This window comes from Acartia tonsa, chromosome 4 (genome assembly GCF_053477335.1).
Source record: "Acartia tonsa isolate MP-2025a chromosome 4, ASM5347733v1, whole genome shotgun sequence".
NCBI classification, from domain to species: domain Eukaryota; kingdom Metazoa; phylum Arthropoda; class Copepoda; order Calanoida; family Acartiidae; genus Acartia; species Acartia tonsa.
Window position 1 is genome coordinate 4,037,502 of NC_137263.1, and position 144,179 is coordinate 4,181,680.

General features: G+C 31.6%; 2 protein-coding genes and 1 long non-coding RNA gene across 3 annotated transcripts; all 3 read left to right on the forward strand.

Annotated features, from left to right (window-relative positions):
• Window positions 1-52,191: 52,191 nt before the first annotated feature.
• On the forward strand, window positions 52,192-64,832 carry LOC145318154 (uncharacterized). The gene is made up of 2 exons (XR_013879242.1): window positions 52,192-52,447; window positions 64,719-64,832. It is a non-coding gene; the product is annotated as an uncharacterized LOC145318154 (long non-coding RNA).
• Window positions 64,833-64,867: 35 nt separating this feature from the next.
• On the forward strand, window positions 64,868-112,942 carry LOC145315727 (putative G-protein coupled receptor AH9.1). The gene is made up of 8 exons (XM_080155762.1): window positions 64,868-64,958; window positions 66,895-67,023; window positions 69,101-69,177; window positions 71,659-71,779; window positions 73,237-73,329; window positions 105,821-105,940; window positions 110,176-110,323; window positions 112,738-112,942. Exons 2-8 carry the CDS (start codon window positions 66,901-66,903, stop codon window positions 112,905-112,907), a joined length of 852 nt encoding a protein of 283 aa, XP_080011888.1. The 5' UTR covers window positions 64,868-64,958; window positions 66,895-66,900; the 3' UTR covers window positions 112,908-112,942.
• Window positions 112,943-125,810: 12,868 nt separating this feature from the next.
• LOC145315728 (putative G-protein coupled receptor AH9.1) lies at window positions 125,811-126,633 on the forward strand. Its single transcript, XM_080155763.1, has 2 exons — window positions 125,811-125,984; window positions 126,456-126,633. The coding sequence occupies exons 1-2, from the start codon at window positions 125,884-125,886 to the stop codon at window positions 126,553-126,555; spliced, it is 201 nt and encodes a 66-aa protein (XP_080011889.1). The 5' UTR covers window positions 125,811-125,883; the 3' UTR covers window positions 126,556-126,633.
• Window positions 126,634-144,179: the final 17,546 nt, after the last annotated feature.

Sequence of the window (144,179 nt, forward strand, 5' to 3'; positions counted from 1 at the left end):
GCGGTTACGAGATCCTTAAGTACAGATAAAAAAGCTTACTACTTTTTCTACTTGTTTAAGAAGTTTATTGCCTAAAGGAAACAAAAGAAAGGATTTATCGTAAAAATGCATTACAAACATGCAAAACCAAAATGTAAAAAGTATAAAATATAAAATATATTCGCAACAAAAAAACCTTGGCGTTTAAAAAAAGTTGATTTGAATACTGTATATGATAACTGGGCAATGGTAGAATGAAGTAGTCAGAATAAATAAATAGGTTTCTTTGAATCGTGCTCTTCAGTGGCACTACAACTAAAAAAAGGTTTGGGGTTAGTATGCAATTTTAACTAGGGGCGGCTTTTAGTATTGTAACATATTTTTGTTTTGTTTTCTGGAAGGTCTCGGTTTCGATTCTTCTTCAACTTAAAGATGCTAAAAAGTCATAATTGTTATGCCAGACACATGACATTGAAATGATGTTTTTTTCTCATACAGATGCAACTGTGAAACTTTCAGACAAATATTTAAAATAAAAGGGTTGGTTGTCTGATGTGTGTTTATTGGCTTGCTACAGAGAGAAAGAAAACGAGCATGAGAGAGAGAGAGAGAGAGAGAGAGAGAGAGAGAGAGAGAGAGAGAGAGCGAGAGAGAGAGAGAGAGAGAGAGAGAGAGAGAGGTCTAGTTATTATGTACAGACTTACCCTAGATAAAAAGAAGCTACACTTCTCATAAAACAAGAAATTAGCCTCGGATAGCCTAGGGATACTCCACGGGATCTTATTTTAGTGCATGGTCAAACGTTCAAACGGTCAAAGGCAATCATTCCTTTGATGGCACGACCTTTGTCTGAAATTCCTAAGTGTGACTGTGCACTGTGCATTGTTAGGACAAAGGCATTTCTTTAATTATTATATCGTGCACCTGACATAGCAGCAGTAGGAACCATCTTAAACGTCTTTAGATATGACACAATGTCAGGCCGAGATTTGAACCTTCCACAGTCGCGGTATTTAAAACAACAAGTAATCAATGCAATTACGATAATCTTATGACATGATTAATTACTAAACTATTTCAAACACAAGTCAAGTATGGGTTAAAAATAAATTAATCACTTGTAAATAATTATATGTCTTAATAAAGAAAATAGACATAATACATCTAGTTGGTCCATCTGGCCCCAATTTTCATCAAATTTAAAAAGGGATATTCAGCAGAAAAAATCTCTCTCTTTTTATATACGAGATACGAGTTACAAAATTTTGACGAAATTTTTAGTCTATATAATTTTTAGAAAGCTAACTTTTTAGTCCATATAAAACTTAACTTTATCCTACAAAACTCAACTATTCAAAACTTTATTTGCTTCACATTATATGAGGAAAGGCCTTTTTACACAAACTAATGTTCCCGTGCAATGCGTTATCCTTGCGAAAATTTATAACTTAATCATTTAAATGCGAACAAAATGAAAAAAATATGCCCATACGTACCAAAATCTGTAAAATATTCATCCTATGAGATGTCTTCATTATTATCCTATTGGCTGATTTAGACAGTATGTCTCTGGATTATCTCTATTATCAAGCTGTAGACTATAAACTGATCAAGACAAGGGTTTAACTATGATTACAACAAAAAGCTTAATGAGCTTAGTAGTCCAAAAACGGGTGTACCTTCATTACAACAAAATTTACTATTTTTAAAAGCAAAGCTTTTCTACTATTAGGGTCGGTCCGTCTGTACGTAACGATTATTTCTTTTAATTAATTTAGACATGTTAGAATCATCATCTTAAATTTAAAGCAGTTTTTAAACAAACTTATACTTGCAATTTTGTTTATATTTTTAACATTTACATTCGACTTATTCAGTTCTGACACTCTACAAGTGTTTATATTCGTTCGTTCTCCCGTTTCAGAGCTTCGCTTTTATGGGTGTTTTCATCATTGTTTCTAAAAGAAACAATTAATTGTGAATTAATTATACTGACAAATGTAATTATTTTAGCCCTCACCTCCCTCCCCCCCCCCCCCTTAAACAAAATATATATATAAAATACCACTTGATCAGAAATATTGGTTTTCAGACATTTAAAAAGGAAATATATAAATTAAGCTTTCCTTAACTAGCATTTATTTTAAGCGCTGCATCTAGAGATCATTTAGTCATAGTAACTTATCTAATAAAAAAATATCGAAGCTCTTTATAGTGCCTAAAAAATGATGTCATGATAAACCGATACACAGACTAAATTACAAATGACAGCCCAGTAATCAGTATACATTTTAATTGATCAATGGAAGGCCAGTATGACGTCATTCTTTATAGGCATTATACAAGGCTTCTGAATCATTTCAAAATTATTTGATTCTAAGGTTTTCTTTGTTCTTACAATATAACACGTTAAACTCCCCTATATGATTATGAACATAAATATAACTTTTTATAATTTTCTCTTGTAATATTTAAAAAACTTGTGTAAATATAATCGCATACCCCTAAAACGCACACACACACACCCAAACGTACTTCCATACAGGGAGGGAGGGAACATTGGGCTGTTTATTTCAAAAGTCCCCAAAATTTTATATTTACGTTTTCTTGGCTTTTGGGGACTTTTATTGAATTTTGATTAGTTGTTTCATTAAGTTGAGTGTTTAATCGTTTTAACCACTAACAGTAATCTACAGAAGGAGTAATTTTGTATATGATTAGATTAGATTAGATTTATTATTCTTGGGTGTACATACATAGAAAAAAAAAACAACAAAATAATAAATGAATTAAATGAATATTATATACATTTATATATACAGTCAAATTTTATTGATATGGTTAATTTATAAAAAAAATTTTCTTCCCAAATGGCAGTTTCCTAAAAACTAGGAAGTATGCAGTAATGTGTATTCACACATTGTTTTCATACAGGCCATATAGATAAGACAAAAAAATAGAAAAAAGATAATAAGCAATAAATAAAATCATATTGGAGAGGAAAGAATGATAATAGGAAGGATTGATTAGGGCATACAAGTCTCACACCATTATTGCAATAATAGAAATTTTAAAAAAACATTTCAACAAATAGATTTTGATTGATTTATCAGATTTCAAACAATATTGAAAAGAAATATAATTTTATCTACATTCTTGACATAATGGGTTGTTACACACTAAAGTTAAGCTTGATAACAAAGATTCTTTTAGATTTTTTATAAATTTTTTTTATTTGGGATGTCCAACAATTTAACGGTCATTGTCTTATCCCTTTTGATCCCTGACTTCCATACGATGCTAACTAATGAGAAGACTCGTTAATCATCCTTCTTCAAGAAGAAGAAAAAAACTGTTTGTAGAAGGTGGTCAATGTCATGAAAAAGGTATCCTAGGTCATAATATTTAATGTGATATGCCTATAAATGACATCATATAGACATTTTTAATAGCAAAGCTTTCTATAGTTAGGGTCTACAAGTCTGTACGTCATAGTTAGCTCTTTTCTTTTAAAGCATGATAGGATTGTCCTATCGATTTCAAACTTTGGATGATGCTTTCTTTTGTATGATATGATTATCCTATTTATGTGATTTTTGGAACAATGATTCCTACGACAAAAAGGTACAATATTCTAAGCGAAGCATCTCTATAATGAAGTCATAAAAATGTAATTATGTCCTCAAACAGAATACTGGACTAATGAAGTTTAAGTTTAATTATTATTATTATTTATTTTGTCAATAAATCATTAAATATGACATATTATTTAGAAAACACTTTTACTATAAGCGAACAAAGTAACGGAACTCAGTGATTATTCTACATCTTAAAATTGATTTTAAAGGTATCCAAAAATAGTTGTTTTATATTCATAGTTGCGCTACTTTTGAAATAACCTGTGTTAAAGAATAAAGATAAAGGAGGAAGGGGTAATAGGGTATTTTTTTTTTTACAAAAGTACCCATAGTTTTAAAACAATATTTTTTATTTGTTGGCTTCACAACTTTGGGTACTTTAAATAAATTTTGATTACTTGGTTTATTAAATTGAGTTGAACCACTAAGTGTAATCGTGTAATCTACTGAAGGGTTAATTTTGCGTATCACCATTTTGGATGTACACCAATCTATCGGCCATTGTCTTATCTCTTTCGACCCTTGATAAAGATTGAATTTAAGATTTTAATTGAGAAAGTTCACGACTAGTTGTGTAATATGCAATATTTGGCAAACATCCAGACAAACCATTCTTTTAATGGAAAACACTAGGACGTCAGGGAAGGAGGGGATATTGACGTGTGAATAATTCTTGGACCCAATGTTTTATGACTACGCTCTTTATAACTTATAACTTTGGGGACTTTTATTAAATCTTGCTTGGGATGTCCAAATTTTTCCACCTATAATTTGTATTCACAGAAGGATTGTTTTTGTTTATTTTAATTGGGGGTGAACATTGTCTTATCCCCTATGATCTTGCCAGGACGAACATTACATACATGTCATAAATGTACACTTTGTTAAATAAAGGGATGCCTGTTTTTTTTGTTTTCCTCACAAGATCTCTTAAATGGCCAATCTTAATAATTTGAATATGAGTTACTTAATGATTCTGTTTTGCTAATGGTTTTGTGTTCTAAGAACATTTTATGTGTGTCCATTTACATTATATACTCGTATAATGCTTGACCAAATTGTACATTATTTAAATGTTATTAATTTCTTATTCAAAAGAAAGTTATATACTCTTACATGATGTTTCGCGCTCAAAATTTTGATAAACTAATATTTTTAGCATAAAAAGTAAAAGTTCTAGGTGGTCTGAGTGCAAAATTTATCTAAAATTCTTCATAATTTTGACAGCCTTTAAAAAATCAACCAAAAAAACTATGAAAGGGAAAAATGTGAAATTTATTAAACAATATTTGAATCACTAACCTCTTACATATTTCTATATTCACTAGCGAGAAAGGGGACAATGGGCTGTTTATTACTCTAGTTCCCAGAGATTTATAATAATGTTTTCTAATTCGTTGGCTTAACAACTTTCAGTGAATTTTAATTGATTGTTTCATTAAGTTAAGTGTTCTCACGTTTCAACGACTAATTTCAAATTACGGAAAGGGTAATTTTGTGTATCATCATTTGGGATGTACAATGTGCATCGATCTATCGGCCATAGTCTTATCCCTTTAGATCCCTGTGCTGGCGTAGTAATGTCATATTTTATAGATGTGATGGCTTCAATATTGCTTCAACGAATAAGATTAAAGCTTTGGCTAGCAATTAGTTTATTACGTTCAGGGAAAAGGGAAAGTGATTCTGACAAACAATTCTAAAGGAAAATTTCCCCACAACACAATTCCCCTTTTTCTTACCCACCTCTCTTAAAAAAAACAAGTTATACTCCAACTCTACTCCAACAAAATACTAAATTTTGCGACAATTACAATTGGAATTAATTGGCTGAATAGCAGCCCCTGGTTACGTTAAAAATTATGGCAAATTTTCCTATCTCAAAATCAATGCAAAGTTTGGACTGTTATGTAAAGAGATAAGAACTAGATTGTCCAGGGAGGGAGGGGACATTAGGCTGTTTATTACACTAGTCCCCAAAGTTTTATAATAACGTTTTCTTATTCGTTGGCTTACCAGCTTTGGGACACTTTTATTAAATTTTGATTGATTGACTCATTATGAAGAGTATCCTCACGTTTCAACCAATAATTGTAAAGTACAGAAGTGGCATTTTTGTCTATCATCATTGAGGATGTACATTGATTTATCGGTCATTGTCCTATCCCTTTAGATTTCTGACTAGATTGTCCATGTTTGGACGAGAGGGATAATTCTCCTAAACTGTTGGAGATTATTAGATCATATGATAACCATATTCAAGTAGTTTTCATATGCACGTCTCATATTTGGGAAATGCTAAACTTTTTCTTAAAAAAAGGGATCTAAAGGGTAATGGCCATTAAATTGAAGAAAATTTCATATGATAATGCACAAAATTTTTCCTTCTGTAGTGGTTGAAACGTTTAAACACCCAACTTAATGAGCCAACCTATCAGAATTCACTAAGGTCTACAATGTTTTTAAGCCAACAAATAAGAAAACGCTATCATAAAACTTTGAGGACTAGTGTAATAAACAGCCCATTGTCCCGTCTATCTCTGCAATGTATAAATTTTTTTAGGTAAAGAGCACAAAGTGCAGTTACAACCTAGTTTAATATATAGGTACAATACATAATAATAGATACAAGTGTTTAGATTATAAACTCTTATTGGTCAAAACTTCTTCAGAGTGGGGGATATGAAATCTGAAGAAAACTTTTATTACATGATTGGACTTTCTTTGGGCCTTAATGAAAAACTGAAAAATGCTTTATTTGTTAAAATCTTTATTAGGTTCTTAAAAAAACTTTTTTAATAACCTAAATGCAAATATTTAAAATACATATGATCAATAAAAATAAAATAAAGAAAATATATTATAAAGAAACTCGCGATTACTCCGCCTAGAAGCCTCTAGTGGCACTTAAGGTGAAAAGAGGAAAATTCGACCCTCATTTTCAATATAAGTGTTAGAAAGAAAAGGTAACATTTTTTTTGGTTAGGATTATTTTTCTATTGGGAGGGTGAGAAACGCGACCTCATTATAGGTTATTACCTTTCTGGACCTATAAGAAACTTCACTGTAAAGAAGAACCATATCGGTTCAGCGGTTAGCGAAATATTTCGCTACAACCAAAAAAAGCTTATTACTTTATATAATAGGATGCCAATCAAAAATCCTAATCAAAATCAAATAATAATCTTTTAATATTCATATAAGTTGTGTGTTGATCACCCCTAGTTGCAGTTTTACCAAATAAATCAAATTACTTAGACGCGTGTTTACAACGCAGCCGTTATAGCTGCGAATAAGCCGCCATACTGGCAGCTTGCCATACTTGGTAGAAACTTAAGAATACACCTTTTCTATTATGTATTATTGTTATTATTATTATGTAGGCTACTAACATCTTACATTCTATTTATATTATATTAGCCCTGTTCAATATTTTTATAACTAAGCTTTTCTATAATTAGGGTCTGTCCGTCCATTCGTAAGTTCGTCAGGCCGCGACAGTTTTCGTTAATTAAAACATGTTAGAATAATCCTATCGATTTCAAACTTTGCTTGAGGATTCATATAACAATTAGGTAAGATTTAGGAAGCGTAGCAACTAAATAATCGTTACCAGAAAGTCCGCACGTCCATTCAAAACATGTTATTTTTACATATTTGAAGAAAAAAAAATTATGTTATTATTATTCTCTTCAACCTGTTCATCTGATTTTAGGAATATTGACTCCTATTACCACTTGGTAAATATCATAAGCGAAGCATCTCTATAATCAAGTCCTTGATTAATTCAAGTTTTCTATGTTCCTCAAGAAAAAAAATTAAGACGATCTGTAATTAGATTCAATTAAATAATAAAGAATATTCTTTTGAAACTCCTCTATTTTATCGTTATTTTATTGTACATTTAATAATTCATAAGAAAACATTTTTTCTAATAAAACTTATAATTCAATGATTTAATAAATGTAGGAGGAAAAAGTGGCAACATTTGTAATATATACCTTAATTAAGTTATCATTTTTTAAAAATTTGTATAAAAAATTTTGGACGGTGCTAATATCCGCATATACTCCCTTCCTTACATCAAGTTGCAGATTGTGTTAAGATAATCTGATTGCTACAAATTGAAAGTCAAGCATTCAAATAACTATTCATACAACACTCTCCCTCCCCCACCTCCACACACACTCACATACACCCATCAGGGAGGGAGAGGATATTATGCTGTGTATTTTCACTTGTCCCCAAAGTTTTATAATAACGCTTCCTTATTCGGGACTTGTATTGAATTTTTATTGGTTGGTTCATTCAATTGATTAAAATTCAATCACTAATATTAATCTATAGAAAGGGTAATTTTGTGTAATCATTGGGGATGTACATCAATTTCTCACCCATTGTCTTATCCCTTTAGATCCCTGCACCCACACACACAAACTAGCATCATTCAACAATAGAAAAACCTATTAGCAAATTCATTCTTTTTGTCAATGAAAAGAAAGACTAAAAGAACAAGGCCAATTTTTTTTTTATTGACATTTATATGTTTAAAACTCGACTAAAAATTTCTTTTTATGTTTTAAAATTAAACAACATTTCTATATCATTTAATATTCTATGAAACTACTTAAATATCTACTAAACTCACTTATATGCATGTACATTATTAAAATACAGGGTGCTTAATATGACTTTGTATTTATTTTTCAAATCATTACATAATGGTTATTTTTCAATTATTTTATGAATTAAAAAAAGAGTTACTTGATTGTAAAGTTTTTAAACAAAATAATACTTTAGCCTAGTTACAATTTGTACACCAGAAAATTAATAATGGAAATGTTTGGTCGTTGTAAGATTGTACAACCCAATCAAAATTTGATAAAAATAACAAACTTTAAAACAACAAGTAGCAGACCCTGGTTACAAATTGTTAGGGGCAGAATAATTAAGTGTCCAATGTCCTCTCTCTCCCTGAGTATAAATAATTGTCGTTGAAAATGTCTTATATGAGAGTGAAAAACATTTATTATTCTAATTAGTTTGAGTCAATAAGAAACGTGCGCCTAGTACGTATGTGAGTGTCATATTGAACCAAACTTTTTTTTATAGTTCACCCTGTGCGTATGTGGGTTCCATATTCAAGCAAACGTTTCTATAGAGCACCCTGTACGTATGTGAGTGTCATATTGAACCAAACTTTTTTTTATAGTTCACCCTGTGCGTATGTGGGTTCCATATTAAAGCAAACTTTTCTATAGAGCACCCTGTACATATGTGATTGTCATATTGAACCAAACTTTTCTATAGAGCACCCTGTGCGAATGTGAGTGCCATACTGAAACAAATTTTTCTATAGAGCACCCTGTACGAATGTGAGTGCCATATTGAACCAAACTTTTCATTTGCAAGATATGATCAACATCTCTAGTCAGGGAGGGAGGGGACATTTGGGCTGTTTATTACACTAGTCCCCAAAGTTTTAAAACAACATTTTTTTATTTGTTGGTTTTACAACTTTAGGGACTTTTATTGACTTTTCATTGTTTGGTTCATTATTTTTAGTGTCCAAACATTTCAACCATTAATTGTAATCTACATAAGGTGTAATGTTGTTTGTCATCATTAGGGACATGCATCTATTTATAGGCTATTGTCTTATCCCTTTAGATCCCTGAGATCAACATTTCTAGTTATTCAAAGATAAATAAACATTTAGGAATCTTTATCAGGCAAAATATCAGAAAAGCAATTTGTTGAATATTAAATAGTTTTATCTATTTGTATATTTAATACTTTGAGCTTCTAAAAATATTTATATAGAAATATGATGTTTTTAAAAACGAGGCTTTTCTATAATTAGGGTCGGTGTGTACGTACGTAACGGTTAGCTCTTTTCGTTAATTTAAATAGGTTAGAATTGTCCTATCGATTTCAAACTTTGCATGATGATTTCTAAAACTATTAGGTACGATTTAGAAAACCCAGCAAATCTATAATCGTTACCAGAAGGTCCGTGCGTCCATTTAAAACATGCTGATTTTTTACTTTGTTGACAACAAATTTTGTATGTTAGAATTATCCGATTCATTTTTTAAAATTAATACTGATTCCTATTACAACAAGATACACTGTTATAAGTGAAGCATCTCTGTAATTAAGTCCTAGAAATGTAAGAATGGCCTTAAACATTATTATATATTTAAGCAGTTTTGCAATAAAATTTACTTAAGATTTTGCTTGGACTTATGCGAAGCTACTCTACAAATTTGTGTCTTTCGGTCCTTAAGTGTCATTTCTTCCCCAGTATTTATCGAAACCAGTTAATATCCGCTAGATTAGAACCGGATCTAAGTCATACTGGATAACCATGTATCGGTATCGTATTATAGACAAATAATTACAAATAATAAAAATTAGAATTAATCTTATAATTACCAATTTTTCTATCTGCGGAAGCTATCCATAATACAATACAATTAATAATAACCATTACTAATCCTCTGCAGAGAGGGAGGGGACATTGGGCTGTTTATTACACTAGTCTTATTAAAACATTTTCTTATTTGTAGGCTATACAACTTTGGGGACTTTTAATAATTCTTTATGGTTGATCATTCAGTTAAGTGTCCAAACGCTTCAACCAATAATTGTCGTTGATTACAATTATTTGTGTGAGATTCTTCGTTACTCCTGTTTATGGTCAAACGTCTTTTATCTTTTCTTACGCCAAAAAGGACATTGATAAAGTGGGACAGGTAGTTATCTGTATATACATCTATACTATATATCTGTTTACGAATAACAGTCTTAAACGTGCACCTATAGAGTAACTTTGTTGCTTAAAATTAGATTGTTAGGATTATAGTTTTTATTGCAAACTAGCTGTGCCGCTTCCCTAATACTGTGCAGGCGCGCAGAGGTATGTCAACAGGGATCTAAAGGGATAAGACAATGGCCTACAAAGTGATGTACATCCCCAAAGATAATACCCAAAGTTACTCTTCTGTAGGTAACACAATTTATTTAAAACCTAATTAGTTGGACACTCAACCAACCAATAAAATTTCAATAAAAGTCCCCCCAGTTGTAAAGCGAACGAATAAGAAAACCTTATCATAAAACTTTGGGGACTAGCGTAAAAAACAGCTCAATGTCTCCTCCCTCCCTGTATGTCAACAGGATGGACAACAAAGAATTAGGAAATATTATGAATAAAACATTTTTCAATTTAAAATCTTTTAAAAAAGAGTTTAAGAATAAGGCATAGAGAAGACATCTGTCTGACATTCTTTACTTAAAGCGAAGCTTGACTACATTTAGTGCTTGTTCTTTTGTGATTTGTAAGGTGAAAAGAATCATATATTTCATGCTAAAAAATCCGTAATGAGTTCAAACATTGAAAAAGTAAATTCTAGGAAGAATATTTTCGTTTACCATTAATTTAGGTAATATAAGGTTAGAAGAGCCCCACAGTAAGTTAGATCCAACTCCAGTTGGTATAAATAATTTTTTAAAACTTAAAAATAAGGAGGGAGGGGGACTCCAATAAGAGGTAAAGCAATTACTATTCAAATTTTTTATCAGGGATCTTAGGGGATATGACAATGGCCGACAAATTAATGTACATCCCCAATGATGATACACAAAATAACCACTTTTGTAGATTACAATTAGTAGTTAAAACGTTTGGACGTTTTTTTTATATACTTTTGGTAGTAACATTTTTGCTATTCTTTTCTTTTATAAAGACATAAAAAATGTTTATTTTGTACTTTTTGGATGGCCACCCTGTTGTAATATAGAGCATATGTGATATATGTTCATTTGTACAGAGAGAGAGAGAGAGAGAGAGAGAGAGAGAGAGAGAGAGAGAGAGAGAGAGAGAGAGAGAGAGAGAGAGAGAGAGAGAGAGAGAGAGAGAGAGAGAGAGAGAGAGAGAGAGAGAGAGAGAGAGAGAGAGAGAGAGAGGTCAGTGGAATTATCATCTTAACTGCAGATAAATGGCAAATAAAGGAGATAATTACCCTCATTACTCTGCAGTAATACCAGCCCCTGGCTAGCAGCCATAATCAACTTAACCATGTATGTTAGTTATTACATGCAGTGAGGGAGAGGACAATGGGCTGTTTATTACACATGTTCGTTTTCTTATTCGTTGCCTTAAAAACTTTGCGGACGTTTAATCAATTTTGATTGATTGGTTCAATAAGTTGAGAGTTCAAACGTTTCAACCAATAATTGAACCTACAGAATGAGTAATTTTGTGTATTATGATTTGGAGGGTACGTCAATTTATCGGCCATTGTCTTATCCCTTTAGGTCCCTGGATATTACATATGTATAAAACTAGCGAGCATGGTTAATGTTTTCAATGGAATTATAATTATTTATCGAAATATAGGCAGCTTTTCGCGAAAATTAAATAAAAAGTTATAACCAGTTTTGTTAGCAATGTAGGGCCGCATTTTATGATGATTTATAAAAAAAAATCGTGGAAAATTGCACAAAATTCTTAAGCAGAACCATTTCAGTCTGCTAAACTGAAATGGTTCTGCTTTAGAGTGAAGCCATCTACAGTTTCAGTGAAGGTTTATAATCATTTTATTTTAGGATGGGTACATAAACCCAAGCAAGAAAATCGCCCTTGAAAACTAAACTGCCCTCCCCCCCCCCACCCCTCAAAAAATTACATTTCATTTTAAAAATGTTAAAAGTGTATTTCCCCTCCCTCTCGCGCGCGCTAGCCGCCAGTGAATATAGAAATATTTAAGAGGTGAGTGACAAAGTGATGTACAGTCATTATGAGACATATCTCATCTATAGGTCTACCTGCCAGGGAAAGGACAATGGGCGATAAAATAGTCTTTGCATAACTTTTCTATATATATTTAGGATACGCCAATGACAGACAATAACACATAATTATTATTTAAGACAATTGTTTAATGTGGTCAATGGATACAAAGGCAATCTTTCTTAATTTTTTTTACCTTTTTGTTAGTAAAGATAAATATAAAGGCTCTGCCACCGCTTTTAAAGAGCTCAACTTTTGTTGTTGAAAACGGGCAACTTGGCTGTGGCATAAAATTGTTGACTTACTAGCCACGGAAATTAACATTTAGGTTATTTGAATTATAAGAGGCTACTAGTATGTATATGATTATGTTTATCTAAGTCGAATATGTAAAACAATTAAAGTTAGTAAATAAACAACAAAATAATTCTTTTACTTACTTTATTCTAAGTTTTGCTATATCATGATAATACCCCGCGGTTGTCTTAACTATTGATAGATGAGTAAGTAAATGTTTATAAAAATTTTAAACAAGAAATAGTTTTGAGGCCAGTAGTATAATCACATTTTATATCAAGTGTAAACTATTCCGTATTTCATGAAAGTAAACAATAGAGGGGCAAGGGCCTTTACATATCAGCCAATAGCGTCGGTAATACAACATAGCCAAGTCGCTACAAAAGAGCTGAAAGCAATTTGCTAGCAGACGAAAAAAGTCCCCAGGACGATTAGGGATTACATTCATAAGAATCAACAATTAAAGAAAGTTAAAAAAGTAAAATTATATAGATATGTAATTCAACATAAGCATACAAAAAATAATATTATCAAACATATTTACATAATTTTGTGCATGGTTTGGTACTTTCATAACCTAGGTTGGCCGTTGCAAAAGCTGAAAATACCAAAATCAATTATAAAAAAAACAGTAAAAGTCATAATCATTACAGATAGACAGAAATAATGTTTGATTAAAAAGTGGATTCTAACTCAAATTAACATATAGATTATTTATAATTTCTTTTCCAGCAGGGCATCGAAACCGATTAATATCCGGTGGATTAGAACCGGTTATCAGTAAAACTGAAGAAGCATGTATATCATTTAATTACAGATAATTTACCACGAATATCAAAATAAAAATCACAAAATCAATACCAGTTTTGTGAGACCGGGACCTCGGCCCCTTCGGGTCTAACAACTAGTTTTAATAAATTTTCATTTTAATATCCACAGAAAGCTGACTATAACACGATGCGATAACTATAAAATTTTTGGGAATTGAAAAGGACAAGCCAGATAAAATCATCATTCAAAGGAGGATATTGATCAGTATAATAATAAAGATATCAAGTATACAGGAATCTAAAGGGATAGGACACCTAAATTGATGTAAATCCTCAATAATAATACACAAAATTGCCACTCCTGTAGATTATAATTAGTAGTTAAGATCTTTGGACACCAAACTAAATGAACCAACCAATCAAAATTTGATACAAGTCCCCAAACAAATAAGAAAACGTTATTATAAAACTTTGGGAACTAGTCCAATGTCCCCTCCCTGCCTGCCAAGCATATGTACATGCTGGACATTGCTGACTGGTCTGCCTGCAACCTTTAATTACACAAATTATTGTGAGTAACAAAAACTTTGATACATACCAGGGAGGGAGGGGACATTGGGATGTTTATTACACTAGTCCCCAAAGTTTTATAATAATGATTTATTATCGTTGACTTAACAACTTTGGGGACTTTGATTAAATTTTGATACAGTAATTATTTAATTTGAGTGTCCAAACTTTCAACCACTAATTGTATTCTACAGAAGGGGTATTTTTTGTGTATCATCATTTAAGATGTTCATAAATTTATCGGCCATTGTCTTATCCCTTTAGATCCATGGATACACACTATGTTCTTATATCTCAATTTCATTAATCTATCAAATCAAAAGTAGCAGTCAAGAATGGCCCAACTAAAATGATTTTGTACATTAACCATTGGAGTAAAACAATAGAGAGGGAAGGGGTTAAATTACTGTATGTCCCCACCCCGAGGACCCTGTGCCGACTTTAAATTGAGTCTTTGAAATTAAACCAATAGCACCGGGAATATAAATACAGGCAAATAGCTACAAAAGCGCAGAAGGCAGTTTGCTAGCAGACGTAAATGGTCATAAACCATCTATATGCATCCATAACACAAATATTCGAGTGCTAATTCATAATATTAAAATAATTTACATATGTGTATAATTATTTACTATCCGTTGAAAAACTGGGCTAAAACCTAGTTTATTGAATAAATTCCAGAAAAGTTTTAAATAAATTAGACAAAGAAACCATGCCTTTGTTTTTAAGCTTTAAAGCAACATTTAAAAATATTTAAACACATACACACTCCTTTATCAAGGATATAAAGGGATAAGACAATGGTCTATAAATTAATGTACATCCCCAATGATGATACACAAAATTATCCCCTCTGTAAATTACAATTAGTGGTTGGAAAGTTTTGAACCTCAAATTAATGCAGCAAACAATTAAAATGGAATAAAGTCCCCATAGTTGTTAAACCAACGAATAAAGAAAAATTATCATAAAACTTTGGAGAATGGTGAGAAAAACAGCCCAATGTCCCCTCCCTCCCTGCCTTTTAATTGTTGTTGTGTAAAAGTTAGGACAGACAATAAAACAATCAGTCATATATTTGTCCACTACACTTAAGCCGTCTAGTTAACGCTAGGGACGATGGAAATAGTTTATCTCTCTTAAATTAGCAAGCTAATATTGCTTGATTCACTTCTATATTGTAACAAATTCTATTAAACTTGTAAATAAAGCCTTGCTGTATATATGTTTACAAAGCTGCTACGCATTAGAGGCTACAAGTGGCAATTGAGGTGGGTGGGGGGGGGGGACGGGTGGGTTGATCTTCCCTGGACCTATAAGAAGCTCATTTTAAAGGAGAACCAAACGGTTAAGACTTACAATTTGAGTGGCTTAGGTTTATTAGTAGAGTAATTACTCAGGAGACATAATGTCTGATTCCACCTATAGCAGGAGGGTGGCAGAACATTAAAAACACTTGTCATTGATTGTATTAAACTGAAACTTTCTACTTTCAACATTAGAGTTATTGCAGATCTGTTCTTTCAACTTTAACTCGGATCAAGTCCATCACAAGAAGTACTGCCTTCATATTGTTTTTTTTTCACATTTATTTTTTATCTGTGCATTAATAATAAATATGTAATATCTATTGCAATCATTACAAAATAATAAAAATCCCTTTATGAATTTAAGTTAACAAAATCATATTTTATAAATTATTTATTTTATTCTATTGCATTTTGTATTTACTTAATGTTTTAATTCTACATATGATAAAATGTGCACCTATCCTTCATGATTAAAGATTACTAATAGCAATCCTTTTAAAAAGCATGTTTGTTACGTTTTCAACAGGATCTAGTGTTGTACTGTGTGTACACATATGCATAAGAAAGGGCATAATTTTTTCATTTCATTTACATAAAGAGTCAGATGTAAATAATCGCATTTCTTAAGGTAAAGCTTTTCAAGGGTAAATTATATCGTATAAAAATTTATTTCCTAGTATAGTGTAAGGAAACGACATATCCTTTAATGACTTAGCTAGAAATAGTTAAATTCCTTAGAATAAAGTTAGCTTTTTCGAAACTATATCCTTAAAAAATTTTAAGGTGTTTTGTCTGCTGAAGGAGTTCCTTTTTCAGAATGACGATTTTTGAGGTCAGATTATGCTAATTGTCTAATAATTCTATTGGTTTATTAGACTCACAATTGATTAAAAATCTACCTTTTAAAAGATAATTAGTCTGATATTTACGTTGCCGTTTTTGAACTATCAGTGCAAAGGATATTCTAAAATTTGATCTTTGAAGAAAAAAGATTTTTTTGATCCTCCCGATCGGTTTACACAGTAATAAACCTTTTCTCTTTACAACAAGTGCTCGCTGGGGAGGTAATATGTATTTATGTAAGAAATGATTGTAAAATAGTTATTTCTCGCATCGTATTATAGACAGCTTTCCGCGGATATAGAATGTACAATTATAAGATTAAAACCAGTTTCTTTAGCCCCGAGGTGCCGAAGGCACGCTCTAAAAAATCTGGTTTTAATCTTGTGATTGTACATTTTTATATTCGTAGAAAGCTGGATATAATACGATGCTAGACATAGCTTTTTTCGTATGGATGAGAACCGGTTCCTATTCACTGGATTTGAATGAATACGAGAAAATACTTTCTTTCATTTTTATTTATGGTCTTACATGAAACATAAAATTATGTCACAAACCCTTTTCTAATTTGTTTACATATTTTGAGTGGAACATGGAAACACAGAAGCTTTTTATGGTGCCTATAAAAAAATGACGTCAGACTGGCTTATCATTGGTCAATTAAAATGTATACTGCCATTGGTAATCTAGTATGTGTATTGGCCTACCATTGTTCATTTGTATGTATGACATCATTTTTATAGGAACTTGGAAAACACACACACTTATTTCACACATTATTATTGGTAGCCGTGTGTCAACTGCCTGGAAAGCATGTACGCTGTAAGTAAATCTTTAAGTTCATTTTTTAATAATTTTATAAATAATGTTAATTGAGTTTTTTTTGTGTTTCTGATGATATAAATTAAAAGCACAATATTAAATAAATAAATTTTCATTAAATGTCTATCTAATTTAAAGTCAAATAAAAAAACCTATTTTTTATTTTAGAGTTTGCAAACAAAATTTACTTAGAACCAGTATTTTTATTTTATTATCTAACTTTAAAATACATGTGCATTTGTATTCTTTTATCTAAAACAACCGGAATTTTTAGGGATTGGACAATGACGTTGAATTAATTGAACTCCCAATTATAAGAAACATAATCATCCCTTTTTTGTAGATTAAGATTATTGGTGGAAACGTTTAGGCACTGTTGCTTTGTTACAATCAAATCTGAATCAAGTTTTTAAGCTGACAAATGGAAGAGTGAATGATACATTTATTAGCAATTGTCCCCTCCCTCTCCATCAAAATTCATATTTTTTTTCAGCTGTTGCAAACCCCTCTAAGCATATCAAATATGTAGATTGTCTTAGAAACTTTAAATGAGGAAATGCAGCTTTTTCCAAAGTATCTATCCCTTCCTCCCAGCTCATGTTGGTCTTTTGTGACGATACAAACAGGGATATAAAGGGATAAGACAATGGCCGATAAATTAATGTACATCCTCATGATTTTTCACAAACTTACCCCTTGTGTAGCGTTAAATTAGTGGTTAAAACGTTTAAACATCTAATTTAATGAATGAATAAATAAAAATTCACTACAGTCCCCAAAGTGTTAATACAACGAATAATAAAACTTTGGGACTAGTGTAATACACAGCCCATTGTCCCCTCCCTCCCTGGGTCTTTTGTGACGATACAAAGGTGTTAGAGGTTAAACAGGGTCTTGCCAATAAATGTTTTAATGGCCCTCTATAAACAAAGCTTTCACGAGACATTTGAATGAACCCACAGAGTTTTTTTTTCAGGGATTGAGAGGACAATTAAGAGGCCAGTGGAAAGTGTCATGTGTGACGTCATAAAAATGCACCTATAAAGAATGGATGAAAGGAGAAGTAGGAAAGGAAACCCATAAAAAGAGATGGAAAATGACGTCACACATGACACTTTTCGCCGTTCTATAATTAAGGTAAATTAATCATAATTCTTGTTTAAATATTTGTTTAGGAGATAACTTTTTATTTATCATTGTGCCTTTCATCCCTGCTTTTTTCGCGCACATTCAGCATTCCACAAATTCTTTTTAATGATAATCTTTTCAATATTTCAAGGTTTTTTGGTATCACAACTACTCTACAACTATTATATATGTTTGTTTATCCGTATCCGTAAAACAATAACATTTTTTATTCTTTCTAGCCTTTTTGAGAAACGAACTATTCTATAATTCACATCATCTGTACCTACTGTATGTCCGCCTGTTCCTCTGTAAGTTTGTTTATCAGCCTGTCCGTCGGTTAGTCTGTCAGTTAGTTTCTTGGATGGTATTTATTTTTGGGAAGACCATTCAAACTATTTATGTACATGGTACGTCGGTACATATGGATGTGCATGTTTCTATCCTGGTATCCTTTGCTATTCTTTTTAAAAGCGAAGCTTTCTATAATAACGTTCGGTCCGTACGTCCGTCACACACGGATAGCTTTTTTTTTTGTTAATTTAGCATGTTAGATTTGTCCTATCGATTTCAAACTTTGCATAGTGATTCCTTTAGTTGTTAGGTATTATTTGTAAAACGTAGCAACTCTATAATCATTACAAGAATGTTTGTACGTTCATTTTTTTACTTTTTTAACAACAAATTTTATGTGATGTAATCATCCGATTGATCTGATTTTTGATATGTTGATTCCTGGGACAACAAAGTATATTGTTATAAGCGAAGCAACTCTATAATAAAGTCCTAAAAATGTAAGTATGTCCATAAACATTATCCTGTATCAAGCAGTTTACTTACAATTTTGCTTCGACTCTTATACATTTATATTCTGATTATTCAGTTCTGACACTATATAAATGTTAATGTCCGTTTGTCCTACCGTTTCAGTGCTTCGTTTTTATGGATGTTGTCATCCTTGTTGTTTCATTAAATTTGTTGTTGGATTTCCATCAGGGATCTTAAGGGATAAGACAATGGACGTCAAATAGATGTATAACCCAAATTATGATAAACATTATTACACGTCCTGTAGATTATAATGAAAGCTGGAACTGTTTTGACACTGATAGTTTTACAACCAAATCAAGATTTCATGTTTTTTAAACCAACGAATAAGAAAAGTGTTCGTAAAACTTTGGAGACCAATGTAATTTCAGTCACCTTAAGTGTATGTCCAACCTTACTAAGTTATTAAAGCCCCTAGAGGCTGCAGCCACCAATGAATAAAATTGCATGACAAAAAAAGAATATTATCAAAATCAATGCAAAAAAAATTAAATTATAATCTTAATCAGATAGCCATTTTAACTGCGAAATAAAATTATTTCATTATGGCTTATCTATCTAAAGATTTTGCCAGGGATCTAAAGGGATAAGACAATGGCCAATAAAATGATTTACATCCCCAATGGTGATACATAAATATACCCCTTATTTAGACTAGAAATATTGTTTATTATGTTTGAACACTCAACGAACCAATCAAAATTCACTGACGTCTCCAAAGTTGTTGAGCTGTCGAATAAGAAAACGTTATTATAAAACTTTGAGGACTAGGGTAATAAACAACCCATTGTCCCACCTCTGTGAGATTTTGCTCCCGTAGGTTCATTAATAGTTTGAGTTTATCATGTATTAATCATGGGGAGTTGAAAGCACCGCCCTTTATGCAAAAGGCACCGCAAAATTGTGCTTGCAAAAAAAGAATAAGATTATGCTAAAATCTGCGAAATCAACAATAGTACTACCATTTAAGCTTATCAAGGACGTCCATGCTTTTTTTTTGGGGGGGGGGGGTATTTATTCTCCTAAAATTTTAATGGGTGTTGAATTTGGAAAAAGATTCCCAATTTTTTACTAACCAAGGGCTTTAAACTAGATTTTAATCATCAATCTAAATTTGTCAAAATTGCTATTTTTAATTTTTATTTGATGGTTACATGGTATTCATATATGCTATTTCTTAACATGTGTATTTGTCTGTTTTATGTTCAAGTCCCTTTGAAATATGATTAATACAAATTTTCATTTTTACACAGAGCACTAGAAACATTAGCATTAACATTATTAGATGTTTTCATTGGAGGATTTTTTTTCTCAATGTTTTTTATTTTAAAGATTTTTTCTTTCAATGTTTTTAGAAAAATTAGTTCTATAAAAATAAGTAAATAATGTTTACAATTAGGAAGACTATTATTCAAACTTTATTATCCTTTTAAATTAGTTGCTGCTCCCCTAGACTTTAGCTTCTTTCTAGGGAGGGGGTAGGGAAGGTTATACGCAATAAAAAAAGTTTATTTTTAATTGATAACCATTCATGAGATTTTAAGTAGCACATTTATTGAACTATTGTATATATAAGTAGTAAGGCTTTTTGTCTGTAGCTTAAGATTTTGATAACTATTTAGCCGATTGATTTTTTCATTTTAGGGGAAATACTACAGCTAGCTAGTGATAAAGTAGCTGGGGTACTTAAAATATGAAATTAAAATCTGGATCCTAAAATTAGATTGGATTGATATATTTGAAATTAAAACTGGACCTTAAATTAGATTGGCTTAGTATATTTGAAATTAAAAACTAGATTCTAAAATTAGATTGGCTTGGTATATTTGAAAAAAAAACTGGCCCCTAAAATTAGATTGGCTTTGTATATTTAAAATTAAAAACTGGCCCCTAAAATTATATTGGCTTGGTGTATTTAAAATTAAAAACTGGCCCCTAAAATTAGATTGGCTTGGTATATTTAAAATTAAAAACTGGCCCCTAAAATTAGATTGGCTTGGTATATTTAAAATTAAAAACTGGACCCTAAAATTAGTTTGGCTTGGTATATTTGAAATTAAAAACTGGACCCTACTATTAGATTGGCTTGGTATATTTGAAATTAAAAACTGGCCCCTAAAATTAGATTGTCTTGGTATATTTAAAATTAAAAACTGGACCCTAATATTAGATTGTCTTGGTATATTTAAAATTAAAAACTGGACCCTAAGATTAGATTGGCCTGGTATATTTGAAATTAAAAACTGGACCATAAAATTATATTGGCCTGGTATATTTGAAATTTAAAACTGGGCCCTAAAATTAGATTGGTTTGGTATATCTAAAATAAAAAACTGGACCCTAAAATTAGATTGGCTTGGTATATTTGAAATTAAAAACTGGACCCTAAAATTAGATTGACCTGGTATATTTGAAATTAAAAACTGGACCCTAAAATTAGATTGACCTGGTATATTTAAAATTAAAAACTGGACCCTAAAATTAGATTGGCCTGGTATATTTGAAATTAAAAACTGGACCCTAAAATTAGATTGGCCTGGTATATTTGAAATTAAAAACTGGACATTAAAATTAGATTGGCCTGGTATATTTGAAATTAAAAACCGGACCTTAAAATAAGATTGGCTTGGTATATTTAGAATTAAAAACTGGCCCCTAAAATTAGATTGGCTTGGTATATCTAAAATTAAAAACTGGCCCCTAAAATTAGTTTGGCTTGGTATATTTGAAATTAAAAACTGGCCCCTAAAATTAGATTGGCTTGGTATATTTAAAATTAAAAACTGGACCCTAATATTAAATTGGCTTGATATATTTGAAATTAAAAACTGGACCCTAAAATTAGATTGGCTTATATTTAAAATTAAAAACTGGCACCTAAAATTAGATTGGCTTGGTATATTTAAAATTAAAAACTGGCCTCTAAAATTAGATTGGCTTGGTATATTTGAAATTAAAAACTGGACCCTAAAATTAGATTGGCCTGATATATTTGAAATTAAAAACTGGACCCTAAAATTAGATTGGCCTGGTATATTTGAAATTAAAAACTGGACCCTAAAATTAGATTGGCCTGGTATATTTGACAAATGAAACACGGAGCCCCTGCTATACTTTCATTTAACCCGTGCAAATTGGTTTACATACCAAACAACCAAATCTAAAGCTCTTTAAAGTGCCTATAAAAAAATGACATAATACAACACAAATGACCAATGATAGTATCTATTGACCTATAGTCGCCCAGTATGACGTCATAAATATATTTTGAAATAAAAAAAAGGAACACAGTAATAGTGTCTGACTGATTATGACGTAACAAAAAAAATTAGCCAATGAGAGGCCACTATAAATTTTACCATTGGTCAATAACGACCTCTCATTGGCTAATTTTTTTTGTTACGTCATAATCAGTCAGACACTATTACTGTGTTCAAAAAAAGTAGTCTTTACAATTTAGAAACACAATCTCTGTGAGTCTATATGTGTTTTTGTACCAAAGGATCTCACTAACAACTGAACCTATATGGTTCTCCTTGGTAGCTTTTCATAGGTTCTGGAAAGGTTTATAACTATTTTAGGGGAGGGTACCACCTACCTCCCAAGATAAATCGACCTTGGAAATAAATAAACCCCTTCTTAAATCTTAAATTTTTCAAAACTGTTTCTTTTTAAAACTACAATTGAAAGTGGGGGAGACAACTCCCCTCCCCTCTTAAAGTGCCCCTAGAGGTCTCTAGCCGCTAGTCAAAAATAAACTAACTGGGAAACTCAATATTGAAAAATATATATTTTTCAGAGAATCTGAATTACATTCTTCCCCAAAGTTTTGAGTATACAATTTTTCACTGTTTTGTATTATAACCATGCAAATTGGCTTGCATACTTACATACACATTATTTTAATACAAAACGGGCGGTGATCTGATTATACAACAATTAGTTCACAGCTCCATAACGCCAAATCGTATAGTAGTGAAGCTACTTAATTCAGTACTGAAATTCTAGGAAACTCTATATTGTGTATTCAATTTAACTGACAAGGTTGTGATTTTTAGAAACAATTAAAAGATTAATTACAGATCTGACAAAACGTCTAAACAAACCATATTGTAAATGAAATGGAATATTGGTCTGTAAAAACATTTGGGGGTTTGTCAAAGGACCGACTATCCTTTCCTCTAAAACAAAAACCAGTTAACGAAAATTTGACAAGATATTACATTCTTTTACAGAGACATTAGGGAAAAACACTAGAGATGGAAGACGTTAGATAACTATATTTCACTATCGCAATGGCTATGTGCCAACTCTCAATTGGGACTTTAAAAATCAACTAATGGTGTCGGGAATATTAACAAAACCAAGTAGCAGAAAACAATTTGCTAGGTCAAAGAAAAAAGGTCACTGGAAAAGATGGGAGGTAGTTATCAGTATAAACATCTATACTATAGATCTGTTACAGTAACGAATGGAGATCTCTTGTCAAGTCCTTATGCTGGTTGGTAAAGAGCTAGTAAAATGTACAATCTAAGGTAAGGAAAAAAAATATTAATTCTGGTAGCTAAAAATATCCGTCCATCCTTTTTTTCTATATAGGAGTGAGACAGCCTGATACACGTTCACCAAGTGAGAGAAATATCATTTCAAAATGATAGGTCAATTTTACAAACAGTTGGTGGCTATACTAGTATATACAACTAGGGATAGGTCAATTTAACATATAGTTGGTGGCTATACTAGTATATACAACTAGGGATAGGTCAATTTTACATATAGTTGGTAGATATACTAGTACAGGATGGGGCACATAAATCCGGACTTTTTTTAAACGGCCATAGCGTCAAAACTACTTGACCAATCAGGACGTTTGACCCCACTATAAAAAGCTTAGGTAATGTTCTTTCAGCACAAAAAAATATTTCGACGATTGGGAACGTGTACTCCGAGCTGGCCGCACTTATGTTCAACAAGGCAGATTCAAAATGCGCTGGTGGTTTAATCTTGATTCACGACTAGGGCCCACTAAATCTGACCTCAGCCCATCTGTAGGTGAGGTAGGGTTATAAAACTTGCTGGAGATACTCCTAGATACATAAGTAAGACACTAAAAAAAGACTAGAGCTCTCTATCTGAAATGGCTTGGCCGTAGTACTCCAGCAAAGTGAAACGTGTCAGATTTTAAGATGTCAAAGACGTCAAAAATCGTGAAAAATTGTTAATATTTCTCGGTTCTCGATTTCAACGACCCATATGGAACTTTAAAACTCATTTTAGACTATGGATTGCGCTGACAACCGTAGCTAAATTGTCATGCCATTTTCAAAAAGGTAAAGAACGTCGTTCTAGCTCAACTGTTGTCCAAATAAGAGCCTCCGTGTCTAAGGGTAGCTTGAAAGTTGTGTTAATTTGGATCCTGCGGTTACTCACGATCCTAAGGAAATGTGGCCTCCCAGCAGCCTGATCTTAATTCAATGGACTTTTGGGCCTAAAGCTACTTTAAAGCATGCACCAATAGACGTGCCCATATCACAAAGACCTCCCTCATTGCCACTATCAAGGAGAACTTCGCCAGCTTGGACAGGTACATTTTGACCTGGGCCTGCCGGCGGTTGAGGAGGCGGGTAGAGGCGGCGAATGAGACTGGCGGCAATTTTTTTGAATAATATAATAGTCATATACCTATTCTGCCTCCCAGTTTTTAAAATTCAATAAAATCTTTAAAATTGACTATTTTATGCTCATTTGTTTAAACATTTGAAAAAGTCCGGATTTATGTGCCCCACCCTGTATATACAACTAGGGATAGGTCAATTTTACATATAGTTGGTGGCTATACTAGTATATACAACTAGGGATAGGTCAATTTTACATATAGTTGGTTGCTATACTAGTATATACAACTAGGGATAGGACAATTTTAAATATAGTTGGTGGCTGTACTAGCATATACAACTAGGAATAAGTCAATTTTACATATAGTTGGTGGCTATACTAGTATATACAACTAGGGATAGGTCAATTTTACATATAGTTGGTGGCTATACTAGTATATACAACTAGGGATAGGTCAATTTTACATATAGTTGGTTGCTATAATAGTATATACAACTAGGGATAGGTCAATTTTACAAACAGTTGGTGGCTATACTAGTATATACAACTAGGGATAGGTCAATTTTAGAAACAGTTGGTGGCTATACTAGTATATACAACTAGGGATAGGTCAATTTTATATATAGTTGGTGGCTATACTAGTATATACAACTAGGGATAGGTCAATTTTACAAACAGTTGGTGGCTATACTAGTATATACAACTAGGGATAGGTCAATTTTACATATAGTTGGTGGGTATACTAGTATATACAACTAGGGATAGGTCAATTTTACATATAGTTGGTGGCTATACTGGTATATACAACTAAGGATAGGTCAATTTTACATATAGTTGGTGGCTATACTAGTATATACAACTAGGGATAGGTCAATTTTACATATAGTTGGTGGCTATGCTAGTATATACAACTAGGGATAGGTCAATTTTAAACGGTTGATTGCAATAATGAGGATAAATTGATAGATCAATAAATAGATTGATAGATAGATAATTATATGTATGGTCAATTTGTAAACCGTTGATGGCAATATTAAAGATATATAGATTGATAGATAAAAAATAAAGATGGATAGATAGATGAATAGAAAGATGTATAGACAGATGGATAGATAGATGGATAAATTTATGGATAAATAAATAATGAATGAATAGATGGACAGACAGGGCACATAGATGGATGGACTGTAAAAACCCAAGATTCCAATCACAATGACACAAATTGTTTGTTTGTGTGGCCGTTAAAGTCCAAAACTGTTGTTTTAGAATCATTGTATTTTACCTTTCTTATTCTGTTCACAAACCAATAAATCAGAAGGTAGATGGTATGGATAACAATCTTCAGTTTTTTTTCTAGGGATTTTCATACAAACAAACCAAATATTTTGTAGAAATATGATGAATTTTCGGTGGTTTCCCTCAAAGTGCGTAGTCGAGCACACAAATGAATTGAAAATAGGGAGCCACCAGCTGCCAACAGCTGTTAGGCAATGGAGAAAAAAAAACTACAAACATAATTTTAAATTAATTTCTGTGCTCTATTGGCACTTTGAAGGTAGCACCGGTTTTTTACATTATTTGTTACAAGTATAAAGCACAAATAATAATAAGAAACAACTTTAATTCCTTGATAATATTTTACCAGTATAACTTCGATACCTATTAATATCCGGTTGATAAGAACCGGTTATCAGCCATACTGAAAAATTATGTATAGCATTGTAATATATCCAGTTTTCGACGAATATAAAAATGCATAATCATAAGATTAAAACCAGTTTTTTTAGCCCGTGCTTTCGGCATCTCGGGGCTAACAAAAACCGTTTTGATCTAAGAATTGTACATTTTTATATACACGGAAAGCTGTTATAATACGATGCGATAAATAACTATTACAGTATTAAAGAAACTACTTTCTTTTAAAGCTTGCTGTTTGTCGCACTCCTATTTAAGCATTGGAATGCCAAATTTAAGTTTTAGAAGAGACATTTTTGAAGCAGGGATCTGAAGGGATAAGACAAAGGTAGATAAATTGATGTACAACTCCAATAATAATACACAAAGTTACCCCTCTTTTAGATTACAATTGGACAATCAACATAATGAATCAACAACCAATTAAAATTTATTAATAGTCCCTAAAGTTGTTAAGCTAATGATTTTGAAAAGAGTAAGTTATATGGCGCTTATTTCATTTTTAATTGTTGGATTAAAATAAGACAATTTAAGATAAATTTTATGACAAAATAATTTTTTATAAAATCAAATCTAGGCATTGTAAATATATTTATGTATATGGTTATAGCAAGATACCCAACAGGTAGGGCTCAGCGCCGCGCCTTAGCAGTGTATAAGCCTCAAATTTTAACCTGAATTTGTAAAGAAATTTTGAAAAGATGGATTGTCTGTTTATAAACACATTTAGACATCCAATTTTCAAGGTATAAATATCTTACTGAGGCTTATGCGCAGCTGCCGAGCCCTGCCAACAGGGCTTCTTAAATCTGAATTTCCCCAGAAAATCAGAGTTGAAATCTTAAGAATATAGACCAAAAGTAATATTTAAAAAAAATAGTACTATAAATAAAGAAATTTAAAAAAAAAACACTTTGAGAGATTTTCTGATCCTATCGTTGCTTCTCCAAAATTTCAGATCTCAAATCTTTTTTTCATTTTTTCCTTGCCTGCTTATGACCAAAGGCTAACGGCGAAACATTGACTGGATTAATACAGAGATCTAAAGGGATAAGAAAATGGCATATAAATGTATTTATATCCCCAATGATAATACCCAAAATTGCCCAATCTGTAGAATTAGATTACAATCAATGGTTGAAGAGTTTTTACACTCAACCTAATTAACCAACCCATCAAATCAAATGAAACTTCCCAAAGTTTTTAAGCCCACGAATAAGAAAACTTTATTAAAAAACTTTAGGGACTATTGTAATAAACAGCCCAATGTACTCTCCCTCTCTGGGAATAATGAACTATAATTCAACTTACAGCAAGGTTTGGTGATTTTTACAAATGTTTAATCGTAAACAAATTCATGAAAAATGATTTTTTTTTAATTAAAAAATACAAATTTATTTCTAGTTATATCAAACTTAACGCTATGCGAATTTAAAAAGTACTCTATTATTTATCTTTTATTGTGCTTTAATGTAAAATGTATGTATATTGTATATAAATTATCCGCCTAAAAGCAATTCCCATATAATAAATGACATTTAAGTTCCTTTTAGAAACGTATCCAATCTAACTCATGTGGTCTGCATTAAACAGTAAGGTATTTCCTTGGATTTCAGTGTACCAGAGATGATGGATTTAAAGGGATAAGACAATGGCCAATAAAGTGATGTCATTGATAATGTACAAAATTATCCCTTCTGTAGATTATAATTAGCGGTTGAAACGTCTGGAAGCTGTTTACAGTGTCTATAAAAAAATAACGTCATACAATACAAATGACCAATGATAGGACAATACATAGACTAAATTACAGATTGCAGGCCAGTATACAATTTAATTTTCCAATGCTAGGCCAGTTTGACAAAAAAGCTTATTGTGCCTAAAAAAAATGACGACATACCATACAAATGACCAATGATAGGCCAGTATACATTGAAAAATGGTAAAATATATACTGGCCTATCATTGGTCATTTGTATTGTATAACGTCATTTTTTAGGCATTATAAGCTGCTTCATATATGACAATATAATAGTTAATTCTTGCATCGTATTATAAACAGCTTTCCGCGGATATAGAATGTACATAGATTGTACATTTTTATATTCGTAGAAAGCTGGATATAATACGATGCTAGACATAGTTTTTTCGTATGGATGAGAACCGGTTCCTATCCACCGGATTCGAATGAATACGAGAAAAAGCTTTATTTTACTGCAATCAATTCCATGTCTTACTGGTGGAAAAGTGAGACATCAAGAGCCGTAATTGGCAGCAGTGACGCGGGAAATTGTTGTCAGGTGACGCAGCAATAATATAACAAATACATACACCAGTACCCAACCAGTACCTGCTAGACTGGAAGCCATTCTGCTGACATATAATTTCATGTGTGTTTGCCGACCATATGTCATTTATCAAAAGAGGCAGGGATCTAAAGGGATAAGACAATGTTCGATAAATTAAAGTACATCCCCAATAATGCTACACAAAATTTCCTCTTCCGTAGATTAGTTGAAACGTTTGGACACTTAGCTTGAGGAATCAAAATTCATTAAAAGTCCCCAAAGTTGTTAAGCCAACAAAGACAAAAACGTTATTTAAACTTTGGGGACTAGTGTAATAAACAGACCATTTTCCCATCCTTCCTACATTTAATAAATGTATCATTTTATAAAAGAGGTAATTTGCCTAGTATTTACTTCGACATTTAAGCATTATTAAAAAAAACTCTGTCTACAATTGATATTGCCTCTGTTGCTTAATTTCTATGTTGATGTAATTCCAGCACTAAAGTCTAGCAGGGCTTGGTTGTTAGCTTAACTTATTAAACCGAGATAAATTAAGTTTTTTTTGTTAGGTGTTAATAAAGTTATGTATGTCATGGAATTAACATTGAAAATTTTATATTAACAAGGATATAATTTCCGTAAGCAGCGAGGCAATATATGCTCACAAAATAATTAGGTAAAAAAGAACAGTAAAGTAAAGTTATTGTAAAGTAAATATTGTAAAGTTTTTTTTTTATTCAAAATTTCATGAATACTAATCTAATAAGTACCCAGGGAAGGTTTTTAAACTATTTTTGGGGAGGGTACTACCTCACTTCCAAGAGAAATCACCGCTGGAATACTCCCCCCCCCACAAAGAAATTCTATTTTTTTTGTTTTCCTCAAGTGCCCCTAAAGGCCTCTTGGGGGGCGTAGCCGCTAGTATTATATACACCTTTTTAAAAAATTTCTTTAAAAAAGGCGCAGCTGTAAAGCAGTTTATTCTGGCAAGTTTTGCAATCCATGCACGAATTATCAATTACTTGCCTCAATACTTTGACTAAGTGTTCTCCTTGCATAAACTTCAGGGCTCGGTAGTCGAGCTTTGTTCTTTGGCAGCTTTGCTGCGGCTACAGGCTTATTTAAAAAGTTGGGTTCTGGTTGTGGCTGTGTTTAATTTTTGTATAGTAAAAAATTACATAACACTGACTTACTATTGGCCAATTAAAATATATAATGGCCTGGCATTGGTACTTTAGTCTGTGTATTGGTCATTTGTTTAGTATGACGTCACTATTATAGGCACTATATAGAGCTTTTCTGTGATTTGTTTTAAAGGAGCTAGAAATTAGAAAATTTTCCTACAAACAACTTAATCTTTGGCTGGAATTTGTTCTTCATTGGGAAAGCAGCTTGTAGTACCTATATAAAAACGACGTCATACAATACAAATTACCAATGATAGATCAGTATACATTGTAAATGACCAATCGTAAAGCGTAAACTGACCTATCATATGTAATGACGTATTTTTTTATAGGCACTAATAACTGCTTCTTATTTGGGTGATTATTTCTGCAGCGGATCGTTAAAATACCCGCAGCTGGTAATGCGGCTGCCTGGCCCTGGTAACCATACATTCTAATCTTAACCTTTTCAACCTTTTCTGTCGTCGCCTATTTTTCTAGTTTTGTTAATTACTTTGGTGGCAGGGAGGGGACATTGGGCTGTTTATTACACTAGTCCCCAAATTCTTGAAATAAAGTTTTCTTCTTCATTGAATTAACATATTTATTGACTTAACAACTCTGGTACTTTTATTGAGTCTTGATGATTGGTTCATTTAGTTGAATGTCCAAACGTTTTAACCACTAATCTACAGAAGAGGTACTTTAGTGAATCATTAATGGGGATGTACATCAATTTATCGGCAATTGTCTTATCCCTTTAGATCCCTGATTTCTTTGCCTCACCATTACACACAGCTTTGTTTTAAACCCATCCTTTTGGACTTTTACAGGTGAGGGAGGGGACCTTGGGCTGTTTATTACTATAGTCCCCAAAGTTTTTCAATATCACTATATTATTCATTGGCCTGACAAGTTTGAGTACTCTATTTGAATTTTTATCGATTGGTTACTTTGTTTGAGTGAAAATTTATCGCCCATTGTCTTATCCCTTTAGATCCCTGGCTTTGTTCTCAACCCATCTTTTTGGACTTTAACAGTAAATATTTTGGTAAAGATACATTAATATATGCATACAAGAATGTTCATATTCTAAAGAACACAGATTGCAAGTAAAATTCATTACAATTTTTAGATTATAGAAAAGTTATTTGTTTCTGTTGTTCGTTTGTTTGGTTAGTTGCATTTTCCTAAAAAATCGGTTTAACTTCTGTTTGTAAGCGAAAAATCAAAGCGGAAAAAATGAAACAGCATCTACAGATGCTCAGCTGTGATTGGTTGTTGAGCGAATTCAGCCTTCTAATTGGCTGGAAATAAGTTGGAATTCTTACACTACAGTACTCTCATTGTTCACAGAAGTGAAACCAAATTTATACATTTTGATTATGAAAATAGGTGCTTTTATTGTAAAACATAAATATTTAATGGCATCCTAACTTACAAAATGTTCATCTACCTAAATGTCAAAGGCTTCAAAGTTTGGGTATTGGGTCTAATTTGAAAGTCTTAAAAGTTAGAGCGAAGTATTTCCTGCATGTTTCCTTTGGAAGGTGAAAATATTAAAATTAATTTCTGTATTGGCCCTTTATTCTTAGAGTTATAGACATATTTGCAGGGTGGGAGAAGACATTTGGCTGTTAGTCCCCAAAGTTTTATAATAACGTTTTATTATTCGTTGATTAATCGATTTGGGGCTTTTCATAAATTTTTGTTGGTTCGTTCATAAAGTTCAGTGTCCAAACTTTTTAACCACTAATTGTAATATACAGATGGTGTAATGTATATTATCATTGGGGATATACATCAATTTATCGGCCACTGTCTTATCCCTTTAGATCCCTGCATATTTGAGAGATGGTTCCATGTTGATATCTTGAGACTATCGATCATGCGAGTGTATGTAATTTTTCTGATATAATCTATTGATAACATATCAAACTGATATCTTAGTTTCAATTAATAACTCTCTGGCGTACTGACCCAGGGATCTAAAAGGATAAGACATGGCTGATAAATTTATGTACATCTCAAATTTTGTAGATTACATTTAGTGGTTGAAACGTTAGGACACCCAACTAAATGAACCAACCAATCAAACTCAATAAAAAGTCGCCAAAGTTGATAAGTAAACAAATAAGAAAACATTATTATAAGACTTTGGGGACTAGTGTACTAAACAGCCCAATGTCCTCTCCCTGCCTGGTACTTCCCACTCCCTTCGAATAGTTGGGGGAGTGAGAATAAAGTCTTTTCTTTTGAATTTTTGCTCGAAGAGCGACTCGTCTGTGAATGTATATATATATTTTGTAGCTGTAGACCCATATTGTGCATACCGCATAATAACTTAGAAGGTTAATTATTTTTATATTTTGAACATTTCAACGCATCAAAATTGTACAGTTGTGTGTTGTTCATAAAATTTGACTCGTTATACGAATTCTTAAATTTTACTTTTTTACTCAAAAGCAGCAATTTAAAAATCAATCGTCCTTTTTTATTTTTTGACAAATTAAAAAAAATACTCAAGTTTTGCACATCATAAGGACTAAACCTTGTCAATGCTTTGTAAAGGCAACAAGGATGACAACATCCAAAAAAACAAAGCTCTAAACGGTAAGACAAACAAGCATTAACACTTTTAGAGTGTCGAAAAAAACAGAATATAAATGTATAAACTTAATAAAAAATTGTAAGTAATTACATTGCAAAACAGCTTACCTAACTATTACAGTAATTATCATGCAAAGTTTGCAAAATATAGGACAATTCTAACATGTGAAAATTAACGAAAAAAGCTAACCGCTACGGACAGACGGACCGACCTTCATTATATATAAAAACTTTGCCATTACAAATAATTAATTTCCAACTTAACTTGTGAAGTTGTGATTTATAGATGATTAAAAATTGGGAGGAGAGATGAGACCGCCTTATCATTTTATTACATCAAATGTTTTTAGTAGCGAAGCTACTCAATAATTTGAAGATACGGAAAGTGTCTTGTGTGACGTCATAAAAATACGTCTAAATCCATCTCTTTTCTAGGTTTTTCCTTTTCCAATTATCCTCTCATCCTTCCTTTTTAGACACATTTCTATGATTACGTAACACATGACACTTTCCTATAATTCACTTTGTCTGCCAGTCTGTCAGTCAGTCCGTGACGCTATGTGGACATGGGTTTTTTCAGCTATTAATTATGATAGACGGCTGATTTTTTAAGTTATCATTACCTCTATTACTGAGCATCCAGTTTGTAATTTACTTTGTCCGTTGGTCTGTCAGTCTGGCTACAAAATATAAATTTAGAAAATATAAAAATATGTGAAAAAGGTTTCGTGATTCTTTATCTTAACAAAAGCTCTTTAAATCTCTTTGTCCATATTCACATCTATAATTATTTGTGCTGCGCTACTTATGGATGTTAATATCCTTGCTTTTTTTTAATAAAGCCTTTAATAACTTCAATAGCCCATCCAACTTTTTATTTGTTGTATTCTTCTTGAATTCAATCTCGTTCTTACACATATTGAGGGGGGGTGGGGTGTGGGGTTATTTAGTAAATCACCTGTTTTAGAGATCCCTTGATACAAACTAGAAGACAGTCAGGCAAACATCCAGTTACTTTTCAGATTTCTAGACAGAATTGAAAAATAATTTTAAAAAATCGGGTATAGTCCCTTTCGTAACATCGCACCTTATGGGGCGATTCTTCGTATTTTTCACAGTAGCTTTTCTCCTATTTCTAGCCCCTGCTGGAGGCTCTGGCCAATTACCTAACCCTGTGGGGCAATCTCCTAACTTAACCTAAAATAACCTATAATAGGCCATTTTAAAAATACTATGAATCGCCTCTTATGGGGCAATGTTACGAAAGGGACTAATCCCAAAAATTCTAATCTTATTAGTTTTTTTTGTGGAAGTTAATATAAGCAGATATCAAAATCAAATGGGGATTTTAGACTTCTAATTTGTAGAGATGCGACGTTTCTAAAAATATCTTAGCTTTCAAGTTTCTACAAATAACAAACAAGGATGATAACATTCATAAAAGCAAAGCTCGAAAATCAGAAGAAAGAACAAACAAACCATAACACTTGTAGGGTGTCAGAACCTGATATCAGAACATTAATTTGTAAGTCCAAACAAAATTGTACTTAAATAGATTGTGAAATCAGACGAATTGGAGAATTATATCATTTAAAGAATTTTTGTCAAAAAGTTGAAAATTTGCGTGATTAAAATAAATGGCAGGACATTGTGTTAACGATTACAGACTTATAATAATCATGCAAAGTTTTAAATCGATAGGACAATTTTAACATGTATAAATAAAAGAACTAACCGTTACGGACGGACGGATAGACATGTCCTAATGTAGAAAAGCCTCACTTTAAAAATTGAAAACCATTTAGCGGTGCTTAACAAACCATCCAAAACTTTATAATTAAGTATTTTTTGGCAAGGAAAGGATTATTGAAGAGTCAAAATAATTGTAGACCTTTCTTTTGTAGGCTTTCCATGGTTAACCAGAGCTGTATTATTATCCATTATCTTCTTTTCAATAACTCACATGCAACATCATTTACAGTATGGTTTCAAAACCGATTATTATCCGCTGGAAAAGAACCGGTTCTCAGTCATACTAAAAAAGTATGTTTAGCATCGTAATACAGACAATTTTCCACGAAAATTAAAACAAAATTCATGAAATACCACTTTTTTTCGCTCAGGTTATAGTCCTTCGGCGCTAACAAAACTGACTTTAATTTTATAATTTTCATTTTAATATCCGTGGAAAGCTGTCTATAATACGCTGCGATGAAAAACTATTACATTTCTTCTTGCAAAATGTTTAAAAACTGTCATTAGTATTCTTTTTGTAGAGCGAAGCTACTCTACAATTCAAAATATCTGTCCTTCTGTTATCCTATTATATAAAGTAGTAAGCGTTTTATGTCTGTCCTTAAGGATCTCGCTAACCGCTGAACCGATATTGTTCTCCTTTATATTGAAGCTTCTTATAGGTCCTGGGAAGGTTTTAAACTATTTTTTGGAAGGGTGTCTTCACCCACCTTCCCCCCCAAAATATTTTCTTTAATCTTTTAAAACTCAAATTTAAAATGGAATGAGGTCGACTTTGTCGCCTCCTACCTTAAGTGCCCCTAGAGGCTTCTAGGGGCGTAGCCGCTAGTTTATGAGATAAAATATTAAAGGTGATTTATGCAGTTGCACAATTGTTTGGTGGGCTTTCATGATTTTCATTTTCATTTAGAGCATAAAATCATTTATGTTCTATCCTAAAAAGGTAACTTTATTTTCCGGTGAGTATATCCTATTATATAAAAGAGGTAACCTTTTTCTTTGTCTGTAGCGAAGGATCTTGCAAACCGCTCGTTTATAGTGATGCTTCTTAGGGGCTGAGATGGTTGTAAGCTTTCTTAATTTTGATAAATAAGTCTGGGTATGGTTTTAGGCTTTTTTCTGCCCTTGATAATATCCCTTCGAATTATAGCCTCTAGATGCTAGGGTCGCAGCAGCTAGTTAAATATAAACATTTGTGAAAAAATATACAATTTCCTCGTTTTCTTTCCTTTAGAGTAACTCATTTTTTTATGATTAAGTCTGTGCATGGTTTAGGCTATTTTCGGCGCTTCCTTATCCCTTCGAATTATAGCCTCTAGATGCTAGTGTCGCAACCACTAGTTGAATATAATGATTTGTGAAAAAATATTATACAATTTTCTCGTTTTCTTTCCTTAAGAGTAACCCCTGTGGATTTGAAATAATTAAGGACCAATACATCAATATTACCAGCGGGGGGGACTAAGATCTGAATTAGTTCAAAAGGACTTATTAAAAGCCAGGGATCTAAGGGGATAAGACAGTCAATAATATATCTAATGATGGTTAACAATATCACCCCATCTATAGATTAGAATTATTAGTTATTAAGTGTGGACACCAAACAATCAAAATCGAATAAAAATACCCAAAGTTTTGAGTCAACGAATTATATACTGAGGTTATAAAACTTTGATTACCTGTCCTCCATATTAAAAAAAAGATTTTACACATATTTGGTAGAATAACCACGATCTAGAATTTTAGAATCCTCCATTCGCAAGTAAATTTGAATAATTTTTACTATTTTGACACAAATATTTATAGAATTGTCAACCTAATTTAAGAATGAGGATTCATAGGGCTATTAGTCACTAATACTTTACATAAGAAACTGTAGGTTTATCTCATGCAAAATGCAACTAATTCTCCATTTTGCTTAATAACTCTGAAGCCATTTACTACCCTTTTAAGCTGTCATGAGATATTTTACTAAACGTGTTTAGGTTTCCTTTAAGCGCTATAAAATGACAAAAAAAAGTTTTCAAAAAAAATCATCAACCTTTGTGTAATTTTTCTATTATGGAATTTATTAAAAATAAACTAATATACACACAATAATCTTTATCATGTAGTTGTACATCATTTCTGCATATTGCAATATTTACAAAGCAATTAATATTTGCAAAAAGTATTACCAGAGCAAATAGAAAGGGAGGGGACATTGTGATGTTTATTACACTAGTCCCTAAAGTTTTATAATTACGTTTTCTTATTCGTTGGCTTAACAAATTTGGGAACTTTTATTAAATTTTAATTGGCTGGTTCTAATTGTAATCTAAAGAATAGGTAATTTTGTGTATAAGTAAGTATTGGGTATGTACATCAATTTATCGGCCATTGTCTTATCCCTTTAGATCCCTGGAAGCAATAGGGGAATTGATATGTGATTTAAAATGTAATATATTAAGCGGAAGTGATTGTACACTACAATATTAGTTTAGTGTAAGCTCTCAGAGCATACAGTCGCATGCACAATGTGAAAGCTGCAGTAAACTCACTTGTGACTTAAGTGAGTAACTTCACACAAAAAATGTAATTTATAAATATCAACTTTAGTTATATAAAAAATATTTTTTCCATGACACAACTTCTATAAACTACAACTCAAAATGGATCTAAGTGATAATATCTACATTCTACAAACCCAATTCAATGTCAACCACATTTCCAAGACAATATCAACACTTCATCTTCAAAATTTCATAATCCTCATAAATTAAAGTCGCTACTATGTCATCTTTGCCTTCATTTATAAAAATAAAATTCTTCAAATTTAAAATATTTTACCTAAAACGGCCACTTATTCCCAAGAAAATAAGTAATATTTCATAGTCAACTTAGCCTTCAAAAAATTAATCTTCCATCAAATCTTCTAATATAACTTAATCTGCCAGACATTAGTTGTAAAATTATACTTACATCACTCACTTCTGTAATATTGATAACAAAATTGGCCTAGCATCAGAATTCTGCTAGCTAAGTGTGTGGGTTAGCATTTTTCTAGGTTTTATGTAGGTCTCAAAAATTAGTCCTTAGATTTACGCTTAATGGAGTGGGGCATGAATCTATTTTGACTACATATAATAATTTAAAATTTCAGAGGCGTTTTTTTTTAAAGTAGATTTAACAGCAAATGTCACCAATATCAACTTCAAACCTAAAATAATGTATCCTAATCGGCCACCACGTTCAATTCTTAATCTGCTAGACATTAGTTATAAAATTATACTTACATCATTCATTCTGTAATAAACATGACAACAATGGCCTAGTATCAGAATTTTGCTAGCTAAGTTGTCGGGTTAGCATTTTCTATTATAAAGGTCTCCCAAAATTAGTCTTTAGATTATGCTTAAGAGGGCAAGGGCATTTATCTATTTATGACTACATATATTAACCTAAACTTTCAGGAATGTCAATATTGTATAGATGATTTAACAAAAATGTCAGCAATGTAAACTTCTCCAAACCAAACTACCGTATCCTAAAAGGCCACCACATTCCATTCTAATATATCACAGCTGCAAACAATTTAAACATCTAAATATAGAGTAGCTTCCTTCTAAATATCACTATAAATTTTTTTTATTTATGATACAATCAGCATAATTTTCTTCTAAACACACAAATCAGCATATTTTTACATTTTAGAATTCCTAAATGACATTCATTATTTCTACAATTTTTTTACTTACAAAATTTCATTATAACTACAATAATAACTACATATATAACTACAATATAACTACATTAATAACTACATTTATAATTACAATATAACTACATAATAACCACCAGTTAAGTCACATTTAATTTTGCAATCATATCTCCAGGGGGGTTTACTCCCTTATCAGAAAACACAAACCGCGGCTTGGGTAAACCCTCAAACTTGACTAATGGTCATAAATGAGGTGTCAAGTCGCAATTATTTACTTATGACTGACTTTATGTTCTTTTTTGCATTATGATTAATTGTAATTGTTTTTTCTTCTATAATCCACTTACATAACGTTGTCATATGTATAATAATTGAATTTGAAATATACATACATACATACATACATATTATCTATCTATTCAGTCACATGATTGATTGGGATTCCATGTTCATTCATTTTTGCAAAAGAACTTGTTTTTCAATTGCAATAGCCGATAAATTTATGCGCATCCCCAATGATGATACACAAAATTACCCCCTCACAGTAGATTACAATTAGTGGTTGAAACGTTTGACACTTTACTTAATGAACAGCCAAAAAATCAGTCCCCAAAGTTGTTGAGCCAACGAATGAGAAAAAGTTATTATAAAACTTAAGGGACTGGTGTAATAAACAGCCAGTGAACACGTAATTGACAAACCTATGATTGAACGAAGTCTACAAGTGTTAAGTAAGCATTTTATTGAGTTGAGTTACACCCTTATATGGGTCAATGCATTCCACCTAATCTTACCCTTGCGTAGTACTCTAAAAATGTGTTATTTGTGCAAACAAACTTACATTTTTGACTAGATTATAGAGATGCTTCGTTTATAAAATTGTATGTTGTTATAATAGGAATCACTATTAAAAACAACAAATGAATAGGATAATTAAATCACATAAAAGTTGCTGTTAAAAAGGTTAAAAAGCAAAATGTTTTAAATGGACGTACGGACTTTCTTGTAACGATTATAGAGTTGCTACGCTTCCTAAATCGTACCTAACACCTTACTATTATATAAATCATCATGCAAAGTTTGAAATCGATAGGACAGTTCTAACATGTTTAAGTTAAACAAAAATCTGTTGTTTTGAAAGAACAACCTGGGATTCACGGTTTTCATTTGATATAGGGGGGCATCAATCTTATCTGATTGTATCCATGAAATCCTTGGACCTAATTTAAATTCCACTGCCTTGTAGTAACTTGTAGTTAGGTACATGGTTACAGGGATTAGTAAATGAAGGGGGAAAATAGTTTTCTACACGTTATGTAGTCATTAAACACAAGATTAACATTTTATTACACTGCATTGGATTTATCATTACTTGCTGGCTAAACTAACGATCCCCCATCCATCTTCTTCACCCTATCCCCTCACCTCTACTGAATGAACGAACTGACCAATAAATGATTTTGAATGTTGCACCATATTTACACTCTACTCTAATAAAATGGACCTTCCAGCTGGCTAATAAAGCGATATCCCCAATCTACCCATTTTCCATATCCTCCTCTCATACTGTTGGAAAATATTGACCAAAAATGAGGACTTAAGTCGCAACCTAAGTTGACGGCTAAATTTTTCCTGTTATAATAACCACGTTTTACATATCCATTTGTTTTGTACTAGTTGTCTTAAAACTACGACATTTCATAGCTACTGATTATAGTAAGCTACCTCTATATTTCCTTTAAATCAAATTGGTGTAAATCAAAATATGTAGAAACAAATCACAAGTTACGTCTGTATCTTTAGATCTCTAGAATGGCTAAACCCTTAGACATTAAAGTCCATTTGTTATGTGTGTTATACATATATCTTTTTAAATTTAAATTTTTTATAAAATTTAAAAAAGATGTAATTCTTACGTACAATGATATATAAAAGAGTAAACATCTTTAAAAAGACCTAAAGTTTCAGATAGAGAGGGGACAATGAGCTGATTTTTACATAGTCCCCAAAGTTAAATAATGACGTTTTATTTTTCGTTGGCAAAACAACTTTTGGAACTTTTTAAATTTTGATTGGTCGATTAATTTATTTTAGTATTCAAACGTTTCAACCAGTAAGTTTAATCTACAGAATGGATAATTTAGTATCATAATTGGGGATGTATATCAATTTATCAGCCATTGTCTTATACCTTTTAGATCCATGTAAAAGTTTATCTTAAAAAATTAAATATTCTAATTTAGCTGGATTGAAAAAGTGTAAGACAAATTATCTAAAGTAACCATATTAAGATAGAGGTATGATCCGCCATGAGAGTAATATATCAAGGATGGAGGGGACATTGAGCTTTTTTTTTTACATTAGCCCCTAAAGTTTATATTACCGTTTTCTAATTCGTTGGTCCAACAACTTTGGTAGCTTTATCGAATTTTTCTTGGTTGGTTCATTAAGTAAAGTGTCCTAACGTTTCAACCACTAATTGTAATGTACGGAAGGCGTAATTTTCTGTATCATTATTGGAGATGTACATCAATTTATTAGCTATTGTCATATCCCTTTAGATCACTGATTTGACTCCTTAATGTCCGTCCATTATTGAATCAAATTGCTATTTTTTGAAGTATTTATATAAGGATTTTTATTTTAATTTGTCCGGGGCAGAATAGGTCCAACGCATATGAATAGGATGATAAGTATCTCATAGGGAGATATAAAGAGAACAAGGATGACAACATCTATAAGTAGCTAAGCATTAAAAATCATGGAAGCACAAAAAGACAAAATAAATTATATAGAAGATGTTATTGTTTAGTTGAAGGGATCACGAAACCTTTCTGAAGTATTACTAAAATATATTTTCAGTTTCTTTTTATGCATGACCGACAGACTGGCGGACAAAGTAAATTATACACTTGATGCTCATTGATACAGGGAATCTTCACTAAAAATTTCAACCGTTTGTTTTTAATAGCAGCCGAGAAAATTGCATTTCTAGCGTAGTATTTCGTACGTACTGAAGGACAGACAAAGTGTAATAGAGTAGATTCGCTACTAACAACATTGGAAGAAAGAGAAGGGGAGAGAATAAGAAGAAAAAATAGAAAAGGGTTGAGGAGATAGAATGGAGGGAGGATAGTAAGACATCAAATTCAATTGCTTTCTCCCAAATATAGATTTTCCATGTTTTTTTAATGAAGTTAGTGGGGTGTATTTTTAATGAAGATAGGGGTATCCGTATATTGACCCTTTCAGGACTCCTTGGGATTTCTGATTTGAAAATATATTATATTTAGTAGTGATGCTACTCTATAATTCACTTTGTCTTTCCATCAATCCATCCGTAACGCTATGAGGGAAATGCAATTTTCTCAGCCGCTGTTGAAGATAAACGTCTAAATTTTTTTGGTGAAGATTCCCTGCAATTTACATTATCTGTCAGTTGGTCATGCACAACAGGCATCATTCATTTATTTGAAAGGTTTCGTGTTTCTATGAATTATTGCATATTTATCAACTGAACATCTTTTTTATAATTAATATTGTCTATTTGTCCTCCAATGAATTTTTAGACCTTCGCTACTTTTGGATATTGTCATCCTTGTTATAACTGCAAATACCTTGCAAAGTTGCAACTCGGATAAGTCTGCACATCTGTATGATAAAGAACGTTACTCTCAATGTAACTGTTACTTAAAAATAAAATTTAGTCGTTTGTGATGTATTGAAAAGAAGCAAATATAAGTAAATTAACCAATTGTAATGGATATCTTTGGAATAAAGATTTTTGGGGTATAGTCCCTTTCGTGGCAACGCTCCTATTTCTAGCCCCTGCGGGGGCTCTAACCCTGTGGGGCCAATTACCTAACCCTGTGGGGCAATCACCTAATCCAATATACCTAACCTAACATAAAATAACCTATCAAAAATCAAAAGCCTTTTTACGACTAATCGCCCCTTAAGGTGCGTTGCCACGAAAGGGACTATTCCTGATTTTTGGTTATCATATTTTGGTATGTTTTGATGTCTTTCGGTCAAGATCACAGAGAATCTCACACAAGGCTAACAGGAGGTTTTGGTAATTTCTTTCTTAATTAGAATCTTGGGATGGTTTTAGGTTATTTTTCAAAATTTAAATTTGTAAATTACTCGTTTGAATATGAGTATATACATATATCCCTATACTAAAGTAACGGGATGTTTGTCTGTTTGTGTGTGTGTCTGTACCGAAGGATCTCGCTAACCGCTGAACCGATCGGGTTCTTCTTAACAGGGTATATTCTAATAGGTCCCGGGAAGGTTTTTAACTATTTTGGGGGAGGGTACCACCACCCTCCCAAGAAAAAACACAGAAAATCGAATTTTTTTACGTTTCTTGATTTTAGAAAGAGAGTTCAACGTTATCATGAACGTAAAACGCTACATAGACATATTTTAAATATAAAAAAAACATTTAAAGTGCCACTAGAGGCCTCTAGGGGCGTAGCCGCTAGCATTTGATACTGCAATCACTTGAAAGATAAATACAAGGTTTCGTGATTTTTCTAAAAATTAATTTATGATTTATTTATTTAATCAATTTAAAACCATGTTACAAAACGTATCAATTAGGGATAGAATAATTCTTATTTTAATGTTTTAAATGCAAGTATATCTTCCAAGATTTAAAAACATTTGATTTGAAATGCTTTATATTTTGTTATGGGGATACTAGAGCGGGAGCCAATTTTTAAAAGCGAAGCTTTTCTATAATTAGGGTCGGTCCGTCCGTACGTCCGTCCGTAACGGATAGCTTTTTTCGTTAATTTAGGCATGTTAGAATTGTCCTATCGATTTCAAACTTTGCATGTTGATTCCTGTAGTAGTTAGGTACGATTTAAAAAGCGTAGCAACTCTATAATCATTACAAGAATGTCCGTACGTCTATTTTAAACATGTTATCTAATTATCCGATTGATCTGATTTTTGGTATAGTGATTCCTGGGACAACAAAGTACAATACTATAAGCGAAGCAACTCTATAATCAAGTCCTAATAATTTAAGTATGTCCATAAATATTATTCTGTATCAAGCAGTTTTTCAACAAATTTACTTACAATTTTGCTTCGACTCTTATACATTATATTCTGATTATGCAGTTCTGACATTATACAAGTGTTAATGTCCTTTTGTCCTACTGTTTCAGTGCTTCGCTTTTATGGATGTTGTCATCCTTGTTTGACCTTCTTTCCTACAAAAACTAGTAATGTACCTCTTAGCAGTTAAAGGGAGTGTGAACTTAAAAATTTCTCATCTGATGAGAAATTTTCTCGTTCACAGTCCCTTTAATAAGTCTCCATTGGGTTTTTTTTTAACTAATTGTAATCTACAGTTGGGGTCAATATGTCTATTATCATTGTAGCTGTACATCATTTTCTCAGCCATTGTCTTGTCCCTGTAGACCCCTCATCCCGTATAAAAAAGAATAAAAATGAGCATATTATATACAAATATAAAATTTAGATATCTATGTCATAGATAAGAAAAAAACAATCTTAAAGTTTTGCTAAAAAAAATTTGCTCTAAATCATGAAGAATATATTCTTTATCATATATTGTCCATGAAAACATAAATAAAATTATAGGATTAACTCATTTAATATGTATAAAACAACGTAAGAATTGACATATACATAATTCTCTTTCTTATTCTAAACTTTGAAATTATTCAAATTGATCAAAATTAAAATAAAATTTTGGAGAAGTCTGATTTAAAACCACTTGCAAAAAGTAAATTTTATTTTGCAAAGATCTGTGCTATTTCTATTAGAAATCTATTCAGAGCTTTTCATAAACCAGACCATAAAACTGTCCAATAAAACTTTATCTCCAGCTTTTACAGCAACTGCTAAAATCAAACTCAATTTATTGAATTGTTGAGAATTTTTCTTATTCAGAAAAATGCCATACTTAAATTTGTCTTACTTAGCAGCTACTGTAAAATTCAAGAATCTAAAGGGATAAGACAATGGCCGATAAATTTAGGTATATTCTCATTGATTTTCACAAAATATACTTTTTTTAGATTACAACAAGTCGTTGAATCGTTTAGACACTCAACTTAATAACCAACCAATTGAAATTCAATAAAAGGCTCCAAAGTTCTTATAATAAAATGTGGTTATAAACTTTGGGGACTAGTGTAATAACAGCTCAATGTTCCCTCACTTCTTGAATAAATTATGGTTTGTCCGTCCATACGTCAAATGAGTTCCCACGCCAGAGTTAGCCAAGTCTATCTTCTGCCGTGTGCCACATTTTCACATTTAGAGGATTTTTCAAAATTAATACTGTTAAACCATTAAACAATTACACGTTGGTTTTTACTAGCCGACTGAATCAGAAATTTTAAGTTATCGTATCGTATTATAGACAGCTTTTCTTCGAAAGGATACCTGATTTTTCAGTATGGCTAGGAAACGTGTCTTAATCTAGCGGATATTAATCGGTTTCTTCTTATAGCCTATCCTATTTCTTATACAAAGTATTGGGATGTCTGACTGCCGTCTATCTGCAGATTAAGATCTCAATAAACGCTAAAGTAAATAAAAATAATTTTTTTCCTCCTATCTTTGCCTTTTAATTTTCCAAATCTCCTATCCACTGATTGAGTTGTGCTTTTAGTGAAAATTTATGAAAAGTTTTGTGGTGGTTTTATGCTATTTTTTTTTACAGCCGACTCCTTTTTTCTTATCCCCATAGGTTAAAGGTCAAAAAACTAAAATAAGATATTGAAATAGAAATATAAACCTAAACATAAAATCACACAACCTCAACATGTTTTCTAAAATCCTATATATTATTTACAACCTAACAATACTAAGGCCGCATTTTAGATACATATATAGAGGCTGACCATATTTGAACCTATAATATTTTATAAATTAGCTGATGATGAGCTTTTTTAACAAATCATTTGACCTCAACACTAGATAAACAGCATAATTTAACAAAATTTAGTATTAATTTCAAATGATGAAAAAGGAAAACCCAAAAAGAAATATTTGTACGACTTAGACTATAATCTTTTGGTTAAATGTCAGGGTTTGGCAGCCGCAATCTTTTATCTATCTATAAATAGGTCCGTCCGTCCGGAACGATTAGCTCTTTTCGTTAAGTTAGACATGTTAGAATTGTCCTATCGATTTTAAACATTTCATGATGATTCCTATAACAGTAAGGTACAATTTACAAAGCGTAGCAACTCTATAACCGTTACCAAAAAGTCCGTACGTCCATTTAAAATAAGCTGATTTTTTACTATTTTCTTGTGATATAATCATCCTATTCATCAGATTTTTGAACATACCACTTGTTATGAGCAAAGCTTCTCGAAAATGCCCTCAAACCGTAGTCTGTATTTAAGCAGTTTTGTAACAAACATGCTTAAAATTTTCTTTAAACTTATATATTCAGGAGTGCCTGAGGTTGTGATTGTGAAATTTCAACAACAAAAATAAAGGACGTGATACGCGGCTGCCGAGCCATAATAAATATGGAGGAATTTTTGTTTCAAAGTTAATGTAGCCGCATTTCCTTTAGATAAATAGAATCATTTTTCCTACAAAAGAAAAGAAACTTTCTGTTTTATTTATTTTAAACATTCAACTTAATTTTCTCTTTCGGGGCAAGAATTTAAATCTTTACCATGGATCAAAAGGGATAAGACAATGGCCGATAAATTGATGTACATCCCCAATGATGTTGCCCAAAATTACCCATTCTGTAGATTACAACTATTGTTGAAACGTTTGGACACTCAACTCAATAAATCAAAATTCCTTAAAAAGTCACCAAAGTTTTTCAGCCAACGATTAAGAACATGTCAGTATAAAACTTTGGGGACTAGTGAAAGAAACAGCTCTCTCTCTCTGAATTCTTACAGTTAAGACATGAATTAAAATGTTATTTTTGAACATTTAATTTAGCCCTTGCTTTTCTTACACGATAAATTAAATATTTTAATTTGAAATAGGATGAATAAAACATATTATGATATTTTGAAGAAAAAAATTTATTAAAGTCGACGTGCATTTTCTCATTTTTACTCAAAGTTCTGAAATTAAAAATTTAAAAATAAATAACTAACAATCTTTTATCGTCACTCCAGTCTGGATTAATTTTTAATAGCGAAAAATCTCTATAATTTAAAATTAGGCGGCTAAAACTTTTTCCATCAATAAGGAGCATAATTATGTTTTAAACACCCATGGCAGTTTTTTAACTAGTTTTATATTTTTACATATATTTTTATCTTTTTTCGGCTTTGAAAGTGTTTTTTACAGCCGGCTGCGAAATAATATATATAATAGTTATTTATCATATTTTCGTAATATTGTGAATGCTAGAAAGGATATTAAAATTATTTCAACAATTTTGGTCATGTGATCAAAATTTGAATTTTCCTTCTACTATTGCCCCCTCTGGGGGCGAAGTAGGTGGAAATTTAAATTTTTGTCACTTGACCTTAATATTGGTGAAATAATTTTGAATGACCTTTCTTGTATAAGCAATTTTAATAAAATATGATACTTGGTTTTGTCTCATTCTCTATCTTTTTCTTAAATTCAAAAAAGTCTACCAAAAAATTTACATCATCTAAGGGTGAACAATAAATATCTCTGTCTATTTTTCTCTATATTTCTTCCCCCTCCCCCCACCCTCACTTTTCTGTCTATTTCCTTCTCTCTCTCCTCCTCTTTTGTACGTTCATTTATACAATAGAGATAACCTAGAGACAGCACAAGGGAATTTTGTTTACATTATGTATCAGCTATAAATTGTTGAATATCTTAGGTTAAAGCTTTCCTTGGGTGAAATATTTGAAGAAAATATTTCTTCCATCATATAATGTGAAGCGTATGACACAACATATAATAAGTTAGTTATAAATAATTTAATTTCTTATAATAAAGTTATCTTTCTAAAAATTATATCATTGCAAAATTTAGTTGCAAATAATGTTGCCTATAGGGCTGTATTTCATATACAACAAAAAGTGAACAAAGGTTTCTTTTTAAGAAAAAAATGGGGTCAGATTGACCATCTATGTCTAATGTTTATACCCACATCAAATATTAAATTATAACAATGTACAGTAGAGTGGATCAATTTTGGACATTGAATTTGTAATCAACATCTACAGTTTAAATGTCATATAAGAAACCTAAATATAAAAAATTGATTTTGTCCTTGAGGGGAAATGGGGGGAAGGTGTTTCCATGCATTAAAAATTTTAGAAGTTTATTCTGGAGGTGCAACTTTTTTTCTTTCAAAGTATTGCTTTATGCATCTTTTTGAATTTGTCTTGTTGATTAATATAAGAATATCAAATTGGTTTTAAAAAATATTCATCCAAGCATGAAAAATCTTAAATTAAATGTAAAATCTCTTGGTTTTTAAATTTATTTATGGATTTTCCTTGCTAGGATCAATAGTTTTAAAAACAGATTTTTTATTCTTATTCTACTCTTCAAGACAAAATTGGGAAGGTGCATAAAGCTATACTTTGAAAGAAAAATAATTGCCCCCCCCCAAAAAAAAAAAAAAATTCTCCCCACAAGTGTCTTTCTAAAAGTTTACATGCATCAGCGAGCCTCCCCATTATTCAAAATATTTTCTTTTCATTTTTTGGTCTCTTATATGATGTTCAGACAGAAAGTGTAAGTAGCACATTTAAAATTAGAAAATCATTGAAAATCAAGCCACTCTAATGTACAGCATTTATTTCTTCAATTCCACAGTACAAAATTATTCCTGTATTTAAATTTAACATATCATATAGGAAAAAATATTCTTGTATTTAAAATTAAAAATCATGATGGAATTTTTTTTACAATTTTTAAATTTTTTAATAATGTACAGCAAATTATTTCCTTTTTATCTCATGTTTTGAAATTTATAAGATAGTTAGAATAAATTACAGAAATAATGAAAGATTTAAAGAAGAGAGCGTCAGGGGTGGGGGTCGAGGGGGGTTTCCCCCCTCAGGAGAGGGGGGGTTGAGGGGGGTCTCCCCCCTCAGAAAAAGCTTGGGCTTAAATCTTCAACAAATAAAGAAAACAAAATTATTTTAAAAATTTCTTTTTTATGTTAAATATTATTATTTTTGTGACACTTGATTTTGAATGACAAAAAATGTTGAAATAAATATTACCCACTGTATGAAATGTTAAATTAGAAATCAATAATGATGTTGGAAAATTTATTCTCATTTTATACTCTGAAAAAAGGAATTGACAAAAAATAATAATTTTTATTCCAAACTTTTAAAACAGCATGCCTATTTCTTATTGGTTGACACTCAAATTAAAATAAAATAATGAATATTATTTCAAGACCAGAAATAAATTTGAAATAAATAATTTTCTTTCCCCTATATTTTTTATTCCAAAATGCCAAGAATTAATTTTGAAATAAAATAATTTTCTTTCCAATATTTTTATTCCTTTTTCTTATTGGACGTCATTTTGTGTCCAATGAGAGACTAGTGTTTAAATATTTTAAAGCTTATTACAGCATTTATTTTGAATATGATAATAGCAACATTCTCACATTAAATGTGATAATAGTTATTTATCATATTTTCGTAATATTGTGAATGCTAGAAAGGATATTAAAATTATTTCAACAATTTTGGTCATGTGATCAAAATTTGAATTTTCCTTCTACTATTGCCCCCTCTGGGGGCGAAGTAGGTGGAAATTTAAATTTTTGTCACTTGACCTTAATATTGGTGAAATAATTTTGAATGACCTTTCTTGTATAAGCAATTTTAATAAAATATGATACTTGGTTTTGTCTCATTCTCTATCTTTTTCTTAAATTCAAAAAAGTCTACCAAAAAATTTACATCATCTAAGGGTGAACAATAAATATCTCTGTCTATTTTTCTCTATATTTCTTCCCCCTCCCCCCACCCTCACTTTTCTGTCTATTTCCTTCTCTCTCTCCTCCTCTTTTGTACGTTCATTTATACAATAGAGATAACCTAGAGACAGCACAAGGGAATTTTGTTTACATTATGTATCAGCTATAAATTGTTGAATATCTTAGGTTAAAGCTTTCCTTGGGTGAAATATTTGAAGAAAATATTTCTTCCATCATATAATGTGAAGCGTATGACACAACATATAATAAGTTAGTTATAAATAATTTAATTTCTTATAATAAAGTTATCTTTCTAAAAATTATATCATTGCAAAATTTAGTTGCAAATAATGTTGCCTATAGGGCTGTATTTCATATACAACAAAAAGTGAACAAAGGTTTCTTTTTAAGAAAAAAATGGGGTCAGATTGACCATCTATGTCTAATGTTTATACCCACATCAAATATTAAATTATAACAATGTACAGTAGAGTGGATCAATTTTGGACATTGAATTTGTAATCAACATCTACAGTTTAAATGTCATATAAGAAACCTAAATATAAAAAATTGATTTTGTCCTTGAGGGGAAATGGGGGGAAGGTGTTTCCATGCATTAAAAATTTTAGAAGTTTATTCTGGAGGTGCAACTTTTTTTCTTTCAAAGTATTGCTTTATGCATCTTTTTGAATTTGTCTTGTTGATTAATATAAGAATATCAAATTGGTTTTAAAAAATATTCATCCAAGCATGAAAAATCTTAAATTAAATGTAAAATCTCTTGGTTTTTAAATTTATTTATGGATTTTCCTTGCTAGGATCAATAGTTTTAAAAACAGATTTTTTATTCTTATTCTACTCTTCAAGACAAAATTGGGAAGGTGCATAAAGCTATACTTTGAAAGAAAAATAATTGCCCCCCCCCAAAAAAAAAAAAAAATTCTCCCCACAAGTGTCTTTCTAAAAGTTTACATGCATCAGCGAGCCTCCCCATTATTCAAAATATTTTCTTTTCATTTTTTGGTCTCTTATATGATGTTCAGACAGAAAGTGTAAGTAGCACATTTAAAATTAGAAAATCATTGAAAATCAAGCCACTCTAATGTACAGCATTTATTTCTTCAATTCCACAGTACAAAATTATTCCTGTATTTAAATTTAACATATCATATAGGAAAAAATATTCTTGTATTTAAAATTAAAAATCATGATGGAATTTTTTTTACAATTTTTAAATTTTTTAATAATGTACAGCAAATTATTTCCTTTTTATCTCATGTTTTGAAATTTATAAGATAGTTAGAATAAATTACAGAAATAATGAAAGATTTAAAGAAGAGAGCGTCAGGGGTGGGGGTCGAGGGGGGTTTCCCCCCTCAGGAGAGGGGGGGTTGAGGGGGGTCTCCCCCCTCAGAAAAAGCTTGGGCTTAAATCTTCAACAAATAAAGAAAACAAAATTATTTTAAAAATTTCTTTTTTATGTTAAATATTATTATTTTTGTGACACTTGATTTTGAATGACAAAAAATGTTGAAATAAATATTACCCACTGTATGAAATGTTAAATTAGAAATCAATAATGATGTTGGAAAATTTATTCTCATTTTATACTCTGAAAAAAGGAATTGACAAAAAATAATAATTTTTATTCCAAACTTTTAAAACAGCATGCCTATTTCTTATTGGTTGACACTCAAATTAAAATAAAATAATGAATATTATTTCAAGACCAGAAATAAATTTGAAATAAATAATTTTCTTTCCCCTATATTTTTTATTCCAAAATGCCAAGAATTAATTTTGAAATAAAATAATTTTCTTTCCAATATTTTTATTCCTTTTTCTTATTGGACGTCATTTTGTGTCCAATGAGAGACTAGTGTTTAAATATTTTAAAGCTTATTACAGCATTTATTTTGAATATGATAATAGCAACATTCTCACATTAAATGTGATAAACATATTTCTATATATCTTTTGTGTTTTTTGTTTGTTTTTAAATTACTTTTGTATTAAAGAATCAAAATTGAAATCCTGTTGTTACGAAGGATTTTTGTCAGTTAGCTTTTTTTGATTTTTTTTAGTCTTAATGGTGTTTTGGGTTCAATTTTCAATTTTTTTGTGGATAATAGTATAAAAATTAAATTTTCCGTTGTTCACAGCATCCATTATGTAATTTACTTTGGTCATCATTCTGTCAGTCATGATATAAAATATGTTGTCATCCTTGTTTTTTTTACAGTCACAATCATTTGTAGCACATTAATATAAAGCCAAACACATTTTCATGAATAACAAAAATAATAGCTTTAAAAACACATTTAAAATTTTTAGAAATATATTTTGTGTTTTTTTTGTATGAAACCTTATACGAATATTTTAAGAGAAAACAAGGATTATAATTCGTACATAGCAGCGAAGAATGAACATTTTGTCTGATGAAATTATTTGATTATATTACATTTAGATATACTAGCGGATACGTCCATAGAAGTAAAGGCCTCTAGGGGCACATTATTGTTTTTTAATCAATCTATGTTAATTTTTGGCGATTTCTATCAGAGGGTGGTGTTACCCACCCCAAAAATAGTTATAAACCTTCCAAAGACCAAGGATGAGAAGCTACACTGCAAAGGAGAACCTTATTGGTTAGCGAGATTCTTTGGTACACACAGAAAGAAACATGGACACAGACAGTGAACAAAGACTTTAAAAAGGTTCAAAAATCTAATCTAAAATTTAAATTAAAATAAGCTAATGTAATAAAAATTCCACGAAAATTTATTTAGTTTATATCACAAAGGATTAAAATCTAAATATGATTGCATTTACAGACGTACCATCCAATAGAGAAGCTTCAAAATCAAATTAGTAGACCAATTATAATGTTTATCTTATAATAATCCATAATAAAACAGAACTGCCATAAAAAGCTTTTAATTGGTGATTTATCAAACCCTCCCAAGGGTCCTTATCTTAATTTGCGAAGCAAAACCACGTCTCGTATACACACAAGGTTGTGGAGAAATAATGTGGGAAGGATAATAATCGCATCGTATTATAGACAGCTTTCCACGGATAGAAAAACTTATATGATAACTTCCGGTTTTATTAGCCCTGATGGGCCGAAGTCCGGGCTAACAAAACTGGTATTATTTTACTATTCGTAGAAAATTGGATATAATACGATTCAAGATTTTTTCAGTATGGCTTAGAACCAGTTCTAATCCAGCGGATAATAATCGGTTTCGAAGCCATGCTTGAAAATATATTCTAATAGTTAGTGTTAATAAAGAAAAGGAGAGGGGGGGGGATAAAATAAAACTGGGCCTAAATGTATTGAGCATGGTTTAACAATATGTATACCATGCAAAATCTCCGAGAGAATTGTGTATTCTCCGCTCACAGACAGAGACAGAGAGAAAATCTCTCGGAATCTCTTCACTAACTCCCCCCTCTCAGTCTATAAAGTAGTTAAAGATTGGTAGCATTTTCTTCACAAATATATAACTTTATTTATATAATTTGGTGCTATATAATCTAAGTTAAAGTGACTTTATAGTGAATTAAAAAGCCATTTATATATAAGTGATTAATTTAATAAAAAAAGTAATGTTGATATTTGTCGCCCTAGCGCTGACAAGTTTACCCGTGACAACAAATTGTCAACTTCTGGTGGCAAATTTTAAGGATAATTCAAGTCAGCCTGACAATCCAGATGTCGTAAAGGTAATACTATTTTAAGCATCGTATTATAGACAGCTTTCCACAGATATTAAGATGAATTATAAGATTAAAACCAGTTTTGATTCTCCGAGGGGACGAAGGCTCAGGCTAATATATCTGTTATTAATTTTAAGATTTTTATTTTGATATTCGTTGAAAATGTCTGTAATACGATGCTATACATGCTTTTTCAGTGTAGCTGAGAACAGGTTATAAAACAGCGGATATTAATCGGTTTCGAAACCAAGCTGAAAAAATAATTTAGTGCATGGTTCGTTAATTTAGGGCTCAATAAAATTATAATAAAGCCAATTAAATAGACAGAGGAAACCCGTTAACATAAAGTCAAATTTTAGGTGCTAACTCATTTGTTTTTAGTATTTTCCTTTTTATAGTTTTGACGTGATATATTTTTTTTAAATCACAATGAAACAGTTAAGCTTTAAGCTAAATAAACTAATAACTTTAGCTTTCAATAATAGAAAAGCTATTCACTTATGTCTTAACTACTCTAAATCTGATAAATAAGTATGTAATTTAGCATCCATATGTCCATTGACCATAAATTTAATAATAAAATCTTTAAAAGACACCAACGATTTATCTGAGTCAAAACAGCATAACAATTGCATAAACAGGCTAACGTCAATTTATTGGTCAGTGACAGAAATGATGCTGTGAGAATAGGTGCAAAAAATATGACGTAACAAAAAAAATTAGCCAATGAGAGGCCGTTATTGACCAATGGCGGCAACGGCAATGGTAGTGGCCGCCATTGGTCAATAACGGCCTCTCATTGGCTAATTTTTTTTGTTACGTCATATTTTTTGCACCAATTTTCACAGCATCGTCAGAAATTACAAAATAAACAAGTTTCATGACGAGCATGTCATGTCATGTCTAAATGTTACTCTTGTACTTTGTATTTTGTGCGATTGTTCAGTTCAGGCTATACTTAAGTCGTCCTAAAAATCATTAATTTTTAGACACTTAGCATTTTTATATATCCGCTTCCTTCACTGACTCACTGACTCTTTCTCTTTAGAGTATATGCTATTAGTTTTTCAAAGCTAAAACAATTTTAAAGAAATTCTTTATCAACATAAATGAGTTATATAATCAATCAAAATTTAGCATAAATAAATATTTAAATCCTATGGTAATAAATGATTGACCGATAGCTTATCATTTAATACCGACATTTCTTTATGCTAAAACATATTTTTTCTCCTGTTTTTTCCCACAGTTCCAAAAAATGAAATTCAATGAAAATTAAATGGTTCTTATGATCAAAAAATTTTCCAATGGGTCTAAAATATTAAATTAAATGAAAAATATATGTGTCATTTAAACCAAAATAATTGGTTCTCATGATCAAAAATTTTTCCCACGTTCTTATTTAAATCACAATGTTTGAAAAAGGCTGTATAAATGAATATTTACTTAAACCAAATATCGCGTTTTTTTTGCAATGGAATATAAATTTTTAGTACTCTAGCTCTAATAGGAGTTGATATTACACTTTTGTTTTAATTACACTTAAAATTAATATAATGATAAAAATCAATAATGATAAAACTGTCTAATATTCGTTGTCTCATATGTAAAGCTTAGCTTTCATGGATGGTTTAATCCTTGTTTAAATAGTTAAGAATGATAGGATTAAATGTCAGAATTTTTTTCTCGTATTTATTCGTATCCGGTGGACAGGAACCGGTTCTCATCCATACAAAAAAACTATGTCTAGCATCGTATTATATCCAGCTTTCTACGAATATAAAAATGTACAGTCATAAGATTAAAACCAGTTTTTTTAGCCGGTGCCTTCGCCACCTCGGGGATAAAAAAACTAGTTTTAATCTCATAATTGTACATTCTATATCCGCGGAAATCCGTTTATAATGCGATGCGAGAAATAACTATTCTCATCCGCTAAAACTTTTTTTTAGATCTATAAATGTATCTTTTTCTTATTAATCTATAAAACATTAGTTTAGAATTACATTTCATTGGCTTAATTTTTGCAAGATTAATGTTCATGTTTTGGTGTAGAGAGAAACCATTACATTTAAGAGATGTCCCTTTGTAGCAGCTAAATTTTTAGTAATATCTACAGCAACATTAGCTACGTATGTTCTATAATAATACAAATGACCAATGATAGGCCAATATACATTTAACTATTGGAAATTAAAATGTTGATTGGCCTATTCATACAAAATTTAAAGAAAGTATATAATTATATTCAAACAGGGCAATAACGGCTAGACTTATAAAATATTAAAATTGTCATGTATTGCTTGATTTTCAGACAGGGGCGTCCAAGCTTTTTTTTTTTGGGGGGGGGGGGGTAAAAATTTTTTAAGGGGGGGGTAATTCGCTTTTTTGGGGTGGGGGTAAAATGGCGCGCGAAGCTTGCCGCAAATTTTTTTTACCCCCCCAAAAATTTTTACCCCGGGGGTAAAATTTGCTTGGGGGGGGGGGGGGTAATTACCCCCCCTGAAATCTGTTGCAGGGGTAAATTTAGTTTTTGGGGGGGGTAATTTAAATTTTATTAAATATATAGTATTAAAAATGCGCGCGAAGCGCGCAAAATTTTTTTTATTAGAGATTTTTTATTTTGGGGGGGGTATTTCCCCCCCAAAATTGTTTGGGGGGGTAAATACCCCCTCCTAAATGGCTGGGGGTGCCTCCTACGTCACCCCCAGGGTAGGGGTAAATTTTAAATGGGGGGGGGGGAGGGTAAAATGAAAAAAACTCGTTTGGGGGGGGGGGGGGGGTAATCGCCCCATTACCCCCCCCCCCCTTTGACGTCTATGTTTTCAGACTCTAATTATTTAGTCCAATTTTAGACCAAAATAAAATTAAGAAACAAACTGAGAGACTTGTTAGGGGCTAGACATAGGAGAAAAGTTACTATGAAAATACGACGAAACCGGCTACTTTGTTCCATAAATTGTTTTGTATGAATACTTGTTTGAGAGACACTCAATTATTGATGGTCAGACTCTTAAGAACTTCACTTCTTAAAAATATTTTAAATTGGAAGTGCACAGTCAGACAACTCTTTATCTGGGTGTGTAAGTAACGAAGGATCTTGCAAACCACGAAACCGATATGTTTCTACTTTACAGTGTTGGTCCTGGGAAGGTTCATAACTATTTTGGTTGAGTGAACCACCTCCCTTCCAAGTGAAATCACTCCTGGAAAAAATGCCTTCACCCCTCCAAAAAAAGCATCGCTCCTAAATAAATTGTTTTGTATGAATACTTGTTTGAGAGACACTCAATTATTGATGGTCTGGCTCTTAAGAACTTCAAGTCTTAAAAATATTTTAAATTGGAAGTGCACATTCAGACAACTCCTACCGCAGGATCTCGCACCTACTGGATCGATATGGTTCTTCTTTACAATGTTGGTCCTTGAAAAGTTTTTTGGGGGAGTGAACCACGACCCTCCCAAGAGATCACTCCTGGAAATGCCCAACCATCCCAAATTCTTTTTTTGCTTTTTTGTTTTTCCAAAATAACTTTTAAAAGAGGAGGGGGGGTCGACTTTCCATCCCCAACCTAAATTGCCCCTAGAGACCTCTATGGGCGAATCTGCTAGTATTAGATATTTTATCAATTCAGAAGTAACTTTTTAGCGTTGGGTTTTCATGCCTTTTCTGAGATTTTTGCTTGCCTCTAAATTTACAGACAAATGATCAGTTTTTTGGTATAATCATTTCTACCAATTTTCCTTAATTTCCTTCATCAATCAAATATCCAAAAGTATGATTCTTAAAAATAGAAACCCACAGAAACACCTTAGGTTTTTTTTCACAATTAGCACAATTCTCAAATCTAAAGAGTGTGATTCTTTTGTTTTTACCTCAGAAAGTGAAACGCAAAATTATAAGATTTATCATATTATTATTGAAAAATTGTCTTTCTATACGATACATGATTTTTCATTATGGTTAAAAACCAACTCTAATCCAGCGGATGTCAATCGGTTTCGAAACCATTTTTTAAAATGGAAATACGACATTTAGAACCTTCATTTGAATTATAACTAGTATTTTTTTTAACATCTTGAAAACTCAAAATCTAAATATCTAACAACATTTGTTTTTAAGAACAAGGAGAGCAATAAACATAAAGGCGAAGCTAGAAATGATTTAATGAAACAATAAGAAATATATGTTTAGTAATGATTATATATGTATTTGTAAAAGTCAAACGAAAATCACCATAAAAACATCTTGAATACAGATATGCTAAGTTTTAAAATACATCCAATAGACATTTTTTAAAATTATTTTCTATAAAGAATTGTAATAGCTCTATATATTTATACTAGCGGATGCGCCCCTAGCATTTAGGGAAATGGAAGCTATATATTCGACGGGATAAGGAAGGGCTGAAAAATAGCCTAAAACCATATAAGGACCTATAAGAAGCTTTACTATAAAGGAGAACCATATCGGTTCAGCGGTTAGCGAGATCCTTCGCTACAGACAAAAAAGCTTACTACTCTATATAATAGGATAGTTTTAACCACCGGATTAAATCGTGATCCCTCTCTGTATCCACTGATGCAAAATTGTGTTTATATAAAAAAAAAAACTAAATAAAAGATTTGTTTCAAGAGGAAAATAAAGGATAAGTGTTCTTAACTGAACTGATACAGTGATAAAGGGATAATACGATGGCCAATAAAATGATCCTCAATGATGAAATACAAAATTACCCCTTCTGTAGATTACAATTAGTTGATGAAACGTTTAAATACAAAACTTCATGCTCAACCAATCAAAATTCAATAAAGTCCCAAAATTGTTAAGCCAACGAATAAAAATATTAAACTTTGGGGACTACAGCAATAAACAGCTCAGTATCCCCTCACACCCTGAAAATGATAACTGTTTAAGAATGAATGAGTTTTCTTGCCAGGGCTTGGCAGCTGCTGCTACAGAAATCCACTCGACCCAAAATAATATTAAGCCTCAAAATTAAATAATTCAAAATTCAGCGATTCTTTACAGTTTACTGTTTCCTATTTTTTATCAGTCTGAGCTGTTTGCGCTTAATCGAAATTCTGTTCAAATGCAGCCACAACCTTAGCTGTTTGCATCAGCCGTAACTCAGAAACTTCTAACCTAAATTTGCAATTAGGTCCTATCTTCATTCGAACATGACAGACTGCCGAGCCTTAGCTTTGATAATAGTTTTTTTTCTGGGAAAATTCAATTGAAAAATGGAATTTTCCTCTCCAATATATTTCTTTCTGTTTTATTTTTAATACAATAATAAATTAGAGTTGCCATGAATGTTGAATTATTTTTCTAAGAAATCTTAATCATGAAATAAATATTTTTATTGCCTAAATCAATCATGAAAAATCATGCCTTGCCAAATGTTTTTCCGTATGTTTGGACACTCAACTTAATGAATCAACCAATCAAAATTCATTAAAAGTTCCCAAAGTTGATGAGCCAACTAATAAGAAAATATTATTTCAAAAATTTGGGGACTAGTATAATAAACAGCCCAATGTCCACTCCCTGCCTGCCTTTTATCTGTCATTTAGAGAGAAAATAGTGAGAAAAAATACTTGCCAGCCATTCCAGAGGGGTAATAAATTGTTTCCACACCACCTTCATATCTACACACAATAGAATTCAATTTCTCATGATGGAGAGCGCGAGACAATTGTCATTTAAACTTATATTTGCCTGGGAGGGTTGGGGACATTGGACTGTTTATTACATTAGTCCCCAAAGTTTTATGATAAAGTTTTCTTATTTGTTGACTTAATAACAACTTTTGATCGGTTGGCTCTTAGTTGAATGTCCAAACGTTTCAGCTACTAATTGTAACCAACAGAAGGGTTAATTATGTGTTGTATCATTGGGTATGTCCATCCATTTATCGGCGATTGTCTTATCCCTTTAGATTCCTGTATATATGCCTTATTTTCTATTTATACATTTCTGTATATTAAATTCAAAGCTTATCTTACTGAAAGATGATTTTCATTTAAGTCATGTTAATATTGTACGTTTTTAGTTTGTAATATTCAAGGATTATCTATCTAATTATTAAATTTATTTGCTTTGAGATTCCTAGTGTGATTGTTTTTGTTGTTAGGACAGGGTACTTAAGTTACACCCATGCCATATAAAGAAAGCTCTTCTTTTGGCGTTAGTCTTTTCTTCATAGTGTGTTCTCATTCTTTAAACTTATTTTACATTTTAGAGTAGTGTATGTCCTATCTTTCAACTTGTATTGTGGTTTGCAACGTGTATATTTTTTATTTAAACTTATTTTGCATTTTAGCGCAGTGTGTTATTTTTCTTTTTACTTTTTTATCATTATTAGTATCCTTTCTTTCAGCTTCTTTTGTATTTTATCATAGTGTGTACTATTTTTACAACTTGTTTTTAGCAAAGTTTGTACTCTTTATCTTAACTTATCTGTATTTTAGCATAGCGTACTATTCATTCCTTCATCTTCCATAAAATTCCAGCATACTGTGTATTCTATCTTTACACTTAATCTTTTATAAGCATAGTGTGTATTAAACGCAATTGAATGCAGTATTTAGGACTTTGTTTATAAAAATGTCATGGCAAACTTATTTTATTTTATTTATATTCAGCTTAATGTAAACAAGAGTATTAGGATTTTTCTGCATTTTATTTTCGCAAGCTTTAAGGTTTCCCTCGAACCAGGGATCTACAGGGATAAGAGAATGGCCGATAAATTGATGTACATCCCCAATAATAATACACAAAAGATAGCCCCTTTTGTAGATTATAAATAGGGGTTGTAACGTCGGACACTCAACTTAATGAACCAACCAATCACAATTCAATGAACCCAAAGTGGTTAGTCAACGAATAAGAAAATGTTATTATATAACTTTGGGTACTAATTTGACAGCCCAATGTCCCCTTCCTCCCTGTCCAAAAACATAATAATTCATGAATGAACACTGAACAGGTTGCAGCTCACTTATTGGCCTCTAACCTAAATTACCAATATATTGGAAACTAGCGGATGCGCCTCTTAGCATTCAGAGGCTTTGTATTCAAAGGGGTAGGGGGGGGAGAGTAGATTTTTTTCTGTCATGATTTAAACTGGGCATTGTTGTTCATTCTATAAATGTCTTTAATTTTAAAGGTACAAATTTTTAAATACTTTGGAGAGTTATGTTATACATAATACATTTGCATATTTTGAAAATAAAAATATTTAATTTTAGCTGGTTTACATATGAACCTTATATACTAGATACAAGTTACCAACACACTTGTAATCAAAGGGGACTATGCAAGAACGAAAGCAAGTGATTTTAAGCACCTTCCTGCTGCGAACCTGAGTATTTTTTCGCTAAATATATGTACTAAATTTATGTTTAATATAGGTATATCGACTAAAAAAAAATGCTTTCACCATGGTTTTATGTGAAAAACGTTTGAAAATATACGTACATTCTGATGAAATATTAGCTAGTGCTTTGTTGAGTTCAAACTGTTGTTTAACAAAAGTAAATTAATTCAATGAAAAAATGTAAATTTATAAAAAAAGAGGTGGTAACTTGTAATATTGTAAATAGTTTAATTGATGTACTTTTGCAATTTACAACATATAATGATTTTTACCATGTTATTTAATTTTGTCTTTTGAACTCAAAAGTCGATATAACTATATTAAATATTTACTAGATTTTAAAAACAATGCACTCAGAAAATGTTTGGTAAAATTTAAAAAAAAATTGGCATTTTTAAAATATCAGAATGAAAATAAATTTGTTATAATTTGTTTTATTTTCAGTAAGTTTTTATACTGCAACAATTTGGTTTGACCTAATTATTTACAAACTTTGAATACTGATGAAAAACAACAATAATTCGGTCATATAGCTCTCACTCAAATCGTTGCCCCTAACCTCTATGGGTTGTTAGTTCAACTAGCGCATCAGCTCGTCGTTGGGAAAGTAATAGGTTCGAATCTCGGACCGACAACGCGTCATTACTAAAGATGTTAGAAATGGTTTCTACGGCTGCTATGTCAGGTGCACGACATAAATAGTTAGATTAAGGGGAATCACTTGGCCCATAAACAGACGCAACTTATCACCATGCACAGTTAGGTCGTACAATCAAATGTTTGGTTGTCTGTTGGATGTTACTTGACCTAATATCTTTGGAAGTATTGCATCCCAATACAAGCGGATAATGCTCTGGATTCTCTTGATGATCACTTAAAAATCAATGAAGAATCTCGCCCTTACGATTTAAGGTATGATAGTCCAACTAAGGATTTTCATTTGGAAAAAATTACAAAAAAAAATTTCCAGCATGGCTTTGACACCGATTAATATCCGCAGGATTAGAACAGGTTCTAAGCCATACTTATGCATGCATAGTATTGTATTACAGACAATTTTACAAGATTATTAAAACTGTTTTCTTTTAATATCGGCGAAATTTTAACTGACAAATGTACGTAAGAAGCCAAGTATCTAAAGGGATAAGACAATAGCCGATAAATTAATGTACATCCCCAATGATGATACACAAAATTACCCCTTCTGTAGATTACAATTAGTGGTTAAAACGTTTGGACACTAAACCAACCAATCAAAATTCAATAACAGTCACCAAAGTTATTGAGCCAACGAATTAGAAAACGTTATTATGAAACTTTTGGGACTAGTGCAATAAACAGCTCAATATCTCCTCCCTTCCTAGTACCCTGTATGGTCTTCATTGTCCCAAGGATAACCCAACCTAACTCCGGAATACAATATTACATTCCATTCACTCCTCCCTCTCTGATGTTTGTTGTAATGATGCAGAGTGTATAAACACAGGGAGGGAGGGGACATTGGGCTGTTTATTAAACTAGTCTCCAAAGTTTTTTTTAATAACGTTTTCTTTTTTGTTGACTCAATATATTTGGGGACTATTATTGAATTTTGATTGGTTTCGTGTCCAAACGTTTTAACCACTAATTGTCATCTACAGAATGGGTAATTTTGTGTATCATCATTGGGGATGTAAATTAATTTATCGGCCCATTAGATCCATGGTTTATTACACTAGTTCCCAAAGTTTTATTATTACGTTTTCTTTTTTGTTGGCTCAACAACTCTGGGGACTATTATTGAATTGAAATTGGATGGTTCATTAAGTTTAGTGTCCAAACGTTTCAACCACTAATTATAATCTAGAGAAGGTGTAATTTTGTGTATCATCAATGGGGATCATTGTCTTATCCCTTTAGATCCCTGGTCTAGACAGATGATATTAATTTAGTTTGACAGAAAGCTAATATACTAAGTACATCTAAGTATGTACAAAAAAAATAGCCATGTCTATAAAACCAGGACTTGACAGCCGCCCATTCTTAAATCTGCTGGCTGCGGCAGCAGAAACTTGCACCTAGAAATAGTTAATTTTTGCAGTCGTTGAAAACAAAGCTCTGGCAATTATAAATTACGATTAAATTTTGGTATCGTGTTTGGCCAGTATACATTGTGGTAAAATACATACTAGCCTACCATCAGTCGGTTGTATTGCATGACGTCATTTTTATTAGGCACTCCTTCTAGTGCTACTATAGAGCATGTGAGTATGGGGTTTGGATTTGTCTTTAATGATAAGATTAATTAACAAGGCTGCGGCTGAAGTGTATAAAACAATAATCATTCATTGTTATTATTATGTTTAAAAACAAAGATGATAACATCCATGCAATCGAAGCTCTGAAATGGTAGTACAAACATAACACTTGCGTCAGTGTCAAAACTGATTCCTGAATAAGCAGAATATAAGTATATAAATTTAAACTAAATTTTAAGTAATTTTATTGCAAAACTGATTAAGGACATACCTACATTTTTTCGACTTGATTACAGAGAAGCTTTGCATGTAATACTCTACTGTGTTGTCCTAGGAATCATTATTCCAAAAATCAGATGAATAGGATAATTGTATCACATGAAAAATTGTTGTCAAAAATGATAAGTTTAACAAGGCTGCAGCTAAACAAGCTGAACTATATAAAACAATTCCTATGCATTCATGCATTATCATATCCGTAGATTGAATAAATGTATATCCAATATTGAACATGTTAGATTTTACCTAAAGACTGCGGCCTAACACGTAGCATATTTGATTGTACTCGGATAGGTAATGTGTTAGAATACCGGCCTAAAACTAAGTTATAACTAAAGTCAGATAACAATTAGATTTTTAGAATTCGTTACAATTAACATGTACAGTCAGAACTTCCAGACAAAGGTCGTAAAATCAATGGGAGGGGTGTCTAGGACATTTGGTTTAGAAATAATGAACTTACTTGGTTAAGTGTAAGAATTTGTTAAGAATTTATACCCAGGGATCTAAAGGGATAAGACAATGGCTCATAAGTTGATGTACATCTCCAATGATGATAAACAAAATTATCTCTACTGTAGATTAGAATTAGTAGTTAAAAAATTTTGGACACTCAACTAAATCAACCAACCAATAAAAATTGAATAAATTTAATAAATAAGAAAATGATTTTAAAAGAACTTTGGGACTAGTGTAATAAACAGTCCAATGTCCACTCCCTGTCTGCGTTATTCCTCTAACCATGTTTTTAAAAAGTTATGGAACGAACAATTATTAGTCATTGTACATACAGAAAAATGAAAAAAATAATGCGCCACAAAAAGTAGATGAATTTAGTTAAATGATGGTTTTGATAAAGTTAGTGTGAATCATTAATCTCCTCTCTCTCAGAGGTTTACTCAAAGGATTATAATAAACATTTGTATTCAACGAAATCCATTAAGTTTTCTACCATTCTATATACATTATACATACACTAGTGGCTTCGCCCCTAGCCTCTAGGGGCTTTGCCCCAAGAGGTATAATTACATCTTCTATTACTTACCCAGCAGAACGGATCACAAATTTTCGCACCTACCCAGCAGGAAAACATTTTGTGATTAAATTCGCAAAATTCGTAAAATTCGTAAATTTCGTAAAATTTGTAAATTTCGTAAAATTCGTAAAATTCGTAAAATTCATAAAATTCGTAAAATTCGTAAAATTTGTAAAAAAAAAAAAAAAAAAATGGGGGGGGGATTTTTTTGTTTTTAAGGGGGTTGGGGGTGTCCCACCCCCCAAGAAAATAGCTTAAAACCACCGCAGGACCTATAGGTATATACCCTTAAGAGTAGAATCCGATCGGTTCAGTGGTTACCGAGATCTTAAGCTTCAGACGGACAGACGGACAGACCGACAGACAGACGGACAGACAGACATCGTTCTACTTTGTATTATAGATATAGGTGCAAGGGATATGGTAACAAGATAATTTAATTTCCAGTACGGCTTAGAAACCGATTAATATCCGTTTGTTTAGAATCTCAGCCATACTGAAAAATCCTGTATTATAGTACCATATTACAGACAATTTACCACGAATATTAAAATTTTAAAAATTAAATCGATACCAGTTTTGTTAAGCTGGGCCTTTGGCACAACGTGCCATAAAAATGGTTTTAATCTTATATTTTTTTCTTCATTCTAATATCAACAGAAAGCTGTCTATAATACGATGCGATAAATAACTTTTTTTGGAGGGGGGTATAATTTTCTGCAAGGACGATTTCTCTAGGGAGGGTGGTAGTACCCCTCTCCAAAACAGTTTTAAACCTTCCTATGACCTATGAAAAGGAGAGCCCTCAGTACAGAAAGACACACAGACGCAAATTCTGTTACTTTATCATAATTGTATAATTTTAGATTCGTCTGTATGCTCACAGTGCTGTAGCCCTACACATAGTTACCGTTTCCCCCAAAACATACAAAATATAAAAGTAGCTAAAAACCTGCTTTAAAGCAGTCCGAACTACATAGATGTTTTAACTTAATTATGCTCCATTGGGATGGGAATATTGACAATAATTTTCAACCTTCTATCTTTCACCGAGAAAATTTCAAATTATAGGATAGCTGCGCTACTAAAAATTTATAATTTTAGGTTCATGTGTATGCCCACAGTGCAATACCTCTGCCCATAGTTACTGTGGGCATCACTGGAAAATATAAAAATAGCTAAAAACCTGCTTAAAAGCTGTCCGAAGAAAATGGCTGTTTTTATAGTCTATTATGCTTCATATTGATGGGAATGTTGACAAGAACTTTCAGCCTTCTATCTTTCATAGGAGGCAAGAAATTTCAAATTAAAGGATAGCTGCGCTAATAAAAATATAATTTCAGGTTCGTGTGTATGCTCATAGTGCAGTAGCTCTGCCCATAGTTACCGTGGGCATCACTGGAAATCTTCTCAGCTTATGGGTTCTGAGCAGACCAAATCTAAAGGTAACCTTATAATAAAGTAACAGGGTGTCTGTCTGTCTATCTGTGTATGCCCACAGAGCAGTAGCTCTGCCCATAGTTACCGTGGGCATCACTGGAAATCTTCTCAGCTTATGGGTTCTTAGCAGACCAAATCTAAAGGTAACCTATAATAAAGTAAAAGGGTGTCTGTCTGTCTGTCTGAAGCTTAAGATCTCAGTAATCACTGAATCGATTGGGCTATACTCTTCAGGGAATATACACACAAGTCCTATGATGGCCTAAAACTTCTCTTAAAAGCACAATTGAAGCTCAGTCGTTGATGACTTTATTTTATAAATTCATGTACAGAGGTGGATTCTTAAAAAATCAAGCATCACTGAATCGGCTATGGTAGCCATATCACAAAATTTTATTTTGTACAATTTTTAGAAAAGTGTTCTAAAATCAAAAAAGGGTTATTAACATAAGATTTTAATATTTATTTAATTTTGTAGATTTTTATATGATTTTAGAGGATTTCTTGGCGACTATTTTTAAAGAATCCACCTCAGATATAAAGACAACCTTGATCTTTATTTTCCTCCAGACATAAATGTGTAAAGTCTAGAATCACCTTATAAATCATATTATATTACAATTATGTGCTTAACAATGTTGAAAATTGTATAAAAAGAACATTCTCTCTGTATCAGTGTATAGTGTATATCAGGGAGGGAGGGGACATTGTGCTGTTTATTACACTAGTCCCCAAAGTCTTATAATAACGTTTTCTTATTCGTTGGCTAAAAAACCTTGAGGACTTTATTTGTTAGTTCACTAAGTTGAGTGTCCAAACGATTTAACCACCAATTCTAATCTACAGAAGGGATAATTTTTAATTTTTTCTTTGTCTTCATTGGGGATGTACATCAATTTATAGGCCATTGTCTTATCCCTTTAAATCCTTGGATGTCTATGTTGAATCTTATTTCAGAGCTATGTTATAAAATCTTATTATAAATAATTTAATATTTTTAGTATTCATTAATAACAATTATTTCTAAATTCTATTTTTAAATTAAAACTTAAGAATGCTCTTTAAGAAGTTTCCTCACTTAAAATGAAAATTAATTAATTAAGTTTAATTATGAAGATAAACAAAATCAAAAAGAAAAAAATGCTAGAGAACTCAGGGGCGCATCCTTTAGTTATTTAAAAAGAAAAAAATAACAAAGAATCTTTGCTATCAAAATGGATATAGAATATACGTGGATATCATAAAAGTGGAAATTTAGGTTGCTAACATGGACATCATTTATTGGTCAGTTCGTTTAATCAGTAGCAAGGTAGGGGTTTGAGGTAAAGAGGGTGAATGGAAAGTATCGGTATTTTAGCCAGCTATGAGTTTACTTTATTTAGAATACTTGATAATCTTGTGAAAGATCCATACAGTAATATAAATCCATTGCTATAGAAAATAAATTTAACATTTCTTATAAAAATATATACTCTATTCTTTGGTGTCCATTTACAATTTTCCTATATCTGGTTCCATTTTACCATTAAATGTAAAAAGCCTCAAATATTTGGAAATATATGGAAATTTTTTGATATTATTTCTTTTACTACAAGTAAGGCACAATGGAACTATTATTACATGGATCTTACATCAGATTTTTATGTTCCCTAATAAAGTGAAACTTGTAGTAATCTTAAATAACTACCCCCTCCTCTCCTACTGGATGGATGAACTGATCAATAAATGACAGGGGAAATAGAAATGTAATTGGCGAAAATTTTTCCCAAGTCATAATATCCACGTATTTCTTCATCTCTTTAAAGAGGGGGGGGGGGGGGGAGGAAACGAATTGGTTTTCATTTTCTTTTTTTCATGAAATATTATTTTTTTATCATTCCTACTACTACAGAAAATCAAACAAAATAATGCTCTGGTTCTTATTGAAGTCCTAGCGAGGCATTTTTAAGAGTTCCATCTTTTTTTAGACCAGAACATTCCATTTGTTTCTTATTATTAATAGCCGTTTCTGTGCTTATTTAAAATCTTTACGAATAGTCAGATTAAAACTATTCTGTATTTATTGATTATTATTTGCAGGGAGTGATGTACATATACCTGCGAGGCTTGGCGGTGAGTAACCTGTGTGTGCTGATAGCTGCTGTACCTGCCCTCAGGGACATATCTCATGGTCTACCTGGCGGTCACTACTTCACCGCCATCTACCAGGCAATTCAGCTACAAAATCACTCTTTAATACAATGCTAAAAAATTATACTAAATTATTCAACCTGAATTAGAACCGGTTCTCAACCATACTTAAAAATCATGTATAGTATCGTATAACTGACAATTTTTCACGAAGAAATTTCGCAAAAAAGGATTGCAAATATATTGTTTCCTATTATGTAAAACTATAGATAACCCAACAATAACCCAGACTATTACCTGGATCTAGTGTAGGGGACCTTTTTTCTTTCTGCTCTTTTGTAGCGACTTGGTTGTGTTAATATTTGGCTTATATTCAAAGGCCAAATTGAATGTCGGCACAGGGTCCAAGTTGTGGGAACTCACAGATATTTAACCCCTTCCCCTATATTGTTTCAATTAAATTTACCATTATCATAATCGCCATTCAAGATTTTTTGACAACCATTTATAACTTTAGTTCTATTTCATTTCAACGTTAGAATGTTAAAACCATAAAAATATCATTTTTCAACAAACTGATTGAAAAAGGATAAAATTTAAACAATTAATTTTATTTCGCACAAAATAAATTGATATTTGCAAAAGCATAGAAACCAATTCCTATTTACATTCAATTTTAAGGAAATTCATGGCTTTACTGTTTGCTTTCAACAATTGTTTGTCAGGGATATAAAGGGATAAGACGAATTTATTTACATCCCCCATGATGATACACAAAATTATCCCTTCTGAACATCACATTAAGTTGTTAAACGTTTGGACACCAAACTTAATAAACAAAATTCAATAAAAGTCCCCAAAGTTGTTAATCCAACGAGTGAGGAAATCTATAATACAAAGTAGCTTGATGTCTGTCCGTCCGTCCGTCCGTCTGAAGCTTAAGATCTCGGTAACCACTGAACCGATCAGATTCTACTCTTCAGTGTATATACCTGTTGGTCCTGCGGTGGTTTTAAGCTATTTTCTTGGGGGGTGGGACACCCCCAACCCTCCAAAAAATCCCCCCCCCCATTTTTTTTTCTTTTTTTACGAATTTTGCGAATTCGTTATTTAATCGAGAAAATGTTTTCCTGCTGGGTAGGTGCGAAAATTTGCGATCCGTTCTGCTGGGTAAGTAATAGAAGATGTAATTATACCTCTAGTGTTATAATAAAGCTTTGGGGACTATTATAAAAAACAACCCAATGTCCCGTCCCACCCTGATTGTTTGTGCTTCACTGCTCAGCTTCAAAGGAATTCCCATTCAATACAAATAAATACAGGATGGTGCAAATAAAATTAAAAGTTATCAATAGATAAGAGAATGTACTTATTTAGTTTATTACCTAGCTGGCGGCTATGCTCCTAGAGGCCTAAATGGGCCCTTGAGGGGGGAGGATGATTTTTGGCGATTTCCTTTGGAAGGGTGGTTATACTCTCCTCAAAAATCGCTATAAACCTTACCAGAACCTATGGGAAGCTACACTGTAAAGGACAACCATATCGGTTCAGATGGTAGCGAGATCAATCTGTACAGACACACAGATATCCTGTTACTTTTATAAAAGGAGCAAGTGATATTTTGATATTTATTCAACCGTTAAAATATTACAATTAGAATTAGTTGATTTTTAATGAGCAGTTACTATAAACTTGTATTATAAAGTTGTAACACATTTTTTTCCCAGTTAACTTAACTTTTGTCGGATTAGATCTTTGTTTTGGCCTATAACTATTTTTTTATGGAACACCCTGTACTTATTTAAAGCACATCATGTACAAATATAATATAGACGATTCAAAATCGACTTATTAAATATTTTTCCTCATAACCTCATTCACTTATTTTTTACTTTATTACCCTTTTTCCTTATATGCAAACTTTTAGTTCCAAAGATTTCTTATTCTCAACAACTTTGGGGACTCTTGTTGAATTCTTATTGGTTGGTTCAATAAGTTTAGTGTCGAAACGTTAGGGGTGATTTTGTGTACTATGATTGGGAATGTACATCAATTTATCAGCCATTGTCTTATCCCTTTCGATCTTTGCATATAAACACATTTTATACAGGATTTTTAAAGGTGTTATAAATGTAGCTAAATTAAATATGTGCAGGCTCACTTCAAGATACCGTTGATCAACGCCTTCATGTCCAGCTCTGTCTACATCATCATGTGTATGACGGTTAACAGGTAAGAAAACAGGTTGGGATGAAGGTGCATTTTTTTAGATAGAGGGGCTATCGGAAAGTGTCAAGTGTGACGTCATAAAAATACGTCTAAAAAGGAAGGATGAGAGGAGAAGTGAGAAAGGATACCCTTTAAAAAAAAAGATGGATAAAAGACGTATTTGTATGACGTCACACATGACACTTTCCGCTGTCCCTAGGTAGAGTAATCTTGGGTTGTAGGAGGGTAGGTGTAGATATCCCACTTAAATAACTAGCTTAATTTCAAACCCACGAATGAGCATAAGATTTGGTCTGTCGTTTAAAAAAAAAAGTTATATTCATATTAATTAAAAAATCACAAAACCTTTTACATAAAATTAATGTGTTAGTCTTTTGTAGTATTACCGGCAGACCAACAAATATAGAAAGGGAATATAAACAAATTCAGCCGCCTACCTTAAGCAGCACCCGAGATAATAACTTCTTCTTTATTTCGTTTCTTTCAGACGGGCAGACATACTCTTAGTATTATAGAGTGGCTTCGCTACTAAAAACCATAAAATGAAATTTAAAAGGTGTAGAAAGGAGAAAAGTTTATCTTTTTCACAGTTTGAAACAACCAAGTTGAGTTTGTAAATCTGTGTAAATGTTGATAAGAACTTGTTCAATTTGTTTGCCTGGTAGTTCAACATAAAATAAAATCTTTTCCTATTGTACTTGTACTAAATGATCTTAATAGTTATTTATCGCATCGTATTATAAACAGCTTCCCTCGGATATCAAAATAAAAAATTTTAAGATTAGCTTCTAGGGGCTAAAGTTTTATATTTGGTTGAAAATTGTCTGTAATAAGATTCTGTACATAATTTTACAGTATGGAAAACAGGTTCAAATCCAGCGGATAATAATAGGTTTCCAAACCATACTGAAAAATTACTATTAGATGATTTTTTTTTGGATAATAGGTACTTGATTTTCTTATCACATTGAAGAACTATCTCGGAAAAAAAGAACAAAAGACGTAAATTGATGCTCAATTAGGCCATTCTTTACAAACTGAAAGTTTTAAATTTAAGGAAAATATTATTATAAAATTATAATTCAAATTTGCGCATACAATAACAAGGATGACTGTATAAATGCAAAAAAAAATTTGTACAGTCTCAGCCGTTGGTCCTGGTGTAATTTTTTAGAGGAATAACCGCTAAAATTGGGGTCCGTTTTGCTGATGCCAAATTTAAAGCAGCAATAATTCCAAGGCATGATCGACTTTCAGAGTGGTTGCAAGTTTGCCTGGAATAATTAAGATTTATCTGCGGCTTTAAATTGTAATCTCGTGGTATACAAATATGTAGGACAATAATATTGTTAAAAATGATAGCAGAAATAGTTATTTATCGCATCGAATTATAAACAGCTTTCCGCAGATATAAAAATGTACAAAAACAAGATTAAAACTTGTTTTAATATTATGATTGTATATTTTTATATTGGTAGAAAACTGGATAAAATACAATACGATACATGATTTTTCAATATGGCCTAGGACTGGTTCTAAAGCAGTGGATAATAATCGGTTTCGTAGCTATACTGGGATAATTAAGATTTATCTGCGGCTTTAAATTGTAATCTCATGGTATACAAATATGTAGGACAATAATATTGTTTAAATGATGGCAGAAATAAATATTCTGACATATATGCATAAATCTACCTTTTAGCTCGAGTTACAAAACCATTAAGAAACGTAACCTAGCACATTGGAAATCAAATAGTGGCTATTTTTGTTCCTTTTTTTTCTTGTATAAAACAAATAAATTTTAGTAAGGAATTAGTATTCTTATAATAAAGTAACAGGATGTTTGTGTGTTTGTATGTTTGTACTGAAGGATCTCGCTAACCGCTGAACCGATCGGGTTCTCCTTAACAGGGTAGATTCTCATATGTCCTAGGAAGGTTTATAACTATTTTGGGGGAGGGTACCACCACCCTCCCTAAAGAAATTAAATTTTTTAAAATTTATCGATTTTAGAAAGAGAGTTCAACGAAAAATAAACGTCAAACGTAAAAAAACCCATATTTTAAATATATAATAAAAACATTTAAAGTGCCACTAGAGGCCTCTAGGGGCGTAGCCGCTAGTTCTTATATTAAGTAACAAGAAGCTTGTAAGTCTTTTTGTACCAATGATCTTATTGATTGTTGGACTGATATGGTTTTCCTTTACAGCAAAGCTTCGCCTAGGCCCTCTGAATGTTTATAACTATTTTGGAAGGGTACGACAATCTTATAAGAGAAATCGACCCACAAAAAATAATTTCTGCTTTTTAAATCTAAAATTGAAATCGGGGGAGGGGTCGACTTTTCCCTCCCCCAACTTAAGGTGTCTAGAGGCCCGAACTCCTATCAAAGACGTGTAAGAATTTTGTTATAGATAGACTAAAATGTAGACCCACATCTAGCTTTTTTTAGGATAAAGTTTTCTAAAATTCAATTTGTTTAGGTTTTGTTCCATGTGGAAACCAGATTTATTCCGACGATACCACACCTGGACCACAGCTGTCATTTCTATTTCTCTCTGCTTTGTGTTTAGTTTGCTGCTACATGTGCCCCTCTGTCTACAGGTAGGTACCATACCTGCACAACAGCTGTCATTTCTATTTCCCTCTGCTTTGTGTTTAGTTTGCGGCTACATGTGCCCCTCTGTCTACAGGTAGGTACCATACCTGCACAACAGCTGTCATTTCTATTTCCCTCTGCTTTGTGTTTAGTTTGCTGCTACATGTGCCCCTCTGTCTACAAGTAGGTACCATACCTGCACAACAGCTGTCATTTCTATTTCCCTCTGCTTTGTGTTTAGTTTGCTGCTACATGTGCCCCTCTGTCTACAGGTAGGTACCATACTTGCACAACAGCTGTCATTTCTATTTCCCTCAGCTTTGTGTTTAGTTTGCTGCTACATGTGCCCCTTTGTCTACAGGTAGGTACCACACCTGGCCTCTCTGTCTACAGGTAGGTACCACACCTGGTCACTCTGTTTACAGGTAGGTACCACACCTGGCCACTCTGTCTAGAGGTAGGTACCACACATGGTCACTCTGTCTACAGGTAGGTACCACACCTGGCCACAGTGTCTAAAACAAGGTACAAACCTAGTCACTCTGTCTACAGGTAGGTATCACACCTGGTCACTCTGTCTACAGGTAGGTACCACACCTGGTCACTCTGTCTACAGGTAGGTACCACACCTGATCACTCTGTCTACAGGTAGGTACTACACCTGGTCACTCTGTCTACAGGTAGGTACCACACCTGATCACTCTGTCTACAGGTAGGTACTACACCTGGCCACTCTGTTTACAGGTAAGTACCACACCTGATCACTCTGTCTAAAGGTAGGTACCACACCTGGTCACTCTGTCTACAGGTAGGTACCACACCTGGTCACTCTGTCTACAGGTAGGTACCACACCTGGTTACTCTGTCTACAGGTAGGTACCACACCTGGTCACTCTGTCTACAGGTAGGTACCACACCTGGTCACCCTGTCTACAGGTAGGTACCACACCTGGCCACTCTGTCTAAAGGTAAGTACCACACCTGGCCACTCTGTCTACAGGTAGGCACCACATCTGACCACTCTGTCTACAGGTAGGTACCACACCTGGCCACTCTGTTTACAGGTTGGAACCACACCTGGCCAATCTGTTTACAGGTAAGTACCACACCTGGCCACTCTGTTTACAGGATAGTACCACACCTGGCCACTCTGTTTACAGGTAGGTACCACACCTGGCCACTCTGTTTGCAGGTATCATACCTGGACCAAAGCTGTTATTTCTATTTCACAAGCTTTACTTTTAGAAATCTCCACAGTCTTCTACATGATTTTGCATTGGGAAAGGAATGGGTAAAATGTGCTTATCAATGGTTACTGAAATTTTACAATTAATCTTTGCATTTTCAATTTTAGTTTTAAAAAGAAAAAGTAATTTTTTTATGGGCGAGATCATTCGTTAAAGACAGACAAGCACACACACATAGACAAACGGAAATCATATAAAGATATATTAATATTTAGAACACAGTTGTTGAGACTGTAGAGGCGAATGATTCCAAGATTAGTTATGACTGGGCGGAAAATGACAATTTAACTGAATCATACCCTTTTAAGGTGAGCTCTAAAAGAAAGTAAAGTCAAAGTTACATTAAGCTGAATACTGAATAAAATCTTTGCTGATATTGTTGTTGTTGTAGCCCTGATTCTCTGTTAGGATTTAGGATTTAGGAGTTAGGATTTAGGGTTGGTTGCGAGAATCCTTTGTTCAATCTTAGATTGGTAAGCTTCACGCATGTATTGCATGCTACATTTCAAGCTGACCAACAATTCTCTTGGGAGCTACTCAATTATTACATCACCATAGCCTTATTGAGTATGGCAGTTGCTCTATTTTAGACCACTCAGGAAGGAGAGAAAGCATAATTTATTTGCTATATTTTTTGAGTCCTACAAACCTCCCTCCTTAAAACCTGCATTCATAACAGAGAAGGTTGCGTGATAGTGTATTTGAGAAATTGCGAATTAATTTGTCATTGAACCACTACACTATGGAACAGACGCCCTGTAGAAACTTAGATACTTTCTTTAGCATTAGTTATTTCAGTAAAATTCAAGTGTCAGATTGAAATGAGGTATTTTTATTTGTTAAGAATTGCTTTAGTTATATAACCTAGGAATTAGAATTCATACCTTCCCAAAAACTTTATTGAATAGTCTAATAACGTCTTTTAAGACACTGTCATTTTATTGAAAGAAAATTTGTTTACGTTGTTTTACTAAATAAAAGTACCTTGACGTATAAATAGTTTCCAAAAAAATATTAAATAAAACAAAGGTGACAACATTCATCAAAGCGAAGTTAAATGTAGTCTATCTGTCGTAAAATTTCTAGTATTTTATAAATAAGGACAATGTACAAACATTTATTCAGCTTTCCGCGGATATTAAAATGAAAAAAAATTAAGATTAAAATCAGTTTTATTCCCTCCGATTTTTATTATATTGCTCATGGAAAAATGTCTATAATTCGATGATATACATGATTTTTCAGTATGGCTGAGAACCGGTTCTAATTTAGCGGACATTAGTCGGTTTCGAAGCAATACTTGAAAATTAATTTATTGCCCTCAGAGTCAGAACAATATTTCCTAATTAAAAGTGTTAAAAATCACCTAAAAATGCGTTTAGAGCTATCTATATCGTACGACAACGGACCCACCCTAAATCTAGAAAAGAATTGTTTTTAATCTAAAGAAAGAAATAAGAAAATTCCTATATTATTCATAATATATTTTTTCTTGAAAGAAGAATAGTTATTTCTCGTGTCGTATTATAAACGGCTTTCCGCGGATATAGAATGTACAATTATAAGATTAAAACTAGTTTTTTTAGCCCCGTGGTGCCGAAGGCACCGGCTAAAAAAACTAGTTTTAATCTTATGATTGTACATTTCTATATTCGTAGAAAACTGGATATAATACGATGCTAGACATAGTTTTTTCGTATGGATGAGAACCGGTTCCTATCCACCGGATTCGAATGAATACGAGAAAATCTATTATTTAAGAAAATAAAAATGGTCTTCGGGCGAACTTGGTTTTCCTTACCTCCCTATGATACTATTTCCAGAGTTTTTGTGCTGTTTATTACACTAGTCCCCAAAGTTTTATAATAAAGTTTTCTAATTCGTTAGATCCACAACTTTGGGGACTTTTAATGAATTTCGATTTGTTGGTTTATTGAGTTGAATGTCCAAATGTTCCAACCACTAATTGTAATCCACAGAAGGGATAATTTTGTCATTGGGGATGTACAACAATTTATCGGCCATTGTCTTATTCCTTTCGATCCCTGTACAATTTCGCATAAAATGGTTTCAATATAATTAACCCTTAACGGTCGGGGGGGGGGGGGGGGGGGCGTTGAACGCCCCCCCATCCGGTTTTTTCTATCTCATTTTCTGTGTGTGAAAGATAAAGAGCCCAAACTGCGTGACTTTTTAAGTATGGGTGTAACACATAACTGAGAGTTGGAATTTTTCGAATATCTCCATCCTGGCGGGCACAGGATGCCAGCAAACCTGGCAGGGTCATCCAGGTAAAGAGCAAAAATATTTTTTTGACTAAAACAAAGCATTTTATCATACCAAAATACTAAAATATCCTCTAGTAGTACATCCTTATATGAAATACAGGAGTTCAAGTCACTTTCAGGTTCCAGGTATGATCCTGCAGGTCCTGATCCTCCAGGTCTCCAGAAATCTTTAAAAGGCTCCTGTGGCCGCAATTTTTGACTTAGAGACTTCAAATTTTAAACTTAAGCTTTTCTTATCTGTCTATATAACGTATTAAAATTTCATAAAAATTCGCCGCCGTTTTTCCGCCGACCGCCGACTGCGGCGGCTGGCAGCTGTCAAGTACAGCTGCGGCCGCTGAAATTTATATTTTGATATTTCTAATGTAAAATTTACATAAAGATAAACATTTTCTGGAAAAAAATTTATCTTCTAGCTTCAAAAATAAGAAAATTACAGCCGTTTGAAATTTTTTAGTAAAAAAAGACCTAAAAACAAAGGTTGTAAAATAAAAGGGTGAAGGAAGCAAAAATTGACTTAGACTTATAAAAAGACGGAAATTCACTATCAAACAGGGGACTTGCACAAAAAAATTTAATCCTCTAGCTCTATTGGGAACTGAGATAATGAGGGGGGGCGTTGAACGCCCCCCCCCCCCCGACCGATTAAGGTGCGGCAAGGGGCCCGACTGTTAAGGGTTAAGGATAATAATCTTAAAAACTTGCGAGGCCTAATTTTATTTTTCCTGAGCTGGATCTTTAAATCATTTTAGTGGTGAGCCAGATCGGGGTGCGCCGATTTTCAGCTAATCACAGCGCGGCATTTCATAAAATGCTGTGCTCTCATTGATTGGTGGAAAGTTGGCTCACCCCGATCTGGCTCACCACTAAAATGATTGAAAGATTTAGCTCTGGACTTTAAAATTTCTCTAAAATCTTGATTGGTTTGTTTAAACTAACAATGTTGAAACTTTTCATTTTGTGATTTTAATCATCAGAACGGGTTGGTGATGACGCTTAAGGTCTCCTAAAGTTCCCTGATAAAATCCTTATTTATGAAAGCATTAATTAATCTTTTATTTACTAGCCCCTAACTTGTGATATTTACACCAATTTACACAAAAAGGCTTCAATTGAAACAAGTAAATATCAGTTTAACAAGGATGACAACATAAGGCGTTGCGGAGCCGTTTGATTTTGTTGCGGCTCCGGCTCCGCGGACCCGTCTGTGATAATGGCGGCTCGGGCCTAAAATCAAGAAAAACTCGACATATTTTTTCCCCCACGTCTATTTTTGACTTTTGAAGGTTTTAAAAGTTCAATTTTTGATAAAAATGGACTTGAAAAACTTAAAAGGGGCATTTGCACATGACAAAACAGAGTTACCAAATTATAATTTATAAATAAAAACTCTTTGTTTATCTAGTCCAGAGCCAAAGCCGTTTTTTAACGAAAATTACGGCTCCAGCTCCGGCTCCAGCAAAATATAGCGGCTCCACGGCTCCCGACTCCGGCTCCGCAACCTGTAGGTCAAACAAAAATTAGCATTTGTAGAGTGTTAGAACTGAATAATCGGAATATTAGTGTATAAAAATCGAAACAAAATTGTAAGTATATTTGTTGAAAACTATTGAAATACAAGATTAATGTTTTAGGACATACTTACATTTTTAGGACTTGATTATATAGATGCTTCGCTTAGAGCATTGCACTTTGTTGTCTTAGGAATCGGTGTTTCAAAAATTAGATCAATCGGATAATCATATCACATAAAAAATTGTAATTTAAAAGTTTAAAAATCAATATGTTTAAAATGGACATACGGACATTCTGATTAACGATTATAGAGATGCTAAATCGTACCTAACTACTACAGGAATTTAACATGCAAAGTTCGAAATCGATAGGACAATTTTAACATGTATAAAACCTTTCTTTTCAAATTTATTGCTAATATTATTTTATTATTTAAAAAACACCCTGTAATTGAATACTCGCGAGGTATTCAGGTAAAAACAAGATAAGTTCAGGTTTTCCTTTCCTGCACTATATACAAAAATCTGGTATATTCTAGTCAGGCTTAATTTGTTCATTTTCTTTTTAATCACACCGCCATAGAACAAAATATTTAGATAATTAACCTTTTCCAAGAAATTTAAAATTAGTTTATCAACACATATTTTATACTTTTTGATATCAGTGATGTAAAGGAGATAAATGTAAACAAGGATTAAAACATCTTTAAGTAGCGAAGAAAAAAAAGTAATCTTTTGGATAAACGGATAAATTGAGTTAAATAACAGATGTTCAGTTGTCATAACACATAAAAGAGAGAGTATATGCAAAAACGCAAAGAAAATCACGAAACCTTTAAAAAATAAGGCTTATGTTTTTTAAAGCATGGTCAAAAGATAGACGGACAAAACAGTCACGGGAATCTTCACTCAGCTGTCTATCTTCAATAACACAGCCGATAAAATCACATTTTCTTGCAGCGTTACAGACTGACTTACGAATAGACAAATTAACATGTTGAAGTTTTTAATTCAAATTTAAAACTAGAATTTTCTTGTTCGGCAGTGTATTTTTAACCGAGGCTAAGAATAACATGTTTTTTTAATATTCGATTTCTTTAGAATTAATATTCATCCTCAAGTCTCTAATTACCTTGTGTGATAAAAAAAACAAGGACGATTACATTGCCAATATTGGCAAATTTCAGGAAGGCAGGGGACATTGGGTATTTTATCATACTAGTCCCCAAAGTTTTTAATAACGTTTTTTGTTAACGACTTTGGGCACTTGTTTTATTGGTTGGTTCATGAAACTGTGTGTCAAAACGTTTTAACCACTAATTGTTATTTACATAAGGGGTAATTTTGTGTATCATCATTGTGGATGTACATCAATTTATCGGCCATTGTCTTCTCCCTTTAGATCCCTGGGCAAAGGTGTTTAAAATAAATAGAATGACAGACGCAAACACTTATTGATTAGCCTCGCTTCTAAAAAAAACTCACGATTTTTTATGGTTTTATAAATCGATTCATTGTTTTTACCTAAATTTATAAAGCCATTCTTTTCTTTATTCTACTTTGTATCTTTATATACAAGATTTAAAATATTTCTTTCAATTCTACCAAATGCACGAAGAACCATTTTTGACGATTGCTCTATGGCTTCGAAACTGATTAAGCTGTCTATAATACGATACTATAATAGTTATATGCATCTTATTATAGACAGCTTTCCGCGGTTATTAATTAAAACCAGTTTTGTTAGGCACGAGAGGGCCGAAGAAAAAGACAAAAAGCAGATTTCACACATCACAATTATGAAAAAATCAGTTTATAGTCCATTTTACTAACCCTGTATTCAAGGCAAGAACCCATCAATCCATCTTACATCACTCATACAACTCAAACTAAATTATAAACTTTTATTTATTCTCTTAGGCAATTGACATAATATATATAGAGGGCCCATCTGACCCCAAAATTCGTCAAACTCAAAAATGGATTCGTGGCATACAAACACCCTTATTTTTGCGTTCAAGTAATATAAGAAACGAAATCATATAATTTCTAGAAAGCTAACTTTATCTTAAGGAATTCAACTATTTATAACTACTATAGGTCATGTGCTTCACACTATACTAGGAATTAAATTTTTACACGATATAATTTACCCCAAAAAAGCTTCAAAAATGCGACTATTTATATCAGACTCTTTTATGCTCTTACCTACCAAAATTTGTACACAATTTCAACCAATATAATGGCCGGGTTGTTTTTCAACTGTCATCATATTGGCTCTTTTAGAGAGCAGGTCTCTTATTATCTCTATTTCCTAGGCAATATCCTCTTTATAGTTTGTGTAGGACATATAGCCCTCTTTCTCTACACAATTTATAAAGTGTTTTTTAAAAGCATTTTCATAGTAGGCTATGAAAAAAAAATCTTAAGATTCTTGTAGGGATAGGGAACAGAAAAACGCTAAAATATTGTATAAGAATTGAGAATCCCTCCCGTAAGTTATATAACAAGGATGACAACATCCATAAACGCGAAGCACTGAAAAGGTAGGACAAATGGACATTAACACTTTATACACTGTGGGCTAGAATTGAATCAAGACAAAAGTAAGTGCCGAGCCCTGGGACCTATGTATGGTGAAAATAGACATAAAACTATGATGATTCCAGGTAAAACCAAAATATTTCAGCGGGGGCTTTTTGAGAAAATTAGATTTGAAAATTTTAAGTTCAATTTTCATTCCCTAGGTGATGCCGCATAATCATGACAAGAAAAGCAAATATTATTTATTTTAAATTTTGAACAACTTTGCTTTTGTAAAGTTCTTCATAAAACCACTCCTGAAGGGAGTTAATAAATGGCCATGTTTATCACTTGCTTTGCAAAGGTCACGAAAATTCAGCCTAAAATAAATCATACATAGAGAGGTTTTAAGAAGGACTTCATAAAAGCAAAGTTGTTCAAAATTTAAAATAAATAATATTTGCTTTTCTTGTCATGATTATGCGGCAACTCCTAGCGGGTGAAAATTGAACTTGAAATTTTTAAATCTAATTTCCTCAAAAAGCCCCCGCTGAAATATTTTGGTTTTACCTGGAATCATCATAGTTTTATGTCTATTTTCACCATACATAGGTCCCAGGGCTCGGCACTTACTTTTGTCTTGATTCAATTCTAGCCAACAGTGTATAGTGTCTGAACTGAATACTCAGAATATAAAAGTATAAGAGTCGAAGCAAAATTGTAAGTAAGTTTGTTGAAAAACTGCTTGATACAGGATAATGTTTATGGACATACTCACATTTTCAGAACTTGATTATAGAGTTGCTTCGCTTATAATATTGTTCTTTGTTGTCCCAGGAATCAATATACCAAAAAACATATCTAACGGATAATTAGATCACATAAAAATTTGTTGTTCAAAAAGTAGAAAAATCAACATGTTTAAAAAAGACGTACGGACATTCTGGTAATGATTATAGAGTTTCTACGCTTTCTAAATCGTACCTATCTACAACAGGAATCAACATGCAAAGTTTGAAATTGATAGGACAAATCTAACATACCTAAATTACGAATAAAAACTTTCTGTCTCGGACGGACGTACGGACGGACCGACCCTAATTATAGAAAAGCTTAGCTTTTAAAAATATATATATTTCTTTTTTATTTGCAATATTTGAATAAAAAGCTTTGCTCCTTAATGATATACTATACATACATTACATTCATATAAACGGATACAAACACAAAGGTTTAGCATACACAAAAATATATCTCTCCCCATTTTGTATAATTTATCATCATATGTATGCTTTAAAGGCTGAGCAATGGATTTATTATTACTTGGATCTTACACCAGATTTTCATGTTCTTTAATAAAGTAAAAAATGTAGCCGGCTAAAATAACGATCTCCTCCCTTTACTTTATCCTATTTCCTCCTACTGAAGAAATGCGAGGGTATATTGCAGCCTAAATTGACGACATCTTTTCTCCTGTCATAATATCCACGAATATTTTATATCCATTGCCTGACTAGCCTTGTGAATAATGGTTTCACTGGACACAAGGCCTATCAAATTGTTTACCACATCATTCATCTTCTAAATAGGCCAGATAAAATAGCTCAAATTTTGCATATATTTTATTTTACCAAGAAATATATTAAGATATTCATTCTCTTGTGTATTCCTTGTATATCATGTATGTTTAAATGAATTTTGGTGAAATGCATTAATTCATAGAAACCAGAAAAGCCACTTAGCCTTTTAGAGACTGTTTTAGAGGAGGAGGGAATCAACAACAACCAAAAACATGGTTTTAATCTCTATAGTCTATAGCTCATACAATAAAGATGTGATATTAAAACTTCAAATAATAATTTTAAAACCTTACATGACATGAAATGGCATATCTTATAAACAGATCAGCTGTAATCATAATAAAGCTAATCACAAACGGTTTATTAGGGACCCCTTAAAAATAAGGGTATCTTTAGCCTTACTTTAGTTTAGGGGAGATAGTCTACCCTTAAATTTAGTAATGTCAAGCTTAGGTAAAGATTTTGATAGGAATACTTTAGCCTTACATAAACCTATCATATCAATATAAGGTACTCTAAGTTGTCTTCCTTTGCCAGCCCCCCCTCCACATCTACCCTTTTCAAACGATTACCCCCCAATGAATAGCCGCCATAACACTCACCATTCCCCTCCCCCCCCCCGTCCCTTAGTGTTTTTTCAATTGGGGTTATATAAGAAAAGTTTCATTAGACTTAGAGGCGTTAAAAATTATCATGAGGCTGTATATTCTATTTTAAGTTTTCTACATTTTTTCCCTTAAAGGGAGTGTGAACGTAAAAATTTCTCATCTGATTATCAAATCTTAACATTTACTAAGCACATTTCACTACACTGATCAACCAAAAATGTCCTATTCACAAAAATATCCAGAAATAATGCCTTGATTTTATGGTATTTTGAGAGGGAAAAAGGAAAAAACAGGGAAAATCTGAACGTTTTTGTTTCTTATAATGTTTGTAGGGATATTTAACTTGTCATATATAGTTGAAACAATTTACTTACTGTTAAGGATTTATTTCATGCTATAAAATTGCCGATTCGTTTTTTTATAACGTAGTAATTAGGTAATAAAGACATATTTTAAATTCGTATTATTGACAAAAAAATACCTCACTGTCTACAAAGGGTTGAATCTCATAGGTTATATAAAATAATAATATCCTTTTTTATTGTGTTGAACAATAAATAACCCACTTTGGAGAATTAGTTTACACTTTTATCAGACTGTTTATAAAGAAATATTGCGTCTTTATTATTTACAAAGAAGTTGTATCAACTTTTTTGCTTTTTATTTAAGATTGCTAGCCGGTCCTTTCAGTAAGTAGTAGATGTAAAATTTTACATAGAATTCAGATATGCAATCGGTTTTTTTGTAGACCTCTTATTTTTTAAGTAATTTAAGTTTTTTAAAAAAATAATTAAGTCGGTTTTAAGGTACTAAAACGCAACAAAATAAAAGAAGAAAATAGCCAGTATAAACAAAAATAGTAAGATCTTTAATTTGACACCTTACTTTTAAAATTCTGTTGAGTAATTATTGAAAAAATCTATTTTTTTAACCTCGGTTTAATCAAAACATTAAACCTAAATATTTTCTCATACAGACATAAAAAATATGGGTTCATATATACCATTAGAATGAGAAAAATAATATGAATCCATTGTAAGCAAAATTGAAAAAGTTAAAAAAAATTGTAATAAAAAATAGAAAAAATAAAAAAGTTATTTTAAGAATTGTAACTACTAAACTAGCCAATCACAAATCGCAAAAATTGACGAATCGGGAAGCTTAATCTATAAAATTAACCTATAGAATTGCCAGAAAAAAAGGAGAACGTTCATACAATATATACAATAGATACTACAATAAATATGTAAAGAATGAAAAATTATGAACAAATATGCATCAGTCTGTTTATAAACTTCAAAACAATGCAGTTAAAAATTCATTATTGTTTCTTGTGTTTAAAAAATATCTGCTACATTGCATTGTCTTTTGTTTAGGTTTTATTCAAGCTAACCCTTTAAAGCCGAAAATTATGATTCTTAAAATAAACTTATTTTTTTTATTATAGTTTTATAAAACTTTTTCAATTTTGCTTAGAATAGATTCATAATATTTTTCTGATTCTAAAGGTATATATGAACCCATGTTTTTTATGTCTGTTTGAGAAAATATTTAGGTCTAAAGTTTTTATTAAACTGAGGTTAAAAAAATAGATTTTTTCAATAATTACTCAACAGAATTTTAAAAGTAAGGTGTCAAATTAAAGATCTTACTATTTTTGTTCATACTGGCCATTTTCTTCTTTTATTTTGTTGCGTTTTAGTACCTTAAAACCGACTTAATTATTTTTTAAAAAAACTTAAATTACTTAAAAAATAAGAGGTCTACAAAAAAACCGATTGCATATCTGAATTCTATGAAAAATTTTACATCTACTACTTACTGAAAGGACCGGCTAGCTATCTTAAATAAAAAGCAAAAAAGTTGATACAACTTCTTTGTAATTAAAGGTGGGCGAGAGATGGGCCATTTAAAGTTAATTGGATACTAATAAAAAACCTGTTTCTGGCTTTGTTATTGTATTTGGTTTTCAATAAAAAAATATTGCTTATTTTATCAATTTCTAAGTAACTATACATTGGATTAAAGCAAGGATTATGTTAAAAGTCAGCTTAACTGTTAGGAAAAATCTAGAACTATGTGAAAAAGTTTAATTTTAGTTATAATGGGAGAAAAAAGCAATTTAATGCACATTTTATATAATACGGAAAATTTCTTCCTTTCCCCGTACCTTATAAAAATCGTCGGAAAAAGCCGTTTTTTAAGCAAACAAAAGCGCGTTTTGCTCTATCTGTGAGTTATTATGAATGAGATAATGTTAAGATTTGATATTAAGATGAGAAAAATTTACGTTCACAGTCCCTTTAATCTTAATCTTGTTTTTACTAATTAAGAGATTTTTTAGCTGATTAATAAAAACTCTTCCTATCTTTTAAGTAAAAGATTTAGGAATCCCTATCATAAACCCCTCTCCCTTTATGATGCCCCAGCCTTATAAATCCTCCCTTTTCATATAATTCTCCACCTAGGTTTACCTAAGGGTGTCGTTAATTTATTAAAAAAAAATAATGAATAAAATTGTTTCTTAGCTTAACAATTTGATATATTTTTTTAACAAAAAATTTTGTGGATTAAATTAAACTTTAATACAATAGAAAAAAATCTTATAGATTCATATAGAGCTAAAAGCATACTCTTTGTAATAAGTTTTAAATATAACTCTTTGTAGAATTTAATTTTCACGTCGCCATAGTTGTTCATTCAATTTAACAAAAAAGGATCAAAGATTCAGCACTTTTTCCATTTCAAATATTTGATTATGAGTCATGTGATTTATCTATATTTCATGTAGTGCCTGTATACCAAGCAAAGAAATCACTCTGTACAAAAAAAAATTTAAAATCTTTCTTTATAAATCTTACATCTTTAAAGTTTAGAAAAGTAGCCGCAATTATGTATAACAAATATAGGATGTATGTCTGTGTGTGCATGGGAATTAAATAGAAACTTTGAAGCTATTTAAGGCCATAATATTTTTTTTTAATTCAAGCTAAAAGAACGATTTGCTGTTTTTAAAAATAACCAAAAAAATAATAAGGAAGTACAGCAGTACTACAGTATAATTAACCAATAGATATAATAGAACTAGATGGTCAATCGGGATTCATAATTTGTGAGACTTAACCCTTAACAGTTGGGCCCCTTGCCGCACCTTTATCAGTAGTTCAATGCCCCCCCCCCATTATCTCAGCTCCTATTAAAGCTAGAGGGCTAAAAAAAATTGTGCATGTCCCCTGTTTGATAATGAATTTTCGCTTCCTCCACACTGTTATTCAACAACCTTTGTTTTTACATCCTTTTTTACTTAGGGGGGGGGGGGGGATCACCAAAAAAAACATAAAAAAAAACTTTGGACAAAATACAGCTTTTTGGGAGATATATTTTTCATCCCCTCCATTTTATTTTATTTGGAGGAGGGTTTCCTGAACCCCATAAAACATCCCCCCAAACCTGTAGTAGTACATCCTCATCCTTATACTAAAGTAACAGGAAGTTTGTGTGTCTGTCTGTGTATCTGTACCAAAGGATCTCGCTAACCGCTGAACCGATTGGGTTCTCCTTAACAAGGTAGCTTCTCATAAGTCCCAGGAAGGTTTATAACTATTTTCTTGGGGGGTGGAATAACCCCAACGCCCCCAAAAATGAAAAATACCCCCCCCCACAATTTTTTTTTAAAATTTTTTAACTAAAATTAAAAATGATGATGGGGGGGCACCCCAAGATATACCACACTTTTCTGGGATCTTGCTGTGTCAAGTATCAACTGTTGGGAATATCAAAGGATAACTTCATGCAAAATTTGAGCCGGATCCGGCCAAAACCGGCCGTGAATTTTATGAAAAACCGGTTTTTAGGAGGAGAAAGAGTTGTCCAATCAAGTTGATGATGAAGTACATTTTTGTAGGCAATTGCATTGGCTAAATTTCACGTAAAGTAAAATTTTTTGTACCTCCAACCGGTTTTGCTCCAGCTGAATCGATTTACAGATACCCACTAAAAACCGGGAAAAAACCGGTTTTTTCATAAAATTCACGGCCGGTTTTGGCCGGATCCGGCTCAAATTTTGCATGGAGTCATCCTTTGATATTCCCAACAGTTGATACTTGACACAGCAAGATCCCAGAAAAGTGTGGTATATCTAGGCAAACCCCCCCCAAAAAAAATTTTTCTACCCAACAAAATTTTTTTTTACTTTTTCTTATAAAATCTAAAATAAGATATTGGGTAATCAAATTTGACTCCCCCTCCTCAAGTGCCCCTAGGCACTAGGGGCATAGCCGCTAGTAAGAAATATAGGTATACAAGTCAATTTCAGGTTCCATGTATAATTCTGAAGGTCCTGATCCTCCAGGCATAGATGTCCAAAGAGGGGGTGAAGTGGGGATTAACCCCCTCAAACAATTTGAGGAGGGATAAATACCCCCCCCCAAAATAAAAAATCTCTAACAAAAAATTTTTTGGCGCGCTTCCAGTGCATTTTTAGTACTAAATATTTAATAAAATTTAAATTACCCCCCAAAAAATTTTACCCCAGGAGTAAATTTGGGGGGGGGGGGGTAAACAAAATTTACCCCTGCAAACAGATTTCAGTTGGAGTAATTACCCCCCCAAGCAAATTTTACCCCCAGGGTAAAAATTTTAAGGAGGTTAAAAAAAATTTGCGGCACGCTTCGCACGCCATTTTTTGACAAGAAAAATCTTTTTAGTGAGTGTGGAAGGTCACCCCTTTTCCAAAAAAAAAATAATTTGAAATTGAAGACAAAACATTTTTTAAAAAATGAAAAGTGGAAGAAAAAAATATTTGTACCGGGTGGAAGAAAAATTTTAAAATGGAAGATAAAAAAATTTTAGATAAAATTTTTTTTTGGGGGTGTGAGAGGTCACCTCACCCCTAAAAAAATTCAAAAATAAAAGAAAAAAATTAAAAAATTATTAGTGTCGGACTGATTATGACGTAACAAAAAAAATTAGCCAATGAGAGGCCACTATGAATTTTACCATTGGTCAATAATGTCCTCTCATTGGCTAATTTTTTTTGTTACGTCATAATCAGTCTGACACTATTACTGGGTTCGAAAATGAAAGTTAATTTTTTTTTAATTTAAGGGGGTTTGGGAGGGTACTCAACCCCAAAAAAATATAAAATAAAAGAAAAGTATTTTTTTAAAAATTTAAGGTGGTGTTGGAGATCATCCACCCATGAAATAAAAAAGTTGAAAAATTAACAAAGGGGTTTGTCTTATAGGAACCGCTTTATATGTATAACAGAATTTGATGCCAGATAGACCATCTAGATCTTAAATATCTATTCATTGGTTGTCAAAGGTGTTTTAAAACAAGTTAGAGAAGAAAGAAAAATTACCTGCTTTCTCATTCCTTTAAGAATACCTTAATTTATTTAGGTGTCCCTAACTTTTAATGTAAGCCTACCTTAAAGTTTTACTAAAAACCTTACATAAGTTTCCTAAGTAACCTTTATCAACCCCCCCCCTTCCCCTCTCTTCTCTCCTCTACCTGCTTTCTTTCCAATTAAGTACCCTTTAGCTATACCTAACTCTTTATGTAAAGCTAGTCTAATCCCCTCCCCCTTTTCAATGCCCCTAACTCATATATCAACCCTTTTGATCCACTTCTCCAAGCCTTACTTATGAAAAATAAAGGTTACCTTAATTAATTTTAAAATAATAAGAATTAAAATTCTTTCATATGCAGACAATTTGATGTCGACTTTGTGTGGATTATTTTTAATTTTACTACAATAGAAAAAAATTATAAGGCAAGATCTTATAGAAATAAAAGCTACTCTTTGTAACAAACATATCAAATTTGATAATATGTGACTCTTTGTAGATTTTAATTTTAACATCTATATAGATGTTCATTCATTTTAACAAAAAAGTACATAGATTCAACACTTGCTTATTTCTAATATTCGATTAGCCTATATTTCACATGGTGGCTATACCAAGGTAAGAAATCACTATATAACAAGGATGACAACATCCATAAAAGCGAAGCTCTGAAATGGAAGGACAAACAAACTTTAACACTTGTAGATTGTCAGAACTTAATTAGCAGAATATTAATGCATCAGTACAAAGAATATTGTAAGTAAATTTGTTGCAAACTGCCTAAATGGATGATACTGTTTAAGGACATACTAACATTTTTGGAACTTGATGTTTAAATATGAGCAGTTTTAAAAGTTAAAAGAAACAAAATTTAACTTTCACTTTTAATTAAGAAGCTTTATTGTTCATTGGTTCAGCGGTTAGTGAGATCCTTAGTTAGAGCATGACTTGGACCTTTCTAGGGAATAGGTAGAAAGCAATCAATTACAAATCTGCAAAATTAATCTTTTTTTAAAAATAGAATCTGTTTGTTTTGTATTGATTCTCTGCTTGTAAAACTTATATAATAAGCTTTTTTTTTAAGCGAAGCTTTCTATGATTAGGATCGTTCCGTCCGTTCAGAACAAATAGCAATTTTTTGTTAGCTAAAATTTAAATTGGATAGGGAAATGGGCGGAGATATGTTATATATAGAATCTGTACTTATACTTTTGTCTTTCCAACCCCTTCAGTATTCTCATGCAATAATTTTTGTATGCCTTAAAACAGCTATTTTTTTAGAAAAATAAAATATCATTTTGTATGTAATAAAATAGTAATAAAATGTTTAAAATAGTTGTACGGACATTCTGGTAACGATTATAGAGTTGTTACGCTTTCTAAATTTTAATTTTAATTTGAGCATTTATAAAAGTTATAAAAACAGAATGACAACATCCATGAAAGGGAAGCTCTGAAATAGTCCAATGTCCACCCTCTCCGTGACTCTGCTAGTTCAATAAGCTTAGTACTCAGATTTCATACATTTTCAACCCCCCCCCCCCCCCATAAAATAGGGTTAAAATCATATTGATCCAAAGAAACAATAAGTTATAAAGACATCCTGTTACTTTTTTTTACAAGAAATACTGGTTAACTTCAAGCGTAGTTTGTAGTATATTTAGAATTGAAAACAAAACCATATGTTAAAAATAACCTCCCATTAAAAAAAATATTTACCCTCCCCCCCCCCCCCAAAAAAAAAATAAGCTTGGATGCCCCTGGTACATCCCCAGTAATGATAAACAAAATTACCCCATATGTAGATTAAGATTATTGGTTGAAAAGTGTGGACACTGATAGTCTTAAACCAACCAATGAAAATACAATAAAAGTACCCAAAGTTTTGCGCCAACCAATAAAATAAAGTAATTTTAAAACTTTGGGTACCAATTTAATTTACAGTCTAATACACCCTCCTCCCTGGGGACAGTAAAGAATTTCTGTTATGATCTTTATGTAAGAATGTTAAAAAATATTGAGAGGGTTTTACCTATTAGAAGCTAACCTGTAAAGTTCAGCTAGATCAAAACAGACGCACACATTCAACGGCAAAATTTGTGCTGTGTTGTTATTTTTGTTTTTTTTGGGTCAGTAGCTTAAAAAATATCTGAACTAGTATCCTATTATATGTATACTAGCAGCTACGCCCCTAGCATCTAGAGGCTCTTTATTCGAAGGGGCAAAAAAAGAACTAAAGAATAGCTTAAAACCATCGTAAACCTTAAATATGAAAATATAACAGCATAAAACCATCACAAAAATTATGTGAAGCTTACCTAGAATAGAGAACCCAATCTGTTTAGCAGTTATTGAAATCTAAAGCTTAAGACAAAAAACTCCAACTTCTTTATATAATAGGATGTTATTTTTTTCTAAATACTTATACTCTTCTTATATTTATTTAAGTCTCGTTGTAAGTAAAAGATCCCTCCCCTCCCCCTATTATGATGTATGATATATGATGAATGATCATCGGTCAACTTTTGCTAAAAGAGATGGGGGGGGAGTTCAGTATAGGTCAAGTGAAAGTTAAATCCTAAAGGGTATTATTTTCTTCCATCCAAAGTTGTAAGTCAAATATAAATATGAAGGGGGGGGGGGGGTGAGGAATATTTTTAAGGTTTAATTATATCAACAAGGATCACAACATCCATAAAAGCGAAATGGTAGTACAATCAAACATTAACATAAGCATAAATGTATAAGTATAATCAAAATTATAAGTAAGTATTATATAGTTGCAACGCTTTCTAAATCTATACAATATCTATACATTAAATTAATGATGCACAGACCAACGCGTCAAGTCTCAAGAACCAACACAAATTATAGAAAAACCTCGCTTAGCTTAGACATACATTTATTAAACTTTAACAGTATATAGTCCTCCCCCTCCCCTTTATGATAGGAAGTTGGTCATGAATATGATGTTTACAAATGAGCAATTTTTTTATAAGTTACAATACACAAATTGTCAAAATCCATAAAAGCGAAACAAATTTAAAATGCATGATAATTTTGATTATTTCATTTAATTTAAGCATTCTTATAATTGTACATTCTATATCCTAGAAAGCGGTTTATATTAATTGTAAGTATGACTGAGTCTCTGAGAATTTGAATGTTTATTATTTTTTGGTTAGATTTATAATAAAATTTGTTCAACATGATTTTTAATATTAAATGCGCTGTTAACTCTATATTTGTTTGTCTGACTTTATATTCACTGAGCTTTGCTTTTAAGGGTGTTATCATACTTGTTTAGTTACATTCAGAGCGGAAGCCAAGCTACTCCTTTTTAAACATTTTGATTTTTTGAATTTTTAGTTACAAAGCTACTCTGTAATATGTTATTTGACAAGGATGACAACATACATAAAAGCAAAGCTCTAAAACGAACATTAACACATTTAGAGTTGCAAATAACAACTTTGGAGACTTTTTTTCTTTAATTTTGATTGGTTGGTTTATTAAGCATGAAATGCTGCCAAAATGAAAATAAAAAAACAAGCGAAATTAGCAATAAGAACTAAGATTAACTATCTTGCTACGAGATTGCGTGATGATAGAAAAAAAATGTATTCACCAAACCTTTATTATTCCAAGTCATAAAATTCTAGTGAGGCCATAAACCTTCTTCGTATGATAATATTTTCCGGAATTTTTATGATTTTCTGACAATGTTTGACCGTAAAGATATGTGAACATATGTAGTATCTTACAAATACATCCCAAATCTAGCATAAGTTGACCCCTTCTATCCGTATGAAAATGTTAACAAAGGTGTGAAGTCTCAATTTCCGGTCGTTTGAATATATCGGGGAATTTGTATATTTTTAGGGTTATTTTAGTATTTTGAAAATATTGAAAACAGTAACATTTCTCTACGAAATCACCCATCGTTTAAGATTTTGAGTATGTTTTGATAAATACTATAAACTAAAACTATCATTGCAAAAAAGTTAAAAATTGACATGTTTCAAATGGACGTACGGACATTCTGGTATTGATTATAGAGTTTCTAAATTCTACAGGAATCATCATGCAAAGTTTGGAATCGATAGGACAATTCTAACATGTTTAAACTAACGAAAAGAGCTAACTCTCTGTGACGAACGTAAACGGACCGACCCTAATTATAGAAAAGCCTCCATTTTAAAAAACGTTTTTTAACCTAACTTAAAAATCTAACATCTTTAAATATTAGAGGGGTTGTAGCTATCATGTATAACAAAAACAGGATGTGTGTCTGTGTGTGTGGGACTTCTTAAAAACTAATGAAGGCTATAATACTTTTTTTTTAATTTTTAAGCTAAAAGAACAATTAGCTGTTTTAGATAATAACCTTTAAAAAAATATTCTACAGAGAAAGTACAAAAGTATAGTATAATGAACCAATAGATATAGTAGATCTAGATGGTAAATCGGGCCCAACTTAATAAGGAATTTCCAAAGAGTTATCTTTATCCCAAAAAAAGTTAACTATTTAAAGATGATTTCTTATATATGTTATGTTGTATGCTTTACATCATGTGAGGGAAGAAATTTTTTAACCATATGATTAACCTAAGCAAAGGCTTATCCTAAGAAAGACTATTTATAGCTGATTCATTTTGCGAATGATATGAAAGGATAATTGCTCTTTCTAACCAAATTCTGTTTACTTTCTATCCAATATATGGCAGATTGATCCTCCCCTGTATTCCTATTGGCTGAATTTGGGAGTATGTATCTATATTATACCTTTCAATAATTCTTACTTGATAATTTCTTTATTGGTGTTCCTTTATTTCTTCAAAACTTGAATGACAGCTTTAAATGACTTATTTTTGATTAAAGTATTTTTTGGCAATGCTTCGCCTATCTATTATTAAGTGTTGATTTAGTGAAAAGAACACTGAAAACTTTTTTTACTATGCTAAGAAAATTGCTAATAAAACATCACATGTTTTATTTTAATAGAGAAAGAGGGGACAATGGGCTATTTATTACTAGCTTATACCAATAACGAAATTAATTTTTTTTAAATCACAAACATGGTTTTCAGCTTTATTACATTTGTCCCCAACATTTCAAAATAACAATTTCTTATTTGTTGGAATAACAACATTTTGAAAATTTGATTGGTTGTTTTATTAAGTTGAGTGTTCAAACGTTTCAACACTCAATTTTAATTTACAGTAGGTGTATTTTTGTGTATCATCATTTGGGCTGTACATTAGTCTACTGGCTTTTGTCTTATCCCTGCTAACTTTATACCTGAGCTTGATCTTTAAATCATTTCAATGGTGCACGGGGTGGTTTAGCGCACCATTGAAATGATTTAAAGATCCAGCTCTGATTTATTTCATTTGTCCCCAACATTTTAAAATAATGTTTTCTTATTCGTTGGCTTAATAACTTTTGGGACTAGTAAAATTTGATTGGTTGTTTCATTAAGTTGATTGTTAAAACGTTTTAACCATAAATTTTAATTTACAGTAGGGGTATTTTTGTGTATCATCATTGGGGTTGCACATCAATTTATTGGCTTTTGTTTTATCCCTTTGGATGCCTGTTTTTTTAACCTTTCTTTGTGAATCTAATAACTTTTAAGTTTGAGGGGTAGCTGCTATTTTAAATAACAAAAATAGGATGTTTGTCTGTGAGCTGGGACGTCCAAATGGGGGGGAGGGGATGTAAACCCCCCCTCCCCACCTTCCCCCCAATAAATTTAGGTGTTTTTAAATATGGCTACGGCATATAACTAGGAGTTGAAAAAAAAACCTTTTGAACTCTACTCTAAGGTTTTTTGAAAAGATTTTTTAATTCCGACCATAAACAAAAAAGTTAGCATTTTGGGAGTTTGTGACCCACCTCCCATATTCTGTGGGGGGGGGGGGTGGAAAATATTCCTCCCAAAAAGTTGTATTTTGTCCTAAAATTTTTTTAAAAAAATTTTTTAAGCTAAAAGAACAAATAATTTGCTGTTTTTAAAAATAACCAATTAAATTCTATTTGTTTGGCTTTAAGATTGCTTTTTTTTTATGTAAAGTTGTACTTGTCATGAAAACCGTACATTAATTTGTAAGTACTTCTTGTCAACCCCCCTTCCCCTCTCCTAACATTTCTTCTTTTTGAATTTTCACCTGCTTTCTCTCCATTTAAGAACACTTTAAGTATACCTATTTCTTTATGTAAGCCTTCCTTAAAGTTATACTTACATTAATTTCTAAGTAACCCTTGTCTACCCCCCTTCCTTTCTTTATTGTCTACCTGCTTTCTCTCCAATCAAGAACCCTTTTAGTATACCCTATCTTTTTATGTAAGCCTCTCCTAGCGTTTCTTCATTTTGAATTTTTTTGGTTAAATAATGAAGTTAATTTAGAAAGTTTATGCTGAAGTTTTTTATGCATGGAAACTTTAGGCAGCTTTGAGAACCTGTTTTCCTTGAATTTTTGAAATTTTGAAAATTGTGTATTGCAGTTAAGAAATTTTGTTTTGGCTTATTTATAAAAACGTTTCCTAGTTTTATATGTACTAGCGGATACGCCCCTAGAAGCATCTAGGGGCACTTTACTAAAGGTAAGAGGAGGAAAAGTCGACCTCATCCCATTTAAAATTTGAGTTTCAAAAAGATAAAAAAAAAAATATTTTTGGGGGGGAAGGGGGTAAAGACACCCTCCCCCAAAATAGTTTAAAACCTTCCTAGGACCTATAAGAAGCTTCACTGTGAAGGAGAACAAAATCGGTTCAGCAGTTAGCGAGATCCTTCAGTACAGACAAAAAACGCTTACTACTTTATAAAAAAGGATGGCTAAGCTTAACTAAAGTGTATGTAGCCTTTCTCAATGTAAAATTTAGGTAAGCCTTATAAAGTAAATTAAAATTAAAATAAAAATCATAAAATTAATGTTTTATGGACCAAAGATTTTTCAAGTTTACTAAAGTAAAAAAAAATGATTTAAGAAAGATCATGAATTAATAGTATTATACTCATTGTAATAAGTTTTTTTATATGTCTCTTTGTAAAATTTAATCTTAATAATCTTTTTTGTTGTTTATACATTTTAACCAAAAAGGTTTTTTAAATGTTTAGCATCTGCCCATTTGATTATAATTCATGATTCGGACCATACTAAGCAAATTGCGAATAAAAAAATTATCCTTTACAAAATATTTTGAAGCAATTCTTATAAATCTACTATCTTTAGAGGGGTTTATGTATCTTTAGAGCCGAAAGATAGAATGTATGTCTGTGTGTGTCTGGACTAAGAACTGCGCTTGAAAACAGTTTGTTTTATTTTAAAAAGTTTTTTTAAAGCAAGAATAACAGTTTCCTTTTTTTACAAATATAACAAATATAAGAAGCTTCCATGAAAAGAAACCGATTTATTCCAGAAGCTAGCAAGATATTTTAGACACCCTATATTATATCTCTTTTTAATGGCCCTTGAATTTTTTACACTTTACTTTATTTTTAAATTTTGGCGTATATTAAGGAACATCTATGAACATATCTTTCATTTGTAAGTAGAGGAAATCAGGGATCTAAAGGGATAAGACAATAGTAGATAGATTGATATTCCGTCCAAATTGAATTTGGTGATGCCTAGGCAAAACTTTTGCATTTTAATTTTTACACCCCTCCCCCCCCCCCCCGCCCAACATAAAAAAGCTTGGACGTCATTGTCCTGTACAATTAGTTATTGAAACGGTTGGATATTAAGATTAATAAACATACCACTTAAAATTTTGAAAAAAGTCCCAACAGTTATTAAGCTATTGAATAAGAAAACGTTATAATAAAACTTTGGGGACTAATGTAATATTTTAGAAAGCCCAATGACCCCTCCCTTCCTGGATTGAATGAGAATGTGTACTTGCTTTCTAGCTGACTTAACTAGATAAGATACCTTTTATATTTTAAGTATACCTAAGTAATTTTATGTAACCCTAATTAAATAATTAAGAAATAAAATTTAAAAAAATATGAAAGACAAGTCTTAATTAGAGCAAAGTTTTTTTTTGTCTACATAAATAGAAAAAAAGAAAAATTATAGATAACTAAAAGTGTACTCATTGTAATAAATTTTGAATTATGCCTCTTTAAATGTAGAATGAAATGATCACATATATTTTGTTGTTCATTCGTTTTAACGAAAAAAATAATTTGCAAATGTTTAGGACACCTGCCCATTTCCAATATTTGAATATGATTTGTGTTTTTTATATATATTGGGGGAGGTTAATTTACCATATTTTCTATTAAAAAAATCACCCTATAAAAATATTTTTAAGTAACCATTCTTTATAATTAGAAAAATCAAAAATATCTTTAAAGAGGCCTTAGATGGTTACTTGCTATTATTTATAACACAGATAGGATGTATGTGGCGGAATTTACAAGGAACCGTGCTCAAAAACTTAAAAAAGATAGGAATATTTTTCCAAAATTTTAGTTAGAAAAACAATTGGCTGTTTTAAGACATAACCCAAAAGGTACTCGTATATCATCAAACCTGCTTTTTCTTGACATAGCTTAATGTAACTAAGAACAAAATAGGAACCCCTAAACCTTTCCTAAGTCTTACTTGACATTACTACATTTAGGAATACTTAACAATAACTAAGAAACTCCAAAGGTATACTTAACTAAAAGCTTACATAAGCCTGACATAAGAAAATACCATTAGGGACACTTATCTTCGTTTGTGATTCTCACTAATAGGATTAACTAGTTATATAGTAGCAAAACGATTACGAAATTAGCTACCTAAACGAGTAAGAGAAACATATAAGCTCTTTAGAACACACTTTTATGCAAAAACTACATTTTTTTCAACAATCCACCATTTTGCAGAAGTTGGACTCTATTTGCAAGGTATTTGATGTCAGGGATTTAAAGGGATAAGACAATGATGATACACAAATTCTTTTGCAGATTGCAATTTGTGGTTGGAACGTTTGGGCACTCAACTTAATGAATCAACCAATCAAAATTCAATGAAAGTCCCCAAAGTTTTTGATCCAACGTATAAGAAAACGTTATTATAAAACTTTGGGGACTACTGTAAAAACAGACCAATGTCCCCTCCCTCCCTGTGGGTGCCAGGATATTATACAATACACAGTTTTCTTGCTCTAGGTTTCCTCTGCAATCTCTTGCCAACATAACCTACTCAAATTAAAACCAATATAGAGTAGGCCTTAGATTTCTAAGAAGTTGGGATTCTATTTCTGTATTTTATCAAAGAAGGTGTATCAACTTTTTTTTATAGCTAGCCGGTTCTTTTAGTAAGTAGTAGATGTAAAATTTTTCATAAAATTCAGATATGCAATCGGTTTTTTTGTAGACCTCTTATTTTTTAAGTAATTTAAGTTTTTTTTAAAAAGATTAAGTAGATTTTAAGGTACTAAAACGCAACAAAAAAAGGAAGAAAATGTCCATTATGTACAAAAATAGTAAGATATTTAATATGACACCTTACTTTTTGAATTTTGTCAGGTAATTATTGAAAAAATTGATTTTTTAAACCCACGAGAATAAAAACTTTGAACTTAATTTTATCATTTCACAGGTAAAAAAATATGGGTTCATATATACCGTTAGAATCAGAAAAATATTATGAATCCATTGTAAGCAAAATTGAAAAAAAAGTAAAAAAATAAACAAATGGCCAATTATATTTTTTGTTCAGGCAACACTTTTGTCTTCCCTTTTTTACCCCCTCTTTACCCCCTTCCCATTTTTATACTCAATTCAAGAATTAAGACGTTGCCTGTATAATATAATATGATATTTTCATATAATTCCTTTTATTGTAGTTTATATACTATATTGTAAACTTTTTTTTCAATTTTGCTTACAATGGATTCGTAATATTTTTCTGATTCTAAAGGTATATATGAACCCATATTTTTTTACCTGTGAAATGATAAAATTAAGTTCAAAGTTTTTATTCTCGTGGGTTTAAAAAAATCGATTTTTTCAATAATTACCTGACAGAATTTAAAAAGTAAGGTGTCAAATTAAAGATCTTACTATTTTTGTTCATAATGGCCATTTTCTTTCTTTTTTTTGTTGCATTTTAGTACCTTAAAATCGACTTCATTTTTTTTTTAAACTTAAATTACTTAAAAATAAGAGGTCTACAAAAAAACCGATTGCATATCTGAATTCTATGAAAAATTTTACATCTACTACTTACTAAAAGAACCGGCTAGCTATAAAAAAAAAAGTTGATACACCTTCTTTACAAAATATATACATAACGACAGCGCTCATAGCATCTAGGAGCTATGTATTCGAAGGATTATGGAAAGTATGAAAATAGCCTAAAACCATCCAAGGATCTACAAGAAGTTTCCTTAAAATAAAGAACTCAATCTGTTCAGTAGTAATCAAAATCTTAAGCTAGCTACAGACAAAAAAAACCTTACTGTAATATTAGGATATGTACAATAAAACATGATTTTTTGTGAATGTATTTTTGTGTGTACGTCTTCATTAGACAGGTTTTAGCCTATTTTTATGGGAATGGAATGTGCAGGATATTTAGAGTTCTTGGAAAGTTACTAAAAAGTTAAGCAGCTTATAGTTCATATAGGAACTGACGTAATACTGGCCTACCATTGGTCAATTGAAATTTATACTGCCTATCATTGGTCATTTGCATTGTCTGACATCATCTTTTTATAGACACTATACGCTGCTTCCTAAAAAGTAGACTAACCTGTTACAAAAACTCAAAGTCTTTCGTTGTCCGAAAAGTAATGTCTTTGATTCTCGTCTTTAAAGACTTTTAAAATATCACCTACTATTAATATGTCAGGCGTAAGTGTTATTAGCAATAATTGCAAAAATGCCTTGGTCTAATAAAAGGTGAAAATAATTGCCACTTTAAAGATCTGATAGAATGCAGTTCCTTAGTAATTTTGCTTTTCATGGAAGCTTTATAAATGACTTTAGATGGTTTCAGGCAATTTTCCTGACCTTCTTTGCCTCCACTCTGGGCGAAGTAACTGTAAAACATGAAACACAATATAAACATAGAATATATTTTTTTTTGTGATTATATGTGATTTTTAAATATTAATGATGCTTTTAAATTTATTGGATTTATTAATTATTGAGTATTTGAATATATACAACTGTATTTTTACAATAATTGTTTTTTGGTAATATTTTGTGCTTTTACTCTTTTTCTTTTCTATATCCATTAAGATCAGTTTTTCCCCCAAGAAATATCAAAAAAGGCCTATGGCCAGCGTTAGATTTTTTTGATTTTTGGATACATCCCTAGAGGCTGGGTGGAAGTCGACCCCCCATCCACTTTCAATTGTAGTTAAAATAAAAAAATTAAATTTTTGGGGGGTTAATTTTTCTCTAGAGGCTATTTCTCTTAAGAGGATGGTAATATCCTTCTCCAAAATAGTTATAAACCTTCCCATGACCTATGAAATGATACCCTGTAAAAGGACCGTATCGGTCAGCGAGATACTTCGGTACAGACACAGATATCCTGTTACTTGAATATAGTTTTCCTCCTTTTAGATGTTTATGTCTTAACAAGGATGACAACATCCATAAAAGCGAAGCACAGAAACGGTAGGACAAACGGACATTAACACTTGTATAATATAAGAACTGAATAATCAGAATATAAAAGTAGAAGAGTCGAAGCAAAATTGTAAGTAAATTTGTTGAAAAACTACTTAATATAGGATAATGTTTATGGACATACTTACATTTTTAGGACTGGATTATAGAGTTGCTTCGCTTAAAATATTGTTCATTGTTGTCTCAGGAATCAATAAACTAAAAATCAGATCAAACGGATAATTAGATGACATAAAAATTTGTTGTTAAAAAAGTAGAAAAATCAACATGTTTAAAATGGACGTGCGGACATTCTGGTAATGATTATAGAGTTGCTACGCTTACTAAATAGTACCCAACTACTACAGGAATCATCATGCAAAGTTTAAAATCGATATGTAACATGCCTAAATTAACGAATAAAAGCTATCTATCTCGGACGGACGTATGGACGAACGGACCGATCCTAATTATAGAAAAGCTTCGCTTTTAAAAAATATCTATAGAGAATATACGCTACAAGAATAGGTGGAAATGTATGTTTTATTATCTAATGTCAGACCAGACACAATAATATATAGAGTAACTATGCTACCAGAATAGGAGAAAATATCTGTTTTATTATCTAATGTCAGACCAGGCACAATAATATATAGAGTAACTATGCTATTAGAATAGGAGAAAATATCTGTTTTATTATCTAATGTCAGACCAGACACAACAATATATAGAGTATTTACGCTACAAGAATAGGTGGAAATATCTGTTTTATTATCTAATGTCAGACCAGACACAACAATATATAGAGTATTTACGCTACAAGAATAGGTGAAAATATCTGTATTATTATCTAATGTCAGACTAGACACAATAATAAATAGGGTAACTATGCTATTAGAATAGGAGAAAATATCTGTATTATTATCTAATGTCCGACTAGACACAAACAATGTATGGTATTTATACATAGCAACTAAAATCAAGTTATTAGAAATAGTCTCACATATCACAATACAAATTTTTAAAAGCTTTCATAGTGCCTATTAAAAAATTACATCATACTTTCCTACCATTGCATTGGTCAATTAAAACGTATACTTGCCTGCTATTGGTAATTTAGTCTGTGTATTGGCCTATTATTGGTCATTTGTATAGTATGGCGTCATTTTTTAGGCTCTATACAGAGCGTCAAATATTTTGAGCTTTACTTTAAAGATTTAGATCATCCTTGTTTAAGGTTCTAGGGTTAAGAAATAAAAGATTTATTTTTTAGTAATGCTTTTTCATTTTGCAGCAGCTGACTCAAACTAAGCCAACATTTAAGAAAAGCTTTATAAATTTCTTTACAATTCTTCAAATGTAAAGCCTTTGGGAGTAACAAGAGCTGTGAATTGGAATTGTTCCGTAGCTTTAAAATTGTTTCCGATAGGTATTTTATGCCCTTGTTCTAGGAACGACAATAAATGTATAATATAGATGTATAACCAGACAGCAACCTAGATATACCCCTTTTTTGGACTTTTTTTGCTTTCTGCTCTTTTGTAGCGACTAGGCTCTAATAATATTCCCAACGGTATTTGTTGTTTTTTCAAAGACTCAATTGAAAGTCGGCTTAGGGTCCTTGGGAAAGGGGTATTCAATTATTTAACCCCTTCCCCTTCTAGTGTTTTATTCTAATGGAACTGCATGCAACCCGACAATGATGTTGGCAATGGTAAATTAGAGAATATTCCAGGGAGGGGGGGTACATTTCATATTAAACTAGACCTCAAAGTTTTATAATAACGTTTTCTTTTTCGTTTGCTTAATTACGTAAGGAACTTTTATTGAATTTTGATTGTTTGGTTCATCAAGAATAGTGTCTAAACGTTGCAAACACTAATTTTAATCTTCAGAAGGGACAGTTTTGTGGATAATCATGGGAGATTTACACCAATTTATCGATCATTGTCTTATCCCTTTAGATCCCTGGAATATCCAGAATGCACAGCACAGAGCATTCATTGAAGGAAATTATTCATCAACAAATATGTTGTAAGCTTGGATGCCTCTCCGCCAGCCTGTTATCAGCTCTGGAGTTTGGAGCCGGACTAAAAAATGTTTAATTTAGCCCCACAACATAATAAGTAAGAATAGATATTTTGCAAAAAAGATTATTCTGGAGAATAATAAAAGATTTTAGAACATTGAAGTTCAGAAAGGAAAGGTGCAATGTCAGTTGAGTTAATCTCTAATGCATTTTCTCTAAAGGTTTCACCCCTGGACATAATCTCACAAAAGTAAACTTTTTAGGGAAGATGCATTTACTGTCAATTTCTCTATCCCTTGCGATCTGTATGTAAAATATAAAGGTTCTATAAACTTATCAAATTTGTCATATGAATATACAACATTGAAAATAGGATATATTATGCAATTTTATTCATTAAAGTTCATATATATTCAAAGCAATTATGATTAATTATATGTCTAATATTAATAAAACCGTAGTACAATATTAAAAAATTGACTATTTAAAAAAAAACAATATCTTTATATCTCCTGTAACTGGAATTATAATAAAAAATGGCATGGCTCCACATATCTGCTCTTGAGAATACTTGGCAATCTGTTTTATACCTGTAATCATACATGTTAATACATTCACACATACACACTCATTCACAAACACACACACTCACATTCTCACACATTGAGATCTAATGTGTGTGCAAGTCACAGAAAAATAGTCAAATATTGCATCGTATTATAGACAGATTTCCGCAGATATCAAAATGAAAAATTATAAGATTAATCTTATGATTTCTATTTTGATAATTGTGGAAAATTATCTGCAATACGATGCTTAACATAATTTTTTTGGTATGGCTGAGAACCGGCTGTAATTCAGCGGATATTAATCAGTTTCGAAACCAAACTGGAAATTACAATTTTAGGTTTAGTGTTAATGTAAACTTTTTGTTCTTTAATCTTGACTATTTAGTTTATAACTCACTGCGCCCGTCTGTCGTACGGTCAAAGGAAAAATTATTTACATGGCTAGTTTGAAACTTAAATTTCGTGAAGATTATCATGAAATTTTTTTAAAAACAATTTGTCAAAAATGTTAGTGGAGAGTTTTAATTTCTCAGGTAATAAGTTATTTCTCTACTTCTTTATGGAAATTTTAGATCAATAAAAGTGAAAAAATACTAAAATCATTAATGCATCCAAAGCAGTGAGGGAGGGGACATTGGTCTGTTTATTACACTAGTTCCTAAAATTTTTATATTAAAGTTTTTTTGATTCGTTGGCTTAAAAACTCTGGAGACTTTCGTTGAATTTTAATGGATTGGTTTATTATTTTGAGTATCCAAACGTTTTAACTACTAATTGTAATTTTCAGAAAATGGTAAATTTGTGTATCATCATTGGGGATTATTAGGGCTTTTAAGGCTTATTAATTGAACAAATAATTAACCTACAAAAGAAAAACCAATGTGTAATTCCGTAAAGTTTAATGTTGGGTTATAGTCAAATGCTATTATTAAGTCAAGCTGTTCTAAATTAGGGATATAAGAATTCTAACACTCAACTTTACGGAATTAAGCGGAAAAATAATCCTCCTTCAATTTTAAATATTACTGCATAAATAATAAAAACATTCATAAAGGGTGTTAAAAAAAATGCGGACATTTTTAAAATTGAAATTGCGCGGCTTGTGTTAATAGTAGAAAAATATTACACATGCCGTTAGAACCGCTAAGAAGTCTATTTTTTTTGAAATATAAGAACGATTCCTCTGCTACGTATTACGGAGCTATGTGTTAAAATGTACCAACTGATGTAAAACTATTTTAAAATATAACTAAAAATTAGAGATGATATTTTGCAAAAAGAGATGCCTACATTTTTTTATTTCAAATTGCGCGGCTTTTGTTAATAGTAGAAAAATGTTACTCATACCGTTAGAACCGCTAAGAACCGTATTTTTTGGAAATATAAGAACGGTTCCTGTGCTACAAATAATATAGGAGCCAGATGGTAAAATGTCCCAAAATTTACTCGCAGGTCAAGTTTTAAGTCAGTTGGGTTATTTTAACACGTAGCTCCCAAACTATGCGTAGCACAGGAATTGTTTTTATATTCCTAAAAATAAACTTCTTAGCGGTTAACGGTATGCGTAGTATTTTTCTACTATTAAGAAAAGCCGCGCAATTTCAATCTTAAAAATGTCCGCATTTTTTTTGCACACCCTTTAACTACTGTATTTCGTATATAAATATATATTAAGAAGTTCAATGCATATATTATTATATTGCCATTGTTTTTAGATACAACATCGGAGATCTAAAGGGATAAGACATTGGTTGATAAATTGATGTACATCCCCAATGATGATATACAAAATTTTCCATTTTGTAGATTACAATAATAATTAATAACTTACTGAACTAACCAATAAAAAAATCAAAACTAGTCCCCAAAGTTGTTAACCCTACGAATAAGAAAATGTTACTATAAAACTTTGGAGACTAGTGTAATAAACAGCCCAATGTCCCCTACCTCCCTGATACAGTATACAATGTTATTTTATACTGTTCACTGTACTAGGATCAAGACAACTTTTCAAAGCCCTCCTCACAAATAAATTTGACAAGTGTTTGCTAGATATAAATCTTTAAACAAGCACATAAAAAAATATTACATGAATAACTAGACGAATGCAAAAATCTAGTCTTTTCAATGAGAATTAAATGTTGAAAATTAACAATCTTTCGAAAAGAGTTTTTAGAAAAAAATCATCGAAATTTTTTGTTGTAAAATCATCCCATAATGATTATGGCTATGCTATATTTTGCTATGTGTAGTATTTTGGTCCTGATCCTAATTATACTGCAATGTCCAGACGTGTAAGCTTATTTATCAGGTATTGCCCGCCGTCACTTTAGAAATTCTAGAGAAGCAGCCCATAGGGCCTTTAAAAAATGTCGTTATATAATCTAAATGACCAATGATATGCCAGTATACATTTTAATTGACAAATTTTTAATATACTGGCCTATCATTGGTCATTTGTATTGTATGACCTCATTTTTACAGGCGCTATAAGCTGCTTCATTCTATATTAGGCTTTATCAATTTTATAATTCATTTGATTATATAAAAAGTAGAAAATTAGATGATACATTGAAAATTAACCCTCCTCTAATAATAAAAAGTTTTAGGGCAGTCTTGATTTTAATTTTTTTGTTATTGACATATCTATAATACAAAGTAGCTTGATGTCTGTCCGTCCGTCTGTCTGTCCGTCCGTCCGTCTGTCCCTCCGTCCGTCCGTCTGAAGCTTAAGATCTCGGTAACTACTGAACTGATCGGATTCTACTCTTCAGGGTATATACCTATTGGTCCTGTGGTGGTTTTAAGCTTTTTTCTGGGGGGGGTTAGACACCCTCAACCCCCCAAAAAATGAAATTTCCCCCTTCCCCCTAAAAAAAAAAAAAAAATTGAGGGGGAGTATGGTTCGCAGCATCCGAAATGATTTTTTATTTTTATTTTTTTTTTAAACTACCTCATGGGGCAAAGCCCCTAGAGGATAGAGGCGAAGCAGCTAGTTACTTATAAAATATGTTATCTAACGGCTAGAGATCCCTGGTATATTTATACTGAATCGCCAGCAATGCGTGAAATTCTCAGTAATCTCAATGGGAAAGACTGCTTTTAAAAGCTTGATATAGTTTTATATTGTGCATTACTTTTGTCAAGGTTATCAAAATAATGAAGCTCGTTTTAGTGCCTAAAAAAATGACACCACATAATACAATTGACCAATGATAGGCCAATACACAGACTAAATTACCAATAGCAGGCCAGATTACATTTAAATTGACCAATAGTAGGCCAGAAGAACGTTATTTTTATAAGCCCTATAAAAGCTCCAAAACAATATCAAAACTGGAAAAAGTATTACTACAGCACAAACAGCCCTACCGCTTGCTACACGTTTTCTAATTTATCTTTTTTTCTGATTATCTAAAACGTTGAGGAATGGATGGTACACCAATTATATCTGAGAAAATAGATACAACTACCAGGGATCTAAAGGGATACGACAATGGCCGATAAATCGGTGTATATCCTAATCAATGATACACAAAATTCTGTAGATTACAATAACTGGTTGAAACGTTTCGACATTCAACTTAATGAACTTAATCAAAATTCAATAAAAGTCACAAAAGTCACAAAACCAAATAAGAAAACTTTATCATAAAACTTTGGGGACAAGTATAATAAACAGCCCATTGTCCCCTCCCTCCCTGTATAAATACATTGTCACAAGTTAAATAGAATAATATTCTCGGGGGAGAGAATGAGCATTTATTTTGAGTTTATATTGAACACAAAAGTAAAATTCCATATTATGTACACATACCAAGATTGTTTAGTTTGCCAGAAAAAAAAAAAAAAATTGGTATGCATATATAGTAATGATATCTTAATCCTAGATATGCTTGTACAGAAAATCAAGATTAAAAGATAGGCTATTAGATTCAGTTTTTTTTTATGTTCAAAACCTTTACAAATCAAAATCAAGGCTGTAAGATTTATTGATATGTAAATTTCCTTATATATAAATATAAAAGATTTAATTTTTGCCTGTCTCTTAATAACTAAAGATTTTTCTTCCCAGTGAAGCTTTATTTAAGTTCTAGGAAGGTTTTATCCATTCTTTGGGTAGTGTAATTTATCCACTATTGAGTAATGGCACTGATAAAAAGAGATAGGACAATGGCCGATTAATTTATTTACATGTCCAATATTAATAAACAAAATTACCCATTCTGTATATTAAAACAAGTGATTGATAACTTGATAAAGCAATAATTCAAAATTCATTAAAACTCCCCAAAGTTGTTAATCTAATGAATTAGAAAATAGTTATTTCTTTCATCGTATTATAAATGGCTTTCCGCGGATATAGAATGTACAATTATAAGATTAAAACCAGTTTTTTTAGCCCCGAGGTGCCGAAGGCACGGGCTAAAAAAACTGATTTTAATCTCATGATTGTACATTTTTATATTCGTAGAAAGCTGGATATAAAACGATGCTAGACATAGTTTTTTCGTATGGATGAGAACCGGTTCGAATGAATACGAGAAAGGTTATTATAAAACTTAGGGGACAAATGGAATAAACAGAATCTGGAGTAAGGGTCAATAGAATGATACCCCCCTCCCTTGTTATATTTTAAGTCAATATAATAAAGGGTCGCCGCAGCTAGATGCTAATGGTGAAGCCACTTGTACTTACAGCAATTATTTTTCAGACATACATTATCCTGAGTGAGATCCTGCTGCGGTTTGGTCCCATCCTTGTTCTAGCTGTTCTTAATCCTCTGATCATTGTAAAATTCAGAGAGGTCTCCAGAAGAAAGAGTATGTTAAAGGTAAAATTTTAAGATTATTAAGAAGTGATAGAGCAACTGAAAATATACTGAAGCTTTGTATACCCAGCATCTACTAAAGTGGTTTAGAAATGTTGCATTGACATGTTGTTAATTTTCAATACGTCTTTTTTGTGACGTATTTAAAGAAAATGACTTATTAATATGTCATTAATTGTTTTTTATTTGCTATTATTTTTCTTAAAAAAAGAAATTACAAAGAAATTAAATGTAAAAATTATGGTTGTTTCAATGCGTCATTTTGTATTTTTTCCACATATTAATATATATGTGTAGAATTACATATTAATGTGACAGTAAATAAAATAAATAATGTGGTATTAAAACGTCCTTAATTTGTAATAAGTCATCTTTATTGATTAAATAATTTATTAATATATTACTTACATATTACATATTAATTCCGAAGTAAATAAAATAAATAATGTGGAATCAATACGTCCTTTTTGTGTAATGTGTCATCTTGATTAATTAAATAATTTTCAAGACACTTTAGGAAATAAGGAAGAGTTCAGAAAAAATTCTGACATAATTATTTTTAGATATTTTTTTCTTCTTAAAAACTAAAAGTTTGTAACATAAAAATAAAATCAAGAAATCTATTATTTTTATTTTTGAAGTTAAATTTTTCTTATTAAAAGACAAAAAAATTTTCTGAACTATGATCCCCATATAAATATTATGAGTATTTAGTAACAGTTTAACCCTACAAACAAACATTACAATTTGAGTAATTTAATTTGTGTGAAGAATAAGATTTACTTAATAATAGAACTTCGTTCGTAAATGTGATGAGAGAATGAGTTAAATGAATTTTAAAAACATTTTTCCTTCTCTTGTTGCATATTTTCGAAAGGAGATCATAATCGACGACAAATCATGAATATAAGTTTTACAATGTTGAGGTAAGAAGTTAGCTTAAACAATTTTGGGGACTTTAGTGAATTTCAATTGGTTTTATAACTTTAAAGGTAAGAGTTCTATTTTATATCAATCCTATTATATTAATTAGTAAACGTTTTTTGTCAGTTCCAAAGGATCTCGCTAACCGCTGAACCGATATTGTTCTCTTTTACAGTTAAGCTTCTTATAGGTCCTGGGAAGGTTTTTAACTATCTTTTGGGAGGATTCTACACCCCCCTCCCCCCCAAAAAATATTTTTTAAAACTCTTTTGAAACTCAAATTTAAAATGGGATAAGGTCAACTTTTCCCCCTCCTACCAGTGCCCCTAGAGGCTTCTAACCAATCTGTTCCATGATATTTTGTATGTTGGTCGGTTGGTTAGGCAATAAAAAGCAGAAATTTAGAAATATATAAAAAAAAGATTTTCTCGTTTCCTGATTAAGAGTGAGGTCTTATTTTTTTCCTGTGTACTTTTCTCATATTCAAGCATCTAGATTAATTGCAATTTTTATTAAAATAATCCATTTTTATTTAACTCAAATCAATTTCTAATTATTAATTAATTCAATGATTTAATTAAAAAATATTTATTTAATTCAATATAATAATTGTTTAATATTAAATCTAATATTTTATTGATACACATTAAATACCAATTTTGGCGGCCATATTGTTTTTTTTGACGTTTTACAGTAAAAAAATGACGTTTTGATATGTCTTTATAAATAATATGTCATTTAATATTTTTGTTATATTGTTAGTTTGGCGGCCATCTTGTTTTTCTGGACGTTTTAAAGAAAAAATTGACGTTTTAATGCGCCGTTATTTAAGATAACATGTCATTAAATTCAAAATATTGTTATTATTTATATTTTTTTTGTGACGTTTTTTTAAAGATAACGACGTATTTTTGGTACACAAAACGTCCTTTAAAAAAATATGAAACGTCATTTGTATAGTAATAAAAAAGTTACGTCATTAAGGACGTATTAATGCGACATGTTTCTTAAAATAATGCGATAAAAGTATATGCTGGGTAGTGCCCATAAAAAAATGACGTCATACAATACAAATGACCAATACACATTCTAAATGATTACCAATGGAAGGCCTGTATATATTTTGATTGACTAATGGCAGGCCAGTATGACGTCATTTTTATAGGCACTATAAAAAGCTTTAAAATACTATTTTGTCAACATTTAATATGAAGTTACAACTGAAAAATACTGAAGTTCTTTATAGTTCCTATAAAAAATTACGTCACACTTTACAAATGACCAATGATAGGCCAATACACAAGACTAAATAATTACCAATAGCAGGCAAGTATATTTTAATTGACCAATGGCACTATAAAAAGCTTCAAAATACTATTTTGTCAACATTGAATATGCAAGTAAATACAACTGAAAAATACTGAAGTTCTTTATAGTGCCTACAAAAAATGACGTCACACAATACAAATGACCAATGATAGGCCAATACAAGACTAAATAATTACCAATAGCAGGCGAACCCAGTAAAAGTGTCTGACTATGACGTCAGAAAAAATTAACAATTAACCAATGAGAGACCGCTATATATTTTACCATATGAATACTGGCTTCTCATTGGTTAATTGTTATTTTTTTCTGACGTCATAGTTCGACACTTTTACAAGGTTCATAGCAGGCAAGTATATCTTAATTGACCAATGGTAAACCAATAGTAAACTATTTTGTTAACATTTTATATGCAAGTAAATACATCTAAAAAATATTGAGGCTCTTTATAGTGCCTATAATGATGTCATACAATATAAATGACCAATGATAGGCCAATACACAGACTAAATAATTACTAGTATATATTTTAATTCACCAATGGTAGGGCAGTATGACGTCATTTTTTAGGCACTTTGAAGAGCTACAAATTTTTATTTTGTTAACATTTAATATGCAAGTAAATACAACTCAAAAATACTAAAGTTCTTTATAGTGCCTATAAAAAATGACGTCATACAATACAAATGACCAATGATAGGCCAATACACAGACTAAATAATTACCAATAGCAGGCAAGTATATTTTAATTGACCAATGGCACTATAAAAAGCTTCAAAATACTATTTTGTCAACATTGAATATGCGAGTAAATACAACTGAAAAATACTGAAGTTCTTTATAGTGCCTACAAAAAATGACGTCACACAATACAAATGACCAATGATAGGCCAATACAAGACTAAATAATTACCAATAGCAGGCGAACCCAGTAAAAGTGTCTGACTATGACGTCAGAAAAAATTAACAATTAACCAATGAGAGACCGCTATATATTTTACCATATGAATACTGGCTTCTCATTGGTTAATTGTTATTTTTTTCTGACGTCATAGTTCGACACTTTTACAAGGTTCATAGCAGGCAAGTATATCTTAATTGACCAATGGTAAACCAATAGTAAACTATTTTGTTAACATTTTATATGCAAGTAAATACATCTAAAAAATATTGAGGCTCTTTATAGTGCCTATAATGATGTCATACAATATAAATGACCAATGATAGGCCAATACACAGACTAAATAATTACTAGTATATATTTTAATTCACCAATGGTAGGGCAGTATGACGTCATTTTTTAGGCACTTTGAAGAGCTACAAATTTTTATTTTGTTAACATTTAATATGCAAGTAAATACAACTCAAAAATACTAAAGTTCTTTATAGTGCCTATAAAAAATGACGTCATACAATACAAATGACCAATGATAGGCCAATACACAGACTAAATAATTACCAATGGCAGACCAGATTTTAATTGATCAATAGTAGGCCAGTATGACGTAATTTTTTAAAAAGCTTTAAAATACTATTTAGTCACCATTTTATTTGCAAGTATATAAATGTAATACATAAAATAATATAATGTTTGAAGCAAAATATATAAATATATTGTTCAAATTTTGGCAATGGTCATAACGAAGGAGGAAAAAGGCAACAAAAATGGTAGAGCATTCAGAGAGAGAGAGGGGACACTGGGCTGTTTATTACACCAGTCCCCAAAGTTTTGTATACGTTTCTTATTCATTTCTTCACAACCTTGGGAACTTTTGATTGGTTGATTTATAAAGTTGAGTGTTCAAGCGTTTCAACCACTAATTTTAATCTACATAATGGATGATTTTTTAAAAAACTCAATGGGGATATACTTAATTATTCGGCCATTGTCTTATCCATTTGTATCCCTGTGCGGCATCCATTTCTCAAAATTTTCTTGTTAAAAAAATAGTATATTATTAATTTAATGATAATTTTTAATTTTGCAGGGTGGCGGGAATAACACGATATCTCTGACCTCTGACAACTTTACTGCAAGCATGCGGGTGAAGCCAGGTACCTCCATTGTGGAGGCTCTCGTACCTGTGGCATCTATCAGAAGAAGGGCAGGCTCCAATGCTGCCAACGGTCAAACAGGTAAAATTGATTGTTTAATTAATAGGTGAATTGTTGGTGCATTAACTTAATAACTTACTGGACTATGGAGACGGGAATAAGGTATAGCCAACAAGCTAAATAAATCTAAAATGGGGGGGGGGGGGGCAGATAAAAAAGTGTTGACCCCTAATGACAGCTAAAAATAGTCTCTAGTCCCAAACGTCGGAGTGGAAACTTAACCTAACCTAACCTATTTTAAACTGTCTTGTATATGCCACCCCTGCGGGGGGCTTATTTTTTATTCATATCTGAACTAACCTAACATGTATAGAAATACTTAATTAAATTAATATTTAAACACTCCTGCGTTTGTCCACTCCGACGTTTGGGACTCTTACGTTTGTCCTGGAACACTAAAAATCACGTAGAGGTTTCGTGAGTTTTTTTTGAATTACTGTCGTTTTTGGCGTAAGCTACAATTGACACCACTTACTATTGCAGATCATTGCAGACAAACAGCCATGTATTTACACTACATTTTAATATTTCTTCAGTACTTAGCTTGAAACAAATAACTTATTTTTAAACTAATATTATAATTAAGTTAAAAATATTAAGAGCCCTTATTTTTCATTCATTATATTAGCTAAAAAAATATTTTTAATAAGATTATTCATAAAATTCTTCAGTAAGAGGTCTAGCTTATTTATTTATTACTAGCGGCTGCGCTTCTAGCATCTAGGTACTCTTTTATTCATGAGGGGGAAAGCAGAAAAATATCCTAAAACCATCCTAAAACTTAAATCTAAGAATTTAAAATTCTAAATCCAACCCGGGATTTATGAGTAGATTTTATAAAATGTAAAACTCAATCAGTAGAAATGGAAATGTTAAGCAACAGACAAAAAAACTTACTTCTTTAAATGATAGTATTTATTAACAAAGTCGCATATAGCCAAAAGCCACAAATTTGAAATCAATGTTAAAATTCCAAATACAAGTATGTGAGAAGTGGAAGCAAAATAAAAATCAAGGAACGTCTAAAACAGACCAACAAAATATGTGCAGTATACTAAAGGATCAAAAGGGATAAGACAATGGCCGATGAATTGATGCACATCCCAATGATGATACCCAAAATTACCCCTTCCGTTGATTAAAATTAGTGGTTGGAACGGTTAAAACTAAACTTAATTAACCAATCAATAAAATCCAATGAATGTCCCAAAGGCTATAGAGCCAACAAACAAGAAAATGTTATTATAAAACTTTTGAGACTAGTATAACAATTCGCCCAATGTCCCCTCCCTCCCTAAGGGCATATTCCCATTTAAAAACAGACAAACTTAGTGCTTAATTGAATCCCAGCTTTTTGAACTGATTTACTAGTAATAGAAAAACACAAAAAGTACAAAATTTACGTTCAACTTAAAATCTTTCATAATAAAAAAAGTGTTTACGTCTTTTTCTAATTGAAAGTGATAGAGCTAAATAATTAAATCTTTAATGTATTTATTGTGATGCTTTTTTGGTTCAATTAAAATTTACGTCAATTAAAAGATAAGTGATTAAAAGGCTTCCTTTTCAAATATTAATTTTTAATACCAAAATAGATTTAATTTAATCAAATTTTGCAGTAATTTTACTTTATTTGCAATTAAGTGCAATCTACTAGCTAGTGCGTATTTTTAGGCTCTCACATTTGAGATAGAAAAGACATACTAATTTACTTTTCTAATAACATATTATTACATGAATTTTCCGCCATTATAATATTCCGTTCCGCAAATATGACCTTATTGTCAGGGGCGTCCAAGCTCAGGGGGGGGGGGGGGGGTAATCCTTATATAATAGAGGTAATTTTTTTTTTTATTTGGGGGGGGGTTAAAAATTGAAAATCAAGAATTTTGGACGTCTTTGTTTATTGTCCCTATTTAAATTACCTAAAATCATTAGGCCTTTTCTGATTTATTCTAGTTTAACTATCTCTAACATTATTAACTACTTTTGAACATAATGATTCTTAAATCTATTTAAAATGTCTACTCTTTAAAATATGACGTCATACTGGCCTACCATTGGTCAATTAAAATGTATTCTTGCCTGTCATTGGTAATTTAGTCTGTGTATTTGCCTATCATTGGTGGTTTATATTGTATGACATCATTTTTTATAGGGACTATAAAGACATCAGGGATATAAAGGGATAAGATAATGGTTGATTAATCGATGTACGTCCCCAATGATTACACACAAAATGACCCCTCTGCAGAAAAAATTTGTGGTTGAAATTTTTGGAAACTCAACTTAATGAACCAATCAATCAAAATTCAATAAAAGTACCCAAGTTTGTTAAACCAATGAATAAGAAAACGATATTATAAGACTTTGAAGACCAGTGTAATAAATAAATGTCCCCTCCCTCCCTGGTTTCTCATTCTTGTTTTTTTTAGGAAATGGTGTGAGCAGCGAGGAGCGAGTGCTGGCCCTGGTGTTAGTTTCTGTGATCTTATTGTTTGTGGTGTGCACCACCCCCGCAGCTATTCTATCACTTATATATTCGGTCAAGCTCAACCATAATCTACAGTTCCAATGGTTCAGGCAGGAGTACACACATATCTGAAAGTAGTATGGATTTTTTGTCTGTAGCTTAAGATTTCATTAACTACTGATCCAATTGCAAGGGCTATAACGTCTATTATGCTTACATAAGAGTAGAAGGATCTAGCGCTGTATGTCTGCCTGTATGTGTACCGAAGGAACCCGCTGAACTAAAAAACCGATATGGTTCTCGTTTACAATGTAGCTTTTCATAGGCATATCTGGAAAGGTTTGTAACTATTTCGTGGGAGGGTACCACCACCCTCCATGGAGAAATTGCCCCTACATTGTCACACAAAATGATTACTCCCCTTATATTACTTTTTTGTACTTTTTTCTATGCTTACTAACTCTCTAACCTGCGCGGATAAGATAATGGCCGGTAAATTGATGTACATCCCCAATGTTGATATTCTACAGAATACAACCACTTGGACACACAACTAAATAAACTAACAAATCAAAATTCGATAAAAGTCCCCAAGATTGTTAAGACAACGATTATAAAAACGTTGTTTTAAGACTTTGGGGACTAGTGTAATAAACAGCCCAATGTCCCCTTCTTCCCTGAATATTGGAATATATTCGAATCACGTCCATGTATATGCACGAAAGTAATAGCTAATTCTTTTCTTCTACAGAATTTTCAATAACTAATTACAAACATATATACACACTAGCGGCTACGCCCCTAGATGCATCTAGGGAGACTTGAGGAGCTACCCTGTAAAGGAGAATCATATCGGTTAGCGATATCCTTCGGTACAACAAACAAACAGACAGACAGAAATCCTGTTACTTTATTATAAGGATAGAACCAGAAATATTTAAATACGTTTCTATAACTGGTTACGAATCCGATTTATTTCCGGTGTATTAAGACCGATCTGTTTTAATTCGTGATGAATAAACATATCTAGCGTGATTTTGAAAGAATGGTCCATGGAGATTAGAATTTATCAAATAAATATTTCCGTTGTGCGGCTACTCTATATCTTTGGTGGGTCCTTCTGCATTTCAGTCAGTCCGACCAACCAAGACAGTTTGGTCCACTTTATTCATTGACTTATTTTTTTGTGTTTAGGGCCAAGACAATGGCCGATAAATTGATTAGCATCCCCAATGATGATACACAAAATTCCCTCTTCTGTAGATTACAATTATTGATTGAAAAGTTTGGATACTCAACTTAATGAATCAGCCAATCAAAATTGCTAAGCCAACAAATAAGAAAACATTATTAAAAACTTTGAGGATTGATGTAATAAACAGAGGTGGATTCTTTAAAAAAAATTTGCCCCACTAATCGCTTAGTGGGGAAAAATTGTTTTCGTGAAAAATCCACCAAAATCACATTAAAAATCTACAAAAATTAAATTAAATCATATGTTAATAACCCTTCTATGATTTTGTTTAATTTTTGTAGATTTTTAATGTGATTTTGGTGGATTTTTCACGAAAACAATTTTGCCCGACTACGCGATTAGTGGGGCAAATTTTTTTTAAGAATCCACCTCAGATCAATTTTCCCCTTCCTTTCTATAAAAAAAATGCAATATGTAATATAATAATATTTACGTTAACTAATATATTTGCACTGCATCTACCAAAAGTTCTTGCGCTACTTACAGATCTAAGAATCCTTGTTTAAATGTTTTCCGACAAAATTGCTAAGATCTGCAGAATATGTCAAAACCAAGAAAAGTTTTGCATTAAGCATTTTGGTAAAAATCCACAGAGAGGGAAGAATTGTAGCAGTTTTTTATATGAAATAAAAAGGATGTCTATCTTTCTTTAGTGTGTTAAGTGGTATCTTGTAAACGGCTAAACCTATAGCTTCCCTATTTTCTGAAAAGTTTTGTATCATTCTTAAGGGGTTTCGTGATTTGGCTCTTTTTTGGCTAATTTTTTTATTTCCATTGTAAAGTTTTTACTATTAATATTTAACTCTCTGATATAATGCGATTTAATTCGCAAATCATATAAAACACGTCTGTATCAAACGTTTTCCTTAAGTCAAGGTGTTCTAAATGTCGCATAAAAATTATGAATAATTTGTTGATTTAAATCAAATATATTTGTTTAAAAATATTGGGCCTACTTATTAGGTTTGTGAAATTCAATACTCTAGCCCTTATATTTAGTTTTAAATCAAAAAGCAAAATTTGTAAAGAAAGTGAAAGAATAGTTATTTCTCGCATCGTATTACAAACGGCTTTCCGCGGATATAGAATGTACAATTATAAGATTAAAACCAGTTTTTAGACCCGAGGTGCCGAAGGCACGGCCTAAAAAAATGGGTTTAATCTTATGATTGTACATTTTTATATTCGTAGAAAGTCGTTTATAATACGATGCTAGACATAGTTTTTTCGTATGGATGAGAAACGGTTCCTATCAACCGGATTCGAATGAATACGAGAAAAAGTGCAAAGAAGCTCTTAATAGTGCCTATGAAAAATACAAATGACCAATAATAGTCAATACACAGACTTTATTACCAATAGCAGGCCAGTAAACATTATTATTGACCCATAGTAGGCCAGTATGACGTCGTCTACAAACAAAATCATCAAATGTAACTCTTGTTTTTCTTTTAGTACATGTCTGATTTGAAGGGAAAGGGTTGACAGACCTCCAACAAAAATATGACATGCTCAAATTTTCTTTTTAACAAGGATGACAACATCCATAAAAGCGAAGCACTGAAACGGTAGGACAAACGGTCATTAACACTTGTATAGTGTCAGAACTGAATAATCAAAATATAAATGTATAAAAGTCAAAGCAAAATTGTAAGTAAATTTGTTGAAAAACTGCTTGATACAGGATAATGTTTATGGACATACTCACATTTTCAGGACTTGATTATAGAGTTGCTTCGCCTATAATGTTGTTTTTGTTGTCTTAGGAATCAATATACCAAAAATAAGACCAAAAATTTATTGTTAAAAAAGTAGAAAAATCAACATATTTAAAATGGACATACGGACATTCTGGTAATGATTATAGAGTTGCTACGCTTTCTAAATCGTACCTAACAACTACAGGAATCATCGTGCAAAGTTTGAAATCGATAAGAGAATTCTAACATGCCTAAATTAATTAATAAAAGCTATCTATCTCGGACGCACGGACGGACGGACCGACCCTAATTATAGAAAAGCTTCGCTTTTAAAAATAATAAATGATTTGATTAAACGAACAATTAGTTACTTTTTGTTACTTATTACTCGGCGCAGATCAAAATGTACATAATATTATTAAATTTTCAAGAAAAAAGTTAATCAAATTTTGTAAAGAGGCGGATGTTTTTAAGAGATCCAAAGAGAAATATCGATTTTGGGCGTTATCCTCTTAGAAAATTTTTTTTCAATTTTTTCAATTTTGTACCCCCCTCCCTCTCCCCCCCCCCCTCGACTACCGACGAACAACTATTTTAGGTTAGGTTTTAGGCTAGGGAGCCGAGCGCTGCGGCTAGGCAGGCAAGGAGGCCGAGCGCTGCGGCTAGGCAGGCAAGGGGGCCGAGCGCTGCGGCTAGGCAGGCTAGGGAGCCGAGCGCTGCGGCCAGAGTTCATAGGTCGCTGTCTGGGGGGGGGGGGAGGGGGGGTTACTCAAATTTTCAATAATGAAAAAAAAAATTCTAAGAGGATAATACCCGATTTTGAATAAAATTATAAAATTTTTAAAAATCTAATGAATGTAATAGTTTTTGCGTCTTATTTCATAATAAAATTTTTGTAGATAAAAATACACCTAAGATTATCCGTCTGTTAAACAAGATAAGCATAGGATAGCTCTATCATCATATCGAATTCAAGCTTTTTTAAATGATTTTGGTGAAAATAAGGTACAATGTGGAAAGCGTAGCAAATCTATAAACAATATAAAAAAAATTGTGCTTACATGTTGCTTTTTAAACTGTTTATAAACTACTTTTTAAAATGATATAATTTTCCTATATTCATGCTTTTTTAATGGTTATTCTTTGGACATTTAGTCACAACATCAGGAGCAATTTTATAATGAAGACTTAAAAATAAATATATAAAAATATTATGTTCTAAGCATTCCGCTTCCATTTTTGAAAATTTACATATGAATTTTTCTGAGACTATTAGATAAAATTCTATTCTAGTCTCTTTTCCGACAATAATACTTTAAAGGCTTTTTGTCATATATTTTTTAATGATCTTGTAATCTTTGAAATTGAAAAAATCATTGTTATTCGTTTATTTTTCCTAATATTTTTGAAAATAATTTGTATTGGAAGAAAGATATTGAGCAAACAAAAACAGAAATCAATCTTTCCAAGTGCTGCTAGTAAAAAGGATGAAAATATTCTTAGCAGCGAAACTTTGCAAATATTGTCTAAAAATGTCGGTGTATTTCTACTTTGAAAGAAAATTTTGTTGTAATCAAAAGTTACATAAAAATTGTTTTATAAGGACGTACTGTCTTACTGGTAATGATTATAAATTAGCTACGCTTTCTACCTAACTAATTGTACCTAACTACATCAAGCCAGGGATAAGGGATAGGAAACCTGGCCATTAATTAGGTCACGACCTAGATTCTAAAGGGATATTGCAACTTTTACCAATTCCTAATTAAATAACATCACTGGCGGACGTTCTCAATTAGCTATCGCTCTAAACCAATTGACAATTGGCGGATGAGAATATAAAAAACGTGGCAATGAAAAAAATTATTTCGTCTGCTTCTAAATAAAGATAGGAAATAATAGGAAAAGGTGTTCATTCACATCAGCTAAATTATCAAATCTGCCCAGAGTTTTACATAAAAAATACCATATATAAAAAACAAAGACAGAGGGATTATTTTTTGGAAAGTAGGTAGCTACAAATTATTCATTTGGTAGTTTATAAATGAAATGTTGTATTTTAAATTTTAAAACTTTATACGGAATTGATTGAAACACCTCAGTACTATTGTATGCTAAAAAGTACAAAAATATTATTCATGGAACAAAAAGAATTGATAGAATGTTACCCAAGTGCTAATTTACTTGTACTAAATTTATTTATTTATTTAGAATTTTAATTAGCAGTGATAAAATATTTTCAAATAAAATTTTTACTCTTTAATAAAAATAAAAACAAAATCTGTCTGAGGCAAACCCAATGATACAGTGTGTTTTTTTTATGAGAACATTTTTGAAAGCAATTTTACCCCACTTATAATTATCAGAATTTAATGATTAATGGCTTATTTTCTTCGTTTTTGAATGCAACTAATAGAACACCCAAAAATATTTCAGTTTTTATTTAAAAAGTACAGTAAAATGTAAAATTCAAAACTTAGGTGTCAACATCTAAAAATGGTTTTAGTGCATTTTTCTTATGCTTAAATATTCTACCTTTTGCAAGAATGGCTGCTAAATGCTTCAAAATTGAGATATAGGGCTAAAAATGTCTACAGATACTATTGGGGACATGAACTAGAACATATAAAAGTTTTAGTGTCATATCTCAACCAGGGAGGGAGTACTGCCCCCCCAAAGTCGACTACAGAAAATTTAATTTTTTTCTTGCAAAGGGTAGAAGATTTAGGCATAAGAAAAATGCGCTAAAACCATTTTTAGATGTTGACACCTAAGTTTTGAATTTTACATTTTACTGTACTTTTTAAATAAAAACTGAAATTTTTTTTTGGTGTTCTAATAATTGTATTAAAAAACGAAGAAAATAAGCCATTAATCATTAAATTCTGATAACTATGAGTGGGGTAAAATTGCTTTCAAAAAAGTTCTCATAAAAAAAACACACTGTAGTTTTTGGAAAAATTCAAATTACTAGAGTAAAAGATGAAAAAAATTTTGGGAGACAAAAAAACATCATAACGTGATTTTAACAAAAGCCATTAATATATTGGTTTATAAAAATATATATATTTTTACTTTAGACTAGCTACCTGAATTTTATTCTATAATTTATCTTCACACACACACAGCTATTTCGATCAGCTCCAAATGGATTTCCTATTCGAGCCCTAGTTTCCTAAAGTGTACAGCAGATAACCCAAATATTGCAAACGCTATTTTCAGCTACTCCTGTCAAAGAGAAAAGCGATATAATGTAAAAACAATTTATATATTATACATGTAAAATTTTAATTTTCAAATTTTGATTTTTTTTGGAAGTTTGAAGCTTTTTTAGCTTGTAGCAAATTTTGAGATAGGACCCGGACGCTAGGTACACTTTCGGAAACTAAATTGGAGTTCATCGCTATTTCATTAGCGTTGATAACGAACTACTGCGCCATCCCATAATTCGTTTTTTAGGCCTAGGCTTGAAATAGGCCTGAAATTATATTTTTCTACGTTTCCCATCCCTTATCCCTGCATCGTGCAAAGTTTGAAATTGATAGGACAATTATAACATGTCTAAATTAAAGAAAAGAGCTAACCGTTCCCGACGCACAGACGTACTGACCGACCCTAATTATAAAAAGGCTTCGTTTTGTTTAAAAAGATGGACAAACTTACCTTAAAAATATCAAAGCTTATAGAGCGGCAGAGTAGCGAAGGAGAGAAGACAAATGTGAATTCTTACTCAAGTCAAATTGTTTTTATAGTTGTGTAAAGTTGTAAGAAACTGACACATATATTCGCAATAATTCAACACATATGTTCAACACTTCAACAGTTCAGCAACTTTACTAAGGGCTCGACAGCCGCGCCTCAGCCGCATGTAAGCTTCAGTGAAATCGTCATATTATAACTTTAAAATTCAGCTGGATGTCTAAACCTGTTCCTAAACAGACAATCTATCTTCAAGAAAAAAAATGTCTGTCACACTAGCGGATTTAATTTGAGGCTTATGCGCGGCTGCCGAGCCCTGACTTTAATCCTTGGCGTTTCATTTTAATAAAGTGTACAAATCATTTTTAGAAATTCAAAAAACATAAAATTTTAATAAGTCCTTAGTTGTGTGGGATGGGGTAAGAATAAACGTTAATTTTAAGAATGAAGGTCTTCACAGTACATAAAAATAACGTCATACAATACAAATTACCAATGGTAAGCCAGTATGACGTCCTTTTTATAGTAAAAAACCTAAAAGCTTCTTTAAGAATTAATTTTATTTTTCCCAGAAATATTTTAGAATCGCCCTCCAGCTCTTATCTTCTTACATTTAGATTTATTTCTCTCTAATGTTTCCTAAGTATTCTGTAATATTTGCAAATAAACCTGTTTTCATAAATGCAATGGAAATAAAACATATAACTGTTATTTGTGAAGCTTTTTTATGGTGCCTTAATAATTACCTATTATTGGTGTTTCTTAAGTAAAACATATTTATCAATTGTTTCACTTTTTTTAAATGAAAAAAGTTGTTAAGCTTTTATTCCTGCGCCAATTAAAAGTATACGTTCGCTTTGCTAAATATAATTCTTAAATTTTACTTAAACAAATGCACACTTTTTGATATTATTCCTGAACTACTTTAGCTCAGGGAGGAAGGGGACTCATTAAGTTAAGTGTTTACATATTTCTACCACTAATTATAATCTACTGAAGGCGTAATTTTGTTCATCATCATTGGGGATGTGCATTAATTTTTAGACCATTGTCTTGTCCCTTTAGATACCTGACTTTAGCCAGAAACAAGGTATCTTAATCCTTTTCTTTTGGTCAATTTTAGTCAAGTGATGACTGTGATGTATTTCTAAGGATTTAGAATACCTGGATATTATGACAGGGATAATTTTGTCGTCAGTTTATGTCGCTACAATTGTTCTAATTTATTGGTCAGTTATATCCTACAGTAGGAGGGGAGGGGATTAGGTATTAGAATACGTGGATGTTATGACAGGGATAATTTTGTCATCCGTTTATGTCGCTACAATGGTTTTAATTTATTGGTCAGTTATTTCCTCCAGTAGGAGGGATGGATATGGCCTATAGACAAATTTACACTTTTCATGACAATAATACACATTTTTTTTACTTAAAGATTAATTATTAAAAACAAACGCTTATAACTTTTAAAACGTATGACTATTATTGCTTATATTTAAACTATTCGACACAAGTTTTCTTGGTAAAATTGATCATGCATAATTCTAAACTAAACAATAAAGCACTATTGTATAAAGCACCTAAAACAATTTGATTCGGAAAATATTACTAGTTTATATTTAAACTAGCGGCTACGCCCCTAGAGGCCTCTAGTGGCACTTTGAATGTTTCTTTTATTTAAAATATCGGATCATGGAAAGAAAACAAAGTCATTCCTAAATTAGGACAGAAGTCACCTTCCTAGGAAGGACATAAGTAGCCTTCCTTAAGTGAGAATTTGTTAGATGAAGGGCATAACATGCCTCCCTTAACAAAGATTTTGCAAGATTGAGGACATAAGTAGCCTCCCTTCACCTCACAAAACCTAGCTTTTTGATCCTGCACATAGCAAAATCTTGCATAAAATTGGTTTTTGGTCCATCACATAGCTAATTCTTGCAAAACATAGCAAATTCTTGCAAAAAATAGCAAATTCTTACAAAACATAGCAAATTCTTGCAAAACATAGCAAATTCTTGCAAAACATAGCAAATTCTTGCAAAACATAGCAAATTCTTGCAAAACATAGCAAATTCTTGCAAAACATAGCAAATTCTTGGAAAACTTAGCTTTTCTGTCCTTCACATAGCTAATTCTTGCAAAACATAGCAAATTCTTACAAAACATAGCAAATTCTTAGAAAACTTAGCTTTTCTGTCCTTCACATAGCAAATTCTTGCAAAACATAGCAAATTCTTGCAAAACATAGCAAATTCTTGGAAAACTTAGCTTTTCTGTCCTTCACATAGCTAATTCTTGCAAAACATAGCAAATTCTTACAAAACATAGCAAATTCTTAGAAAACTTAGCTTTTCTGTCCTTCACATAGCAAATTCTTGCAAAACATAGCAAATTCTTGCAAAACATAGCAAATTCTTGCAAAACATAGCAAATTCTTGCAAAACATAGCAAATTCTTGCAAAACTTAGCTTTTCTGTCCTTCACATAGCTAATTCTTGCAAAACATAGCAAATTCTTACAAAACATAGCAAATTCTTAGAAAACTTAGCTTTTCTGTCCTTCACATAGCAAATTCTTGCAAAACATAGCAAATTCTTGCAAAACATAGCAAATTCTTGGAAAACTTAGCTTTTCTGTCCTTCACATAGCTAATTCTTGCAAAACATAGCAAATTCTTACAAAACATAGCAAATTCTTGCAAAACATAGCAAATTCTTACAAAACATAGCAAATTCTTGCAAAACATAGCAAATTCTTACGAAACATAGCAAATTCTTAGAAAACTTAGCTTTTCTGTCCTTCACATAGCAAATTCTTGCAAAACATAGCAAATTCTTGCAAAACATAGCAAATTCTTGCAAAACATAGCAAATTCTTGCAAAACTTAGCTTTTCTGTCCTTCACATAGCTAATTCTTGCGAAACATAGCAAATTCTTACAAAACATAGCAAATTCTTAGAAAACTTAGCTTTTCTGTCCTTCACATAGCAAATTCTTGCAAAACATAGCAAATTCTTGCAAAACATAGCAAATTCTTGCAAAGCATAGCAAATTCTTTGAAAACTTAGCTTTTCTGTCCTTCACATAGCTAATTCTTGCAAAACATAGCAAATTCTTACAAAACATAGCAAATTCTTGCAAAACATAGCAAATTCTTACAAAACATAGCAAATTCTTGCAAAACTTAGCTTTTCTGTCCTTCACATAGCTAATTCTTGCAAAACATAGCAAATTCTTACAAAACATAGCAAATTCTTAGAAAACTTAGCTTTTCTGTCCTTCACATAGCAAATTCTTGCAAAACATAGCAAATTCTTGCAAAACATAGCAAATTCTTGCAAAACATAGCAAAATCTTGCAAAACATAGCAAATTCTTGCAAAACATAGCAAATTCTTGGAAAACTTAGCTTTTCTGTCCTTCACATAGCTAATTCTTGCAAAACATAGCAAATTCTTACAAAACATAGCAAATTCTTGCAAAACATAGCAAATTCATACAAGGAGGGTCCCAAACTCAAAAACGAATTTTCAGCGCGATCCGATCACCGGTTCTCGAGATATGGTGACCTGGTGTCCTTGGTACCGACAGTAAGATTTGGGAAATGGTTCGAATCCTTAGTAAATTTGGCTAAGTCCAAAATTTTTTGACACTTAGAATATTTTCGACCTGGTGTCCTCTCAGTAGGTACGCTTGGTGTCACTTGGGTATTTTTTCTTCAAAAATTTGACTAAGTGTCAAAATATTTTTGGACTTAGCCAAATTTACTAAGGATTCGAACCATTTCCCAAATCTTACAGTCGGTACCAAGGACACCAGGTCACCGTATCTCAAGAATCGGTGGTCGGATCGCGCTGAAAATTTGTTTTTGAGTTTGGGACCCTTATTGCAAGAATTTGCTAAGTTATGCAAGAATTTGCTGTGTTTTGTAAGAATTTGCTATGTTTTGCAAGAATAAGCTATGTGAAGGACAGAAAAGCTAAGTTTTCCAAGAATTTGCTATGTTTTGCAAGAATTTGCTGTATTTTGCAAGAATTTGCTATGTTTTGCAAGAATTTGCTATGTTTTGCAAGAATTTGCTATGTTTTGTAAGAATTTGCAATGTTTTGCAAGAATTTGCTATGTTTTGTAAGAATTTGCTATGTTTTGCAAGAATAAGCTATGTGAAGGACAGAAAAGCTAAGTTTTCCAAGAATTTGCTATGTTTTGTAAGAATTTGCTATGTTTTGCAAGAATTTGCTATGTTTTGTAAGAATTTGCAATGTTTTGCAAGAATTTGCTATGTTTTGTAAGAATTTGCTATGTTTTGCAAGAATTAGCTGTGTAAAGGACAGAAAAGCTAAGTTTTCCAAGAATTTGCTATGTTTTGTAAGAATTTGCAATGTTTTGCAAGAATTTGCTATGTTTTGTAAGAATTTGCTATGTTTTGCAAGAATTAGCTATGTGAAGGATAGAAAAGCTAAGTTTTCAAAGAATTTGCTATGTTTTGCAAGAATTTGCTATGTTTTGCAAGAATTTGCTATGTTTTGCAAGAATTTGCTATGTTTTGCAAGAATTTGCTATGTATTGTAAGTATTTGCAATGTTTTGCAAGAATTTGCTATGTTTTGTAAGAATTTGCTATGTTTTGCAAGAATTAGCTATGTGAAGGACAGAAAAGCTAAGTTTTCCAAGAATTTGCTATGTTTTGTAAGAATTTGCTATGTTTTGCAAGAATTTGCTATGTTTTGTAAGAATTTGCTATGTTTTGCAAGAATTTGCTATGTTTTGTAAGAATTTGCAATGTTTTGCAAGAATTTGCTATGTTTTGTAAGAATTTGCTATGTTTTGCAAGAATTAGCTATGTGAAGGACAGAAAAGCTAAGTTTTCCAAGAATTTGCTATGTTTTGTAAGAATTTGCTATGTTTTGCAAGAATTTGCTATGTTTTGTAAGAATTTGCTATGTTTTGCAAGAATTTGCTATGTTTTGTAAGAATTTGCAATGTTTTGCAAGAATTTGCTATGTTTTGTAAGAATTTGCTATGTTTTGCAAGAATTAGCTATGTGAAGGACAGAAAAGCTAAGTTTTCCAAGAATTTGCTATGTTTTGCAAGAATTTGCTATGTTTTGCAAGAATTTGCTATGTTTTGTAAGAATTTGCTATGTTTTGCAAGAATTAGCTATGTGAAGGACAGAAAAGCTAAGTTTTCCAAGAATTTGCTATGTTTTGCAAGAATTTGCTATGTTTTGCAAGATGAAGGACATAAGCAGCCTTCCTAATGTAAGAATTTGTCAGACAAAGGACATAAGTCACCTCCCTTAAGTTAGATTTTGTTAGATGAAGGACATAAGTAGCCTTCCTTAGATCAATTTCCAGTGACTTCTGTCCTAATTAGGAATGACTTTGTTTTCTTTCCATGATCCAAAATATCTAATTAGAAAAATAATTGGTTTATGTTTCGTTCAAGTCTCTTTTTCGGGATGGGTAATTTTTTTCTAGGGGCGATTTCTCTTGGGAGGGTGGTGGTACCCTCCCCCAAAATAGTTATAAACCTTCCCGGGACCCATGAGAAGCTACCCTATTAAGGAGAACCCGATGTGTTCAGCGGTTAGCGAGATCCTTCGGTACAAACATACAAACACACAGACAAACACACAGACATCCTGTTACTTTAGTATAAGGATTACACAAAAATATCCTTTTTATTTCTAAAGGAGGATAAACAATAGTATTGAAATTCTATACTTGCAATTCTTGCTTCTGACACAGGCTAATTTATTATTTTAAATGGTTCTACAAAATGTAGATATTAATGGTTGTTCATCGTATCGTATTATAAACAGCTTTCCGCGGTTATAAACAAATTCAAGTTTAAACTTAGTTTTGTTAACTCCGACTGGCCGAAGGCTCGGATTAACAAATCTGGTATCAATTTAATGATTGTCATTTTAATATGCGTGGAATAGTTATTTCTTTCATCGTATTATAAACCGCTTTCCGCGGATATAGAATGTACAATTATTATTCGTAGAAAGCGGTTTATAATACGATGATAGACATAGTTTTTTCGTATTGATGAGAACCGGTTCCTGTCCACCGGATTCGAATAAATACGAGAAATTAGTTTATAATACGATGTTTTTCAAGTAGGCTGAGAACTGGTTCGAAACCATACTGAAAATAGTATTACTAATTTCAAAGGAAAGGTTTTCTTATAATTTATTTTTTTACTCAAATTTTTAAAATAAACAAGGAGGCAACTACCAAAAAAGCGAAGCTCAAAAATCTGAAAAAAGGACAAACGAACAATAATTCTTGTAGAGGACTATTCTAACACACCTAAAATAGCAAAAGAGCTAACCGTTACACGAAAAAAATCTTAGCATTACGGACGGACCTACCTAATTTATAGAAAATCTTTGCTTTTAAAAATGCATATCCTACCAATTAAAAAATTAGTAGATATTGTTAAAATATGTGTGTAATGTGTATCTGCAGAGCTGTAGCCAACAACCTGGAGCTGCTGAACTTCACCCTCAACTTCTACATATACTGTTTGTGCAGCTCTGACATCAGGCAAACAAGACAAAGCATAGAATAGAATCCAGGTAGACGATTCTGCCTGGCTAGCCTCAAATAAAATTGGAACTTTTGAAAGTCCCAAAAGTCATCAGTAAAATCGCATCTTTACACAAATTATCCAAATATATTACTAAAATGAATGACTTTTTTAATAATTTACTAAAAGCTATTCGGACTGGCATTCGGCCATTCACAATGGATTAAACTTTATATATTGTGCAAACCCATGTACAAAATTAAATTTAAACGTGAATTTATTAAAAAAATATTTGGACAAAATAATGTTATTGGCACATTCGATATAATTTCTTTTTAATATGTATTATTTCAGTTTTTTCCAAACTGGACAATCGTACAATTCAAGTTGGTTATAAGTTTTTTTATTGCGCAAGTGTGACTTTTCTTCAATTTTCCAATTTATATTTGAGGTTTTTATTTCTATACTTTATCTTCTTTGGACATCAGGGCGGCCTTTCTAAACCTGTTTACCAGCATGGGTCAGTGCTGCAACTATTCTAAACCTGAACCTGTCCTGCAACAGAATAAAACTTCAGCTACAACATAAATTGAAAAATGAAATGGTTATTACAAATCTCAGAAAGCAGCTTGTAGTGCCTATAAAAATTACATCTTACAATATAAATGACCAATAATAGGACAGTATGCATTTTAAGTGTCTAATGGTAAAATGTATACTGGCCCATCATAGGTCATTTTGGATCATGGAAAGAAAACAAAGTCATTCCTAAATTAGGACAGAAGTCACCTTCCTAGGAAGGACATAAGTAGCCTTCCTTGAGTGAGAATTTGTTAGATGAAGGGCATAACATGCCTCCCTTAACAAAGATTTTGCAAGATTGAGGACATAAGTAGCCTCCCTTCACCTCACAAAACCTAGCTTTTTGATCCTTCACATAGCAAAATCTTGCATAAAATTGGTTTTTGGTCCATCACATAGCAAAATATTAGAAAACTTAGCTTTTCTGTCCTTCACATAGCTAATTCTTGCAAAACATAGCAAATTCTTGCAAAACATAGCAAATTCTTACAAAACATAGCAAATTCTTGCAAAACATAGCAAATTCTTACAAAACATAGCAAATTCTTGCAAAACATAGCAAATTCTTACAAAACATAGCAAATTCTTGCAAAACATAGCAAATTCTTGGAAAACTTAGCTTTTCTGTCCTTCACATAGCTAATTCTTGCAAAACATAGCAAATTCTTACAAAACATAGCAAATTCTTGCAAAACATTGCAAATTCTTACAAAACATAACAAATTCTTGCAAATTCTTACAAAACATAGCAAATTCTTGCAAAACATAGCAAATTCTTGCAAAATATAGCAAATTCTTGCAAAACATAGCAAATTCTTGGAAAACTTAGCTTTTCTGTCCTTCACATAGCTAATTCTTGCAAAACATAGCAAATTCTTACAAAACATAGCAAATTCTTGCAAAACATTGCAAATTCTTACAAAACATAGCAAATTCTTGCAAAACATAGCAAATTCTTACAAAACATAGCAAATTCTTGCAAATCATAGCAAATTCTTACAAAACATAGCAAATTCTTGGAAAACTTAGCTTTTCTGTCCTTCACATAGCTAATTCTTGCAAAACATAGCAAATTCTTACAAAACATAGCAAATTCTTGCAAAACATTGCAAATTCTTACAAAACATAGCAAATTCTTGCAAAACATAGCAAATTCTTACAAAACATAGCAAATTCTTGCAAAACATAAAAAATTCTCACAAAACATAGCAAATTCTTGCAAAACATAGCAAATTCTTGGAAAACTTAGCTTTTCTGTCCTTCACATAGCTAATTCTTGCAAAACATAGCAAATTCTTACAAAACATAGCAAATTCTTGCAAAACTTTGCTATGTTTTGCAAGATGAAGGACATAAGCAGCCTTCCTAATGTAAGAATTTGTCAGACAAAGGACATAAGTCACCTCCCTTAAGTTAGATTTTGTTAGATGAAGGACATAAGTAGCCTTCCTTAGATCAATTTCCAGTGACTTCTGTCCTAATTAGGAATGACTTTGTTTTCTTTCCATGATCCGTCATTTTTATTGTATGCTGTCATTTTTATAGGCACTTTAAGCTGCTTTAAATGTGTATTAAATTTATGTAGTATTTGAGTAATCTTATTTTTGTACAATTTTATAGTTATAGTAGTATCTTTACAAGTCTTTACATGTCGGTTTATAAGTCTAGAGCACTGGTGTGTACAGAGGTGAATTTTAAAAAATCTTTTGCCACACTAAAATCAGTGAGGATCGCTAAAAATTTAGAGGGGATAATTTTGCCTCACTAAAATTTGCTGCTTTTGATATAATCATCTTTTTAATGTGTGATAAATATAATTTGTTTTTATATTAAGTTTTTCATTAACAATTTTATTTTTCCTTATATTAAAACAATATGTAATTGCGCAGTTTTATTTACTTGATGAGAAAGTTACAGGGATATACATACATATGGTAGACAAAATTGAATTAATCCTTATAATAAAGTAACAGGATGTTTGTCTGTGTGTCTGTTTGTACCGATGGATCTCGCTAACCTCTGAACCGATATGGTTCATCTTTACAGGGTAGCTTCTCACGGTCCTGGAGAGGTTTGTAACTATTTAGGGGAAGGGTATCACCATTCTACCAAGAGTAATAGTTTTTCTTTATCTTTTTAAATATAAAATAAAAAAATGGGTTATCGAATTCAATTACTCCAAACCAAGTACACCTAGAGGTCTCTAGGGGCGTAGTCGCTAGTTTACAATATACTATAACCGATGTTGTACTGTTTTTTAGTAGAGAGGGAAAATTGATTATTTATTTGCCATATACCTCTCCCTGTTTACCTACTAGAGAATAAAGAAAATGTTTAATTGGAAAAGTAAGAGAGAGGAAATGAGAATATGAAGAAAATATTATGTTGTAAGATAACAAAGTAAGGATGTCAAGTTGATTACAGTAAAATAGAGTGGAAATTCTTAGGTGGGCATACTGTTCAGGATCATACAGTGATTATTATATTAGAGTAAAACAATAGAGAGGGAAATAACTGTATATCCCCAACTCGTCCTGTCATTCAATTGGGTCTTTGAAAATCAACCAATAGCATTGGGAATATTAACACATCCAAATCGTTGCAAAAGAGCATAAATTTGCAGAAGAAAGATGTCCTCAGCAGGGGGATCTGATTTAGCATTAGGATTGTAAAATGAGTAATAATTAAAATTCATCCCAACAGAATATGGTATGTAATATTATAGTAAAATAATAATTCAAAAGTGATACCTTTTTTACTATCACTGAAAATAAAATCATGTTTATTATCATCCCGGTTGACTACAAAATCTCCTGGCCATTTTATAATCATATGAAGTTATCAACCTGTCTTTCCCTATTATATGAATAGAAAATACTTAAAATTGATAAGACCTGTAAACGATAATTATTAACAAAGTCAATTCAAGGTGCGGTTTTATACAGTACATCAGAGTTTTTACTCGAGTTTTACAAATATTAATTAAACCATTATTAGAGCAAAAATTTCATTAGTTATTTGCCCTTGTACTTTTAAACTTGCCTAAATTTTCAATCTATTGGGTGTTTGTCATAAAAAAAATCTTTATTTGATTCCAGAGAGAAAGGAGACAATGGGTTGTTTATTACACTAGTCCCCAAAGTTTTATAACAACGCTTTTTATTCGTTCGCTTAACAACTTTGAGGACTTTTTTTGAATTTTGATTGGTTTATCAAGTTGAGTGTCCAAGGGTTTCAGCCACTAATTGTAATATACATAGGGGGTAACTTTGTGAATCATCATTGGGGATATACTCAATTTATCAGTTATTATTATTTTATCCCTTTAGATCCCTTATAATATCTCTCTATTTTACAGTAAACAATTCAAGGTCCTTACTGTATTATCCACTTGTAATAATAAATCTTGAGTAGAAAATATTTTGACAAATACATCTATATGTTAAATTAATATCTTCTACATTTTTTTATGAACATAATCTAAATTTAAATATCAAATAAAGAACAAACTTTAAAACCTTATACATATATTATTTTTTAATGATTTAATCTTTTAAAAGTAATTTCTTCTAGCAAATAATTCTTATAGTATTTTCTGCAAAGCTTTTTAAAAAAGAATAAGAAGATCTGTTGTATATTTTTGTTGTAAAAGTAATCCTATGTTTTTAAAGGAAATCAATAATTAGGTTGAAAGATTGAAAACATGTCTCATCTCTTAAAAATATAAGATACTAATCTAAGATAATAACTTCATATATATACCATACGTTATGATACGCATATAACAAAAATAAAAATTACATACTTAAGAATTAAAGAAAAGATTGATTTTACGTTAATTAGTATGTGAGTTTTTTTTAAATAAACCCAAATTTAAATAATTTCTTAGTTATGACTCCTATTCCATACATCTGTATAATAATTATCAAAGAAAACAAAAGCCTGTATCCATTTTTTGTTTGTTTATTAGAACCTATTATATTAAAATAGCTTTTAATAGTTTTGATATGTTTTCTTCCTTCCAACCTAAAGATATATGTAATGTATATTAATAAACAAATTCAACAAATACAGTATTTCCAATATGGCTTTGAAACTGATTAATATCCGCTGGATTAGAATCGGCCTCAGCCATACTGAAATATCATGTATAGCATCGTATTACGGACAATTTTCTACGAATATTAAAATAAAAATCAGTAAACTAGTACCATTTTTGTAAACCTGGCCTTCGGCATCTCGGGGCTAAAAAAACTGTTATTAATTTTATAAATTTTAATTTTGATATCCACGGAAAGTTGTCTATAATACGATGCGATAAATAACAATTCCTTCACATTTATCTAGTCGATAAAACCTTTGAAAAAAAGTTTAGGTCAAATATACGAGCAATCTTACAGAATATAGTGCAGTATACCTTTTTGGCCGACCGCCAAAAAAAACAAAGCAGCATATTCTGTTTTAGTCTATAAACAACATAACCACTACGAAACGAGTGAATAAATAGTATCTAAATGCTAAAAGAAATGTTGGATCATGACAGAAAACGAAGTAGTGGGTTTCGTCGTATTTTCACTGTAGCTTCTCTTTTATTTATAGCTCCTGTGAGGGTTCTGACCCTGCGGGGCCAATCCCCTAATCCTGTGGGGCAATCATTAACATTTACCCAACCTAACCTAAAGCTACTGCGAAAGTACAACGAAACCCACTATTTTTTTTTCCATGATCCGAAATATTAATCTAAATAAAAATATTTATTTAAAATTGGGTATGTAGATCATTAATTACAAAGTTACCTATAAAATTAGATTTTTCATAATGTACTTTATTTGTAAAATAATACATTAAACACATTTTAACTGCCAAAATTCACAATAGCTGCCAATGTATTTTTTTAAAATAACAAAGCAATCAATATTAAAAATTAAGGAAAAATTTAATATTAATAAAGTTTTAAAGAACTTTTTCAATAGATCTTAAAAGCATAGAAAATCTGCTTTTTTTCGTTTAAAGATCTCAACTTTATATAGTTTGAAATATGATATTTAAAGATATATGTTGAATTAAAGAACAAAAAGGTCATAAATTAATTTCTACCAAAAATTTTTATTTTCAAATTTCTTATTGCTAAATTTTTTGGATTTAAATTAAAGTTATATTAAAGTATCACATACAGAAATAGAAAACTAAGAAAGAAATTATAAAAAAAAACATGATTAATGATTTAAACTTTTGTGACTCTGTTTTTTTAATATTCGTTATCGTCTTTCATAGAAATTAATATTGTTACTATGTAACTATAATCTGAAAATAGAGTTTCACCAAAACTTGAATCTGTTAAATGCAGGGCTCGGCACCGGGGGTCGGCCGCCTTCAAACCTCATGGAAATCATCCTTTTACAATTTGATAAATCAACTGTTGAACTGTATGTCCTAACCTGACCCAAATATGGCAATCCTTCTATTTAAAAAATGTTTTAAAGCATCCACCAATCGGTTTAAATTTGATGCTTAGCCGCGGCTGACTCGCGGCTGCAAAGCCCTGTATAAATGTCATATGTTTTATCTTGAAATATTATTCAAAATTGTTTATATTTTTGCATTTAAAATATATCATTATTAAAATTTAGTATTTTGTTAAATGTGTATATTAAATTTTGCTTAAATTGTCTGAAATTCATATCTTTCTATTGTTAATCTATAATTGGTAATAATAAGAATTAATATTATCTATGTGTTAAATATTGTAATAGATAAATAAATTATAAAAAAAATAGTTTTTTGTTTGTTTTTTAAGCACGTTATAGTGCCTATAAATGACAGGATAAATTTTAAAACTTTTGGTTAAAGTATCAATAATGACGTCATATTAGAAAAATGGACCATCCTAATATGACGTCATTGGGGATACTTTTCTCAAAAGTTTTTAAATTTATCCCTTTTTTTATAGGCACTATAAAGAGCCTGATGTTAGTGCTCCAAGCCTTTGCAAGCCCCGGCCATAACCGCAGCTGCATGTTAAAATTTATATTAATCTGTCATATTATTTACCTCTCTCATATTAATTGGTGTTGCTTCGAGTTCTAGACCTCTCCACGCACCTTGAAACATACAAATTAGAGTTTTCCAGGTAAACCCCCCAAAAAACATACTTATCCAAGAATGAAAAGTATTTAAGTAAGTATTTAAGATGCAAAAAAGTTCAAATGCTATCTCGATATTGATTGAGCTGAACCTACATTTTCTTCTATTTCTTCTTATTCTATGTCATATGTAGAGCAATGATTCTATACTTTTTCCATTTATTCTTATTCTATGTCATATTTAGAGCAATGAACCCAAATTTTCTTTTATTTCTTTTTATTCTATGTCATATTTAGAGCAATGAACCTGTATTTACTTCTATTTCTTCTCATTCTGTGTCATATTTAGAGCAATGTACCTATATTTTCTTCTATTTCTTCTTATTCTTTGGCATATTTAGAGCAATGAACCTACATTTTCTTCTATTTCTTCTTATTCTGTGTAATATTTAGAGCAATGAACCTAAACTTTATTCTATTTCTTCTTATTCTTTGGCATATTTAGAGCAATGAACCTACATTTTCTTCTATTTCTTCTTATTCTGTGTAATATTTAGAGCATTGAACCTAAACTTTCTTCTATTTCTTCTTATTCTTTGTCATATTTAGAGCTAATCTAGATAAAATACGGAGAAGACCATTTAGGTTGTTTACAAAATATGTTAAGTACTGTAATAACAACAAAATTTGTTACCAATTGCTCTGGCTTACAGGGATCTAAAGGGAGAAGACAATGGCCTGTAAATCTATGTACATCCCCAATGATGTTATACAAAATTATCCCCTTTGTTGATTATATCAGTGATTAAAACTTTTGGACACTCAACTTTATGAACCTAAATTCAATAAAAGTCCCCAAAGTTGTTGAGCGAATGAATAAGAAAACTATATTACAAACTTTGGGGACTATTGAAATAACCAGCCCAATGTCCCCTCCATCCCTCACATACATTTCAGATTTTATGTTTTAAATTCTGTATCTGCATATAAATATCAACTAGCCTCTACGCCCCTAGAGGGTTGGGGGTGGGGAAGGGAAAAAATCGACCCTGTCCCCCCAGGTGTCTTTTTTTCTAGGGGCGATTTTTCTTGGGAAGATGGTGGTATCCTCCCCCATATAGTTTAATCGTTCCCAGGACCTATGAGAAGCTACCCTGTAAAGAAGAACCCTATCAGTTCAGTGGCTAGCGAGAATATTCGGAAGAGGCAGACAGACAAACAGACAGGCGAAAGTCCTGTTACTTTTGAATGCGGTTAGTTGCTGCGCTTCCTAAATCGTACCTTACTGTCATAGGAATCATCATGCAATGTTTGAAATTGATAGGAAATTCTAACATGTTTAAATTACCAGAAAGAGCTAACTACTACAGACGGACGGATCAACCGTAATAAAAGAAAAGCGTTGTTTTCAAAAAGGCAAAGATTTATAGAAGATATTTAGCATGTTAAAAATGTAAAAAATCCTTAATGTTTCCACAACGATCTGAGGCCCAATTTGCTTGAATACATATTTATGCATAATTTAGATGTAAATTACTTTACCAAATAATACAAACATTATGCTATTCAAATAGAAATAGAGATTTCAACATTTTTATAAAGATCCCCCACAAGCGAGGCTGCTCAACATGACACTCTAACGTCAGGTCCAACAACCCAGGATAACTAAGGGGAGCTAAATCTCCTTTTCTGTTCAAACACTTGGGGTATTAGGTAAAGTAACACCAATCAGACAGTCAACTCTTTGATCACACGACCTTTGTCTGGAAGTCCTAACTGTGCATGGTAATGAGTTGCGCCAAAACGTTCCTCCTATTCTGGCTTAGCAATAGCAGGAACTATATTTAACGCCTTTAGTTATGACGCGATGTTGAGAAGAGATTCGAACTACGCATTAAGCCAAGGTCACCGGTTAGGTATTTGACTATATTGTTGGAAGCTGTTGTTAGTAATTCACTAAATGCTGGATTTATTATTACTATTAAGCTATTTATTGTCATAACAAGGATGACAGCATACATAAAAGGGAAGCTCTGAAATGGTAGGACAAACGAACAATATAACTTGTAGGGTGTCAAAATTGAATAAGCATAATTGCAAAATTTTTAAATACAGGATATTGTTTAAGGACATACTTACATTTTCAGAACTTTATTATAGAGATGCGTCGCTCTTTACATTGTACTTTGTGGTATTAGGAATCAGTAATCCAAAATTTAGACCAATCGGATAACTATAGCGCATAACATTTAGTTAAAAAAGTTAAAAATCAACATGTTTAAAATGGACATACGGATATTCCTTTGAATATAATAGAGTTGCTATGCTTTCTAAATCGTACATAACTACTACAGGAATAACCATTCAGAACATTAATAGATAAAGCGGTACGTTCCGGATGGACGGACAGAACATAATTATAGAAAAGTATCGCTTTGAAAAAATGTATAAAGACGTTCGGAGAGGATTATACCAAAGTTATAGCAAAGATATGGAAAATATTATATGTAAATGAAAATGTTATGTAGGTAGACGAATAAACATAATTTTTATTAGTTTAGATAAAACGTACTAGTGTACAAAAACAAACAACAACAAACATTTTTTTCAATCTCAGTTAAAGATTGTTTTCTTTTATTCTTAATATCAAAACAAAATAATATTGTCCTCTTGGAAAACAAAAGTACTAGAGATGTGAAGGAAAATTATTTCCAACATGGCTTTGAAACTGAATAATATACGCTAAATTAGAACCAGTTCTCAGTCATACTGAAAAATCATGTATAGCATGCATCGTATTAAAGACAAATTTCCACTAAAAACTGGTTTTTAATGTTATAATGTTTAATTTTGCTATCCGCGGAAATCTGTTATGATACGATGCGGTAAATAGCTATTACTCAGCTGCCATTTTAGACAGACGTATGATATCATTTAAGAGCCTACTAAAAGTCTGAAGATGACAGTTAGAACTAATAAACAGATCAAAGAGTTGGTTGGCTATTGGGTGTTACCTTACTTAACCGAATTAAACATTTGTCACGTGTTAAAAAAATATATCCCTAAGTATAGATGTATAACCCAGACAATTACCTAGATCCAGTACCATAGACCTTTTTCATCTGCTAGCAAATAGAGTTCTGCTCTTTGATAGCGATTTAACTGTTCTAATATATCTGACGCTATTAGCTGATATTCTAAGACTTAATTGAAAGACGGCACAGGGTCCACCGGTTGGGGGACTTATAGTTATTTAACTACTTCCCCCACTAATGTTTGTTGGCTTAACAACTCTGAAGACTTTAATTGAATTCTTAATGGCTGGTTTATTATGTTGAGTGTCTAAACGATTTAACCACTAAGTGTGATCTACAGAAGGGTAATCAATGGGGATGTACATCAATTTATCGGCCATTACCTTATCCCTTTAGATCCCTGGAACATAATAGCATGAGGAAAAAGCTGGAATTGAAGAAATTTCTTCAATTGAGTATTGGATTTTAGAATTGGTTAATTCAATTCAATGATATCCAATAAAGCTAACACAAATCCTTTCTTCATTCAACGAGTTCTAAAAGGAAAGAATGTATAATTGAAACTAAGATGACAACATCCATAAAAGCGAAGCTCTAAAATCTGAATAGAGGACAAAAACTCTTGTAGAGTGGCAGTACTTAATATGCAGAACATTTATTATAAAGTCTAAACGCAATTAACATGTTGCATAATTTCATGAACTTGAAAATGAACAAAACAACCTCTTCTTTTGAGTGTGTCTTGATATCTCTTATACTTTCAGAAATAGCAGGATGAGAATTATGGGGGAGGGGGGGGGGGGCGTTAATCGCCATCTGCCTAGAAAAATGCATCTAGATAAAGTGTACTATACTCCCTTTTTTTTCTCAATCAGTCCTTTCACTCTGAAGGCACTTTTAAGCTGGGCCCGTCTACTTCGCTAATACTGAGCCTTTGTTATCCTATAAATCATTTTAGCTCCCATGTGTAAATTTCTTCAGATATCAAAGGGATAAGTCAATGGCCGATAAATTGATGTAAATCACAAATGATGATACACAAAATTACCAATTCTGTATATTACTCTTTGTAGTTGAAACGTTTGAACACTCAACTCAATAAACCAACCAATCAAAATTCCTAAATGTCCCCAAAGTTGTTGAGCCAACGAATAAGAAAACGTTATTATAATACTTTGGAGACTAGTGCAATAAACAGCCCATTGTCCCCTTCCTTTCTGGCATTTCTTACTGACCAACTGCGTATTTTCAACAAGAAAAGCAAATAAAATTGGGATTGAAAATTATCCTCAATCCGCATTTAAACCACATTTAACCAATTTATATATTTTCTATTTTTGGTGCATTATTTCAAATGCAAAAATAATTTGTGATTTTTCGCAAAGATCTGAGTGATATAAAGAAAAAACAATAGCCGATAAATTGATGTAAATCCCCAATGATTATATACAAGATAACCCCTTCTGTAGATTACAATTTAGTGGTTGAAACGAGTGGACATTAACTTAATGAAGCAACCAAACAAAAAATTGAATAAATTTCACCAAAGTTGTAAGTCAACGAATAAGAAAACGTTATTCTTAAACTTTGGAGACTAGTGTAAAAAACAGCCCTCCTTTCCCTCCCTGCAAAGATTTAGTAAAAAGGTTTTTTAGAAAAAAAATTAAATGTATCTCAATATATAACTTGTAAGCTTAAAAATGAATCGGTTATTTTTAAAAGGAAACCAAAAATTATGAAACTTCTGTTTTTTTCAAAAGTAAATTATGTACTTTTTACAAAAAAATAGTAGGATGTTAATTTTTAATTGATTTTAAGTAGATAAAATAATTATCTATAATACAAAGTAGAACGATGTCTGTCTGTCCGTCTGTCTGTCCCTTAAGATCTCGGTAACCACTGAACCGATCGTATTGTACTCTTCAGGGTATATACCTATTGGTCCTGTAATGGTTTTAAGCTATTTTCTTTGGGGATGGGACACCCCCAACCCCCCAAAAACAAAAAAATCCCCCCCCCCATTTTTTTTTTTGCTTAAGATTTCCTTGGTCCTTTAACGAATTTCACCTTAATTTTTTCACCTCTTGGAGCAAAGCCCCTAGAGGCTAGGGGCGAAGCCGCTAGTTTGATAAAAGACAAGTAGAATTAGATAAAGTTGTTTTGTAACTGTTCTTTGAAGATATTTATTTATTTACTGTTTTTTTTTATTAGTTAAGCTACTCTATATCTTGGTTTAAAGTTTAAGAAGATTAATATGTTAAAACTATTTTCCACGGATGGTAAAATGAAAAACTATAGAATTATTTATAGGATCTACAAAACTTGATTTTTATTTTTTTGTAGAAAAAAAATTGTCTATAATACGATACGACGACACTAAAATTTTCAGTATGGCTCAGAACCATTTTCAATACAATGTAAAAGTATGTCCGTCCGTTCATCAATACCTGTTAGAAAGTAATTTGTAAGTCAGAAAGCTTTTTTCTGAGGGGGGGGGGGGGGGGTTGGACACAATCTTCATATGGGGGTAAAATCACATATGTACATAGGATAGCTGGATCTACTGCAGTTCGCGGTAAAATATTGCAGGTAACGAATATTGCCAAAAATCTACGAATTTTAAAGGCTGCTAGCTGCCAAACGGCTGAACGTACAGATCATACCCGCACACCATTTTAAGCGGTATAAGAAGGCCTACAAATAATCTGGAATCCAATGATGCACAGGGAAAGCTTCACTGAAGAAAAAACGCATAAAATAGGCCTTGTTCGCGCATTTCTCTGCATTGCGAGATTATAATGCATTATTGATTTATGGCTATTCCAGATTATTTGTAGGCCTTCCTATGCCGCTTAAAACAGTGTGCGGGCATGATCTGTAAGTTCAGCCGTTTGGCAGCTAGCAGCCTTTAAAATTCATAGATTTTTGGCAATATTCGTTACCAGCAATATTTTACCGTGAACTGCAGTAGATTTAGATAACTTTATATAAACTGTTTGACTTTTTTTTCATCGAGTGAGGAGACAATGGACTGTTTATTGAATTAGTCCCCAAAGTTTTATAATAACGGTTTCTTATCCGTTGGCTTCACAACTTTGGTAATTCATATTGAATTTTGATTAGTTGGTTTATGCACGTTGTTGAAAGTCTAAACGTTTCAAACACCAATTTTGATCTAGAAGAGGGAATTTTTGTGTAAAATCATTTGGGATGTAGAAGGATTCATAGGCCATTGTCTTATCTCTTTAGATAACTGGTTTTTGCTGGGCTACCTAGAGACATAGATGTCCTAGATTTTAAAACACTTTTCTTTTGTATTTGCAGATTGATAATAAATCAAACACTGTGTAAAGAAAAGTATATAAGGTACATATCGAAGAGTCCATGGAGGGAGGGGACATTGGGCTGTTTATTACACTAGCCCCAAAGTTTTTTATTCGTTAGCTTAACAACTTTGGGGTTTTTGATTGGTTGGTTTATAAAATTAATTGTCCAAACGTTTCAGCCAGGAATTGTAATCTACAGAAGGGTTAATTAAGTTTCAAATTATAAAAGTTGTACATCAAGTTATTGTCCATTGTCTTATCCCTTAAGATCCTTGCCCTAAAATGGAAATAAGTTTGATTCTATAGATATTTTATAAATTCTATTATTGATATCTATTCGTGCAAAAATTCAATATTAAATACACATACAATATGATCTCTTATCTTATTTTTTCAACAGTTTAATAGACAGTTGTCCGCGGATACAAAATAAAAGCAAAAAATTCCATGGGTACTCCATTTTTTTTTCTTTAACCCTTACAGCTCGGGCCAGCCATAGCAGCCAGGCCGCTCCTTAGCCGCTTTTTAGCGGCAAGCCGCTAAATTTTAAAACAGCTGTAGAGCGGCCAATTTTGCAGCTAGGATGACCAAATTTTAGGACGAACTTTTATTTTTCATAACAAAAAAATTACTTTTTCTGATCATCGCCAAAAAACGGCAAATAACGGAAACCGCCATTTTCGGCGGTTACGGCGGTAAAACGGCGGTTGGCGGCGCTGATTAATATTTTTATCTGTTTGATGTTGCTCAAGGATTTACCAAAAAAATTTATAGGACTCTAGCTGTAATAGAAGCCACGATATTCATGATATATGTCTGTAGTAAAGCCGGACAAAAATCGGTCATAAAGTCGGTCAGGGAGAGGTCAAACGGTCATAACACATTTTTTCTCAGAAGGTCATTGATATCTAAGTATTCACCAAACAAATTTTAGGTTTCTCCTTATACACAAAAGTCATAATGTAGAAATTAAGGTTTTTTTAGAATTTTTTTCTAATTTTGGTGCTACCCAACCGACTTTGACCGGACACCACGACCGACACAGACCAGATATCCTAATAAAATCAACTCTTGCCGACGTATAATTACTAAACTTAAAAAGTCATGAAGTCACAGCACTCCATCTTACCTACAAAAAAAATGAGATTGAAAAAACTAGAGAGGGGGGGCTCTTGGAGCCCCCCCCCCCCCCGATCTGTAAGGGTTAACATGAAAACTTTGTATAAAACTATCCGACACATATATATTTTAACAGAACAAAATTTTGATAAAGGGACTTAAACACAAAAATCCTACAGATAATTTTTATACAATCGATATATCATTACTTGGATATTGCACCATATTTTCATTTGCTCTAATAAAAAGATGGCTAAAATAAAGATACATCCAACCCCCACCCGCCTCCGTTACCCCAACCCCTATCCTTCTACTGGATGAAGTAAATGGCCAATAAATGAGGTCCATATTACAAGCTAAATTTACGACAAATTTTCCCCTGTCATAATATCCACTTAAATCCTATATCCATTTTTAATAAAGATAAATTTTCTTTTTTGAATATCCGCACAGTTATTTTCTTTTATACATAATAGCAGGCACGCCCTTGGTCTAGTCAAATATTCTTAAAAACCTTAAAATTAACTATTACAAAACTTACCTTAAATCATAACTGTTTATCTGTTTGTAAGTTCTTTTATGACAAAAACAGACATCCCATTACTATTATTTACATAGGATAGTTAGTGGTTAGTTTGTATAGCTAGAATATCGAATATTTTGTAGGATCAGGGACAAGGTTATGGCACTTGATAAAAAAAAACATTTTCTCTATCTTTTCGCTTACCAACGGTTTCTTTTACACTTGACATTTTTTATCGATTGTGTAGTAAAAAGATCATATTGTCTAAAAAAATATTTTTGATATTTACTTTTTTACATACCAACGAAAGTATGCTTAAAATGGGAGGGAGGGACATTGGGATGTTTATTATAATAGTCCCCAACGTTTTATAATAATGGTTTCTTTTCTTTAGCTAAATAACTTTGGGAGCTTTTATTGAATTATAATTTGTTGGTTCATTCAGTTCGGTTTTTAAACTTTTAAACCTCTAATTGTAATATATAGAAGTGGTAATTTTAAGTATCATCATTGGGGATGTATTTAAATTTTTCAACCATTGCATTGTATTAGATTTAGATTCCTGCTATCCCTGGTACTGCTGGAGGATTATCTGTGTTTATACCTGGAACATACAAGATAGATGTCATATCCCTGGTACTGCTGGAGGATTATCTGTGTTTATACCTGGAACATACAAGATAGATGTCATATCCCTGGTACTGCTGGAGGATTATCTGTGTTTATACCTGGAACATACAAGATAGATGCCATATCCCTGGTACTGCTGGAGGATTATCTGTGTTTATACCTGGAACATACAAGATAGATGCCATATCCCTGGTACTGCTGGAGGATTATCTGTGTTTATACCTGGAACATACAAGATAGATGTCATATCCCTGGTACTGCTGGAGGATTATCTGTGTTTATACCTGGAACATACAAGATAAATTCTAATTAGATGCATGCTAGGGTAAGCCACAGGAATGGGGATAAATATTCAGAGATTGGAATTAATTTGTATATTAAGTTGTTGAAATTAGAAGTACATAACAGTTATGCACTGCAGAAAACCATAATAGCAAGGAACCTCGGATGGTCGAAATATATTTGTTACTAGCAGCTGCACTCCTAGCATCTAGGGGCTTTCTATTAGTTGGGGTAGAGAAAAGGATAAAAAATAGTCTTAAACCATCCCATGACTTATGTGAAGCCTCCCTGAATTGGAGAACCTAATCTGTAGTTTTAAAATCTTAAGGTATATACAAAACAAGGATGACAACATCCCACGTATGGTCCCTCAGATGTCAAAACTTTATTTTAGTGTTTGGCCAAAATGACTTAGCAATTGTATCTGTAAGTACGTCTAATAACACCCTATGCTATTTTTAAAATCCTAGAAAATTTTTTTTGCAAGAAAATTGCATAAATTTGCAACCTTTTTTAGAACCACTACATAACTCGAGTTTTAAAACTTTTTATATAAAATCCTTTTTACAAAAAATATCAATAATTACTTAAAATTAAACCTGAAAGAAAAGAAATCTCATTACACGTGTTAATTTGCATGTTTTAGGTCTTTTTTTGAGGAAAGTATAACTTCCACATTTTTGACAATAATTATATTTTTTAACATTTCAAAGTAAAATATAATAAAACTTAAACGAATTTTCTTGAATTATCAGTTGAAAATTTCATCAAACATGCAATTTAAGTGATGAAAATTTAATAAAATCATTTTTTGAATGTTTAGAATTACCAATTTTCTACATTTAAAACAAACTGTTAACAAAATTTAAAATCATTCTAATATATAACTTTAAAAATCAATAACATTTTATAAAATGATGTTTTAAAAAATAAATCATTAAAAGGTATTAAAATGCATTTTAAGTTGCTTAAAATTATAACGAGAATATCTTTTTACACTTTATTCTTTGTAATAGAGATTAATCGTAATTTGCTGAAAATGAAACATTTAATAAACTAATTGAATCTTTTTGTGACCATATTTAAAATTTTTAATTTTTACACTAAGGTGTTTTTTAAACTGTTTTTAACCTATTTTTGAATGGGGGGTCAAAAATATACTAGGACACCTATAGAATCAGACTGCAGAGCCCAAATTTGAATTAAGTCTCCAATAAACTTTTTTTGGGGGATTTAAAAATTAATTTTTAGTGTTGCTGTAATCATATTGACCGGAGCAAAAGCTCTTTTTTTACTTCGGGTAATATTGTGGCTTACAGAACATTTTTATATAATTCACTTTATATTGATACAATAAAAAAAACATTACTCTGTTCATTGGAAATAATTTTTTTTTCTCAAAACAATTAATTTCATTGAAAAATCTAACATTTACAATAAAACAAATAATTCTGAAATCTAACCAATAAAAAGTCTTGTTTTATTTCAATTCCTAACAATTCAAAAAAGAGTGTTTTCACAAAGTGACTTATTTCCAGTGTAGTTAAATAATTTTTATTTATTTAAAATGAAAAGAATGAAAACCATACACATAAAAGATACATTCTTTTTAAAATTATTTTAAAAAATAAGTTTGAATAATCTTATTTTATAACGCATTTGTATATGTGACAAAAATAAATTTGTTGTATTGCATAAACATTTGTTGTCATTTAACCCTTTACAGCCATTTTTTATGTTTTTAAAATAAGTGAGAGAACACAAACATGTCAATGTTAATTCGTTGATATATTATAAAGAATAAACTTTTTAGTGAATTTTTATGGTAAAATCATAAGGCCTAATTTTACTCTATACCAGAATACAATATTTATGAAGCAAAACACTCTAAAAGCTACGAATTTTACCCAAATAAAAAAAAACCTTTTGCTTCGGTCAAAATGATCACGGCAACAGTAAAAATTAATATTTAAATCCCCCCAAAAAAGTTTATTGGGGATTTTATTCAAATTTAGGCTCTGCAGTCTGATTCTACTGGTGTCATAGTATATTTTTTATATACGTTTTAAAAATAGGTTAAAAACAGTTTAATAAAAATCTTTGTTAATTTCTGTTTTACGACAAAAAAAGAAAGGGACTTTTTTACTATTTCTAGGTTATCTTATGCAATTTAAACTATATAATATGAAATAAATTTTAATTGTCTTTCTTTTGAGCCACAAAATACTGTAAAATGTAACATATATGCAAAAATAACAATTTTTTTAATGAATATTATAATATCCTTATATGACATTGCGTCAGAGCTTATTCTTTAGATCATATGTTCATGAAAAGTAGCCATAACTTGGAGGGTTGCACTATTTGTTAGAATATTAAATAAACTTGAATGGTAAAAATATTAGCATATCCTTTGTTAATTCAAATGCTTTAGGTATATTATTCGGAAAGTTAGTTAAAAAAGAGAGCATTTGCTGTGTATACTGTTGAAAGACTTTCAAAAATGTGAATTACAAAGCAATCCTAAAAGATCGGGCCGTAGGCAAGTCTTGGTCGATTGGGGGGTACGGGGGTTTTCTGATAGCAATTTGCGTTATTGGTATACAAGGTAAAAAAACAACATTTTAAAGAA

Excerpts from the sequence above, each read along its gene's own strand:
- LOC145315727 (XM_080155762.1), top strand. The coding sequence starts at position 66,901 with ATGTACATATACCTGCGAGGCTTGGCGGTGAGTAACCTGTGTGTGCTG. Across the intron at positions 67,024-69,100 it reads ACTTCACCGCCATCTACCAG|GCTCACTTCAAGATACCGTT; the intron begins GCAATTCAGCTA and ends AAATATGTGCAG. Across the intron at positions 110,324-112,737 it reads TGCTGCCAACGGTCAAACAG|GAAATGGTGTGAGCAGCGAG; the intron begins GTAAAATTGATT and ends TGTTTTTTTTAG.
- LOC145315728 (XM_080155763.1), top strand. The coding sequence starts at position 125,884 with ATGTGTGTAATGTGTATCTGCAGAGCTGTAGCCAACAACCTGGAGCTG. Across the intron at positions 125,985-126,455 it reads TTGTGCAGCTCTGACATCAG|GGCGGCCTTTCTAAACCTGT; the intron begins GCAAACAAGACA and ends TTTGGACATCAG.